General features: G+C 53.2%; 3 protein-coding genes across 3 annotated transcripts; 1 reads left to right on the top strand and 2 right to left on the bottom strand.

The window, feature by feature from the left end:
• Positions 1-30,814: 30,814 nt before the first annotated feature.
• AIPL1 (aryl hydrocarbon receptor interacting protein like 1) lies at positions 30,815-38,985 on the bottom strand. Its single transcript, XM_065896981.1, has 6 exons — positions 38,890-38,985; positions 38,094-38,273; positions 33,216-33,404; positions 32,042-32,218; positions 31,774-31,915; positions 30,815-31,017 (listed from the first exon to the last, which is right to left on the bottom strand). Exons 1-6 carry the CDS (start codon positions 38,983-38,985, stop codon positions 30,815-30,817), a joined length of 987 nt encoding a protein of 328 aa, XP_065753053.1.
• A 5,913-nt stretch (positions 38,986-44,898) lies between these two features.
• PIMREG (PICALM interacting mitotic regulator) lies at positions 44,899-48,399 on the top strand. Its single transcript, XM_065897816.1, has 4 exons — positions 44,899-45,192; positions 46,842-47,137; positions 47,651-47,746; positions 48,366-48,399. The coding sequence occupies exons 1-4, from the start codon at positions 44,899-44,901 to the stop codon at positions 48,397-48,399; spliced, it is 720 nt and encodes a 239-aa protein (XP_065753888.1).
• Positions 48,400-53,520: 5,121 nt separating this feature from the next.
• Positions 53,521-141,302, bottom strand: PITPNM3 (PITPNM family member 3). Its single transcript, XM_065898051.1, has 25 exons — positions 141,096-141,302; positions 137,532-137,694; positions 136,511-136,631; positions 131,550-131,620; positions 131,049-131,204; positions 127,198-127,257; positions 124,029-124,124; positions 115,093-115,200; positions 94,236-94,283; positions 78,014-78,090; positions 77,424-77,659; positions 74,384-74,573; positions 73,859-73,981; positions 73,220-73,404; positions 70,629-70,801; positions 69,185-69,355; positions 67,701-67,895; positions 67,012-67,160; positions 64,121-64,237; positions 61,608-61,724; positions 61,155-61,303; positions 60,724-60,873; positions 57,332-57,515; positions 55,345-55,473; positions 53,521-53,823 (listed from the first exon to the last, which is right to left on the bottom strand). Exons 1-25 carry the CDS (start codon positions 141,300-141,302, stop codon positions 53,521-53,523), a joined length of 3,678 nt encoding a protein of 1,225 aa, XP_065754123.1.
• Between the last annotated feature and the right edge of the window lie 399 nt (positions 141,303-141,701).

The raw sequence follows: 141,701 nt of genomic DNA, 5'->3' as shown, positions 1-141,701 counted from the left end.
GACATCCATAAAATGGCATACTTTTAAAGGGTGCATTTCATTCTATGTAAACTATGCCTTCATAACATTGATTAAAAAAAAGAAAGTCTTAGTCGAGAAAATGCACACATATCTCCTGTCACATTCCAGTGGTCAGAACAATTGATCACAAGGGCAATGCAGCCTCAAGGGAAGCGGGGAAATGTAGTCCAGCTGTGTGGCCAGGAGAAAGAGGAAAATTAGTTTGGGTGAACAGCAACACATCCCACTGTCTGTAGCCCAGAAGGTTCCTAGACACCTCTTCCAAGGCAGATAAGGCAGGGCTGGCCAAAGTTCACAGCAAGACAGTAGATGAGGCCTGGGACAGGGACCTGAGCATGGAGCAACGGGGGCAAAGAGAAAAAGGATGTCTTCCCAGAGAAGAGGGGTTGGTCAACAGCCCGATCCCAGAAGAATCGAGCAAGAGGAAAAGGAATCAACAACAGCATGGGAACAGGGAAGCAGGTGCTGGAGAACTGGTGAGAAGTTCTGCGCAGCTGGGCAGCATGCCTGGGGAAGAGGAGCGGGTGGTGGGGCTTCCTGGGTCTATGGTGAGGGGCTAAGCAGTGCGGGTTCCATCGTGCACACCCTGAAAAGCCTGGAAGGGTCTGAGGGAAGCTCTGGCTCTGACAGCCCCCAGGCTGTTCCCATCCTTCATCCCGGAGCTGCTGTGCTCAGAACACCCGGCAGCTGCACTGCCCTCTCCCTCGCAGTCCCAGCACCTAGGAGTGGGGGCAGGTCCCCGCGTGGGACACAGGCCCCAAGTAAGACGGGCTGGAGGCAGCCCCCTCCGCTGGAGGAGAAGCTCCAGCTGTGACTCAGGCTGCTCGCCTCAAATCCGGAGTCAGCGTCACAGGCAGGAAGTCCTGTGTGGCCGGAGCCCACTCGCAAAGCCCACACCCATCTGAGTCACGGCACACGGAGAAGGCACCCGTTGCTCGGGCAACCGAGGCCCCAGCTCTGGGCAGGGATTCTGGCCTGCCAGAGTAGGGGGTATCTGGCCCCCAGCTTCTATAAGTCAAAACTCTAGACTCACCTGGATTGGCTCTACCTGCCATCCAGTCTGTCCCCCAAAAGGCGTCTCAGAATGGAGGATGCAGAACCTGCTTCACTCTGTCCCTCGCTGTTCCACTGAGGAAAAGAAGCCTCAGAAGGGGCCAGGCCCTCACCCAAGGTGACCAGCTAACCAGCGGCAGAACTGAGATGGGAGCCCCAAGTGTCCTGGCTTCTGCCTACGAGGTCATCTTATCCACCAGGTGTGATGGGGGAGAGCCTAGAGCCTATAAAAATACTTAAGGCCTAGAAAAGAATGATTGGTTCCAAAATACAAAAAGAAAACTGCGGAATCAAATTTAATAAACTGTTTAATGTTTATAGAACAGAACTTGGAGGTCGGCTTCATTAATGGCTACATTTAGAATGTGTAAAATGTTTCCTTACATTTGGAAACAATGTCTAGATTAGCTTCCGTCACCTTGCAAGAACTCCCAAGTATTCAAGAGGATGTCTGAAAAAGCTTGACCAACACTGAATTAGTTACCTGTGACCCGATACTTTCAAAAGCAAAATTGTAAATGTCTTTTCAATTTATTTACAGTAAGAAAAAAATCTATATTTCATATGTGATCTGTGTTATTTACGAGAGAAGCTTCCAGAAATAAGGAGGCAAAAGCCCAGTGGAACCTCTATGTGCCTCTGGCTGTACCACCTTCCCTACCTAAGGCTAAAAGTGGGGAAGAAAGAGGGCCCAGCCTGGGGATGCAGATCCCACCCTCACCTCAGTGCAGCAGGATGGGAAGGTGCCCTGCCTCAGCGTGAAATGGACCTGGAGGATTTTCCCCTCCTGAACAGCAAAGCTTCTCCTCTTCCGGCGGGACTGGCAGCCAGCTGAGCTGCAGCCACAGTCACAGCATCCTCCCAGCCACGCTGAGTGTGCATACTGCGGCTTCCCGCACCCACTGAAAGGACCGATCCTATTAGATAAGGTGCCGGGGAGAAGTCCGATTTCATGTTCCACGTAGGTTATGCTGATGGAAACAAGATGAAAGGCTTCGTGCCTGGATCTTAGTTGTATCAGGAGTCCTGGGAAATGTTTTCCTCCAGTAAATGGTACATTATTTGCTCTCTGGGGTAATTAGAGATTCACAGACCTGCAGTCTCTCCTGCGAGGATCCACAGATGATTCTAAAGTGGCTGGCCAGGGAGTCAGCCCTCCCAGGGCATGGGAGGTAGGCATGGGGAAGAGAGCAGAGCTCAGGACCTGAACACATGGGCTCAAGTCGTGAATACAGTTACTAACTAGCCAATCCTTCACCATTCCTGGTGGTTCACCATTGCTGGCCTCAGTTTCTTCATCTGTAGGATGTAAGGAGGGGACGAGATTTTCACCTCAAAAGTTTCCCTTCAGCTCCAAAAGTTCAAAGCTTTAGCTGTTCTCTGTGGCCATGTGGCTCCTGCCCTGAGTCTTTTAGTCCTAGTGACCCCAAAGGTCTACCCTAAGCCCAAGGACCACCTCGGTCCCAAGCAGAACATCTGCTATAGGGGCCTCCTGGCCCCCTGCCCTGTCTTCCCTCTCCCTCCACAGATGGGGCTGCCTGCCCTGTGCTGGTGCCCATCACTCAGACTGGGACACCAGCAAACCTGGGGTACCCAAAGTATCTTTGTAACGTAAGCACCTTACAACAATAAAATTACATTTGCCCACCCCATCTTTTGCGCGGTTGTCATTTTTTTCCATTTTCATACATTACAAACCCTATGATACAATGCTATACTTTTTCCTTGAAGCAGTCATTTGTCTTTTAAAAACAACAAAAGAGGGCTTCCCTGGTGGTGCAGTGGTTGAGAGTCCGCCTGCCGATGCAGGGGACACGGGTTCGTGCCCCGGTCCGGGAGGATCCCGCATGCCGCGGAGCGGCTGGGCCCATGAGCCATGGCCGCTGAGCCTGCGCGTCCAGAGCCTGTGCTCCGCAACGGGAGAGGCCACAACAGTGAGAGGCCCACGTACCGCAAAAAACAAACAAACAAGCAAACAAAAACAACAAAAGAAGGGAAAATGTTGTTTTTTTATATTTACTGACACTTCGCCATTATCAGTGCTTTTCATCCTTTCTTTTATAGCTGAGTTTCCATATGGTGCCGTTTCCCTACATTTGAAAAACCTCCTCTAGCATTTTGTGAAATGCAGGTCTGCTCATCTTTGGTTTAGCTGAAAATGACTTTCTATTGCCTTCATGTTTTTGAAAAGGATAGTTTTCACTGGATATAGAATTTTCAGTTGACTTTAAAGATGCATTCCATCATTATATGATCCCCATTGTTTTTGATGAGAAGTTTGTTCTCACTTGTATCATTGTTCCCCAGGATGTAAAGTAGTTTTTGTCTCTGATTTCAAGTTTTTTCCCTTTCTCTGGTTCTCAGTAGTTGGATGATAACATGCCTAGGTAGCAGTTTTCTTTGTATTTATCCAGCTGTGGGGTTAGCTGAGTTTCCTCGATCTGTAAGTTTATGTTTTCATAAAATTTGTGGAAATCTACATTGTTTTTTCCATATGTTATTTTCTGCCCGATCTTCTCCTTCTCCTCCTTCTAGGACTCCAATCACACATGAAATAGGCCACTCAATATTGTCTTAACAGGCCAAGGAGACCATGTTCCATCTTACTTCAGTTAATTTTTTTTCTCTGTTCTTCAGATTGGGTCATTTCTTTTGATCTATCTTCAGTTTCACTCACCCTTTCTTCTGGCATCTCCAATTTGCTATTAAGTCCATTAATAAAATTTTCGCTTCAGATATTTTAGTTCCCAATTCTGGAATTTCCATTTCATTCTTACTTTTATCTTCTTTCTCCCATCTGCTCATCATTATGAGCGAGTCTTTGTATATTTTAATAGCTTCTTTTTTAAAGATCTGTCAGCTACTTCCAACATCTGAGTCATTTTGAGGTCCATTTCTATTGACTGTTTTTCTTTTGACTATTGATCATGTTTTATGTTTCTCTGTGTCTAGCAAATTTTAAGTGTCTACTGGTCATTGCATACAATATGTTGTAGAGACTCTGGGTTCTGAATTTTTTTTCCATGATGGCTTTACTCACACATCTGGCAATTGGACTGGCTGTCAGCTAGGACACCTCAGTTCACCTCCATCCTCCTGTAGGCTACACCAGCTTCGTGGCCTAGTGGTCTCAGGATGGTATTCTAAGAGGCTGACACCAGAAACTGCAAAGCAACTTAAGGTCTAGCCTTGGAAGTCATATAATATCCCTTCTACATAGTCTGTTGATCAAAGCAAGTCTCAAGGCCAGCCCAGATTCCAGGAAATGGGGAAATAGACTTCTTCTGTGAACAGTGGCAGAGTCTCATTGCAAAGGGACATACATACTTGGATGCAGGAGTTTTGTGGCCATAAACAGTCTACCATGGCACCCTTTACTATCCTTAGAATGAAAGCATAGAAAATAGAACCAACTTCAAATTTTTTAAAACTCAAAATAATTCAGTAACCATAGTATAAGGGAGGTATGAGAGGAAAATAAATTATAATAAAACAATGTATATTCCAATATGTAAGTGTTGGGCATAATTGCCCTAGAAGACATAATGAAGTAATCAGCTTCTAATATTTATATGCAGATCTACACATGCAGAGGCACACAGGAGTATTATATTGGTGACTCAGCTACTATGAGCATCATTACCAACACTAATGATTTCCAAGATGGTGAACAACTGTTGGTAATGTTCAGAACAAAACAAAATTCCCCTGATTTACACCACAGTTGCATTCCTGGACTATTCGGTGTAGATTAAAAGCCATGCAAAGAAGTACTTATGTTCTAGGTTCAGATACATGTGAACAAGTTTGGCCCCTACAGGAATGTCTACAGGACATTCAAAGTCCAACAGGACAAGAGACAATTTGTTAAGAACATTACAGGATAACTAGGTACCTCCTTCATCTTTGGTCCAACCAAAACCGCACTCTAGAGTTTGAGGTGTCCCTGGGGAGTGGTACTGCTGGTTGAAAACCATCAGATTGGGGGCTATTAAAACAGGGCTATGGACCAGAAATGCACACTATGGAAAGTCTCCTGGTGCACTGTCAGAGGCAAAGCAATGCCCAAGAGGACTACCAGTGAGGCTCTGGAGAGAAAAGGAAGAAAACAGAAGAGGTGCCCAAGAGGGTGTGATCAAAGCAGGTACGGCTCCCAGCAGATCATGAAGTAAGTAGCTCCGTGTTTCCCACCCACATCAGAATCAGGAAAGACCCAGTGATGCAGCCCCTTTGGGGGAGGGCAGGCCGAGCAGCCCACCATACCCGTCTGGCTCGTAGCCTCCATCCTGAGCAGGAAGGCGGCGGACCGGCAGTTGTCTGCCCTGCTCCAACATCTGAAGCTGACCCTACGGACTTACTTCTGTTGAACTTTAAAGAGGAACAGGGACTTCCCTGGCTGTCCAGTGGTTAAGACTCCGTGCTCCCAATGCAGAGGGCCCAGGTTCGATCCCTGGTCTGAGAACTAGATCCTGCACGTCACAACGAAGCGTTCGCGTGCTGCAACAAAGATGCCGCGTGCTGCAACTAAGACCCAGCACAGCCACATAAACAAATAAATATGTTTTAAAAAATAAAGATGAACAACTTCAGTGCCTCTGGGCATGGATTCTGGTGGAGGGGGATACCTCAAGATTTTGTGTTTAAGGCTGTGCCCCCACCCTGCCAAAGTTTTTCTTGAGGAATGAGAGAAGATCACAGCTTGATTTGATAGCAGTGGGCAAGTCCCCAGAGGCAAAGGGAGCCAGCCAAGAGCTTCCGTGTGTCTGCATGTGGCACACGCGTTGAGAGTGTGATCTATGGGTTATGGAGTCATTTCTGTTAATTAAACTCCTTAATGTAATTTTGAGGTAAGAGTGCTTGGCCTGTATTTCCGACAGTCCCTGGAGGACCAGGAAAGTGGGAGAATATGCCATCTGGCAGAGCACCATGAAGCTTAATCACCGGGGGGAATTCGTGGAAAACTGTACTGATGGGGGAGAGGTACATAGATGGACAAATTGACACTCAGAATCTGTACTCCTTTACCAATGATCAAGGTTGACAGCAGGGTTTTGTTTCCCCTCCATGGCCAACCCCCCACCCACCCAGCCTCCAGTAGCATCTGCATCCCCCCAGAGGCCAGCCCGCTCCCTCCTGCAAAGTCCTGTGGTGGCTGTTCTCACTCCTGTGTCGTGACAGGCCCTCCCCTCCCCACCTCAGAATCAGGATCCTCTGATTTCCCCCCAAAATCGAACCCTCTTGCTCCTCAGATTGTGTTTATGTAGGGCCATAAAAGTGCCGTGTTAACTCAAGGCCGTGCATCTTTGGAAGGAAATCAATACATAATTATGTGTTCTGTCTGGGCAGCAATGGCCCAGAACCAGGCTGACTGGGAATTAGATAAAGTAGAAAACAGAGTGGTCAAGGCTGGCCAAGCTGACCGGCGATGCACGTTGGCTGGGAAGGGTGTGGAGGCTCTGGTCACCTCTTGGGTCTCAGAGCCTTTACTCGTGAAGCTGCCATGTCCTGGGATGAGTTCAGACCAGCAGGTGGAGGGGTGGCAGGGGGGTGACTGGCTCCTTGGCTTCTCCCTGTGGAGGATTCACTGCTGTGTCTACGGAGGGCAGGACTCTGGGGCAGCCTCCAGGCCTCCACACTCTCCCTCTCAAATCCACCCCACATGGGTGCCCGCAGCCCAGATGATCTTCCTAAAGTGTAGATATGACCACTTCATTTCTCTGCTTAAAGCCGTTCTTGGGAAGCAGCATGGGGGTTAAATCATCCTCCATGAAATCAGAAAGGCCTAAGTTTGCATCTTTCCTGGGCCCCCGTAAGTCACGGAACCCCTTTGTCAAACAGACAAGGAGATGGAGCCTACAGAGTTGTTTGTAAGGGTTCTATGAAATCACACGGGCAAAACATGTAACCCAGTGCCCAGCACATAGTAAGTACTGGCCTTCATCACCATCATCATCATCATCGTTGTCATCACTTTTTTATGGCTTCCCAGAGGCAGTGCCTGATGATCTAAGCCAAATGAGGAGCCTGTAGCCAAGAACGGGTGGGGGAGGGGTCTTAGTCCATTAGGGCTGCTGCAATAAGGTACCATAGATACCAGTGGCTGAAGCAACAAACATTGATTTCTCCCAGTTCTGGAGGCTGGGTAGTCCCAGATCCAGGTCCCTGCAGATTAAGTGTCTGGTGAGAGCCCTTTTTCTGGTTTGCAGATGGCTGCCTGCTTGCTGTGTCCTCATGTGGTGAAGAGAGAGAGAGCTCTGTGTCTTGTCCTCTTTTTAGAAGGGAACTAATCCCATCCTGAGGGCCCCACCCTCATGACCTCATCTAACTCTAATCACCTCCCAAAGGTCCCACCTCCAAATACCATCACACTGAGGATGAGAATTTCAACATATGAACTTGGGGTGAGGGGTACACATTAGGTCCACAGCAGTGGGGGAGGTGAGAGGAAGCTGTGGCATCTTCAAAGGGACAGTTGCTGAGCAGATGGTGGGTCCAGCTGGTGTTTGGGTAAAATGCTCACTTTCTTCATCTTCCCCAGGCCTCCTTCCACATGTTTAAGCAACAGCACTTATGATTTGGAAGAGCTTCAGTCATCTTTCCTCCACTTGTGGGAGGCTCCGAGCCTCGTGGGTACAGGACCTGGATGAAAGTCACGTCCCAACGGGCTTCCCTGTGATGTTGCCATGTGCTTGTGACAATGGAGGGGCTGGGCTTGGCTATGGCTGGCTCACAGCACTGACCACGCAAAGATCCAAGCTCATTCTGGGACTAGTGTTCAGACCTCAGTCTTGGGCTGGGGCCAGAGCTCAGTCTGGAATTGGGGTCAGAGCTCAGCCCAGGGCTGGGATCAGTCCTCAGCCTGTAGCCAGAATCAGGGTTCACATGAGCTACAGGTGAGACTCAGCCTGAGAACAAGGAACAGAATTTCTTGCTGTGAAGCTTAAAGATTTCTATGAACATAACCCATGGCCAAAGCTTTGCGGGCATCAGGCTCTAACCACACCACTGATGTTCCAGGGGCTGAAATGCATCATTTCCCTCCATGGCTTTAATGCATCTTCCAGCCCACATGCAACATTAATGCAGACATTTTTAAAGACAAAAATATCAACATTAGTGATTTATCTTCTGCAGCCAACACGCCTGCCATAACCATTCTGCCTCTTGATAACAAAAAGGACCCTCAACAGGCAGAAGAAAAGCAAAAGTAAACCTCCCTTGAATATTTCCAAAGACCCAGGTATTCAGGCCCTCTGTAGCCAATACCCCTCCCATGGCAAGAAGGGAGCCCACCGGGCCAGAAGGACAGAGTGTACGGTGCTAGTGGTCGCAGTGCACGGGCTGGAGAGCGTCCACCAGGAGAAGAGGGGAGTTGGACATAGACCAGAGAGCACAGAAGAGGATCCGGGGATCCCTGAGTGAGAACAGGCCTGAGGACAAGGTGATGGGAAGGGACTTAGCAGGGGGGCCAGCGTCTCTGCCTTGGATTCCATACTGCCCTTCACCAGCAACAGAAGCCCCTGAGGGGAGCCCGTCCTCTCTCCCTCAGGATAAGGAGCACGTGGGTGCAGCACCCATGGTCCCCGCCCCATGTGGCCCAGATGCCATGTCCTCCCTCCAAGCTCTTTCCCTATGGGGACAGCAGACCTGCCCACGTCCAGCCTTCTCTGTATCTCCCTCCCCAGCCTTGATGTCCCCCAGCCCTCTGTAGACTCAAATCTCTATTTCATCCCCCAATTCCTCAACTGAGATGACTCCAGAGGGCAAACTCTTCCACAGCATTAAAAAATAATTTACAGAAATAATGTTCCTTTAATAAAAGCCACCTAGAATGATACAGTTTTTATAATGCGTGCCAGAACAAGAAAGGTCTGAGCTCTCGGAGAAAAATGAATCTCTCCCACTCCAGTATACTCCAAACGATACAACCTCCTCGGGTGAATATAATATATTGACTTGGAAAGTTTAACTTGTAAGGTAATTGGGCCAAGATGGCCACTTATTCTACACCAGAGCCCTCCAAAGACAAGCTCTTTCAGCCCGGCTCATAAATATAAGGACAGGAAGAACAAACTCGCTTCTGCTGCTTCTTTGTCTTTTTTTTTTTTAATATAATTAAACAGTTAGTGGCTAAATTGCATTGTAATTGATCGCAAAATTGCTTTTTTAATGAGATTTAGACACTAGGAAATAGCTTTTTTCTTCAATACGCCCAAAGTGAACTTGGTCATTTTGACAACAAACTGTCTCCTTGGCTGGTGTGACCCTGAGATTTAGCAGAGAGGAAGGTACGGGGCCAAGCCAGCAGACCCTCCTGCCTCCAGCAAGGATGGTACTTTTATAACACCCTCCTCCCAGGACACTCAGAGCAACTTCACGCCCTTCCCCGCTCCACCCAATATGCCTGGAGTGTCAGAGCTGGAGTCCCGAGATTATCCTGTCCGCCCTCCTCGTTTTCCAGTGCCTTTTTTTTTTTTTTTTTTTTTGCGTGCTGTCAATGGAAGGAGCAGGGTGTGCAGGGACCCTGGAGGAAGGCGGGGGAGGAGGTCACAGCAACCCCACAGAACTGAGGGAATTCAGGCATCAGGAGGATGGAGACAGAGGACGGAGGAGCCGGCGGCCATCGGGAAGCAGCTTTGTCTGCCTTAAGATGGCAATAACATGAACAGGTCTGCACCTAGAAGAGACCTCACTCTGGCTTTTGTCAAGAGAAGAGATCTGAGGGAGGCCATGGGATGTCGTGAAGACAGGCAGGAGGGTTTACCAAGCGTCCAGACAGGAAGAGATAGCGGCTGCAACCAGGTGGAGGTGATGGAGGCGGCAGAGAGAAATGGACAGATCTGAGAGATATTTTGGAGGTAAAATGGACAGGACACAACGTGACTAGATAAGGGCGGGTGATGAACAGGAGGGAGTGAAGCATGGATCTGCCTCGGGCCACTGGAGAAGCAGTTGCACCACCGGCTGGGCAGTGGTCCACCCTGCTCCAGACTCCGCGTCCCCCCTGCGCACCTAGGGCCCACCCCCAGCACTAGCACCCTAACCATGCCAAGCTCCTTAGCAGCAGAAGTCACTTATTCCTCATAACAACTCCAGACGTTAGGTCTGTTATTACTCCCATTTAAGAGACGGGGATACAGGCTCAGAGACACGAAGGAACTTGCCAAGGTCACCCAGCCAGTAAGTGGCAGGAGCAGGGTTCAAACCCGGGCCATCTCAATCCACAGCCCATGTTGTCACCCACCTCACACACTGTCCTGGGTTCAGTTCCAGGTCCCAGGAGGCCTCCCCCTTCTGCCCGTCTTCTCCCTGGGTTGCTGTATGATCCCTGTCTCTCCTGTGCGCGTGGGCATCCTTTCAATGACCCTCCCCACAACAGTTGAGGCAAGTTAGTTTTGTCTCTGTCCCTTGCCACTCTGTGGCTGCGTCAGTGATCTTGGGAAATCAATTCTGCACAGATTCAAATACAAATTCATCAAGAAGTCTGGAAGCAGTCGCCCACCCAGCACACCTCTGATATGGCCTGCAGATCAATTAGAATAATGCTAGTTCCTGCTGCATAAACATCAGAAATTTAAGATCTTGACACAATGAAAGATCACCTCTCACTCACCTAAGAGTCCAGGGTGAGTGGGTGTTCCTGGCTGGCAAACAAATTTCCTCCCCTTAAGGATTCAGAGATGCTGGTTCTCTCCATCTTGTGTCCACACCATCCTCCAGGGCAAGGCTCTGCAAACTTTTTCTGTAAAGGGCCAGAGTGTAAATATTTTAGGCTTTGTGGGCCAGACCACATCTGTCACAACTACTAAACTCTGCCATTGTAGGGAGAAAGTGGGCATTGATGATATTAAACAAATGGGTGTGGCTGTGTTCTAATAAAACTTTATTTACAAAAACAAGTAGCAAATTTCAATAAAACTTTATTTACAAGAACACGCAGCAGGCCAGATTTGGCCCATGGGCTATAGTTTGACTCCTACTTCCAACTGGCAAAGGGGATAAGGGGCTGATAAAGGAATACCTACTTCCTAAGCTCCTTCAGCCAGAAATGTCACACATCACTTTCATGTACATCCATGTGTCCCTACCTAGATGGAAATGTAGTCCCTGGCTGGGCAATCACTTCCCAGCAACAATGCTACACTGCGGGATGGAAAGCATGCATGGGTCTTCGGCAACTGGCTAGCCAGCCATCTCTGGGAATTTAGTTACATTCTACTAATACCCAGCCTCTACTATGTGGCAGGCTCTGTGCTCCATCTGGGGACACAGAGGGGTCCACAAGACATGGCTCCAGCCCTAGAAGGATCAGAATCTAGTTTAAACTGAAAATGCAGCTGTTTTTAAGATAAGACTTCACCTCTCTTTCTGAGGCTTTCTAAAAGGTACCCCAGGGCTTCCCTGGTGGGGCAGTGGTTAAGAATCCACCTGCCAATGCAGGGGACACAGGTTTGAGCCCTGATCTGGGAAGGTCCCACATGCCGCGGAGCAACTAAGCCCGTGCACCACAACTACTGAGCCTGAGCTCTAGAGCCTGCGAGCCACAACTACTGAGCCCACGTGCCACAACTACTGAAGCCCGCTCACCTAGAGCCCGTGTTCCGCAACAGGAGAAGCCACCTCAATGAGAAGCCCACACGCCGCAACGAAGAGTAGGCCCCGCTCGCTGCAACTAGAGAAAGACCAGGCACAGCAATGAAGGCTCAACACAGCCAAAAATAAATATAAATAAAATAAATAAATTACAAAAAAAAAAAGCCGGAAGAAATGCCAGGTCATTAAAAAAAAACAAGGTACCTCAAATACCAGGCTGAAAACCGTGGTCCTACCAGGGAGCTGATGGGAAAGGCAGAGAATTGATGGAAGCTTCACAAAGCAGGGACCATTGTATGTATTTACCATTGACTCCTGGAGCTCAGCACAGGGCCTGGCACATAGTACGTGTTGAATGAATGAATGAATGAACACCTAGATCATCTGCAGAGTTAGACCCTGGAGGTTTGGAGGTGGGTGGGTAACTTGAACATGCTTGATTGGTTTATCATCTACACCAGAGAATCTTAGATTAATGCAATGTCAAAATATCAAAGGGGAGTAATTTTCATCCAAACAAAAAGAGTAAAAACTTAGATTCACCACGTAGACATCTGGCCTAGAAAAGAAATTCTAGTCCTAGTGAAACCAGGAGACCTAACTCTAAGAATCTGTAACAATAACAGCCATAGGGGATGTATGTATATGTATAGCTGATTCACTTTGTTATAAAGCAGAAACTAACACACCATTGTAAAGCAATTATACTCCAATAAAGATGTTTAAAAAATTAATTGTAAAAAAAATAAAATAACAGCCACAATTCAGTACAATTCTTTACACCTGATAAAATGCATCCATAGCCATGAACTCATGGGAAGCCTCATAAATAATGTGAGGTCAACAAGGCACGCTCCATTCTCCCCATTTTACAGAAAAGGATACAGAGGGCCCAAGAGGTGAAGTGGATCCCCCAAGGTCACACAGCTAGAAAATTCCCAGAACCAGGCCCGGAGGTCAAGGCTGATTTTGAAATCAGTGAGGGTCTATCCCTTCCCCTAGCCTGTAGCTCTGGGTTGAGAACGTAATATCAACAAAGTACCAATTTCTAGAATTAAACTCATTTTTTAAAAAATGTTATTCCAACTTGCATCTTACCTAAGAAGAATGATCTAAAGTATGTATGTATTTCAAATACAAAGTAGTTTTAATCTTGTAAAGTTTATGAAATAAAGTACCCTGGGGGCATGCCTCGCAAATGAGATTAGATTTACACAGAACCAAGAGACAGGAGCTGGGAGACCCTCTCTTATTACGTGACCTCTGGCAAGTCAATTCCTCACTCGGAGTTTATTCTCAGTTGTTACCACAGGGTGGGATCAGACATTCTCCGGAGTCTCCCTACTCAAAGAAAAATGCTATAATCAATTATCTCCAGGCATTAGGCCAACATTTTCACAATCTCCCAATAACCCATTCTGTAAGCATAAGGGGGAGACAAAGGCATCGGGGGTTCACTTGAAGGAGGCTAGGGTGATGTCCCTCCAGGCAGCCTCTGGATTTGAGCATCCAGCCAAAGAGATCTGGGGGATTGGGCAAGGCGGGCTGGGTGCAGCTTGGTCCCCGCAGGCACCCATGAGCCGGGACATGTCATAAACCTCTGATACAGATGCAAGCAACCTGTTCTTCCCCACCCATCACTCTGCAAGGACTCTGACCTTGGACAACATCTCTCTCTTCATCTTCAGAAAGTGGTAAGTAAGGTGATTATGAGCCATTGACATAATAATAATGAGCTTCGAATGGAGTGCCACAGGCAGCAGTGAGGGAAGCCAGGTGGCAAATCTTCACCCAGACCCCTCTGGGCAGCGGGTGACGGTCCTCTGCACACATCCTCTGCAGATCCACCTGGCTGAGAGGGGCAGAAAGGAAGCAGGCCGGGAGCTGGGCTGCTGGGAATTTCCAAACCAGAGCCTGTGCACCGGGAAGGAAGCATTTGACAGAACTTCTCAGGGGTTTGCTCTGAATAGTAATGAGTGGCATGCCGAAGTCAGGATTTGTATTTCTTATTTTTCAAAAGCCATATTGATGGGAGCAAGCTCACAATACAAACAGTGGTGATTGCAATCACTTGCCGTTCCCATGGCAACAGACCAGATTAAAAGGGCAAACAACGGAGCTGAAACTCTCTTCAGATTACTCTTCTGATTTTAATTGCCAGACACCATGTTAACACATGGAGTCCCCGGCTCACTGTTTAACAGAATGAAAACCTCTCCTCAGTAACTGACTGGGGACCCTCCAGGCCAACCACCCTGGCCCTCACTACTCCCATCCAGGGCATAAAGCCCAACAAAAGTCATCTGGTTGGGGCTTCCCTGGTGGCGCAGCGGTTGAGAATCTGCCTGCTAATGCAGGGGACACGGATTCAAGCCCTGGTCTGGGAAGATCGCACATGCCGCGGAGCAACTAGGCCCGTGAGCCACAACTACTGAGCCTGCACGTCTGGAGCCTGTGCTCCGCAACAAGAGAGGCCGTGATAGTGAGAGGCCCGCGCACTGCGATGAAGAGTGGGCCCCACTTGCCACAACTAGAGAAAGCCCTCGCACAGAAACGAAGAACCAACACAGTAAAAATAAATTAATTAATTAATAAACTCCTACCCCCAACATCTAAAAAAAAAAAAGTCATCTGGTAGCTTCTTGATTACCTCCAGCGATGGGGAGCTCATTCCACCACTGGCTGGATATGGTGCCCTTTATTGGGCACCCTCTTAGCAGCCAAAGGCCTGGGGCTCAGGCCATGGAAACAAGTATGAAAACAACAGTCGACGATAGCATCAATTTTAATCAAAGCCAACATTACACACTGTGCTCATCACTCCTTATTTGTGACCCCCTCTAAATCCTCACAACGGTCTGCAATGAGCATTATTATCATTCCTACTTTGAGGATAAGGAGACTATGGCTTGGGGAGATGAAGGCCGAGGTCACACAACTAGAAGTAGCAAAGCCAAGACTGAAACTCATACCCATCTGACCCCAGAGACCATGCCTTTGCCCCCACTGTGCCCCGGAAGGAATGAATCAGCTGGATTTGGAGACAGTTGCCTGGTAGGGGTAGGCAGGGCTGAGAAAGTGAGGACTCAGGGACAGCTGGGGTAGAAGGCACCAGCCCCACTTGCACTGCCAAGCTGCTGTCTCTGAGCCCCAGGTGCCTCCCGAGAGAGGAACGCGGTCCTGGGGCTGCGGGCTCAGCCGTCTCTCTGGCTGTGGTGTCGTGACTGTTGCATTCTTTGGGGTTTGGTCTGTGGTTTCCAGGGCTCCATCTTTGCCTATCTCCAGCTTCCTTCTCCCCTGGCCCTGTGTTCCCTCCTCACACAGCTAGCCAGCATTTGATCGGCCTGGTTCAAAGCAATCTCTGCAGGCCCAGGGAGAAGCAGATTTTTTGGGGAAAAAACAACACTGAAATAAAACAATAATGAATTCACAAAGAAAATGACAATTAAATAAGCCACCCCGGGGCATCTGGTGTTGAGCCACAGATAAACAAGGTCTGTTCCCAAACTCAGGCATTCCATCATTGATTTACCGCTCAACTGTTTATTGTGTACCTACTATGTGCCGGGCACTGCTCGAGGTGCTGGAGATTCAAAAGGGTTGACACCTAGGTCATCCAGAGAGAGATCCGGGTGGGGAGAGCTGGCAGGCATGGCCACAAACCACAGAGAGCAAGGTAAAAAGAGACAAATGCGGGCTTCCCTTGTGGCGCAGTGGTTAAGAATCCGCCTGCCAATGCAGGGGACACGGGTTCGAGCCCTGGTCCGGGAAGATCCCACATGCCGTGGAGCAATTTAAGCCTGTGCACCACAACTACTGAGCCTACGCTCTAGGGCCCACGAGTCACAACTACTGAAGCCCGCATGCCGCAACTACTGAAGCCCACGTGCCTAGAGCCCGTGCTCTACAACAAGAGGAGCCGTTGCAATGAGAAGCCCGCGCACCGCAACGAAGAGTAGCCCCCACTCGCCACAACTAGAGAAAGCCAGTGTGCAGCAACAAAGACCCAACACAGCCAAGAACAGATAAATAAAATTAATTAACTAAAAGAGACAAACGCTACAAGAGTGGCATGGGCCATTGCCACTGATGCTGAGAGAGAAGAGAGGCTGCTCTCCTGGAAGACCCTGGAAGGCCTCTTGGAGGAGACGGTCTTTTCAGTCATTCATTCGCTCCATCATTGAAGCAATGTTTCCTGGGTCCCCAAAGACCCTCTGCTAGGGTCTGGGGATAAGAGGATGGGCACTAGACCCATCCCCGAAGATGGAACCAGAGTTTAGCAAAAAAGAAGACAGCAGATGATTAAACTATCAAAAAGTACCCCGAAGGATAAAAAGAGGGCTCTAGGAATGAGTAAAACATTACACTGTTCAGGTGAAGCTTCCTAAAGGGGGTGACATTTGGGCTGAGATCAGAATGATGAGTGGGCACTAGAAGGATGGGGTGAAGGAGGCTGATCAGTGGGGCCTCAGCTAGAAACACATGGTCCTCTCACTGGAACAATGCAGCAGCCTGTGATCAGAGCACCCATTTACAAAAGTGTGGGCAGGGTTAAGGGAAATCAAGAGGTAGAGAGAGAGTGGTACCCAGGGCTGGTAACAGTGAGAGGCCTATCTCTGGACGAAGGGGAGGAAACAGTCACCAGCGTCTGGAGAGAATAACTGCAGAAAGGGCTTCATGATAGGACCTGCCACGTTCAGCCACGACACAACCAACCCCTGACCTCACTCTTTTCCTACCATTTGATCTGCCAAGGCCTCCCACTGGCCAAACCCAACCACAAGCCAGAAAGCAAGGGATCCTCTTGATTTGGCCCCTGTGGTCAACCTCCGAGGGTATGGAGAGAACTAGACAAGGGCCAGAGTGGATCCAAAGGGACAATGGGAACATCTTATCTTTTAAAAGAATCACTCCAAACGCTGTGTTGAAATAGATTGTCAGAGAACAACGGTGGAAGCAGAGAGACCAATTAAGGGGCATACTGTAAGAATCTGACTGGGAGGAGCTAAAGGTGGCTCGGACAGGACGCTGGCAGACAGAGGTGGTGAGAAACAGATTCTGCGTGTATTTTGCAGGTACAGGTGACAGAATCTGCTGAGATTGGATGTAGAGTATGAGAGACAGAGGAACATCAGAAGGGGTCCAAAGTTCTTAGCCTGAGCTATTGGAAGGATGGAGTGTCTGCTCACCAGGATAGGGGAGAATACAGGTGAATGTAGGGGGAAGGGAGCAGAGGAGGAAAGATAAGAGGTTGTGTTTTAGACACATTAAGGTTGAGAGTTTATTGGATGTCCAAGTGGAGATGTTGAGAAAGTGACTGGATATAGAGGTCTGAAGTTCAAGGTGGAGGTCTGGGCTAGGGACAGGAATGTGACAGTCATCAGTATATTCCTGATGGTCAAAGCCATGGGGACCAGATGAGATTCAACGAAATACAATGAAAGCAAAAAGCCAATCAAGGACGTGAAAGGAAGCATCATCGTGTCATACCTCTGGCTTGGCGGTGAAAACATTTATACAGTCATAATAATACAAACACAAAGCACTGACTTAGCCAAAATTGCGATTTAACTGTGTTGGGAAGCTGGAAGAAGTAAAGAAAGAGCTGGCAAGTGGGATCTACAAGCGCTTAAGCCTAGGATTCCTAATAGGACAAAGATAACGTCTGAAATCTAGAAATTCAGACTTGATCATAAAAGATATCCCTGGTCCAGAGTAGTCTGGAAATTGCCCTAAAAGAAGTGCCATTCTCCCTCCCCACAGCAGCCCCGTTCAGACGCTTGTCTGGCCAGAGCCTGGGGGAGGAAGGGCAGGAGAGCTCCAACTTAATGAACGGCACATTTCTGGAAATGGGACTGCGTATGCCCAGTAATCACTCAACAAAGGCAGCTTTCAGCATCCGTGTCAAGATGCTGTGTTTGTTCAATAACCTGATATCACTATCGGACACGTAGCTTAAGTAATTAAACTGGAATGACGGTTTGAGTAGGCAGTTCTAAAGGATACTTTTCAACATGCTCTTTCTTCCACTACACGCTGATTGCCAGGAAGTTCGTTCCTGAAAGCAGCACAGTTTCCGCCCCCCCACCCCCACCCCACAGCTGGTAATTTGGTGCTTTTTTCAAGGCTACAATGCTTCAGCCAACAAACAATGACGGCGCGGGGTTGGGGGTGGGGGGGAACTTCAGAACTATCTGATACAAAACGTTTTTACGAACTGGACTCTCATTAAGATGAAAGGATGATGTGTGGTTTCAGGTTTTATTATTTTAAACCATTTGTTGGATGATTCTTTTTTCCCTTGGAAGACGGGAGGCTGTGACTCAGTAAGCCCACAGCTATAATGAACAAGCGACAGATAACTCAGTTCCTTCAGATCTGTCTTCCAGCTTCACGTGTCTCTTTAGATAGTTTGTGTTTTATTTAGTAATTTCACTTTTTCTTTACTCAAAACCAGGGTGGGTGTTTCTTTCCTGAGAAGATTTTAAAGCAGCTGAAGGTTGCAGAAAAACAAAAAAAAAAACAACCCACTGGTGAAAGATGCTCCATTAAAGTAAGATTGAAGCCAAAATTGAAAATTGAGAGCTAATCTTTGCGTATCTTTCCAATGGAAGTATTTTTAAATTGGCAATTTAAAAAAGAATAGGGCTTCCCTGGTGGCGCAGTGGTTGAGAATCCGCCTGCCAGTGCAGGGGACACGGGTTCGAGCCCTGGTCCGGGAAGATGCCACAGAGTAACTAAGCCCCTGCGCCACAGCTACTGAGCCTACGCTCTAGAGCCCGCTACCCACAACTACCGAGCCCTCACACCACAACTACTGAAGCCCGCATGCCTAGAGCTCATTCTCTGCAACAAGAGAAGCCACAGCAGTGAGAAGCCCGCGCACCGCAACAAAGAGTAGACCCCACTCACTGCAACTAGAGAAAGCCTGCGCATAGCAACGAAGACCCAACGCAGCCAAAAAAATAATAAATAAATAAATAAAATAAAATAGAATAAAATTGGTTGGAATACTACGGTGCAAGTTGGGCAGTATCATTATAATTCTAATTAGATGCATTCCCCTGTTTGAGATTTCCTCACAGAACGATCTCAGTTTTAGCGGGAAGAAATCCTTACTGACAAACCTGATTATGACCATGGAATTTTACTTGCCTTGTGGTGGGCTACAACGGCAAGCCCCATAAAATGTGGACTTGGAGATGAAGACATAGTCAGCCTTCCTTGCTGGTGACTTGAACTCTTGTGCTCAGAACGCAATGGAATTTACTGAGAGATATTAAGTATCTGTGCTTTCTGTTTCTTTATTTCAAAGATAACCAGGAATTAATTTTTCACAATATTGAGGAACCATCTGGATTTGCAGCTAGAGGCAGTGTCATCAGCTCTCCCATAACTTCATCTCCATCCTAGGAGAATGGGTCCTCCATTTGGAATTTTACTGGCTTCGCTGATCCCATTCTTGGCAGTGTGGGTAGGGATAGATGGATTCCCCAGAAAGTGTCAGTAGTGAATAGTTTGAAAGTCAGGAATCTCATACATAATGGGTAAACTATTTTACAGACGGCAACGGAGAAGCGGAAGGCCAAGGATAAATAAAGAGAAAGGAAGGATGTGAGGAAAAGACAAAGAGACGGCAAGTGAGGAGAAGCATCCTGGTTACATGGTCCACGAAGCACGCGGCTTCAGTGACACTTGGGCGTCATCATTCGGCAGATAGGAAGGCGATCATGCAAGGGTTTTAGGTGCCAAGCTCAGAAGCGGTGTGCATCGCCTCCACCCCCATTCCGCCGGCCAGGGCTCAGGCACATGGACCCATCTAACTGCAGGCGGAACTGGGAAGCAGGCCAGTCGTGTGTCCAGGGATAGAAGGAAAAGGCTTTGGTGACCACCCATCTGGTCTGTCACAAGACTCCTTCTATCATAGTTCTAGGCTCTCAAGCTGCTTCTAACTCTCCCCAGGAATAACCAAGTTACTCATCCTGAAGGATGGGGGCTCCTCACGAAGGGAAGAAAGCAGTTAAGTGACACACTCTGATGATCCCTGGCTCTAAACCCCCAGCTAACCTGCCGATCCCATGCCAGCAGCCTTCCTGGGAAGCTGGCTTCTGCACACCGCCAGAAATTGGTTCCCACTGAGGGCAGCTGTTCTTAAATTAACCAAAACAAGGCACAGAGGGGAAGGAGCATTTGGAGAGACAGCTGATGGCTTCACTGAATCAGAGGAAGCCTCTCTGCTGCTGCTACCCCATTGCCAAGCTTCCCCTCCCGGTAGGCCAAAGAATGTTTTTCATGTTCCTTCCTCAGATCTGAACTCAGGGCCATTTACAAGCCCCGGACGGAGATGAGGCCTTCTGATGCCAGCCCCAGGAGCTGACAGGGCAGCCGTGAGGGGCCAGCCAGAGATGCAAAGTCCCAGGAAAGGAAAAGGCATTTCTAAGAGGCACACGCACAGCAGTCAGCAGGATGAATACAAAGTTTTGAGACTGGTGTCACTCTTCTTCCGAAGAATTCCCCAAAGGGGCCCTGAAAAGTAGCTGTGAAAGAACTGAAGATTCAGTGTTGGCCGTCTGCAATATTTATTACAAAAAAGGGATGTCCGTGAAAGGCTGCACCATTCACATTGGCACAAAACATGCAGCAGTCTCCCCGAGGCCGGGTATCCCTCATTACCACACTGGCAGGAGCTGTCAGGGCTATAGGATGGCTGTGAAAATTCACTCTCACCTAGAGCCAGGCAGTGGGGGTCCTGCCAAAATACAGAGGCACCTGGACAAAGGGCTTTCTGAAGGCAAACGTAAGGCTGGGACTGCTAGGGTGGGGCTGCAGTGCGTGTAGGGGTGACCCTGAGGTGACAGCATGCAGTGATCGTAATAATAAAAGCAGCCGACATGGTCACTCACTGTCATGGCCAACGAGTACATTTCTAAGTAATTCAGAATGCGCATTAACAAATTCAGGCCTCCCAACTACCGTATAAGGTAGCCACAATCATAACCTCCATTGTACAAGTGAGGAAACTACGGCTCAGAGAGGTTAAGTAACTTGCACAACATCACACAGCTGGTAAATGGTCACACCGGGTTAGGAATCCAAGCCTGTCCGATTCCAGAGCCCTTGCTCTTAACCGTCATTCTATGCTGACCTCTGATGTGGCCCTGGAGATAGCGGGACGGGTGTCACCGAGATGATCTCTGAAGGACCCCAGGGAATCATTACGGCAAGTGGACAGTAGTCATGGTCCACTTTACTTGGACAACCAAAGTGATAGCAGCAATGTCCCAATGTTCCAATGCAAGGGGACAGCCAAGAGGACCACCGAGGAACAGTCACTTGTATTTTATGAAAATCACTACCATGTCAGCAGTCAGAGAGTGAATGCCTAATGGATGGAAAAATTCCGGTCCAGGCTATAAGAGTCAGTGACAGCAGGAGGGAGAGCTCTGCTCTGGGGTCGGAGTTAGTTCCGGTTCAAATCCCAGCTCTGCCGTAACCTACCCATGCAACCTTGGACAAGTTACATAACCCCCCTCCAGCCCCCAAATTCCTCAAAGATAAAATGGGCCTTTGGGGAGGAAGGGGGAGAGTGAAAAATCCACCTCAAAGATTGTTGGAAAGACTACATTAACTGGGTAGGTGTAACAGCCAAGCTTTAGCAGGAATCTGAATAGCAGGGGTCCAATAGCACCGTCGCTTTGGTCAATTTGAGGAAAGTTTTGAAAGGGGACTTTACAAAAGCGAGGGCAGGATACAATGAAACCACGTGTAACAGTGCAGTGCCCCAGACCAGGAAGAGCCACGCCCCATTAGTACTCTAGGAAGCAGGGGAGGTTGTGGTAACCAGAACTCTGACATAAAGTATGGTCAGCAGAATAACAGTCCCCCAAAGATGTCCAGGTCCTAATAAATCCCAAAGCCTGGGAATGAGTTACCCTACACGGAAAAAGGGGACTTTGCAAATGTGATCTTGAGGTGGGGAGATGATCCAGAGTGATTGGCGTGGGCCCAGTGTACTCACAAAGGTCTTTATAAGAGAGAGAAGAGAATTGGAGAAGATGTGATGACGGAAGCAGGGGTGGAGGGCTGTGGAGCCACAAGCCAAGGAAGGCAGGCAGGCGGAGAAGCCGGAAGACGGAAGGAATTCTGCCCCCAGAGCTTCCGGAAGGAACACAACCCTGCTGACACCTTGCCTTTAGTTCCCTGAGACTCATTTCAGACTTCTGACCTCGAGAACTGTACGATTTGTGTTGTTTTAAGCCACCAAATGTGTGGCGATTTCCTACAGCAGCCGTGGGTGACTAATACAGTGGGGGATGGGTGCAGAGGGCTGCCCTGAAGAAGGTGTGACCTTTAATCAGCCAGGCCAGGAGATCCCCGCAGAAAGCAGAGGAAACAAAACCCTGACCTCACTCTCCTCTGGAGAAGAAGTTGCCAAGAACCCAACTGAAGCCAGAGGGAGCCATGACCATACAGATCAGCTTCTGGGGCGGAGTGCAGGGAGTAGAGGTGGGGACAGATCGGAAAAGACAGAGAGGTTCTCCGGCGCCACAGGGAGACCTGGAGAAAATCGATGTCGGCTCACACACTGTACAAGAGGCGGGGGCCGCGCGTGAGTCCTGAGATAGAGCAAGACGCCCGCAGAGCGGCGGGAAAATGAGACTCACCCTTAACCCTCAGATCAGAACCCCAGCAAGACAGACTCGGATCTGGGGCATGGAGGTTGGAAATCCTTCCAGAGCTTCCTGCGGGGGGTAGGGGGTGGGGATGCCTTGAATGATCTAATAGGAGCCAGTCTGCAGAGGCGATCAACTCAGAGGCCACCACCCCTCCTCCTGTCTTAACCACCAATCCCAGCCCTGGCTATGCACCCCACACACACCACACCCTTCAAGGACGAGACTGTGCTCGATGGAGAAGAAAGCCCAGAGACCCAGGCATCGGCTGCCCCTCCTAGCCTGGCTCTGGCCAACTGCTACTGCCCATAGTACCAGCTGGAGACATGCTCAGGCCCTGCCCTCAGAAACGAACATTCACAGGCCAACTTAGCTGAAACATGCAGCCTGGCCCTAGCCAAGAAGGCAACCGTGCAGATTAAGAAAAGCTACACTTTCCTTAAGACATTTTCCTGCCATCTACTGGGGATCTCCAATAACTGCACATAGCCAAGATGACAGTGAGGAAAACAGGGGCCCCCTGGAATTGTGCAATGCACAACCTGCACAACTGTAGATGGCAGCCCCTCAGCCTGTCGTAGAGCCCTCCCAGCCCCCACCGGAACTCCCATCGGTGCCCCCGGCCAAAACCTCCCGGAACACGCCTCTAGATGAAGGCCCTGGGCTGTGCACTGTGGCAGTGAGAGAACACAGGGGAGAATATACCGTTGGGTAAAATGAATTTACGGTGTCCAGGGTCAGAACAGGAGTGGGCGTGTATTCACTGTCAATACAGTAGCCACTACGCCCTGTGACGACTGAGCACCTGGAGTTCAGCTGGTCTGAACCGGGATGTGCTGGACTTAGTGCGAGAATCAGAGTGCAGAGTGTCTCATGAATGGTAACGTGATAACATTCTTGACAGACTGGGTTAAAATTAATGCCACCTATTCCCTTCTTTATTTTTTTTAAGATGGCTACTAGAAAATCCTAAGCTACCTTCGTGACCTGTACTAGCTTCCTACTGGACAGAGCTACTCTCACCCCTTCCTGCCTGTGCCTCAGACTCAAGGTCATTCTGCAGCAGACCTCAGTGAACTGGGCATTTGTCTGCCGGCTGATCCCATCCAACTCTTCCTTTAGGAGGGTCTAGGTAAGGCGTTTTGACAGCTTCTGCAGAAGGTCTGACTTATTATTAGGGTACATGGGTGTTGCACACGGGGAATCAGATCTTAAAAATTCTCTCTTCTTCCTCCTTTTTTCTCCCTCTTCCTCTCCCTCTTATCTTCCTACTCTTCTCTTCTCCCCCTCTCTCTCCTCTCTATACATCTGTCTCATGCCCCTCTCCCTCACCAACTTGCTTCCCTACTTCTCAGGCCACAAGGGGGGCAACAGGCTGCCAACTGGTCCCCAGTTATACTGCTTACCTGTAACCACCTGGAGAGAGATCCCTCTGCCTCTGTCTCTGGGTGTCTCTCTCCTGACTCATCAAGGAGCTGGCAGTCTGGTTGTGGTCGCAGCCCGCCCTGGGCAACCAGCTCCGCACAACGTAGGTCTCCGTCCTTCCTTCCTAATGCAGGCTGGGGAGGTGAGACCCACGGGCAGCCCCAGCTGGGGGCTGGGATAGCTGAGCCTGTCAGCCAGGAGGCAGGCAAACCAGGGGCCTCGTAAGACATTCAGAAGAACAGAGCGTGGGTGGAGGTTTAAAAAGGGGTGGGGGGGGTGGGATCCCATCATGCCACCAAAGAGAAAAAAAAATTGGTGACACAGAAGGAAAATGTTGGCATGCAAATAGAGCCACAAATTGTAAGTGGACAGGTGGAGAAAATGCTGGCCACACATTTCATTCCAGCCCTGGATCTGTCATAAACTCACTGTTGTGACTTTGGACGTGTCCCTTCTCATCTCTGGCCCTCAGTTTCTCCATCTGCAAAATACGCTGTTAGATACTTTCTGAGGGTCTTCACACATGTAGGAATCAAGACGTGTTTTTCATAAAGAAATGGACCATGTTGGTCATGACCAGCAGGTATTTCTGAACCCGTGGTATGGGGCAGGCCTTATTCTAGCTACTGGGGACGTGGCAGAGAACAAAGCGGAAGAAATTCTCTGCCCTCCAGAGACTGTCACACTCAGTAAAAGCTTCCAGCCTCAAGACTGCTGAGGAGAGACAAATGCTCCATTACATCTTCAAATGATATTTTTATTGGAGGCAGGAGGAAAGGCGAGATTCTTCGTTCGTCGGATTCTCACACTATGAGAATACCTGAAGCAATGGAGCCGTACAGAAGCACGGGGCCATACCTAACCTGTCCTTGAAAGCCCTGAGAAGGGAGGGATGGGGGAGAAGGCTGTGCGGGGGGCGCAGCCTCCCCAAAACAGCAGGTACTTGGAGGCCGCCACGGTGGTCCCTCATTCACAGGCCGATCAATCAAGGTGAAGTTCAAGACAGAGTCTCTGGTACAAGACATGGGAAACCCAGGGAGGAGGAGGGCAAAGCAGGCAACCAGAGGGTGGCTACCCGAGGACTCAAACCTGGGCTGCCTGGCCGTCATCACGCAGACGGTGGTCGCGGGGAAGCCAGGGCTCCAGCACTTTCCATGAAGCATCTATTATTCAGGGGAAATCAGGAGCCAGGGAAGGCCCAGGTGGCCCCTCACTCCCCAGCTCTCTACTCTCACCTGCTGCCTGGACCCCCTAGGAGCAATAGCCTTGCAGGAAATTAAAAGAAATGCCAGCCCCGCTCTTTAGCTTGGGTTATCCTCACCACTGCCACTTACTGAGTCCAGCTGTGTGATCCGGGCAAGCAGCATCCTCCCCAGAGCTGAGGCTCGTCTGCCAAGTGGCACCTGCACTGCCCAATGTGAAGCAAGGGAAAAGGGGGTGCTGATTCGTCCCCGGGCTCACGCCAAGCCTCCAGCAGAGCCCGCGCTATGGAAGGTTGAACTGTTGGCTAAATGCATCTGACTGAGGTTGCCTGGCCATGTCTCATGGACGAGGAGGTGGTTTGGCCTGTGACAAGCAGTAACTGGGCACGCGTTATAGCCCTCTGCCATGCCATCAACTTCGGGACATGCACCAAACCCTTAGATGCCCCTTCTAGCTGAGCCCCTCTCATGGCGAGGGTCCTGAAGGGGTCCTCACCTCCTGAGAGGGGGCCCTGCCCAGTGGGGCAGGAAAATGCTGACTCTAGTCCCCATTCATCTGGGTCGGAATTCAAATTCCGCCCCTGCCCCTGACTAGCTGGGTGACACTGCACATGCTTCTCTACCTCTCAGCTTTCCTTCTCTCCTCCCAGTCTGGAGGAGACTTGATGTCTGTTCAGCATCCTGGCAGAGAACAGGGGGCCCAGTTGAAGGTGCCACTGCAGAGAGCTGAATGAAGGTGCAGGTGGGGTTGGGGGAACCAGCAAAGAATGAGGGGCACCTTAGGGGATGGCTGGGGCTGAAGGACCAGGGGAGGGGCTCCTGATCTGGGGAGCAGTGAGAGCTGTGGCCTAGAAGGGCTCCCTGATCCCAACTGTGACCACAGAACAAAGAGCATAGACACGGCAAAACCACAGCCCAGCAAGAAGGGAGTGGGAGAAACAGAGACCCAGCCTTACTCTCCTCCCACACAGGTCTCCTGCTGGTACCTCCTGTTGGCCAAACCCAACTGGAGGCTGGAGGGCCAGGGAGCTGGGACACATCAGCAGGTTGAGCCTCTCAGGGGACAGAGCAGGCCAGAGAACAGATCTGGGGACAAAAAGAAACCAGCTGGCTGCGGTAGGCTCTATAATGGCCCCCAAAGGTGCCCACATTCTAATCTCCAGAACCTGTGAATAGGTTACCTTCGTGGTAGCAGGGACTTTGCACGTGTGCTTAAGGGTCTGGAGATGGGGAGATCATCTTGCATTATCCAGGTGGGCCCAATGTATCCACAAGGGTGCTTATAAGAGGGAGGCAAGGGGGTCACCACAGAGGGGATGTGATGACGGAAGGAGAGGAACACAGACGCAGTGGAAGATGCTGCTCCGCTGGCTTTGGAGACAGAGGATGGGGCCACAAGCCAAGGCATGCAAGGGCTTCTAGAAGCTGGAATAAGTAAGGAAACAGATTCTCTCCTGGAGCCTCCAAAAAGAAAACAAGCCTAGTGACCCATTTGGGGACTTCTGACCTCCAGAATTGTAATGGAATAAATTTGTGCTGTTTTAAGCCATTAAGTTTGTGGTAATTAGCTACAGCAACACTAGAAGCCTAATGCACCTGCACAGTACCCAAGGGGGTCCCTCTGCCTGGTCCCCAGCCCCCGCCACCCTCCCAAATCACTCTCTGGTGTTGCGTCATATAAACCCCACTAGACAGAGGTCAGGAGGGTGACTCAGACATGGGAACAAATGCCTTGGTTAAGCAGTAATGATTCTCAGAGGGGGCAGGCCAGAGAGGGAGTCATAGGGAAGAACAATTGGTACTAGATGCTTCTTTCACTTTAACCTTTGTGTTCTATGGCTTTTGCTTCCAGCTAAGAATGTTGCCTATAGCCTGAAATATACAGGACAGCCCATTCTCAAGGCTCTGACCCTTAAGGGTATAACACTTTTCCATTCATATAGAGATAAAGAGCTGCAGAACAGAGAATAACACTCATCTTGCTGGAGGTTTACAGGAACATGGGAACCTGACCTAAGGAGGCAGTTGGAACAACAGAGTGAGAAGTTTGCAGCAGGCAACAACACCCCTCCATCACCTTGCCTTTAAAAATGCTTTGCTGAAACCCTTTGGGGAGTTCAGGGTTTTTGGGGAGCCTGAGTACCTGACTCCTTCCATGGCTCTGCAATAAATCTTTCTCTGCTCCAAACTCCAACGTTTCGGTTTGTTTGGCCTCCCTATGTGTCGGGCACAAGAACTCGTCCAGTAACGGGCTGTGAGGCCCACACAAGCCCCGCTCACATTTACCCCTCCAACTGCTCCCAAAATAAGCCTATAGACATGCTCTGGGTTGCTCTCTAATAGAAGTTTCATATTTTTCTCCTTTCGTTTTTTAAAAAAACATCATACCCCTGTATGGACTGTCTGGTGAGGGAGGCAACACAATGTAGAACAAAAAGGCCCAGCCCAGAATCCTAGAAACCTGGATGCTAATACCCGTCCACCCCACCTTTGGAGTGGCATCTAGAAAGTTACTGGCCTTCTCTGAGCCTCAGTTTCCCCATCTGTACAAGGGGATGAGACTGAGGCCCTAGTCGGCTGGCATGCTGATTCCATGGCTCTAAACACCTCCCCCCCTGTTGCCAGTCAGCCTGACCCTGTAGGAGTGGGGGCGGTCAGGGCCCCTGGAGAGCCGCCACCTCCAGAGCCCCAAGCTTTTCCGGCCAAGTCCAGCTCCTGGACCGGGAACTACAATCTGCTTGTTCTCTGCTGCCCCCTGCTGGCCGCTCAAAAACAAAGGCTTCCAGCTAGATCCCTTGGAAACAGTCAAAAGGGACGCTCAGGAGTTGCCCCTGCTACTTCCTGCATGCACCGGCCTAGACATGGCCAGCCAAGACCTCCTTGGAGACACAAGGAAGCCAGTGCAAGGACCAGAGGCCTGGCTGGAGAGGCTGCCTGCTATGGGGCCCGGAGTCAGCTCTCCCCATCTCTGCATTCCACCTCCCCAGGCACTAGTGAGATGAAGTATGAGATGCCGTGAATTCTGAAAAGTGGTGATGTTGTCCCACTCGCTGCCTTGGGATGACAGTAACAAGAGGATGGTGTGTCCCTGCTCTCTCTCTCTCTCTCTCTCTCTCTCTCTCTCTCTCTCTCACGCACACGCACACACGAATTCACACAAGAGAAGCACACAACAAGCGTGCTTGACAAGGCAAAAATTAGCAGGAGGGAGTCCACTGAGAAGACCAAGAGAGCTGGACCAGGAAAGCAAAGAGAGACCGTGCAAAAACCATGATTAAGAAGCTGAGGGTATGTCAAAGGCAAATTATGATTTGTGTCCCCCTTTTAAAAGGAAAAGACAGGCAATTAGAAATGCTGGGTGCAGGGCTTCCCTGGTGGCACAGTGGTTGAGAATCCCCCTTGCCGATGCAGGGGACACGGGTTCGTGCCCTGGTCTGGGAAGATCCCACATGCCGCGGAGCGGCTGGGCCCGTGAGCCATGGCCGCTGAGCCTGCGCATCCGGAGCCTGTACTGCGCAACGGGAGAGGCCACAACAGTAAGAGGCCCGTGTACCGCAATAAAAAAAAAAAAAAAAAAAATTAAAAAAAGAAATGCTGGGTGCAGATGAGGCTGGGGGAAAGCTGGCCTAGAAAGTCATGAACCAAAATGTGGCTTGATTTTAATCCACTGGATGCCATGTGAGAAAGAATTCCCAGGGCTTTTGTAATAGAAATGGCTGCTGCAGTTTGGGGGGGCGGGGGGGTCTCCAGTTGTTTGAGTTCAACACCTCAACTACTAATGCCAGGGTGTCTCCCACCACACTTCACGGGGGTCCTGGCCCCTACCCCTCTTTGTTCTTGGGTTTGCAAATGTCCTGGGGCATCAGGAGGGGAGCCTTCCACCCAGGATGCACTGGACAGGACCACACAGGGTCCTGGGATACAGTCAGGCATCAATTCCGCTGTGGGGACCACAAATGAAGTGAGATATTCACTGTCCCCAGGAAAAGGGGAAGTAGTGGGGACGCTGCACACACAATATGGACAGGGCAGTGGAGGCTGGGAAGCTTGCAGACCACAGTTCCTGTCCTCAAATAATGCCATTTGCCGGGCTCTTCATCTGATTCTGAGCTGCCCCTGAGACTCTGCCTGTCCAGACACCACCCAGGCCTTTTTTCAGGGCAGCCGGGAGCAGGTGAAGGTCCCCTCCACTCTCATCCCACAGCCTCCACCCTGCTCCTTCTCTAGCTCAGAGCCTTCTTTCCGGCCTCAGGACATTCCTCCCTTCCGTCTTCCGCAGGTCATAATGACCCCTTCCTTGGACTTCCTTTAAAATCTCCACCTGGTTCTCTGACAGTATACCTGGCAGCCCATCAGACACCGAGCCTAATTCAACCAAAAATTAACCCTCTTTCCTCCCCGGTCGGAGGACTTAAACCTCAAATCTCCTAGTGCCACAAAAGGGAAGAAGAAGGGGGGCGGGAATCCCATGTTAAAATAGATGCTGCCACTCCAGTCGCCAGGAACATCCTCGTTCTGGTGGTCCAGGGGTCATGAATTTGGAACCACAGAAAATTGCAATCATACTACACGGCCATATTCAGGTAAATGATGTCTACTGATTTTTTCAGATTTTAGAGTCAACCGATGAACAAAGCATAGAAGACTTCATTTTGGTGACAGACAGAACACAGACGTTAACAGCCAGGATGATGGGAGAGTAAAGGTACATCAAACCGGTTAGGGAGGAAGAAGTGGGAGATGAGAGGGGAGGCCCCAGTGCTGCCACCCTCATCCTACACAAAAGAGAGTCCCTGCGGCCCAGCAGAGAGTTCTAGGTGAAGAATAAATACCAAGTTACAAAAATAACCAAGCAAAGAAGCAGCAATGTAACTATCAGAAATTAGGAGAAGGGGAGGGAAAGAAGGGATCAGAAAGCATCAAAGCATTCAATTCTCACTTTTCATTGACGTGGGGTAAAAAGCAGAGTCCGCCTGCCGATGCAGGGGACACGGGTTCGTGCCCCGGTCCGGGAAGATCCCACATGCCGCGGAGCGGCTGGGCTCGTGAGCCATGGCCGCTGAGCCTGCGCGTTGGGAGCCTGTGCTCCGCAGCGGAAGAGGCCGCGGCGGTGAGAGGCCTGCGTACCACAAAAAAAAACCCCAAAAAACTGCTAGCTCTAGGCTAAGGGATGGGAGAGATAGGGCAGGAAACTTCATTTTTATCCATAAGCCCTTTGGGGTTTTGGGGTTTTTTTTTTTTGTTAACCCTGGCATGTATCAATTAAAAATGTTGCTTGCCACGTTAGTAAACAAAGGATGTTGCAGCCACCCACAATGTGCACCCTGAGAGGATTCAGGATGGAGAAAAGCAGGATGCTGAGTCTACATATAATAATTAAGGTGTATCTCAAAGGAATGTTTTCAAGGAGCCCAGACTCTCGCATCTTCCCGTACCAAGAAAAGTGCTAAACTCATTAACTTGAAATGTCTGATTTTCTTTCATTAATGGTAATCTTTTGAAGTTCCGACTACCTGGTCTTTGTTGCAAAAACTCCTATACATCCTGGCTCCTCCCTTACCTCTTCGGAGCAGTCCCTCAGGGCTATCTGAGGGGCTGTCTTCTGGGGCGGGAGTCCTCAGAAAGTCCGCTGAATAAAACATAATTCTCAACCTCTAGGTTGTACATTACTTTTTCAGTCGACACATGCATTATCTTGACTTTTAAAATTAAAAGTTTAAAAAGGGACACTGCTGTCCGGCTGGGGCGGAAGGGTCAGTGTGAGGCGAAGTGGCGGCGGGCTGGGGAGGGTTGGGGGCGGGGCCAATGGAGGCGGGGGCCGGAGGCGGGAGGTCTGGCGCCTGCGCACTAGCGCAGCATGTTCCTGCAGCGCAGCCGCTCCTCCTCGCGTTTCTCCTCCAGACGGTTCTCCAGCAGACTCAGCTCCCTGCGCACCACCTTCCGCATGGACGGCTCCAGCTCCAGCACTTTCTCCAGGTCAGCCTTGGCCTCTGCCTCATTCCACACCTCGGCGTGAGCCCGGGCCCGCACGTAGTAGGCCTTCGCGATGCCTGCGGGGAAGACCCAGCTGGACCCGCCACCCAGACCGAGAGGCAGCACCGACCCCGCGCCCGGCGGGGCTTGACCAGCTTACACAACCCTTAACCTTGACCCTGAGTCTTAACCTCTCTGTACCTCCAGAGCCCGTCTCCTCCACTATAAAGTACGGACGATAATAATCGCAGTACCTACTTCCCGCCCTTCCGCGGACCCTTCCAAGGCCCTGCAACTTAATTTACATTCACAACTTTCTATTCTTTTCTTACAGAAGAGCCCCAAATGGTGCAAGCTCCAGACCCAATCACTGCACCTGTCCCTTATGGTCACTATAAGGATTAATTGAAATGATAAATGCAGAGAATTTAGCGTGTGACGCAGAGTAAGTGATCTTGTAACATTCCTCAAACATCGTCTTCACAAGTATCGCCATATCCGCGCATCACAGATCCTAGAATGTACTTAATATTGTTCTCTGTATTGATTGCCCCCGTTTTTAAAACCCGTTTACTGCTCCACACAGGTTTGGTGAGCTGCTCATATTTTGCCCCAATGCACCTTAAAATAAAATGCCTCCCACAATAAGCACAGCTCATCCATCATCTGTGATATCGTTATAGGCTTGGGAAAACCCTGCTGCGTGGAGGCGAGTTTTGACGCCCTGACAGGGTCAGAAGAGGCCACCCGAGGTCTGTGCACGTGACTCTGGGCCCCTGGGCGGGGTTGGACACCCTCCCCCCCCAACCCCGGACCCGCTTCCCGCCGCCCACCTGGGTGGTGCCGGAGGATGTCACTGGTGTGCGCCAGCACCTCATAGTATTCCTCCTTCTTCAGCAGACACTGGCAGTAGTTCAGGATCAGGGTGTTGATCATCTTCTCCAGCTTCAGCCACTGCACCTCCCAGGGTTTCTCCTGCCCGATGAAGAAAGGGCTGCTGCTGCCCTGCCCCCACCCCTCTCCCCCGCGGCCAGGGCCAGTGCAGGGCTGCTCCCCCCACATGCGCCCCACTTCCCAACCCCCTGGCGGGCAGCCTCCCACCTTGACCTGCAGGTTCCTCAGGCAGACGATGGCTTCCTGGTACTTGGTAGAAGCCTCCTCGTAGCGGCCCAGCTTGAAGAGCCGGTTTCCTTCTCCGTGGAGAATGGGCACCGCCTGCATCTTCTCATCTTTACTCAGGTTCCAGGTCTCCCTCTGGTACTCGCTGGGGGCCTCCACCTGCCCCAAGAGCTGCAGGTCAGTAAGGCAGGGACCCCGAGTGCTCGAAGCCCAGCAGGGCAGTCCCTTTCCCTTGCAGGGGACCAGAGAAAGTGGACCCAGCACATCTTGCTGAAATCAGCTCTTCATTTTCCACAGTGAAGATTGCGGGCAGAATCATGCTTGCTGGCCAAACACATACAAACAGGGGAAGGAAGCAACAAGCCCCCCACCCAGGGCCTTACCCTAGATCAGAGCCTTTGTGCAAATTAAGAAAAGGTACTCCTTTGTCAACACACTTTACTTCTAATATTCAGAAAATTGCCATGATACTCGTTTCATTAGAACAGAACACTTTATTGCCATCTGTTGGAAAAATATTATTATAAAAGCACAGATATATAACGTCTCTAATGAGCACCTTAGAGGGGATGCCCTCTTGCAGTGCACAAGCCGCACAGCTGTTCAAGCAGACCCCTTGGTGACACAGTTCTTATTTATTTGCACTCACCCATGTAACCCTCAGGCTGAGCCTCAGCCTTGGCCATTAGCTGAGTCCTGCCCTGGTTTGAGCCTCTCCTACCACCCCACAGACAAGGGCCATCAATCATTCTGGGGTCTGGGGGAGAGACTATGGATGGTTCCATGCAGCCTCTCCCACTATTGGAGAATGAGATCGGAACCCACAAACCGTAGGGACTGGGGCTGAGGATGTAATTCTAGACTTCTGGGAAAAAATGGAAGTAGATAACCAATAGAAAGAAAGAAGAAAATAACATTTTTAAAAATTAGTCCCAAAAGGGCTTTTCCCTTGGAAAAGGCAAAGTACCGGTTTTTGGGGAGGAGGGGTCTAATTCCAGTTCCCCTGTGGTGTATGAACCCTTTATCGTTCTCTGAAGAGGAACTGGGTGATGTCCACTGACCCGTGGGGCTGGGCTCCCCTTGATGCCCACTGACCCCTGTTGCTTTTTGATGCTGGGACAGTACCTACCCCACCTCCCATGCCCCAGGGTCACACCTGCAGCAGCTCTATTACGAAAATCAGTGGCTGCGGCTCCTTCTGCAGCTCATCCAGATCCTCGTAGCCCAGTGTGTGGTAGGCGAACATGTTGGCCAACCCACACGTGTGCACGTGCCACTCAGTGGGGTCCTTGCCCTCCGCCATCTGCCGCAGGCTCCGGGACAGGATGGGGTAGACCCCTGTGTGCTGTGAGGAAAATTGGGCGGATGGCATCAGGCTGTCTGCTCAGAGCCAGCTGCGCCACAGAGAGTCCCACTCTGGGGCCCCCCCAGAGCAGGACTTCTGCTCTCTCCCTACCCCTGCCCCATGGCTGTTACTACTCGTCACCCCAGCGTACCCCCACTAATCACTGTGGTTACCTGTGTGCCAGGGAGAGCACGCTACACCTGTTAGCTCCTTTAATCCTTAAGGTGACCCTACGAGGGAGGCCCTACTATTCTCCCCATTTTAGAGATGTGGGAACTAGAGCCCAGAGAGGTTAAGTGATTTGCTTAAGGTCACACAGCTAGGAAATGAGAGTCAGGATTCAAACCCAGCTCCGGGGACCATGCTTTAGCCGCAGTGCTATGCTGCCTCTTGCTGGCCCTTTTGGTCGCGACTCAAACGGCTTTCTCTCCCAAGGAGACCCCTCAGTCCGTGAAGCCTGTGACCCGCAGGGACGGGAGCATGGAGAGCTGTGGAAGGAGCAGGGCTCTGGGCCCAAGAGGGCCAGGTTAGTGTCCTGATGGTGCAGCTGACAGTGAGTCCAGGTCACTGCAGCTCCCTGAGCTCCCATCCCCTGGATTGCACCTGTCTGATAGTGAGGTTGGTGTGGGGGTTAAATAAATGAGATGGCACAGATGTAGGGCCAGCTCATCACAGCTTCACCCAGCACCAGGAGCTGGGGTGGCCACCCTCAGGGTGGAAGAAGCTAGGAAAATCAGCTGCTTGGCCTCAGGCAAGGCCTCAGCTGTCCCATCTGTGAGCGGGGATGCCCCACAGATGAGCTCTGAGAACCGCTCTTCAGGGGCTGGGTCCTGAGATGGCCCATCTCAGGCTCCTGCACCGCAACTCTAGTAAAGACACACCACTGGGAAAGTGAAGGGGCAGGAATTGTTCAGCTTGGTCTCCAAGTCACCAGCAAGAGGATGAAGGTCACCCCCTCCCTACCTCCACCAGCCAGGATTAGCCCGGAGTACCTTCAGCTTCTCTGTGAGCTGGGTGACCAGATGGCAGTTAAGCCTGTTGAGATTAAAGCTGGAGGGAGGGAGGGAGGGGCCCCCCGAGAACAGCTTGCTGCGGGGAGGGCGCACTCCGGCCCCAGCTCGCAGCCCCCTGCCTCCCAGAAAGTCAGTGCTTAGCTGCTGACCCCAGGAATGGGAGGCTGCTTGGACATGACCTCAGACCAAGGCCTTGTCCCATTAGCCACCTGCCACCCTAGCACAACTAGGGATGCTGGTTGGCACAGTGGACTGTAGGGTGCCACCGGGAGTGGGCAGACATCCCAAGAAGAAGAATACAGGCCAGAAGAAGGAGCAGAACTCCAGGGCCCCGCACCCACCTCTGCAGCATCTCCGCTGAGACTGGGCAGGGGGACCCCGGGACCACTGCCCCTCTCTGGGGCTTCAAGGCCACAGCCTGTTTCTGTCTGAGGGGCTCTATCTATCTGGAAATTGCAAACTGGCATCCTGGAGGCCACCATTCAGCTCCCAGATTCGTTTTGTTTTATCCTTCACGTAATTAGTTGCCAACACTTAAGCACTGAGAGAATTCATGGACTAATGAAAATCTCTAGTTTGTCTATAAAACTCAGACTATCCAGCCACACCAGACCTGCCCCTTTCACACAGCAGCCATCCCGTTGGAGCTCAGGAGCAGCTGCCCACTGTGAATGGAGCAGATGACCTTCAGTCACCCAGGGGCCCTGGCCCTTGTGGTATTTGAGTTTGCAACCCCTGGCATCACCAGACTGGGCACCAGCAGAAAATTCCTCATAGAGACCAGTGTGCTCCCTGGGTAGAGGGGGTGGTAGTACATTTCAGGGCAGAAGCTCCCAGAGCCCCTGATGGCCCCTGCCTCTTCACACTCCCTGGCCTGGATGCTACCTCTCTTCCCACTTCTAGGCCTGGTGAACTCCTATTCATCCTTCAATACCCAGCTCAATGTCATCTTCTTGAAAAAATTCCTCCTGTGATCCTCAAGCAGTTAATTGCTCCCCTCCTGTGGCTCTAAACGACTCTGTCCTCACTCATGTATATCGTGATGCTACCTGCCCTGCATTGTAATTGCTTAGGTGTCTGCTCCTCCCCCAGAATTCAAGTTCCTTGAGGGATGGGGACTTTGCCTGTTTAGTCTCTAACACCTAGCACAGGCCAAACCTGGTGCACTGAATGTTTTCAGATAGACCTACAGATAGATGATGGGTGGATGCATAGTGATGGAAGAATGGATTATGAATAATTCTGGTTGAAGGGAAGGATGGATGAATTGATGCCTAAGTGTGTGGATATAAGGATGGATGGATAAAACATGGATGTATAGATGGGTAAATGACTCTGGAAAGAAGTGTGTGTGTGTGTGTGTGTGTGTGTGTGTGTGTACATGTGCAATCATAGCAGCTGTGAGCTGAGGGGAGATGAGGGGGACTATTGGAAAAACCAGTAATCGTCGTGGCATAAAAATTACCAGCCTGGGCTTCCCTGGTGGCGCAGTGGTTGAGAGTCCGCCTGCTGATGCAGGGGACCCGGGTTCGTGCCCCGGTCCGGGAAGATCCCACATGCCGCGGAGCGGCTGGGCCCGTGAGCCATGGCCGCTGAGCCTGCACGTCCGAAGCCTGTGCTCCGCAATGGGAGAGGCCACAGCAGTGAGAGGCCCATGTACCGCAAAAAAAAAAAAAAGTGTCAGTGGCCCCTGGTGAAATAATGGATCTGGGCATCCACCAATGGCTGGTGAATCCATTGCTTGATATCAAGAAGGAGCTTGGCTATTTACAATCACCAGGACATGGAAGCAACCTAAGTGTCCATCATTGGATGAATGGATAAAGAAGATGCGGCACATATACACAATGGAATATTACTCAGCCATAAAAAGAAACGAAATTGAGCTATTTGTAATGAGGTGGATGGACCTAGAGTCTGTCATACAGAGTGAAGTCAGAAAGAGAAAGACAAATACCTTATGCTAACACATATATATGGAATCTAAAACAAAAGGTCATGAAGAACCTAGGGGTAAGACGGGAATAAAGACACAGACCTACTAGAGAATGGACTTGAGGACATGGGGAGGGGGAAGGGTAAGCTGAGACAAAGTGAGAGAGTGGCATGGACATACATACACTACCAAACGTAAAATAGATAGCTAGTGGGAAGCAGCCGCATAGCACAGGGAGATCAGCTCGGTGCTTTGTGACCACCTAGAGGGGTGGGATAGGGAGGGTGGGAGGGAGGGAGACGCAAGAGGGAAGAGATATGGGAACATATGTATATGTATAACTGACTCATTTTGTTATAAAGCAGAAACTAACACACCATTGTAAAGCAATTATACTCCAATAAAGATAAAATTTAAAAAAAAAAAAGAGAAGGAGCTTGGTAATGGCTGGGTCAGGCTGTCAACACCTGAGCCCACCAACCAATCTTAACATCACAGTAAGAGAGGTAAGCAGATGTGGAGGTACACAGTTTATAGAAAATACTGGTGATCGAGGAACGTGTTAGACAAGTCCACGGCAAAGCAACCAGCAAAATCAGAACATGGGAACTTCAAGACAAGTTACCCAGTTTCTTCAACAAATCCACGTCCAGGAAAAAAAAGAGAGAGGAGAACCCATAAACGAAAGGAGACTTAAGAGATGTATTAACGAAGCTCTGTGCATGGACTTTGTTTTGATCCTGATTTGAGCAAACCAACCAGCAGGAGTGAATGAGGAGACAATGGGAGAAATTTGAGCAGTGACTGGATACTAGATGGCATTAAGGAATTATTGGTTTTTTTTTTTAATGTAATAAGGATATTGAGGTCATGTTTTTTAATATCCTTTTTAGAGATACAAATTGCAGTATTTACAGATGAAATGCTACGGCGTCTGGAATGTGCTTTAACCACAGGGGATGAGGAAGGAAGGTGGATGGGTTTAGATGAAACAAGACTGGCCATGGAGTGATGGCGCCTGGTATAGGGTGATGGGTATTTGGAAGTTGATTATGCCTTTTTGTCGACTTTTGTATAAGTTTGAAAGTTTCCATAAGAAATGTTTGTTTAAAGGTCAGTGAGCTTTGCCCTCTCTATCTGGACCACCGAGGAGAATGCCTTGTCTGGATGATTGCTAAGGGTGCCATAAATGAGAAAACAATTTTGCAGTGTTGGTAGGAGAGGGGAGAAGGGCAGAAGATGACCAGTGGCCAAAAGTCGCCAGGATCCAATAATCCTGCCCAAAAGTGAGGGCTGTGAGGTGGGCCCTGCACCCACATCCCACCAGCCAGCTTTGACACCGACTGTCACTCTAGCAGCACCTATTCTTTTGGGGGAATCCATCTTCGCCGCTACCGTAGCTGAGAAGGAGTGGGCAGGGTTCTCTCTCCAGAGTTTTTTTTTTTTTCAGTATTTTTTTATATTATTATTATTTTTGCGGTACGCAGGCCTCTCACTGTTGTGGCCTCTCCCGTTGCAGAGCACAGGCTCCGGACGCGCAGGCTCAGCGGCCATGGTTCACGGGCCCAGCCGCTCCGCGGCATGTGGGATCCTCCCGGGCCGGGGCACGAACCCGTGTCCCCTGTATCGGCAGGCGGACTCTCAACCACTGCGCCACCAGGGAAGCCCCAGAGTTTTGTTTTACCCTCACTTTCCTGAAACACAGAAGCCCTGCAAAGCGGATGGGCGGGGCCTACTCACGATGGTGTCACACCAGAACTCGGCCACCTCGCTGAACCGCATGGACGTCAGCAGGATCTCCCAGACCTCCAGCTTGAACATGTTCCCGATGATGATGTGCATGGGATGGCCCACCTGCTTGCTGTCATCTATCACCGTCCGCTCATCATCACATTTCAGTGTTCGGAAATGAAAGGTCACCTGGTCACCAAGAGAGCAGACCCTGGTCTAGACATACCTCCCGAGGCCCAGCAGAAGCCATCCCCTATCACCAACTCCCTGGGCTGTCCTCTCCCAACCCCAATCAGACCTTAGAGCATCCCCCTCCCACGAGCCTGCACTCCCCGACTCCCTCCTAAAGGACCCCATCCCACTCTCGACAGCTCTGCAGGTCAGGAAGTCCTGCCTTAAACACGCCCTAGATCTGAGGCCGCAGACCCAGACACATCCGTCATCCGTCTAGGAGCCCACCAGAGATCCCCGGACAAACACCCTGAGCCCTGAAGGCCCTTCCTTCTCCCTCAGCATTTGGGACTTCAGAAAATTCCCAAAGCCCCACCCGCATTCCACGCTGAAGTTTAATTTGCAAAGTATCAAACCCCCCCCCCCCCCACCCCGTGAATGGGCACCACTTCAGAGCTACCCAGATGCCTGGGGCAGAGGCAAGGGGAGGGGCAGTTGATAATTCCAGCAAGGACCTCTTGGCCATTTGTTGGCAAAGCTGACAAAGGCTATTTGCAGTGCCCTGTGGCCAAGCTAGAATGCAGAAGGCTGCCATGGGGGCTTTTAACTGGTCTGGGGGGCGGGCCCCACTCACTCGGGCTCCAGTGATGAAGTTTGGGAGCTCCCCCGTGCCCCCATGCAGAATGGTTTTCTTGATCCCTTCCACGTTGAGGAGCAGAGCGGCATCCATGGCTCCAGGTGCAGGGTGATGTCCAGCCCAGCTGAGATAATCTGCCTAGAGGAAGGTACTTAGGTGGCTGAGGGGGGGGGGGGGAAGGGGGGGGAGCGGGGGTTGGGTGTGAATGAAAGGAATAAGGTGGAGCCACTCCCGGCAGCCTGGCCGCTGTCCCATCCTCTGCTTCTAGCAGTGACGCAGGGACCCTGCCTGACATCCACTGTTACTGCCTCAGCTTCTGTTCCATCCCACCCTAAGAAGGAGGGAAGACAGTTGGAGCTTTCTTAAAGAAGACAGGAGGGGACTTCCCTGGTGGGCCGGTGGTTAAGACTCCACGCTCCCAATGCAGGGGGCCCGGGTTCGATCCCTGGTCTGGGAACTAGGTCACGCACACCGCAGAGAACATCCCACACGCGGCAACAAAGATCCGCGGGCTGCAACTAAGACCCCATGCAGCCAAATAAATAAATATTAAAAAAAAAAAAAAAAGAAAAGGGGATCAGGAGTGACCAGCAGCAGAGAGGCCTCAGGCTACTGAAGGAGAGGGCACTGCAAGCCCCCTTTACCCTGCCTGGTCCTGGGGCGTTGGTCCTGGTCTCAGACTCTTTGTCCCTTTGGAGCCCCGGCCGGGGTGCAGTCCCGCTTCCCTCTTTCCTATGTCCCGCTATCTCCTCCCCAAGATCTGCCCGCAAGCTGGCTTGGGAGAGCACTAAGACGGAGTAAGAGAAGGGGAGCAGGTTTGGAGAAAGTTGAGGAACCCCCACCAGCCCTGCTCCTGTCTCCCCTACAAGGTCTGGCTGAGGACAGTGAGCTCTCCCGTCCCCTTTGCAGGATCTCATCCCTGTGCCCTGGCCCCCCGGGCAGAACTTATTCTGGGCATTTGGGGTTTAAAAGTGAAAAATGATGTGAAGACGTGGTGTTTGGCGCCACCTTGTGGCCAATCCAAGTTCTCATGCCTGGTCTGCGCCAGGCCTTGAGAGGCTACGTTACAGGGAGCAGGGACACAGGACCCTGCCACAGGGAGAGACGAGAACAGGGCACCAGGAGCCCAAGAGAGCTGCGTTCAAAGGGCTGATCCCCCCTCTTATTTCCTGACCTTGTGGCTTTGGGTATCTCCCACCCTATCTCTATTTTCCCAACTGAAATGGGAAAATCGACCTCTCCTGCCTCCCTCTCTATGAAATTGAGAAGCTTCCCTGAAAAGTGAGTGGGACCCTAAAACCCAGCATACCTAAAAGTTTTGACTCCCATGAGGAACCATTGGCATACAGCAGGGCCAAGCCTGGGCCAACTGGTCTGGGTCACAAACCCAGACTGGAGCAGCCCAATCACCCCTCCAGGACCCCTCCCTGAGTGCTCAGAACCTCCCCACTGTGGGCCCAGCTCCGTCTCTCTCTGAGGACAGGGGATAAGGTGGAGGGGGGTTGCAGAGGTCCTTCTTTTCTGTTCCATTCTTTCTACAGCCACATAGCAACCTAGAGCAGTCTGCATGCGTAGGAGGCAAGATGGTAAAACTACAAAGAAAAATCAGAGAGATTCCCATAAAAGTCAAGGGAGGGGGGACACAGAGCAGGGGCAGTGGTTGCTTCTGGGGTCCTGGCAATATTCTGTTTCTTCACCCAGGTGATGGTTACATGGGTCTTGGCTTTATAAGTATTCATGCTACTAGCCTTTACGTTTTAGGCATTTTTCTGTCCATGATATCATCACAATGGAAGAAAAAGTTCTAACTGGGTCTCGCATTGCTCAAAACTCTCCCTCTGTTTCAATTGCTTCCCTTTGCAGAGAGTCGAAAGGCACACCTGGGGACTTCCCTGCGGTCCAGTGGTTAGGACCCCACGCTCCCACTGTAGGGGACGTGGGTTCAATCCCTGGTCAGGGATATAAGATCCCGCATGCCACATGGTGTGGCCGAAAAAAGAAAGAAAGAAAGGCGTACATGGATTGCAGAAATACCTAGAGGTTGGACTGACAAATTTGGTCCATGGTTGGCGAGGGTGAGGGATACAAGCAGAAGGGGGTGTTGAAGCTGATGCCGGAAGTTTCAGTTTCACTGCTGAGAAAAATGAGGTGCTCAGGCCACAGCCTCTAGAGGGAGCCCCAGCCACTGTTTGGCCCACAAAATAACTTCCTAATGGACTTCATAAAAATGCAAGTCTAATAACCTCAGTCCCCTCTGAAAATTCAACAAAGGCTTCCCACCACCATCAGGATAAATTCTAAGCTCTTTCCCTGGCTGATGGGGTCCTTCAAGCCCTGCCTCTTGCCATCCGGCTCCTGGCCTCTCCATCTCGCTCAGGCTTCCTCTGCTCCTGGAACTTGATGGCGATCTGGCGTCCCAACATAAGCCTTTGCAGATCCCTCTACTGGAAATCCTCTTCGGCTTTGTCTCCCTAACTCATCAGCTAAAACATCATATGCTAAGGGAAGCCTGCCCCGACCCCCCAGCTCCAGTGGGTTCCCCATTCCTTTTACACCCTCTCATCATCCCCTAGCACCTCACATTCATGACGTTTTCACAGTTTAATGTCTGCTTCTTCCATCACACTGGCACTTCCATGAGGTCAAGGTAACTGGTGGAAGTTTTCCGTTGGACAGGGAACCTTCAGGGTAGGGCAGGGCTGGAGCTCCTTCTCCTTCTCCAACCTCCTCCCCGACAGAGGCAAGGATGGAGCTGGACCCAGAAAGCCTCAGCCTGGAACCACGGACTGGTTTTCCCTCCTTACAAGGAGGGCCAGGAGCCCCTGTACCCACCACCTCTCTGTTGGGAGCCTGCTGGCCTCCGTACATTTTCCTTCCCACCACCTTGCTCCACCCTCCACAGGAGGCCAATAGAGAGGCTCCTCATTCAGAAGAAATTGTTTCTTCCTCCTCTTGTTGCCATGGAGACCATTCTCCTTCACCTGCCCTTCCAGTCACAGAGCTGAGGGAGGCGGGCTGAAAGCTTCAAGCAGGGAGGGCCTCAGCGTGCGTTCAGCCCCTCGTTCCTGATGCTTGATGAGGCCGTGGAATCTAAGGTTAAGAATTCATGTTTCAGAGTCAGACCTTCAGGGTTTAAGTTCCAGCTCCGGCTCTCTGTTCCATCTTGGGAGAGACACCTCACCCGTCTGAATCTCAGTTTTGTCATCTGTAATGGGAATAAAAATAGTACCTGCTTCATAGCGTTGCTGTAAGGATTAAGGAAGATGAAAGAAAGGAAATGCACTTAGCAGACACACGGTAAGGGCTTCACACATGTAAGCTATCGTATAGATGCCCGTGACGTACGAGCCAGGCACTGCGACAGGCAGACAGGCACGGATGGACAATGGCAGCACGACGACCGATTTGGGAGGATTTGTTTCTACATGTGTCATCTTCCCTGAGTCTTTCCCACATGTTCAACTTAGTTTCCAGAAAAATAATAACTCCTGCTTTCCCCCCCTCATATTTCATTGGTAGAGGACACGAAGTAAATTCCCTAATTACAATAATAAATCCAACAAGCATACAAGAAGTGTGGGAACACACACTTCCGACGCTTGGGAAACAACTCGGCTAGGGGAAGAAGTTGAGCAGGCAAAACTGGGCAGCGTTTTTCAAACCGCAGCTCACAACGCTTAGAGTCACTAACATAAACTTAGCGAGCTGTCACCGCGACTTTTTTTTTTTTTTAATGAAATAGAAAATATGTCAAAGCACCTCACACATAGTCAAGTATTGTTTCAGGAAACTTTTGTTTTAGTTACACATATGTGTGTGTGCTGGGGGTCTCACCTGGGTCCTGGGCCCCCAGACACGATGTTCCTTGTGCAAGAAGAACACCTCCTCCCCTGCCTCCCACTTCCCACATACACACTCAAACACACACAGACACACACATTCTTTGCTTGGTGAACTCATTTTCTAGGTCTCAGCTTTAAGTGACATAACTTTGGTGTCATAATTTTCTTTGATGAATCGATTACTGGTTATTTAATTTATTCATGTCCGTTTCTCCCCACACGCTAGATCTGAGCTCCTGGAGGTAAGGAATGCATCCGTTTTGTTGACCTTTGTGGACGATTGTTAGCACAGTGCTGAATCTATCAAGACACAAGTAGGTATTTGGAAAGACACAGGAGGGGACATGGGGAAGGAGGAGAAGGGGGGCTGGGAGAGACCAGGGTTGGATACACCTGCAGGGGAGAGGTGCAGGCTGAGGAGATGCAGTGTGGGGCGCTGGTGAGGCTCATGGACCCTGGTCCCCGACTGAGTTTGAATCCTTGCTGCATACTAACCGGGGGAAATTGGGGCCCCACCTGACCTCCCTACACCTCCGTTTCCTCATCTAGTCCTTGGCTGCAATGAGGGGCTCATGAGTTCCTCCTGTAAAGTGCTTGGAACACCAGTACCTGGTGTATATAGTATGTACCTCGTATTAATCGTTCTCCTCCCATGGGGAGGGTCCTTTCGCAAGGGTGTGGGTGAGATCACCCAGAGGTGAAGAATGGGGTTAAGGACTGAGCTTCAAGGTGCCCATCAGTCGAAACTCGGGGTGGGGGGGTGGAGGGTTTTAGGTGAGGACGGCAGCAAGGAAACGGAAGGGGGAGCATGGCCAGTGCTGCCTTGAGGTGGAGGAGGGACAGGGCTTTCTAAATGGTGGATTTTTTAGTTTGGATGCTAAAGGGAGGGAGGGAGGGAGGCACTCAGCTGGATAGAGGGGACGGGGCGGGGTGGGGGGGGGAGCGTACTTGGAGGAGGAGGGGAGGTGCACCCAATCTGTCCCCTCTTCCAGGATGGACTTTCCTGGGGGTGAACGCGGGTGGCAAGTTTGGGGGACAGAGGGTCAGTCTCAGGAAGGCACAGGGTCACGAGGGAAGTTTGAAACAAAACTTCCACAGGAACCCAAGGCTCTGAGCTCCCCCAGCCCAGGCTCTTTCCGACAAAACCACTGAGACCTCCAAGCAGGATGGGAGGGGCCCCTAGGAGCTCGGGACCCCGCCTCCGCCCCGCCCGGTCAGACCAGCCAGAACCCTTTGTAGTTAAGGAGGGAGCCCAGCGACCGGGGGCCGAGCGTCAGGAGGTGGCGCCGGGGCTGAGCCGGCGCGGGGGAAGGATTCCGCAGGCTGAGCGGGCGGGACCCGAGAATACAAAGAGGCCTCAACGCGCAGCTCCCGGCCCGCCAGACAAACAGAGGCATGAATGGGGACGGCAGGGCCAATCCGAGAGCAAGATTCACAGCCGCGGGCGCAGGGGCCAATCGGATCCCCGACGAGGCAGCGAGGCAGGGACGGAGCCAATCAGCTGTGAGGACAGGGCCAGGGGGCGGATCCGCGCGGTGTTTCAAATCCTCTGGATGGGTGAGGAGCAGCTGTGCTCGGCGTCTGGTGAGCGTTGGGCGCTGCTGGGTGAGTGCGGGCCGGGGCGTGGTAGGGCCTCTGTTAAGAAGGGACGGGAGGGGGGACCTCCCGTTAGGACGGACACATGTGGGGCTTCTGGGTATAGCCGGATGGACATTGGGGTGTCTGGTCAGCCCGCCAGAGCGCGTTGGGTCAGGGCGAACCCGTGAAAGAGCCGCTGGTCCTGCCCTGGACCAAGTGCTGAGGCTCGGTGACGGCCGGCCAGTCCTGACTGCCTCCCTCTCCGCCTGAGGCAGATAACGGAAAGGAGGCTGGGATGAAGAGACAGCTTGTTTCAGACACTCGCAGCACGGGACACATTGCTGACCGGCCTTGTTCAGCCTCTACCCTCTTCTGGTCCCTGCTGACCCCTCTTCCAGGAAGCATCCTCCTTCCTGCACCCACAGTTGCCAAGTGCCCCACCCCACGGGCCCCCATCCCATCTCTTCCCTCGGTACTCAGGGTGTCTTTGAAGCCTGGGAATGGGACCGTGGGGGGATGCCTTGCTGACCTCCCTTTGATCTCCTCTCCAGGGTCTGCTGGGCAGAACAGACTCTCGGCCAGGCAGATGGCTTCTCGGTGGCCGGCCATGGGGGCCTCCATGCGTCGGAGGTCCCTACAGAACCAGGGGCAGCTGGAGGAGAGCGAGGCCCTACAGCCTGCACTTGGCCACCCAGACACCTCCAGCGGGGCCCTGGACTCCCTGTGCAGACAGTTCCAAAGGAGGCTGCCCCTGAGAGCAGTCAGCCTCAACCTCAGGGCGGGCCCCTCCTGGAAGCCCCTGGAAACCCCACAGCCAGGACAGCAGGGTCTCCAGGCTGCAGCTCGCTCAGCTAAGAACGCCTTGGGTGCCGTGTCCCAGGTAATGTCGAACATGTCCAGGTATGGAGGGCATTCTTTTTTTTTTTTTTTTTTTTTTTTTGCGGTAAGTGGGCCTCTCACTGTTGTGGCCTCTCCTGTTGCGGAGCACAGGCTCCAGGCGCGCAGGCTCCAGGCGCGCAGGCTCAGCAGCCATGGCTCATGGGCCAGCTGCTCCACGGCATGTGGGATATTCCCGGACCGGGGCACGAACCCGTGTCCCCTGCATCGGCAGGCGGACTCTCAACCACTGCGCCACCAGGGAAGCCCTGGAGGGCATTCTTGATGCTGGATAATAGCTGCCCCCAAGGAGCCCCCAAGAATCTAGACTCTGTGAAGACAGGGCCTTTGATTTGTTCATTGCTGTGTCCCCAGCACTCCAAATAGTTGCTGGCACATAGCAGGTGCTCAACAGATAGCTGAATGAGCGAATGAAAGCAGTGTTGTGAAGAAACAGAGCCTCCTAAGACAAGATGATAGAGCTGTATTGCATTCAAGGGGCTAATGGTGGGGGAACACCAAAAAGAAGCTTAGTCAGTGAAGGCTTCCCGGAGGAGGTGATTCCGTGGAATTCGCCCAGGAAAAGGGGGAAGTATGAGGAGTGTACAAGGCAGGTGAAATAGTCCAGACCCAGGGCTGAGGGAGGGCAAGATGCTGAAGAGAACTGGCAGGAACTTAGTCCATGTATGGCCGGAGGACAGAGCGCAGCGTGGGACGTGAGAGGGGCTCGGTGCGCCGAACATGTTTAGATGCTCCCAAGAGCGACTGGGAGCCCTGGGAACCAGTGGGAAGAATTTGCAACATGGTGGGAATTGGGTCCGATTAGCATATTAGAACTTGTTCTTTAGCTACTTGATGAAAAGGGGGTTAGAAGAAGATTCGCCTCTGAGGGGGTCTGGGGGTCTGGCCTTGCAGAGGAGTGAGCAACTTCAAGAACTGCTCAGAAGATAGCTTTGAGAGGCTTTGGTATCAGATGAGAGATGTGGGCAGGAAGAGGCCACGTGTGCTGGGGCTGACGGGTCCGTGGGCCTCCCAAGTGGCTGTGTCTCCAAACCTAGAGCTGGAGGTGTGGGGAGGTGTCACCTAGGAAGGACAGGAGCTGCGAGAGTGGACAGGCCTCCAAGGAGAGAACTGGGGGTGGGCAGGGCATCTCCTTGCTGAGTGGGAATCTGAAGGTTTGGGAGAGGGAAGCATTTCTGGACCCTTTGAGGAGAAGTCTCTGAGCCAAATGTCAGTCCCTGAGAAGGATCTCTGTGCAACAATGTGGACGGTAGATTAGAGTGAGGGAGACCAGAAGCCGGCAGAGAAATTATTTCATGGTATCCTGTGGGTAGACCTGCTCTCCTCTGGGCCTTCCCTTTGAGTCTGGGTCAGTCTGTCCCGAAAGAGGGTTTGGACTTAGACCAAACGCAGACTCCATGAGCCAGCGCGGTTCTGCTGCTGGCCGTGCACTCATCCCCAGGGGCCCTGAGCCGGGTCCTTGCCGTGGACCCATTCCACATGGACTCATCTGCAACCCTCACCTTGAGAGTAAAAGCTGCCTGGATTTGTAGGACCACCTGGTGGGCCGAAGTGTTGGGGGTATGGCCTGGGGACTCTGGGGTAGCTCACTCTTGGCTTGTCCGTGCTGACCTTTCCGTGTACCTGTCACAGAGAATCCAGGAGTCCTGCCAAAGTGGCACCAAGTGGCTGGTGGAAACCCAGGTGAAAGCCAGGAGGAGGAAGAGGGGGTCACAGAAGGGCAGTGGCCCCCCAGCTCGCAGCCCGAGCCACAGGAGCACCCGGCTATCAGTGGCTGCCCCTGCCCGCTCAAGCCTGGACCCCCGGGAGAGGGTGAATCGCCGCCTCTCCACCAAGATGGGCCCGCACGCCCACCCTCGGCGGCGGTCCAGGAGGGAGGCTGCCTTCCGGAGCCCCTACTCCTCGGCAGAGCCCCTCTGCTCCCCCAGGTACGTGCAGTAGTGCCTGCCCCGCAAACACTAACTGGGCCCTGGGGGCTGCTGAGCCCCTCCTGGGGCTACCTGGAGCCAGGGACACCCTGAGCGGAGTCACATCCGTGATCTGGCCCAGCTCTGCGCCCTGCTGGTGGGGGATCTGGGGAGGTCCTTCAGGGTCTTAGTTTCCCCATCTGCCAAAGGAAGAGGCGAGCTTAACTCTGGGAGTATCACAGTCACCCAAGCCTCCTAGGGAGCCCAAAAGCAAGTTTTGAAGCCATCTGGAGGGCTGAGGCTCACCTGTCTACAAGATCACCTGCCCTTGACCTTGTGGGCCTTGATCCAGCTTTTCTCTGCCATCTGCTCCAGGCTGCTCTGATGTCACTTCCTGGAATGGGGGTCTACGGTGGGTTCCCAGCCCGTGTGGGTCATCTGGGCCCATACACCAGGCCCAGTGCTGGATGGGAAGGGCTCCTGTCACAGGTTTCCAACTAATGACTGATATGTGTGGCTTTTCCTTCCGTTCAGCGAGTCTGACAGTGACCTAGAGCCCGTAGGGGCAGGAATCCAGCATCTCCAGAAGCTGTCCCAAGAGCTGGATGAGGCCATCATAGCCGAGGAGAGGTGAGCTGGTATACCATGCTTCAAAGGGACATGGCTGGGAGGGTCCGCCTTGAGCCAGCCACTTGTTTTTAGGCGGGCTCTGGCTCTGCCCTGCTGTGTGACCCTGGTCGTCCCTCTCCCTATCTGAGCCTCTGTCTCCTCTGCAACATGCCTCGATCTCCTCCTTGATGAAAGACCTAGATTGGGGTGGTGGTTAAGGACATACCCTGCATGTATGTGGCCCCCTGAGCCTTGGTCCCCCACATTTGTCCATCACATGTGGCCGGGTCCCTGGATCCTGAAAGACCCGCCCTTCCTCTGCCACTCCCCATGGCTCCTCTCGGCCCTGCCCGCCCACGGAACTGGGGAAAGCATCCTGGCTGCTGTGAAATGCCTGGTCTGTCTGCTTAGGACAGCGTCCCGGGGGCAGGGCCCGGGCCTGGAGCTGCCCTAACTGGGGGCCGTTTGTACGTGGCTGTGACGGCCTCTGAGGCGGGGCCCTGCCGGCTCTGACTACACGCTGAGTGGGCCATGTCCCCGCCACGTTGCCAGGTCTGCTCTTGTCTAGCTCAGGCGGGGAGGGTCCCTCAAAGCCTGCGGCACCCAGCGGCATCTGTCCCTCCTGCTTTCCCACCTCTAGTGGCGACATGACTGTTTCTCTCATTCATGACTGAGGACAGCGTCCTTCAGGTAACGCCCTCCTCCTAAGCATCTTTCTCTGTGCCTTCCCCCTCCCCCACCTCCTCCTCTTGCACGAGCCCATAGACATACTTGGAGGCACGTTAAAGAACTGAGTCTTTTTGGAAAAAGCCACAGAGCCAATGGGCCCCACAGAGCAGGAAGGCGCGAGTCTTCTGAGCTGCTTGGAGCCGGAGCTCCTGACCTCACGGGGCCCATCACTGATGGAGCAGAGCATACCGGGGCCCCAGGCAGCCGCAGCCACCTTCTAGCACCTCATTTCGGGGGGGCGGTCTATGGTGTCCCCGCCTCCCCTGGCTTCAGCACTGTGAGGGGCATGAAGGGAGCTCTGTCTTGCAGGAAGCAAGCCACAGCTGACCACCACGCCCTCACACCCAGGGTCCGCGCCTCCCGGGAGTTCCTGGAGGACCCAGGAGCTGGCAGTGCCCCTGGGCCGCGGCAAACAGGGACCGGACTAACAAGGGCCCAGGTGGAGGCTGCTCGGGGGTCTCTGCCCTTCCGCTCCAGCCACTTCCCCGCCCGCCAGTGACCACTTGCCGCAGTCCGCGAGTGACTCGGGGAGGCCTCGGGGAGGCGGGGGGAACTGCTCATTCTACTCCCCTTTGGGGCTTAGAAACTCATCCCACACGTGAGCTTTACAGTTGCTTCACTTGTGAAGTGCAGTGCAAGCACAAGGTAATATTTGAGAGCTCTGAGCTGTGTACCCAGGAGTAGGGTCTGCAAAGAGTCATCTCCTGTGTCACCAGCGCAGGGGCTCTTGGGAACCCAGATTCTAGCCCTGTTGCCCACAGCAGAGCCCCGGAAGAAGGGATGGGAGAAAGTTTTAGGCCCCAAGACCCTGAGTCCACAGGTACCTATTTACATTCTCAGCACAGGGCACCGTGGGAGTACAGGGAGAGGTAGCCCTGTTCAATAGCGATTTCCACCCTTTGTAAATTATTTAAGAAATCTGCTTTGTCATTTTATTCGAAAGAAACCAGTGTATGAGTTTCCTAGACAACACTGCTTTTTCATAATAAAGACTCTCTGTATCTGACATCTCTTCATTGTCACCCTACCCCCTGTGCCGCTCTGAGCAACAGGTCTGTGGTCTAGGGCCCGGCTTTGTCGCCCTCATCCACCCCGACTCCAAGCCAGCCTGCCCCCAGCTCAGGCGGAACATGAGCAACGCGAAGGGTCTCTCGGCTTAGTTCAGAGCAAAGCACATTTTAAAGGCAAATAAGGTTTTTATTTAAGTGACAACATTTGAGAGTTAAAAACCAGCTCACATCAAAATCAAGACCAGTTGTAAAAATCTTTTAACTCTGTAATGCTGTTTTCGTCTTGTTAGAAATCTGGTATTTTACATTTTCTTTTCTAACAGATTTTGTACAAGGCAGCCATGAGAAACAGATTAAACCTTTTCCACCACAGAACCGTCCACCACAAATAATACTGAGAGTTACGTACTTAGGAACAGTCAGACGGACAAGATCAGACCGGCTGCCACCGCCGAGTAGACAAATAGAAAAGGACCGTGGGCTCTGAGGGTGGGAGTCCCCACGAGCAAGCCACCCTACCGTCCCAGCCCTCCTTGGTGTAACCTGCCTCTCCTTGTGCCCGTGAGGGGCGCGGTCAAATTCCTGATTTTTTTTTCCCATCCACCCTGTTGATTTCTCAGCAAGGAGACAAGGACCCAGGCCAGGCCTCGCTGCTTGGACTTAACCCTACTTGGTCGGGGGGGGGCGGGGGTGGGGGAGGTTTCTTCTGGCTGAGCCAAAGAGAATAGGTTTCCAGAGCACTGGGCACCCAAACCCCCGGGGATTCGGCAGGAAAGTTGGTTATTTAAGGCGGGGTCAAGCTGAGGCTCCGCAGGCAGGGCGCCCCTCCCGGGCAGGGCTGCACCTGGGCTGGGTGGGCGAGTGTCCCCCACAAAACCGGCGCCACCTCGGGACCCACTTCCACCTGCCTCAGGGTCCGCCTTTCATTTAACAATCGGCACCACGTTTTGTCGGCAGGGCACTTCCGGGGCGTGAGTCTGAGTTCCAAAGCCGTCAAAGTACGGTTTAAAACCCATGAGTTCCAGCTTCCCCTCTTTCAGGGAGCCCACCCCACCCCACCCCAGTAACGTCTGGAATCCTGGGGTCCAAATATGTTGGTTTTCTGTGGCCCAGCACCCAGACTGGAGGGCCCTTTATCCAAATGCATGAAAGAGTCTTACTTTTTTTTTTTTTTTTAATGTATCTGTTGCGGAGCCTAAGAGAGGAGTTGAGATCTTTAGAAAAATGCCATGAGGCCTGAAGAGCAGGCCCTGGCTACAGATGCACCCTGAACCCCCAACAGGGCGAAGGCAGGGGAGGCTGCAGGCAGGCCCTCTGTCGGGACAGCCGGCCCCCCCCCACCCCAAACTAGGAAGAACAAACATGCCACGCAAGGAACAAGGAGCTTTGGTCAGGCGGGAAGATCTGTTTTCCAGCTCCTGGGGAGCAGGCACACGGAGCTGGAAGGATTCTCTAGAAAACAGCCAGACTGGGGGTCACAGAAGTACTCCAGGAGAGGCAGTGGCACCCCCTCCGGAGAACGACACAAGTTGCTTCTTTGTTTTTCTCCAACTTAACTGGAAGGACAAGATCAAACAAACCACTAGCAGAGAAAGTGCACGTTGGTTACAGAGTTGCTGTGAAAGCAGTACTGAAACAAGTCGAGTCTGATCACTATACAGGGCTCCAAGTACACACATTCACACACACCCACCGAAGCTCCCAGAACGCTGTGTTCACCACATCTCACTGTACACCTTCAGCATCTGAGGTGCAGTTCGTCAGAGCCCCAAACCGGAGCTCCAGAAGGGAAGGGGTGCGGGCCCTCCTGCTGGGGCCCACGTCCCGGCTCCGATCCCCACAAGCACAGAACCCTGCTCCCGCGGACTCCAAATTCCTCAGGGTCCCTGCTCTCTCTTGCTCCCAGCCTGGGGTTCTCAGAAAAAAGGGCAGAGGGACTCTACCTGGGGGAGAAGTATCGCACGCTAATTATTTAATCACTTGAGAGCCACACATCAGTGGCTTCTGCAAAAAGGAGATGGAATTTCAGAGAAGCAGACTAACTCCGCCCAAGTGTACTGCCGCGTCTGCTTTGGAAAGGAGGGGAAGGACTGGAGTTGACGTGGCTGTGCCGTACGAGCTGCTGCTCGATGGACAGCCAAGAAGGATGAAATGTTAAAGGCGGGATGGGCCCGCTGCGAACCGCCAGGAGGCAGGACCAGAGAGGAAGCTGGGGGTGATCACCCCTCCCCAGCAGACTTGCCAGCAGCTCTGGGCCTGGGCGCAGAGGTGGCGCTGGAAGTGGAATGGGAGCTGGCAGGCTGGAGAAGACAGAGTTCCAGTGGAGAGCAGGGGTGGGGGCTGGGAGCCCGGAGCCGTCCAGCCCCAGCGGCGCGTCCAGTTTACCGGGTGATTCACAACAGCGGTGCCAGCAGCCCCCACCAGCAGCCGCCACTGGGGAGGACACTGGCCACATGGGACCTGCAAGAGGTAGACAGCAGAAGCGACACTGAGCTGACACAGGTGCCTGCTGGGTATACAGACATCTGGGCCTGGGCAGCCCGGCCCGTGACCCAGAGCCTCGGCTGCAAGAGCTGGATCAGCCTCAGTGACGGCCCGAAGGGCTCAGAGGCAGCCCCGGTAGCCCAACATAGCAGGTGTGGGTCTGGGCCAGGGAGCAGGGGGAGCGCAGGAGACCAACGCCTGGGCCAGGGGCTCAGCAGGAGGAAGGCCTGGGCAGAATTTGAGGGGCCCCAGGAGAGCCAAGCCCTGCCAACCTCAGGGGATGACCCAAGAGGAGGTTACGGGCACCAAACCAAGCTGAGTGGCAGGGGGAAGGGAAGAGAACACAACAGTTTGAGCCAAAATTACATGAACCCCCGGAGCTCTGGGACCTCAGCTGTTACGCCTTCCAGGAGCCAAAGGGAGAAATCCCTCTGAGCAGAGCTGGAGAGGGGGAGCCCGACCAGTGCCCTTGGGGAATGTCGCTGTCCCTGGGACACCAGGTTTGGACCTCAGTGCAAAGCAAACCTCTCTATGGAGCAGGGACCCCTTCCCAGCAACCCCCCAGAGGGGCTTCCTTTGAAGTGGTGGGGCAATGGTGGCTCCCTCCTGCCCACCCCCTGCCCCAGCCCCTCTCTTAGTCTGCAAGGAAGGTATAGATCACTGGGCACTCAGAGGGGCTCTGAGGGGCTCTTAGGCCTGAAAAGCCTCAGAAGGCAGAAGTGCAGGACAACCTAGGAGTCAAAAACTCCCACCAATCTCAGCTCGGGAGACCCCTCCAGTTACAGAAGGAAGGCAGGGCTCAGAGAGGGCAAGCAACAGGCTCAAGGGCTCACAGCCAGCCCGGCTAGGCCAGAACCCGGGGCCACAGCCTCACACGGGAGGGCACCAGGCAGGACTCCGGGAAGAGGCATAACTGTCCTCAAGGGCCACGGGAGAAAGGTGAGGAGACAAGAGGGGACAATGGACAGCTGCAGGAGGACAGACCGTCAGCACCAGACCCCGCCCCCCCAAGGGCCGTGGGCAAACGACTCAAACAGAGGATGAGCCCAGGGGACATCCTCTCATTCCCAGAACGTGGCCACTTTGCCACAGGAGAGCCAGGCCCAAGATGGTGACCCGGGACGCCACACGGAGGGCGGGCACAAATGCCACTCGACCCTCCAGCAGGCAGCCAGGAAGCTGTACCTGCCAGCGGCTGTTGGTCCCTGGTCTGGGGGCTCCTCCCGTTAGGGCCTGCCTAGCATCGCTGTGGAAGCCTCAGGAACTCAGAAAGATGGTCGACTTTGTCAAACACTCCGGCTCCAGGCAGGCCTGCCCCCGGGATTACACAAACATCCACCCTAGCTGGGGCTTGCGTTGCAGGCGTGATGGGGCAGCAGCGACCGCACTGAGACCCCTGGATCTCACCCCTTCGCAGCCCAGGGAGCCCCCCAAGGCCAGGCAGGGTCCTGCCCCCCTCGCTGGTCGGACACTGCTGGACAGACACGGGAGGGAAAAAGCAGGAAAAGGCCTGTGTCTGCCGGGGAGAAGGCAGCCCGCTGGGGCCCCCCTGCTCTGCACGCAGCCTGGCCCTCAGGGCACCGACTCGAACTTGGGGGGCCCGCGCGCCCAGCTGAGCGCGGGCAGGGGCCGCTCGTGGTCCTTGTCGGACTCGGGCTGGCTCTGGGCCCGCTCGGGCTTGGGGTTGGTGGGCGGGTCGGGCTGCTGCACCGACAGGGTCCGGCGCAGGTGATTGCGCTTCCGCAGGAACTCGGGCTGCGCGTGGAGGCCGAAGCTGCCCTTGCGTAGCATCATACGCGAGCTGTTCTTCTTGGGCCGCGAGCGGTGGCCGGCCTCCAGCGTGGCCAAGTGCGTGGCGTAGCCCTCGCTCAGGAACTGCGGAGGGGACAGGCGTCAGGCCAGAGGGGCAGGCGGGCCGCGGTCCTGCCCTTCCCCACACCCCAACATCGCCCTCTCCCCGGAACACCCAGCTGCTCCAGGACCCGGGGAGCTCGTGACCTGTCAGTGCTCCCTGCCCGGCTTTGGGCAACTGAGCGCTTCTGTCTGTACCCCCGGGTCACGCCAGAGTTCCCTGGATTCCTGATGGGGCGAAGCTCCCATCCTTGTCACTTTCACTAAAATCCCCCAAAGGTAAGTCTCTCTCTCCCCTCCTCCAGCTCCTACCGCATGGAACCTCGTTATTTTCTGGCCCCCGCAGCTGCCCTTCTTGCCAGTCTCTCTCCCTAGGTCCTCAGAGGCTTTGCTACTCAAAGTGTGGGCCGTGGATCACAGCAGCATCAGCACGACCTGGACCCTTGACGGGTAGAATGTCAGGCCCCAGCCCAGGCCTGGGAATCTGAATCTGCGTTTAAACGAGGTCTCCAGGTGATCCGTGTGCACCTCAGAGTTGAGAAGCCCTGCTCTAACGGTCCCCACTCTGAGGTCCCACCATCTCTGCCCCTCCACCTGCCGGTCACTTTCAGGCACCTCCCACTCCACGTGGCCCCAAGAGGTCATCGCCTTCCATTCAGTCGCCTGCTTTTCAACCCCAGTAACGGTACCACCCACCTGGTCACCCAGGTCAGAAACCGGGCATCATCTGTGACTTTCCCTTTCTCTCGACTCATGCATCCCATCCCTTCGTCACCAAATCCAATCCATCCTGCCTTGGAAGTGCCTCTCAGGCCCTTGGCCTTCTCTGCCCTGCCACCGCCCTGCCACTGCTTCCCTCCCCTCTCCCCTTCCCCTGATCCGCCTTCCACCTGCAGCCTGACGGATCTCTCTGAATCACAAACTCATCACAAACTCACTCCAGAGCCATAGAGTCCCAGCTTGTCAAGACACACAGGCCATCCAGGACCCGCTGCTCCAGCCCCCTCTCCCTTTCCCTCCCACATCACACTCAGCCAAGCTGAGTCACTTGCAGTTCCCATAATATACATGTGCTCTGCTGTCTCCTGACCGTGGCTTTTGCTGCTGCCTCTCTCACAAAGGCTCCTCCAACCTCAGGCCCTTCCTGGATAATTCCTTCAAACTCCCAGAAACCAACCTTTTCCCTGAGTCCGGCTTAGCTGCTCCTCTCTGGGACCCCACAGTTCTCTGTGCTCCCTGCCATTCACTATGGCTCCTGCCACACTGCACTGTCACTGTCTGCTAAGTTTTCCATCTCCCCCACTAGACTGGATGACATGACATCCGACTGCACCGTGGGTCTCCCCTGTACCCAGCGCAGGGCCTGGCCCAAAGCAGGCACCCAGTCGTGTTTGTGGAAGGAAGGAAGGAAAGAAGGAAGGAAGGAAGGAAGGAAAGAACAAATGACTGAATGAGCAAACAATGGAATAAACCTCCTCCTCCCCTCTCCCCTTTTGTTGGTTCCACCCCCCTCACCCCCCAACCCCCAGCCCCACCTCTACCCACCTGGCACTGGGTTTGATACTTCTTGGTGGGCCGGCCCACAATGAAGATCTGGGAGGGTGGCAGGCCTAGCACACTGTAGACGGAGATGTCCTTCGTGGAGCCGTAGGCCGCACTGATTTTGATGAAGCACTGAAACACAGGGCAGCTGATGGAGGGAGAGGGGGCCCAGCGCATCCCCACAGAGGACTCCTAGATGTCCCCCCGGGGAGCACTGCTGGGGGACCCTTTATCTGCACACTGATAGACTCCAAGTCATGGGACCACCCTGCATCAGGAACCACCCCCTGCAGTGGCCTCCCCTCCTGCCCCACCCTCTGCACCGAAAGCCTGATATGGGCTCCACCTGTGAATCACAGCCCCACCATTTGCTGACCCCACGTGAGGAACGCGACCCGTAGGTTACGAACAGTGGGGCAAAGTGCTCCTCTGTGGACAGGAAATTGAGTGCCAAGTTGACACAATCCAGGGCCAGGACTGGAGGCCAGTTCTGTCCTGCCAATTCTGCCCTCTGGTTCTCCTGCCTGTCCGTGCCTTTTTCTCCACTCCACGACTACCACCTGGATTCTGGTCTTCTGTCTCTTACTTGGGCAACAGCCTCCCAACTGGCCTTCCTGCCCCTCGTTTCTCCCGCCAATCTGTTCTCCATACAGCTGCCAAAACGATCTTTCTTCCACCCAAATTAGACACGGCCACTCCCCTGCCTGAAGCTTTTCCATGGCTCACCATTACCCTCAGCAGAGAGTTCATGGTCTTGCCCAGTTTCTAAGGTTTTCACGGCCTGCCCAGCCCAGGCCCCTGATCGCTTCTGGGACCTCAGCCCCCAGTTGACCTGAATCTGATCCAGCACATGCCCCCATCCTGCATACCTGCAGCTCTTTCCTACCTCAGTGCCTTTGCACATGCTGTTTCTTTGGCCACCGGACAAACTCATACTCATGCTTCAAGACTCAGCTCAGAAGTTACCACCTCCTAGAAGCCTTCCCTGGCCTCTCCAGACAAAGCTAGGTCCTTTCTCCTCTGTTTTCCCAAAGGGTCTTTTCTAATCACCCACCAGTTAACTGTCAATTTCCATGTTTTTCTTCCTGTAGATCAGGGATTGGCCGACTCTTTTGGTGAAAGACCAGATACTAAATATTTTAGGCTTTGCACTCTGTTGCAACTACTCAACTATTCCATTGTAGCTGAAAAGCAGCCATAAACAACCCGTAAGCAAATGAGCATGGCTGTGTTCCAGTAATACTTTATTTATGGACATGGAAATTTGAGTTTCATATAATTTTCACATGTCATGAAACCTTATTCTTCTTTTGATTTTTTTCCCCCAACCATGTAAGAGAATTAAAACCATTCTTAGCTCACAAGTCATATAAAAACCACGGGCCGGATTCAGCCCCTGGGCCATGATTTGTCAACCCCGGCTCCAGATCGGCAGTTCTCAAAATTTTGTAAGCATCAGAATCCCCTGGTGGGCTTGTTAAAATACAGATTGCTGGGCCCCCTTCCTAGAGTTTCAGATTCAGTAGGTCTCCAAGGGGGGCCAGAGACTCTGCATGTCTAATGAGGTCCCAGGGGACCCTGTGCCACAGGGCACACAGTGAAAATCACAGCTCTAGGACATCCCGAGTTCTGTTTGCCTCTGTGCATCCCCAACACCCAGGACAGGGGAGGGAACACACTAGGCACTTAAGTGTCTGCTGAAGGTATAACCAGATGCAGAGACAAGAGTTTAGGCTTTCGGGTCAGAAGATAAAGGATGAAAGGGTGACTCTGAGAACCTGGGCACATCCCTAAGCCTCACCTTTCTCACTTGCCTGTAGGGATAATAAGACACACCTCGCTGGGCAGTAAAAGGACCAATGAGATGCACGTGAATGGGCTTTGCAAACTGGGCATCCGCTTGGACAATCGGAGGATGTGGGGTAAAGGAGGAGGGTTGAGGGAGGAGGGGAGGGCGGTGGAGGAAGCCCTGCCCAGCCGGGACACTCACCTCCTGCATGAGATTGCGCAGGAAGATGGCCTTCTGCCGCAGCGGGTCGTGCACCAGCCCGTCCGAGAAGAAGATCATGCCCTGTGGGAAGTTGTGCTGGGACAGCCACGACACCACCCGCTGCTTCTGCATGTCCGGCCGCCCCGTGATGTAGAGGATCATGTAGCCCAGGTCCTGCCAGTGCCTGGCGAGACGGCATTGCAGGGTCCAGCCCCACCCTGGGTGGGCCACCCCCTGCCCAGCAGCCCGCCCCACTCCCCACTTCCCCCTGCCCCGAGAAGCCGGAGGGGCTGTTCCCAGGAGCACTAGGGGAGAAAAGGGGGCACCCTGAAGTCCGCACCCCCAGTTGAGCCCCGTGAGTCCTGGCCATCTCCCCCGGATGGCCCACAGGCACCAACCACATGCCCACAGCACAAATGATCCTCCCACTCCTGGCCCCTCTGCGTGGGTCCCCTTCTCTGTGATGCGCCATCATCACTCAAGTTTCTGGAGCCAGAGAGAAGCCCCTTTGATTCCTCCCTTTCCTTCGGTCTCCCGTCCTTCCTCCTCCAATCAAGGAGCCTTTGATTTTACCCGGCAGGATCTTCACTCCATCCTCTCAGTTTAACTCCACTTCTTAGCCTTAGCTCAGGACCCATCGCTCTCCTGGGCCACTACAAAACCCTCCTGGGAGGCCCCTTTCCCTCCAGTGCCCCCAATTGCAATCCAACCTGGGCCGTGCAACTTCGAGCAGGTTACTTAACGCCCCCAGGATTTCAGTTTCCCCTTCTGTAAAATGGGGCTGATAACAACAATGACCACCTAGGGTTTTCTGAAGGATGAAATAAATTCATCCCAAACAAGCCTGGCAGTGACTCTATTGTTATCCTTGGTACTGTTTCCATGGTGATTTCTGTAAATTGCACATCTAACCCCACTACTCCTTTGCCTAAAGCCCTTCCTGGCTCCCCGGTGCCCTGAGGTCGCAAGGCCCCCCTGCACTGGTGGTCCTCCACACTCTGCCCTTGAGCATGGCAGCTCCCCAGCCACACGGAGCTGCTTTGCTGCCCCAGCCAAGCCCTGTGCTCTTCTGCTGCAGACCCCTGCCCTAGAGAGGCTTTGTGGCTCCATCTCCTTATGTTCCCATCCCCCCATCTTTCAAGGCCACCTCCTCCAGGAAGCCTTCCCTGCTTTCCAAGCAGGATCTGCCTCTCTCTTCTCTGTGCTCTCACAGTGGGCAAGTGCTCTCCGCTGACATGGAATCCTGTCTGTAAGATGTCAGATGAGCCCAGGCCTGATTGCAGGCTTTTGTGGCGCTAGCCACTGACTGGCCACCATAGATTGGGGGTTTCCAAACCTGGAAGATGCTCTGAGAGATTTGGGGAGGTTTTGTAAGCATGCACAGGCTCAGGTGTCACCTCCAGAGCTCTGGTTAATTCTGACGGGGCACCCAGTGATCTGCGGTTACAGAAAGCAGCTTCTGATGCTCAGCAAGGTTTGGAGAGCACCGCAGCAGCCCCAGGAGCCCATGTGAAGAGATGAGAGCACCAGATGGACTGCCCCCCAGAGAGGAAGGACCACAGCCTCCCCTTCCCAGGTGTGAGAGGGGGACATTGACTTGGGAGGGGCTTGGAGAAGATATAATGGGAATAAAGGACGCAGGCTTATAAGGAGGAGGTCGACCCCTGAAATGAGCAGGTCCAGGGCCTGTTTCCACAAGGCCAGTGGGCATCTTGAGGTGAGCAGTCTCGTAGGAGTCCTTGAGCCAGACTAGTTTTCTCTCCCCAGAGTGACCACTGCTGCTGGGGTGGTGCAGGGCAGTCCCCTGACCCAGTCCCCAAGAACTCCCAGGACCCGGGATCGGTCCCACTCTTGGTGTTCTGATCCCTTGGAGTCCTGGACTACAGTTTCTCATGCCCATGACTTGTTTTCTCCACTGGACTGTGAATTTCCTCTAACTAGGATCTCTTTCTGCATCAGTGCCCAGCCTAGAGCCTGGCCCAGAGCCAGCCTCAGAAAAGGGTGGAGGGAGAGAGGCAGGGAGAGAGGGAGAGACTAAAGTGGTACCTCTTTTGCTTTTCTAGTGGCAAAATCCGTTTGCACCTCTCTCCGCAGTACAATAGTCCTAGGAAGCTGTGCTTCCTGCCGCACCTCCTGCCCTGTCCCAATCTGGCCCCCAACATCCAATGGCCCTAAACTTGCCCCACCTCTTCCCCACACATGCTCTGTTCTTCCCTGTCACCTTCTTGGCCTATCAAAACCAGTTTTGTGGGCTTCCCTGGTGGCGCAGTGGTTGAGAGTCCGCCTGCCGATGCAGGGGACACGGGTTCGTGCCCCGGTCCGGGAAGACCCCACATGCCGCGGAGCGGCTGGGCCCGTGAGCCATGGCCGCTGAGCCTGCGCATCCGGAGCCTGTGCTCCGCAACGGGAGAGGCCACAGCAGTGAGAGGCCCACGTACCGCAAAAAAAAGAGTTTTGTATTTTCTTCTTTTTGTTTTTCTGCATGTGCTAATATTTGTACAATGGCATATCCGTCCTTCAGGAGTTGCCTCAAATGTCACCTGCTCCAGGAAGTCTGCTCTGCTTTCTCCAATCAGCTCTAATAGCTGCAATCTCTCGATTAGCACTGTGTGTTAGCTAGTCTTGAAAGATGGCCTCCCAGTGAGCCATGTGTCCCAGTATTCACACCTTTATGTGGTCCCTTCCCCTTGAATCTGGTTGGATCCTGCGCCTCACTTATAACCAATAGAACATAGTGGAAAGGACACTGAATTCCGAGGCTGGGTCCTAAGAACGCTTGTAGCTTCCAGCTGGGTCTCCAGGAACCAGAGGAGGCCGGTCACCATGGTGGAAGTCAGCCACCAGGTACAAAGTCTGGCTGGTCTGAGACCACCTGGCTGGTCACATGGAACAGCCACATGGAGAGAGAGAAAGAGATGCCCCAGCCGAGGAACAAGACACATGAGCTCATCATCCATCTTGAACATCTTGAACCTCCAGCCCAGTGGAGCCCTTAGATGATCCCCAGCCTGGACCGCCACCTGACTGCCATTGCTGGAGAGACCCCACATGAGAAACTCCCAGCAGAACCCAGTCAATGATGTGATAGAATAATAAAGTACGATCTTCAGTTGCTAAGTATGGAGCCATTTGCTCCACAGCAACCGGTAATCAGAACACACCAATTTTATCCTGACTGGGATCTGAATGCAAGAGACCAGGCCTGATTCACTGCACAGAATGCTCAGACAGTGTTAGAATAAACAGAGGGAGGAGGATAGAGAGGGAGGGAGGGAGGGCATCCGAGATTCTCAAGGGCCCTCAGTAAATTACTGCTGGAGGTGAAGCCAGGACTCCCGGCTCCTGGCCCATATCCCCCAGGGCTGCTGGCCCTGCAGGGAGGGTGCACTCACCGGACAACGTCCACTGCCCCTGGCCGGACCTTGGGGTCGCTTCCCATGATGGACACGCTGGCCGCAAAGGAGCCGTCGATGCTGAAGACCACGCACTCCATGCCCCGGGGCAGCACTGTGAGGTAGCTCATCGCGCAGGTCTGGTCGCCCCTGAAAGGTATGGCCAGCCGTGCGCTCAAGGTCAGGTGTCAGCCTGAGGCCAAGGTCAGCCCACAGCCGGGGTCAGAGCTCAGTCAGGGCCAGGTTGAGAGAGAACCTGGGCGGCATCTCCTGATGCTACAGCTGCGACCGCATCCCATTTTCCTCTCTCCCTGCAGACAAGGACAGGGTCCCGAAGACAGTACCTCGAGGCCCCCATCTTCTGGACAGGCCTGGCTGGCAGGGCCATGGAACCGGGTGAAAGCACCGTGAGAATGTCGCCTGGGCCTTACCTGACGACCATCTTCACGGGGTAGACGCCGAGCCCCAGGCGCCGGGGCCGCGGCACGCTGTACGTGATTCGGCCGCTGCTGTTCGTGATCTCCGTGTCCAAGTGCACCCAGCGGCCGGAGGAAGGCTCTGCCATCACCAGGATGTCCACCTGCAGGCAGTGAGGGGACCAGGGGAATCGCTGAAGGCTGGGGCGCTGGGGCTGGGCTTGGGAGCTCTTCTCTGCCAAGACAGCAGGGCTTGGGGTTCTGTCCGACACTAGTTCCTGGCTCCCACCACCTTTCCTCTTTCCACTGCAGCCGCACCAGCTTCTCCGAGGCACCCAGTCCAACCCTCACTCCCGCTCTCCCTCCCTGACCTGCGTGAGCATCTCCCACCTCGTGCAGCCAGGCCTTCTGCAGCCCTCACCCCACGTGCCACGTGGTACCCAGGAGGGGATGGCCCAGCCTCTGTACCTTCTCCCCGGTCAGGGCCACCATGTCGAGGGGCCCGTACATGAACCGCCCCACCAGGACCTGGGGGCCGTCTTCGGCAGCAATCACGTCGTTGGCCCGGTGGTTGGCGGTGACATTCTGGAAGGACAGAAACCAGCTCAGCTTCTGCAAGGGGACTTGACCTGGCTTTTTCCTTACGTCAGCCACAGGATCAGCTGGAGGGATGCACACCCGCCGGACATTGCCTTTCTTCCTATTAACCTCGTTAGAGCTTCCGAGATGTGTCCCCATGGAATCCACGAGGGAAACAGACCCTTAGACCCTCACGTGGTCTCCAAGGAGCCCTGGGCTCCTGCAGACCAGCATCCTCCACTCTTGATTCTCCGCATGGCCCGGAGGTAACAACCAGTCCTCAGAGCCTGGCATCCTTCTAGACCCCCAGGCTGGAAACTGAGGGTCACCTTCACTTCTTCCTGCCTCATCACGGCTCACATCCAGTAGCCGTTTACCATCCTTCTTTGCTTCGTGGGCGATTTAAATGTCAAGAGTAGAGAAAACAGCGTAGGAAGTCTCGTGTGGCCGGAAACCAGTCGCGGCCATTCTGGCTCTGCTCTTCCCTGGCTGGATGCCCCCACCCCGCTCTAGATCATTCTGGAGCGATGCTGGACGTCGCGACACTTGTCTGTAACTATCCCAGCATCCCCATCCTTCTTCACGTCTGGTTTCAATTCATTCCGTAGCCCTACATTGGCCCCAGCTGCCCACCACTCCCAGCCTGGTTTCAAGACCCAAACCACTCCATCTTTACAGAACCACCCACATCTGTGTCTTTTCCCACACCCAGGTACCTCTCACCTGGGCTCTGCTAGTAGCATCTTAAAGGAGCCCCCTTACTCAAAAACATTCCCCGTGGCAGATTGACCGTCTTTATAAAGCACAGATCTTTTAACCCCCCAGGGCCCTCGGGATGAAGTACAAATCCTGAGCCTGGCATCAAAACTTTGCTGGGCAATCTTTTCAGTCCCATCTCCTGCTGCTGCCCTTCGAAGCCCCACTGGTTCTTTCAGGTCAGGCTCTGCAGAGGCCTCTGGGCCTTTGCTCACACTGGTCCCCCCACTTTCTATGGCATCCCTGGTCCCCTGCCTCCTTCTTCCAGCCCATCCACTAAGACCTGACTCAACTTCGTCCTCTCCAAGAAGCACTGGAGGACTCCCCCGAGATGGTCTCCACCTCCTCTCAATTCCCATGGTATTTTAATTCAAATCAACAAACATTTGTGGGCACCTCATCTGCACTGGTCCCAGAGCTGGGCTCTGGGGATGCAGAGAGGAACCAGTCATGGTCCCTGACCCGGAAACCCTCAGTCAAGTGGGAGATGCAGGCCTGCTTACAAGAATACCGATAAGGGAAGAGCTCATTCATGGAAATAAACACATGGAAAGATGCCATAAAAAGGAATTAAGTACTGACACAAACCACAACGTGGATGAACCTTGAAAAAGGTGCTCAGTGAAAGAAGCCAGACACAAGAAACCACCTATTGTATGATTCCATTATATGAAATGTCCAGAATAGGCAAATCTATAGAGACAGAAAGTAGATGAGTGGTTGCTTAAGGTTAGGGGGTGGCAGTAGGGGGCTGGGGGAAGGGGGTGGTAGCTAAAGGGTAAGGGGCTCCTTTTGGAGGTGATGGAAATGATCTAAAATTAACCATGATGATGGCTGCACACATCGGTGAATACACTAAGATCCATTGAATCGCACACTTTAAGTGGGTGAATTGTATAAAATGTGGTTATAGCTCAATAAATATGTTTACCAAAAAAAGAGTTGATTCATGGATCACTGATCACCTTGTACCATTTAGGACTGTTCTTGGGGTCCATGTCTGATGTTCCCACAGGACTGGAAGTGCCCACCACAACAGTGGCTGTGCTTGTAAATCCCTGTGCCCCACTGCCTGGCAAAGGGTCTGGGACACAGTGGGTATTGACCATCGTTTGCTGAGTAAATGAATGTATGCCTACTGAACTCCTATTCATACGTCAATACCTTGCAGAGATGATGCTTCTTCAGGGAAGCGCTGCACGGCCTGCCCTGACAATCCTTCTCTTCATCTTCTTCCTAATCTGTGCCTCCCTCTATATGATGGCAAATGTCACACCGGGCTGTGAGCCCCGTGGTTGTGTGCAACACTCTTTCGGACCCCTGGGTACGTCTACAGAGACCTGGCATATAGCAATTGCTCCACAATTGCCATCTCCTCACCATCCCCAGCGCCCTGGAGCCCCACCCGTGGTGCTCCTGTGGAGCCAGGCCACGGCAGCCAGCTCCCCATCTCACCAATCCCCCCTCCCCCTCCACTGCAGCCCTGGGGGCCTCGTCTAAGCCTGAATCCCAGCATGTATGAGTACGGAGATCTGAGGAGCGAACCAAAGCCCTTCCCCGCCGTGTGGATGCCCCAGGCCCCAGGGGCAGCCCCACCTCCCCGAGACCACAGCCTCAACCCGTAGGCACCTCCAACAAGCACATACCCGCAGCTTGACCTGGGTCCTCTTACGAAGCCACTTCTCGCGGGGGTTGGTGGGGCTCAGTGCTGCGGGGTCCAAGCCAGCGCTCTCCTTGATGTTCACGCTCTCATAGCGCATCACCTGATCAGCGGCCCAGCAGGACTCCGGGTCAGGCCATCTGGGCCCCTCTCCCTCCTCCCCATGGTGTCAGGGCCCTCCAGCTTGCGGCCAGTCAGGCCCTCCTCCAGGCCTCCCCACCTCCCAGCCTGGGACCCTCAGGAGGCCGGGAGCCCCCAGCACCTACCACTCTGCCCACCTGCCCTGACAGCTGGGGCCAGACCACTATCTCTCAAATGCTCTGGCCTGGACCAGCCTCTGCTCTCGACACCCAAACCTAGCAGCCACCTGCGTCTGTACCCATTCTCTGCCTTCCCCCATTATGGTGGGTGACCCTTACTGAAGGCCAGCTGGAGCCCTGGTCCCACCCAGCCCCACCCACCTCCTCAAGAACATAATGGAGCCAGCTCCCCTCTCAACCCTACATCAATGGCTAGTCCCTCACTACTGGATCATTCTCCTTAGCATCTAAATATGCCGTCATAGTGCCTCTCCCTAGGACCCCTCTCAACAACCATGACATGTTCCTGCTCTCCCTGACAGCAAAAGTCCACAGAAGACTCGCCCTGCACTGTCTCCACTTGCCCCCTGCCTTCTCCCCTCCCTCACTCCAGGCAGGCTTCTGATCCTGTGTCTCCCCTGAAGCCATTCTTGCCAAGGCCCCGTGACCTCCATCCTGCCCAACTCAGAGGCCCCCTCCCGTCTATCCGCTCCAGGACTCCTCCCTGAACTTCTCCGTCTACAGTAACTCCCTCGGTATCTGTGATGTTGTGATTTATAAGAAGAAGTATATATTTGGTCTTTGTCCAATTTCTGGCACAAAGCTCCTCAAATCCTTGCAACTTCCTAAGTGAGAGGGACAAAGGTGTCTTTCGTTATGCTAATAAGGTGACTTGAACCGCATCTAAGGATGGGGCTGGTTGCCAGGAGAACCAACCTTGTGATCAGAGGGTTGGAACTTTCAGTCCCGCCCCAGCCCCACATCACCACCTCCGGAGAGGGGAGAGGGGAGAGGGGCTGGAGGTTGGAGTTTAATCACAGATGGCCAGTGATTTAATCCATCATGTCTATGTAATGAAGCCTCCACAAAACCCCAAAAGGGTGGGCTTTGGAGATCTTCCAGGTTGGTGAACACATGGGAATTTGGGGACAGTGGTGCCCTCAGAAAGGGCATGGAAGCTCCATCTCCTTTCCCCATACCCTGCCCTTTGCATCTCTTCCATGTGGCTGTTCCTTTTTCTAAAATCCTTTTATAATTAACCAGTAATCTAGTAAATAAACTGAGTTCTGTGAGCCACTCTAGCAAATTAACTGAATCCAAGGAGAGGATCTTTGGAACCACCATTCTATAGCCTGTGAGTCAGAAAACCCAGGTGAGGGACTTCCCTGGTGGTCCAGTGGTAGAGAATCCACCTTCCAATGCAGGGGACGTGGGTTCAATCCCTGGTCAGGGAACTAAGATCCCACATGCTGCGGGGCAACTAAAACCCACGCGCCACAACTACTGAGCTCACACGCCTCAACAAGAGAGCCCGCGTGCCACAACTAGAGAGAGAAAAACCTGCATGCCACAACTAGAGAGAAGCCCATGCGCTGCAACGGAGAGCCCACGCGCTGCAACGAAAGGACCCACATGCCTCAATGAAGATCTCATGTGCGCCAACTAAGACCCGATACAGCCAAAAAAAAATAAAGAAAAAATTTTTCATGATGTTTAAAAAAAAAAGAGAGGGAAACCCAGGTGACAACCTGAAGATTGACATCTGATGGGGGAGGGGCGGGCAGTTGTAGGGCTGAGCCCTTAACCTGTGGGATCTGACCCTATCTCTAGGTAGATAATGTCAAAACTGAGTGAAATTGTAGGACACCCAGCTGAGGTCAGAGACTTGCCTGGTGTGGGGAAAAAACCCACACGTGGGAATTGGTGTGAGAAGCAGGGCAACCCATCGCTGGCTTTAAATGCCATCCAAGCTCTGATGACTCCACATTTTTATCTCCAAGCCAGCTAAGCTCCAGACTCTCCACTCACCTTCCCTCCCAACATCTAACAGGCGTCTCATCTTCCCAGGTCCAGACCCAAGACTCAGTATCCCCTCCTGCCCAGCCCGGCTCTTCCCCAGCCCCAGGGCATGGTGTCACCATAGTTAATCGAGTGGAAACCAGGATTCATGGGATGCCCCCACCTTCCCTCGCAGCCCGAATGTCAGCAGGTCCTGTCACCACACCTCAAACCCGGCAGCTCCTCGGCACCTCTGCCACCAGCTTCCTAGCCCAAGCCGCCACCTCAAGGTTGGGATCCCACGCTTGCTCTCCTGCCCTCCAAGCAGCAGCCACAGGACTTCCTTCTAGAATATCAATATCTCTCCCTTACTCAAAACTCTGCAGTGACTTCTCATCGGACCCAGTATAAAATCCCCCTCTGACCTTGGCTGTGGAGGGTGCATGTGATCTGACCCTCACCTGCCAGCCCCTACCCACCCCCAGGCTCTCCCTCAGTCACTGGCCTCTCTCTCCACCTATTTTAGAGACGAGGACCTTGAGACCCACAGGGGAACAGGCATGATGACTCCAGTCTCCAAGTTGAACCATAGGTACATTCTCCTACGTGGTGTCTATTTAATTTTCTAGAAAGTACCACACCATTGGCCAGAAGCAAGCGTTCCTTAGGAAAACCGTTGTCTGTCCAGGTCACCCCCCGACTCGCCACGCTTCGGTGCCTTCCCAGTGTCCAGCGTGGCCCGCGAGGTCAGCCTCTTGCCCCCAGAAGGACGGGCCCTCCCAAGAAGGGGCGGCAGTACCTGTCTCAGGATGAAGGCCACCACGTCCGTGGACTCCCAGTAGCTGGCGTGGAAGAGGTGGGGCAGGGCCACGGTGGGGAAGGCAGTGAGGACGTCGGGGCAGTACAGGGCGTAGTCAATGCGCTTGCTGCCCCACCACTTGGCTGTGACTGCGGGGCCAAGAGGGGGCCAAGGTCAGAGCGGCCTGCCCGGGGCTTTGACCCAAGGGGCAGCGTGGGACCCCGGGGCCCGGATCCAGGGGTGGATGTGCCACTCGGGGCACAAGTTTGGGGCCAGAGTGCTCGGCTCAGAATGAGCTCTCCTCCGCCTTCAACGACCCCCCAGCCCCCTCGCGTACCCACCCCTCCCCCAGGGCGCGTGCTGCAAACTGGTCCCCAGGATGGGGGCCTGACCCACAGAGACGTGCACAGTCTCATCCCAGGGCTGTTGGTCACAGGGACTCCCAGGGGGAAAACTGAACGCTGGGAGTAAGTTGAGGCCTGGCAAGGTCACGGCTCAGTCCACGGTCAGAGGTCAGGGCCCCTGTCCAGGGTTAGAGGTCACAGTTCTCTCTGAGGTCAGAGCTCGGTCTGGATTCCCTTGTCCCCTCCTCCCCCGCCCTCGGCAGCCCCGGCAGTGGGCCAGCGGCCACCCGGAGGAGGGTCCCCTCTCCCGCGAATCCAGGCAGGGCCCGGGAGACCCTCACTCACTGCGGGAGGTGCCCACGGGGGCCAGGCTGTCCGAGGACTCCGAGCTCTCACTGTGGGAGCTGCCCTGGCTTATCCTCCGCCCCGGGCGCTGGGACCTCGGGGCGTGAGGGGGTGAGGCCGGGGCCTCCAGAAGCGGCGGGCTGCCCCGGGAGTTGCTCTCCAGGAAGAGGGAGCTGTGGGTGTGCAGGGCGTCAGCTGGAGGGGGAATTTCACAGTCAAGGCCAAGTGGTGGGTCTCAGATGAAGCTGCCTGTGTGCGCCAGCCCCGTGCTGGGCGGGAGGCTGAGCCCGGCCTGCCCCCTCACCTGCCCAGCGGGCAGCCCGCACCTCTTACCCCAGGGCCTGAAGGGACCCCCTCACTGTAGTATGCAGTCAGATTTCACCTCCTCCAAGCCATGGGTTAGGCAGGCACGAGTCAGGGTCCCAACCATGACATCCAGCCCCAGTAGAGCTGCCGAGGGCGCGTCTGGGACACTGCCCCAAAAGCACCAGCTGAGGTCACAGGTGGCACGTTACCATGTGCTCTTGTATCAGACTCCTCCTTGAGCCACAGAGGACTGTGGCTGAGCTTGGAAATGAATGGGGCCTCCAGCCTGGGAGCGAGGGCGCCCCCCTGGGGGCAGGGGGATGCCCTGAGCAGAGAGTGACATTTTAAGATGTGGGAAGGTTTTAGAGCCCCTTCTATCTACGGAAACTCCTGACAAAAGAGGACTTTGGAAATTAAGTTTCCATTGAAATGGGGGCAAGGGGGGTAAATTGGATTTTAATCCTGAATGAGCCACGTGTACAGCAGCCCCCGCCCCCAATCTGGCCCAAATCTCTGAACCGGCTTGGCTAAACTTCCTGAACTGTGGTACGGAGCCAAGGCTCTGATCTCCAAGCCCCTGACTGTCCAGTAGAGGCCTCCCCTTGGCCTCACCCCAGTCCATGTCTGGCTCACCCCACTTAAGCCCTGGAGGCCACGCCCCCCCAATCCACCTGCCCTTGCTCCTGATGTTCCCTCCACCCAGAAGATCTCTCCAACCCCCATCCTCCAGCTCTTCTCCACCTGTCCGATGCCTTGGTTGAAGGCCCTCTCTTCCATGAAGCCCTCCAGGGTGACCCACTCCATGCCCTGCCCCTCCAGAGTCCAGGCTGGGCTCTAGGCATAGCACTCAGCATGGATCCCCGGACTTAGAATCAGGTCTGACAACTCAAGTATTATGCTGGTCCCGGCCATGGGAGCTGGTCACGGGGCAGAGCCCAAAGATGCCTCCTGCAGAACAGGTGCTCACACAGGTGGGCTGCTCGGAAGGCAGGTGAGTCAGCTGTCTTCCTGTCCCCCCCCCCCGCCGCACAGAGCACACAGTCCTTGTTCAGGTGAGTCTAGTCACTCTGACAGCTGACTAGCTTGGAGGGGCTGGACCAGAGAGGGTGGCCCTCGGGCACCTCCCAGCTGGGGCCCAGCCTCCGGCTCAGCACACTCTTATACTCCTGAGGGCCTACCAAGGAGGAGGGACTGTCCGTCACCCAGCGGGAACCTCTGGTAGCGGGGCACGCTGACGGGCGACACCAGGTGGAACTTGGGCTCCAGCAGTGGTTCAAGCCGGGAGGCAGAGGGGTCTGCGCAGTGGAAAAAGCTGTAGACCTGACTGCAGGCAGGACGTACCTGGAAACCTAGGTGGGGGTGGGAAGTGGGAGGATACATGGGGGAAGTCCCTTGAGCACCTGCTCCCTTGGCCCTAGGAGGCTCCCTTGACTGCAGCTTTGAGTAACCTATTCCTCTGCTCAAGAACTTGCCATGGCTCCCTGCTACCGACAGGATCAAAGCCATCAGGTTCAGCTTGGCCTTCAATGCCTTGCCAACCTGCCCCACCTAGAAGCACCGCTGTAGGCGCCCAGCACTACAGCCATGGTGGACGTTGGTGACTCCCCAGCCAGGCTTGCTGCTTTCCTTTCTCTGCACTTCTGCTCAAGCTGCCCCTCCTCCTAGCAGGACGCCCTCCACTATTTCCACTGGTCAAACTCCTTTAAATTCTTCTAGCTGTCACTTAGTTGCCACCTGAACTATGAAGCGGACCTAGGATCTTTCAGTCAGGATCAGCAGCCCTTCCTTCGGCCCGCTCACTTCCCAGGCCCGGTAGTAAGTAGACTTCTTAGTTTGCCAGAGCTGACAGAACACTTCTCCCATTGACCAGCAGGTGTCTCCACTGAGGCTTCAGCTCATCAACGCGCCTCCCTGTCCCTCTTAGAGGACTGGACGGTCCAGCATCCAGGGAGCCCTAGGTTTCCTTAGCAACGTTAAGGACGGCCGTGGGATTCTGCCTCCTCTCCCCACTTCTAGCAGACACCCCCCTGCCACTTTTTATCTGTTCCATAGTGCAGGTTGTTGGTAAACTTTGGTGCTAAGGAAATTCGAGAATCCCTGATCCATTGTTTTCTGAGGTGCCTCCAGCCTCTTATATCCTCAGAGTCATTGCTAAGCCATCTGCTGGTGCAAATCACCTCCGTGTATATTTTAGAGGAATGGGGAGAAGGCACTGAAGGCTGCAGGGACTGCGAGAACAAAAGCACTGAGGTGAGCAGGGCATCTGCAGGGGGCAGTAAGACCAACCTGGCTGCAGAGGGCCTGCCTGGGCGCTGGGGATGGAGGGGGTGGGTGCAATAGGGCTTCTCTTCCCTGACAGCATGACAGCTGGACAATGGGGGCACAAATCAGTCTGGAGCATGTGACAGGGACAGCGAAATCCACCAGGAGCTGCCTCACCTTTGCCCACCTAGGGAAACTGCCCCACTCTCCTCCCCCCCGACCCCTTCTTCTTCCTCGCCTCTCTCTTCATCTACCCCAACTCCATGGCCCTCCCCGCCCCCGCTCTCCCCAATTCCAGGCCCTCACACAGTGGCCTAGTGACCCAAAGGCATCTTGGACCCCAGCCCGCGCCATACCCACCATCCAGTCCGGGCAGTACCGTCCTCCGCATGGCCAGGACCAGGCCCAGGGGCGAGCCAAAGAGGAAGAAGTCGGACACCTCAAAATCCAAGCGGCCCAGGCTGACCTCGGGGAGCTGGGGCCCCCCGGCCACAGGGGGCTCAGCCTCATCCTTCAGCACGCTCGAGTGGATGCTGGCCGAGGGAGGAAGACAGGGGAGCGCAGGTTAGGGGAGGACCAAGCGCGGGGGGTGAGCACTTAGCAGAGCAGCCTGAGGTCCGGGGTGCAGCGCCCAGCCCTCCGTCTCTGGGGCGGGGCTCAGACCCGGAGTCCACTTGATGGATCACCGACATGAGATGGCGACCATCTCAGCATCCAACACCAAGGCCTGGCCAACATTTGGGTAAGGCAGCAATCAGCCAACTTTTCCTGTAAAGGGCCAGATGGTAAATATTTCAGACTTCGGGGGCCATATGGCCTCCATCACATCTACTTAACTCAACTCTGCTGTGTAGCACGCGGGCAGCCACAGACGCTACCTGAACAAACACGCGTGGCCATGATCCAATCAAACTTTCTTCGCTAAAACAGACTGAGCACCTGAAAACCTAAGCCCCCCGCGCATTGGCAGGTCTGCCCCATCGTACTGGTCTTGTGATGGCCACACTGTGAATTCCTGCCCTGTCCAGCAGAGAAGCCCGGCCTGGCCAGACAGCTGGGTGACATCAGTCCTGCGATGATGAGGGCTTTCATGGGAACTCATGTTCCAGGCAACTCGCAGACACAGATGCAAACAGCTTGGTCTTCCCTCCCCTCTAGCCCACAAAGGAAACTGAGCTTAAAGAGAAAAACACGAGACACCCACAATTCCAGCCGTTCCCCTCCCAGGTGCCCGTTGCCCCAAAGACTTCAAGTGGATGTTTAGCCACAGACCCAGAGTGGGCTGCTGAGAATGGGCAGAAAACTGGGGACCTCCCTGACCTTCCAGCTGCATTTAGGTACTGCTCGGGGTTTAAGAAAGTCCAGCAGGATCGCATGATCTATGAATCCATTAACGGAATGCAAATTCTACTAAAATACTCAAGTTGGAGGAGGAAGGGAATCTTAGAAATAACCATCGAAATAATGTGTGTCAGTCCCCCATGCCCTGTGGGCGAGGGTCTGGGCAGTTGAATCTGAATCCCCACACACCCTCCGCCTCTCGCAGTGTGAGCATCTTGCAGTGAGGATGACCACCCTGGTGTTTAACAATTCGTATTTCATGTACAGCGTGGTCCCTAAACACACACCAACTACTTAACTGCCAGAGAAACAGCCATCTGTCCCTACACCAGAAGGAAGAGCTGGCTGTGTTGGACCAGCTATCGAGAGCCTCCAACTTCACGTCACTCTCCAAATTTGGGGCTTTCTTAAAGGATTTTTCAAGGATGAACCAGAAATGGTATGATTCTACCTTGCAACCTGACTTGAAATGTAGCTGCTTTTCTAAAGAATAATCTTTCAGAGGGGCTTTAAATATGATTTGAATATGCAGAGCCTTTGACCTAATAATTCTTCCTCCAATAATCCATCTGAATGAAATAACCCCTATATATATATATATATATATATATATATATATATATATGCACAAAGCTGTTTCTGGAGTGCTGTTTATAATTGCAAAGAACTGGAAAAAGCCAAAGTGTACAGTTATTGGGACTCAGTAAGATGTCATCCATTCACTCAAAGAAATATTTTTAAGAATATTTACCAAGACATTTTAATTACATGGGGAAAAGACCACAATATAAGAGGGTTTTTTTAAAGTAAAACTATAGGCAAAGCAAGTAAAAAATATATTGCAAGGAAACACTCCAAGGTCGGCAATGGTGAGAGGATCCATTTTCCAAATGTCCTGACGGCCTCCCGCTACTTATCATTCGGGTAGAAAAGAAGGAGGGGGGATGGGAGGAGAGAAGCGAGGAGAAAGGGAGGAAGAAAAGAGGCGTTCCTTCCCATTTGGATCTATGTTCAATACCCATTTGAATCCTGAATAATTGTACAGATAATTCATTTAGCCAGTGTCTGTTAACATGCCTCTTCTAGAAAGTTAAAGGGTGGGCAGTTCCATGCAGGGACCCGGCTGGCCTCTGAATGAGAGTGTATTGGGTGCTGGGCACTGGGAGACCAAAATGCTGACCCCCAGCTCTCCAGTAACTGGCCGTGTGATCCCTGGAAAGTTCCTAACCTCCTCGGCCTCTGCTGCCCCATGTGAGAAATACCAAGAACACAATACTAAGAAATACGAAACACACCTACGTCTGTTCTTTCACCCGATTCTTAAGACCATCAGTGAAGTAGGCTGCAGGGCAGCATCTACTCTCTTGGTGAGATCGACTGCCCCCAGCTCTCTGCAAGCTGGGGAGTGGGGCGGACACAGCGTGCAGAGTCCTGGGTCTTGGTGCAGGGTCCGTGGGGAATGGCCTTGGTCCCAGCATTTCAGTGCTCGTCCCTTCCCCCCCACCCCGATGCAAGGGCCTGGGAGTCACAGGCCTCCCAGATGACCCTGGGCCGAGGTCCTGTCCCCCTGGACGCTTTGCTGGAAGGCAGCAGGCACAGGGAGCGGTTACCTCGATAGGAAGGCGTGATGCTGGGTGATGGCCTCGCAGTCATAGGTGGAGGAGTCGCTCTGCTTCCGGGGCAATGGCCTCTTGGGTGCTTCATCCTCCAACGCGCTGGAGACATCGATGCTGCTCTTGCTGAGCCGCTTGCTGCTGGCCAGGCTGCATTCCTCCTCCAGCACAACTGGGGTGTCCTTTGGGGCCGAGCAGAGGACAGGAGGACACTCCAGTCACCGGAGACTCTGGGGCCCCGCCTCCTCCCCCAGCATAAATGAACCCCTTCCTCCTACGGTGGGAGAGGCAGTCCTTCTTCCAAAAGGGGCATGGGAGCCACAGCACAGTAACGGTGGGATTTCAGGCACAGGGCTGTCCCCCAAGTCCAAAGGGCTTGGCAACCCCACAGGACTCTGGACAGCTGTCTAGGGACCAAACCCGGCATGAGCCCTCTCTGGGCTTCCGTTTCTTCACCTGTAATAATAATCTCCCACTACTCTTGCAGGACTGTGATATGATACCTTGTAACGTGGATGTCACAGCACAAACATGAAAAGCTAACACTGCTCCCCCAGGAGAGGCCCTGTTCCCCTGGGGCCGGGGCTGTGGCTCCCAAGGACAGACCCTCCCCCATTCCCACTACCTGGCCCGCACCTGCGTGCTGCTGACACTCCCCTTCCGGCTGCCGCTGCCAGGGCTGTCACCTGAGGGCCCCGCGCTGTAGCAGATGGCATCGAAGGCCAGGAGGCCCCCCACACAGTCCCCGATGAGACACACCTGGAGAAGGCAGAGCCGGGACTGCAGGCCTGCCCACTGCCACACCCCCGCTCCACACCCAGCCAGAGCGTGGGTCGCCTGTCCGCGGGGGAACAAGGAGCCTGTCCCAGGGAGGCACTGAGGGTCCCAACAGGGGGATGGGAGGGTCAGCTTGAGGACAGGAAGCAGGCTACAGTCAGGGGTCAGACTTGGGCCACAGATCAGCATGGGCTGAAAATCAGAACTCAGATGTTGGCCTCAGTTTTTCTATCTGTAAAATGAGGATAAACCCAAAGATCTCAAAAGCCTCTTTGGATCTCAGAAGCTAGGGCTCCAGGGCACCCTGGTCTAGATCCTTCTGGAAGACCCCAGCCTCTCTCCAGGCAGGGACCAGGACAGGGAGGTGAGGGCAGGCTGTCGTACCTGCCCACTGAAGCCAATCCCATCGGGGGATTTGAGGAACTCCATGTACACCTGGTTGGCTCGCTCGATGACGGTGGCGACTGCATCCTGGTACTGCGGGGAGGAGATGGCCAACAGGGGCAGGGCGGCCAGAGGGATGTGGTCCTGGCTGTTGCTGAGACAGCCCTCATCGTGGCTGTAGGGATTCAGGCTGCAGACAGGGGGCCAAGGTAAGCCCAGCCGGGCAAAAGAGAGCACATGCTGGCCAGGAATTGGGCGTTCGGTTCGGGAGGACACAGGCAGGAGCCGGACGAGACAAAGCACAGGCAATGGGGTGGGGGTGGAGGGAGGGGCAAGCCTCTGCTGAATCCCCTGTATGTCCATCCCGTGCCAGCCATGATGTGGGCCCTGTGCCTCTCATGACAGCAGTGCTCTCTGCCCTTTTCTGTATGGCCTCAAAGGACACCCCAGTTATGGAGGAAGCCTCTGGTGTGGATCAGGGTGGGGACATGTCATCATGGCAGACTTCCTGGAGGAGGTGAGGTTTGAACTAGGCCTCAAGAAAGGCTTTAGGGAAGCTAGAAGGGAGGTGAGAGGGCGTGCCAGGCATGGGTATCACGCATTGGCCACAGCTTGGAGGTGGGCACGCAGCTGCACGCATGATATCGTGTCCGTCTTTCTGGGGAGAGGATCAGAGCCATCAAGGGCTTTGTAGAAAGGTCTGTGACCCCAGAAAGGACTGAGAGAGCCTATCCTACAGCACCCCCCCAACCAGTGGATTGATCCTCAGCTGCTGCGTGGGCCCCTCACTTCCTGCCTCCCTCTCTCTGGGCAGCTCAGCCCCAACAGGGACGAGCTCCCAGCTGCCTGTGCCTGCCTGCACCCCACCCGTCCTACCTCTGTCCCCTGGGGCATCGGACCCAGCTGGCCGGGAGGGACAACAGAGGGAGGGACTGTCCGTCCCTTCCCCCACAGTCCAAGCTCAGGTCGACCCAGGGCCCAACAGGGACCTGACAGAATCTGGGGAAGGTGACAGGGCTCAGGGCACCCTGGACAGGAGGCAGAGACCTCATGGTGTGCCAGGCGGGCCTAACAGCCATTCCTCATCTCCAAAAGAAACACAAATTAGAGGAAACAGCCCTCAATTGCAGCCGGAGAGATTTTAATTAGCTGAGAAAGACCTCCTTCCCAGCAGTGATTAGGGGTGATCGATGGCCCGGGGGAAGGAGCTGCCTGGGGGAGAGCTAGGCTCCCTCCTGCTGTCCCCTCCAGTGGATGCTGGGCCATTCGTCTTCCTGGAGATCAGGCCCAGACTGGGTGACCCAGCTCTGGAGGTCAGATGTCCTGGGGGAGAAGGGGTAGGGGTGGGGAGTCCTGAGATTGATGATAAAGGAACACAATTAACTCCGACTATTGGCAGTGATGGACAGAGCCTTCTTTCAGCTCTGCCTCCCAAACCCGCTGCAGAGCAAAAGCCTGGAGGAAGTCAGGATGCAGATTTTAGGGCTCCTGCCCTCCAGACTCAGCCGACCCAGGGGGAGGCCTGACCGCCTAGCAGTTTAACAAAAATCACACCCCACCCGGGATCTGGGCAATTAACCAGGTTGGGGAGCTACTCTCCTTCCTGACCGAATCTCCTTCCTTCCAACTCTGGTTGGGATCTGCCCAGCCCGTGTCCTGGGAACACGGATAAATCTAGAAGGCAGAGGAGACTTTCCTTTCTCTCTCAGAGGGGAGAAGTGAGACCCCCGCATGCCCTCCCCGTGTTCCCCCCGAAGCAGCTGGACACTGAGCCCCTCTCCTTAGAGCCACACCGGATCCAGAGCACCCACTCCATCCCCCTGGGGAGTTGGCACCAGACTGGGGATCCCTCTCCACCCTCCCCAAACCCCACATGGATGGGGGCTCCTCTGCAGGAGCTATGAAAGGGGGTGAGGGGCGAGGCTGAGGTGCCACTGGCCTCCCTTTCACCCCCGCTCCAGGCTCGAGAGCCAGCCGTTTGCCACACAGGTGCTCAGGGTCTTGTTTGCCTATATCACTGCTGAGCAGCCAGGGCTCCCAGCTGGCTCCAGGCACCACCTTCAGCTGGTTCAACAGGGCAGGCATCTGGGGAGCACCTGAGGGAGCCCCCGGGTCCTGGAGAAGTGGTCAGGATCTCCCAAAGTCCCCCAGGTTCTGAGGGCCCCCAGTTTCACAATCTGTCCCGCACTGGTTCCAGGGCAGGTTCGTGAAGAACTAAGCCGTGCAATCACACAGCCTTATTCCCAGCCAGCAGGGTTCTCTTCTCCTGCCCCGGCCCACTGTCCACCAACAAGGACAGTGCCTTCTCCCCTACCAGGATGGCGATGTGAGTCTCAGCTAATGCCCGCGCCCTGCCACGTGCTTCACACGCACTAGCGCAGAGAATCCTCACAAAAACTCTAGGAGGTGGTTAATACCATGATCATCCCCATTTTACAGATAAGGAAACACACAGGGAGAGGTTAAACAACTTCCCCCAGGTTACACAGCCGGAACTCAAATCCAGGCTGACCGGAGAGCCCGCACCCTTCACAGGTTACGCTACTCTCAAAGCACACCCAAAAGTCACCTCCTCCAGGAAGCCTCCCTGGCCCTCTCTCTGAGTGTCCGCAGTGCCCTGTGCCCCCTCCATCATAGCACACATCTCTACTGGCTCTTAATCGTGTGGCTCGAGAGTGGGGCTGCCTGGGTTTGACTCCTGGGTCCACGGGCTGCGTAACCCTGGGGACATTGCTTAACCTCTCAATGCCTCAGCTTCCTTGTCTGGGCCAACGAGACCAGGGCCTGCTGAGCACAGGAAGTGGGTCTGAGCGCCACCCAGCCCCAGGCAGAGGAGGATTCGGTGCGCAAGTGTTAATCACTTTGGACTCTAGCTGACCACCTCCCACCGGTGATGCTCGTGGTTGATCGGGACCTGACACCCCAGAGAGGCCTAGGCAGGCACCTACCTGCCCACCACGTACCCACGTGGTAGGGGCGGCCCCTCCGCTTCGGCCCCCCACCAACTCCAGCCAGTCCTAACAAGCAGAAAGGGACTCACTTGGAGACGAGTGAGAAAGCCTCAGAGCAGATGGCGGGACAGGGGACGAACTTGATGAGGATGTGGCCCAGGGCTGCGGGGAAGTGGGCGCGCGTGACCTTCTCCAGCACGGAGCTGAAGGTGTGGATGTCGGCCACCTTGCAGGACGGGTCCCCCGAGCCCGTGTCCAGGATGCTCCCCCCGTGCAGCACCAGCAGGAGGACGTGCGTCTTGCAGGAGCGCTGCGGGCAGCCTTCCTAAGAGGGACATCGGTCAGGATAGAGAGAGACAGGCAATGGGGAGGTGGGGGCAGGGGCACACAGAGGATCACACACACACAGGGGGACTCTGACGGCACCTCCTGTGCATTCAGAATGAGGGGCACAGGCTGCCAGGAGGGCAAGCCCCTCCGCGTCAGGGTGGGAAGAGTCCCAAGAGACCCTTTTTGTTCATGCGGGACCCAGAAGCCCAGAGAGGGACAGGGACCAGCACGACGTCACACAGCAAGTCAAATGAAGAGCTGAGTGAAAACTGGGTGGCCTGTCTACCAGCTCGGGGCTCTTCCTGACATCCTGACCACAGAGGTGGCCCAGACACCCTCAGAAACCCACCTCATTGTCTTCGTGGATCTCGATGCTTCCCTGGGCTGGAAACCTCTGTCTTCTCAAGGAAACCCGGTACAGTTCTCCTGTGGGGTGGACAGCGGACTCAGCATCTCCAGGCCTCCCTCACGGTGACTGGATGTTTCCTGGGCCCAGCTGGCATACGGCCTGGGCTCCCAGGTGAGCTGGAATGACAGCGTCCCCAGCTCGGGAGGGTCACGCTGCCCAGCCCCTGCCGCCAACAGATACACAACCTGAAACCTTTCTCCTCCTGAAGAAAGGGAGGCTGGGGACTTTCCTGGTGGCACAGTGGTCAAGAATCTGCTTGCCAATGCAGGCAACATGGGTTCGAGCCCTGGTCCGGGAAGGTCCCACATGTCACGGAGCAACAAAGCCCGTGCGCCACAACTACTGAGCCTGCGCTCTAGAGCCCACGAGCCACATCTACTGAAGCCCGTGCGCCACAACTACTGAAGCCCGCGCACCTAGAGCCCGTGCTCCGCAACAAGAGAAGCCACCGCAATGAGAAGCCCGCGCACCGCAACAAAGAGTAGCCCTTGCTCACCGCAACTAGAGAAAGCCCGTGCACAGCAACGAAGACCCAACGCAGCCAAAAATAAATAAATCTATTTAAAAAAAAAAAAAAAAAGGAAGAAAAAGAAAGGGAGGCCAGCAGTGTGAGGCCATGATGGATGCTGTCTGTCCCTGAGGCCAGGAGGGGTGTCCCAGAAAGGAACTATTCTTCTCTTCCTCACCAGGAATGCGAGAGCAACAGGACAAATGCCATCTGGTGACTACCAGTTACGGAGGGAAACTTGGGCCAAGCATCCCTCTGAAAACAACTAGAAGAGCTGGGTAAAGTATTTTTTAAAGGTCTGTTTGAAGCGCTCGGAGTGACAGCAAGGCCTTAAATCATGGGAGGCCGGTCCAGGGAAGGTGGATCCTCTGAGAGGCAAGGCCAGCACCCAGGAGCACACTCACCATCACACAGAGATTTGGGGTGAAGCCAGCCACTGCCAGGAATGCTTTTCTTGCTTCTCTCGGCTGCCATGTCCTCCTCCAGGAAGCGCTCCTCAGATTCCAGCCCCGGCTGAGTTCTCATTCCTCTAACATGTAAACTACAGCCGAGGACCAAATCTGGCCCGCTGTCTGTTTTTGTAAATAAAGTTTTATTGGGACACAACCGACATTTTCATTTATGTATTGTCTATGGCTGCTTTTGTGCCACAGCAGCAGAGTTAAGTAATTGCCACAGAGTTCTTACAGCTGGCAAAGCCGAAACTACGGACTATCTGTCTCCTTACAGAACAGTTTATCTGATCTAACACCCGCATTTCTGAATGTCACGGCACTGGACTCTCCGGTGGAGAGGCGCCTCCAAGACATCCAACGGCCCCCTCATGGCCCACCTGGTGATGCCGGCTACACTGAGGAATCCTCACCACCTCTCCTTTCTCCCCATGAGAAGGATACTATTTTCTCTGTGTGGCTGAACCACAAAGCTAGACTGTGAACCAGCCACTTGTCTGCCTTCAAGCGGTTCATCTCTAAAGCATCTGGTTCTAGACAGGATGGCCCTTTCTCCTTCCCACTCTGCCCCCACCCCCTGCCACGAGCCTGCAGCACCCACTAGGAGTCACATCTGGGGAGGGGCCTTCCCAGGGGCTTTACAGGCAACCCTGCAGTAGGCGTGGGCGAGAGCCCTGGCCAACTTGTTTCTAAGTCAACATCTTCTCAGCCACTACTGGCCCCAGGGGAGGGAGCGTGCAAAGAATTCCAAGAGAGAAGCTTTTCTCAGTCAGCAAGTGCATTTCTGAAATATTCTGTCCTCACAGACACAACCCTGGTCTAAGGGTAACTGCTTTATGAGCTCGGAGCTGCTGCCCACACAGACAGGAAATCGTTTCCCAAATGATGGAGAGGTTTGGCTTGGAGGAGGACGAGAAAAAACTTGTTTTGAGGCCGGACTCTGCCCTGCACTTACTGAGACTCCTTCAGTGGCTCAGACTCTTCTGCCTTCATTGGAACATCCTGTAGACCTTGCCCTGGGCTTGGCTAGAAGAGGTCTGGGCCCTGCCTTCAGGACAGGATTATGCTAAAAGACACCAGTAAATGGCTCAGTTTTGTTGAGCACTTATTACGTCCCAGGCACAATGAGCTTTACAGGTACCATCTCATCTAGTCCCCACAGTTATCCTCTGAGCTGTGGTCCTCTTATTATTAGCCCCATTTTACAGATGAGAAAACTGAGGCTCAAACAACCAAGGTCACTTGCCCCAAACCGCACAACTAATTAAAGACTGAGTGAGCTGCCCCACACTCAGCAGAAGACGATGCTTGACAAAGTGGCTCCCCTCCCATCCCCCTGATCTCCACGGCTTTCCAGTGAGGCAGACACGACAATCCCCATTCTGCAGGAGAAAAAACAGGAGCACAAATTGATGTGACATCCTGAAGACTAAAGCCCCCGAGACTTCTTCCCACCGCACGTGAAAGTTTGCTAGTAGGAAACCCCGAGAGTGTCCAGGAGGGAAGCTGAGTGTCGCTTCCCCAGGACGAAGCAACCATACTTCGTGGTGTGTGCAGCCCTGGGGCAGCTGGACCAGAGGGAACCAGGAGCTGGGCAGAGCTGAGGATATGGGCGGGCAGCCTGGGAGACCCCTCACTTCTGGGGCCGGGAGAAACCCAGTTGGGACCATGGACTTTGGAGCCAGAATGCCTGAGTACAAATCTAGGCTCTTACCAGCTGTGTGCCCTGTGTCTCAGTTTCCTCATCTGGAATATGGGCATAATAATAGTAGCTACCTCACAGAGTGGTGATGAGGATAAATGAGCCCATATATACAAAGTGCTTAGGACAGGGCCTAGAACATGGTAAGTGCTATATAAGTGTTAGTAGTTTATTATTATTATTACTATTATCCAGGGTGCATCGGGGAGCACAGAGCCAGGGCCACAGCTGACACAATGGGGCTGGAGGCTGATGGGGACATCACCACCTCCACACTCCTGCCCTGCCCCCAAGTCCCTCCCTAAGCCCTGGCAGCCTCCCCAGCCTCACTGGGCTGGATGCCTGCTTGCAGTGTGATTACAGAATTAAACGCTGTGATTGCCACAAATTACCACAGCAAGGCTATAAATAAGTTGCAGGGAAGACATGAGGGTCCTGCCATCCCCTGGGTACCATGTCCTCCAGTATGTGGGGACTGCATCCTGCACCCTCACTGATTACACAGACTGAGAGCACCCGCATCCCTGATCTTCCTGTGGCCAGCTCCCTTGGGGCCCATGTGATGCCCTGGGCATCAAATCTGTGCTGCGTCCCGGCCACAAATGATGCTGAGGCAGTTCCTGGCTCAGTGGAGATGGGAGACCAGCAGGGTTGTCCTCAGCATCCCTCACCCCTTCCCTAGCCAAGGGGAAGAGTCTGGCCTCCCATGCTGTTTGAAGATGGAGACTTGCTTCCTTTTAATGCACAAAAGCCAGAAATGCTTTGCTCTGGAAGATGGAGGCGGGGAGACCTCGCCTGCCAGATCTGGATTCTGGCCCCTTGAGAGCTGACTAATAGGACCAGGGTTTCCCCATCTTCAGTCTTAGAAGAGGTCTCTGTAGACCAACAGAAAGGCAGCCTAGAACCCACCTGCCAGTACCTTGCCCACAAGGGTTCTGCTCTTCTAAGAACCAGACATTCCCACCACAATGACTGAGGCCACTGGCTCTAACTCACCCACAAGACACAACTCTTCCACTCTTCCACGCCTTTGCTCATGCTGAGCCCTCTGCCTGGGAAGCCCTTCCTCCCTCTGCAGACCAACAAACTCCTACCTAACCTACGAACCTGCTCAATCGTCACCACCTCTGGAAAGCTTCCTCAGATCTACTCAGGCAGAGACGGTTATCTCACAGGGTGCCAGTGGTCAGGACCTCGCATGACATTTTTGTGAAAACTTACTGCAAGTGAAGATCCCAGGGTACACATGACCTACGAGACATCTCTATGCTGTCAAACCCCCAGGGGAAATTGGGATCAGGGGAGCGTCATCCACCAGGAGGCACATTTCTTGAAAGTCCCCAGGGAAAGTGGTATCAGGGAACCTCTGGGAATTCTAGAGCATCCTGGCCAGGGCCTTATCACTCTGCCCCTAGAGGCTTCCCCAGAGCCTCTGGTGACAAGAGCTGCTGGCAGGGGTTCCTGGGTGGTGGGGAGCCACATTCCAGGGGCCCCAGGACCTCATTATCAGGCTGCCTGTTTCTTCCCACTTCCTGTTCATTTCTGTTTGCGTGGCGCTATTCAGGCTGGGTCCCGGCCGTGCCCAGATCTGGGGCGGGGTGAGCCCACAACTGTTTTTGTGACAAGCTCTGAGGCAGGCCAGCTACTGCAATGCCCGCTCCCAGCACCCCTGCCAGCCCTAGCACCAGGACCATGCCCCCCCCCAGCTCACCGTGGCGCCTCCCGCCACCTGAAGAATAGAGGCTATGTTTGCTTAATCACATCCTTGGAAAGGCACAAATCATGACCATCCCTTCTAATGACCGATGTGCTACACTCCTCTCAAGACACAAGCCAAGGTCGTCACCCACGCACTCGGCACCCTAAACAAAGCATCAGCCAGTTCGCCCAAAGACCCCATCTCCCTTGCCACCCGCCACTGGGACCCACAAGGAGTGGGTGCTTGGGGTGCCCCCGGGCTAAAGCTGACCCCTCAATCTTACCCGCCATTCTACCAGCCCTGGCAGTCGCCCCACCTCTCTTAGTCACTCCTGGGGTCAACTGAGCAGAGCTGGGCCCAGCTTGAGGCCACATGGCACGTCCTGAGACCTATCTGCAAAAGTATCTAATCCCTTAGAGCACACGGAAGCACACGCGTGGGAAAACACACACACACGTGTGTGTTGGCGTAAGCCCAACGGCTTGGCTATCTTGCTCTGATGTGAGATGCAAGGCATATACCTAGAAGTGTCTGGGAAGATCTAGAGCTTCATTCAGCTACAAACAGAAGGCTCAGATCACGGCCCCAATCCCCCAGGTAGACCCGCATGGAGAAGGACACACACACGGGAGACAGGCATGGACAGAGTCCTGGGATGGGAAATGAGTACCCTGGTCAGAGGGTGACCTCGGGCACCCTCCCCACGACCGCAAAATGAGGGGGTCAGACCTCATTCCCTCTTAGGAGTCAGGCAGTTGGAGATTCCATGAGTCCAAGCACGCTGTGTGAGCTCAAGCCTCCATACCCAGCAGAATTAGACTCTTAGACCCTAACGGGACCTGCAGGCATGATGGGTGAGTTGCTTTGAGGGATGCCAGAGGAAGGAAGAGGAACCAAGAAATGGCAGGTGGCAAATGTCACCTGGATTTTCAAAGTGGTTGATTCTATCTAGAGAGCTTCATGTCAATTTCCAGGCAAGACCTGTTGCAAATTAACGAGTGTTTGGGGACCCAAAGGAAGCAATGGTCCCCCAGAGCCCTGATAGGCTCACTTGGACATCTCTGGCCAACCCCACCTCATTGCTTGTTGGGTAGGGTCACTGGGCTGGGAGCCCAAGGTAGCGCCAAGGGCTTAGGGCATCTGGGGAGGAGAGGACACTGGCAGAAAGACAAACAGGTTGGAACCCGCAGCTCTCAGAGCGGCTCAAGGAGCGCAGGTTCATGAATGGGGTCACGATGCGGACGGGACAGTGTGAAGCAAGGGAAAGAATGGGCCCGCGCTGGATGGTTTTAAAGCTTTTTTAAAACAGTGAAATCTTTTGCCCAGTGAAATTTTCCTTAGAAACCCAATTTGCAGAACAGGTGAAAGTGGACGGCTCTGACTGAAAAAGGTTGGGGGGCCCAGAGCCCTGCTTCCTTACCCCCCCCACCCTTGACCTAGGCAGCCACTGAGGGCTCCAGAGGACAATTAAAAAGCCACCAACTTTGTTCACCAGCCAGACTCCAGGCCACCCTCCTCCACGGTGCCCCAGGCCCTGGCTTTATGCAAAAACGGCAATCTAGGTGGAGAGGGTGGAGGATGGGTTGGAGGCCTGATATTGGAAGAAAAGCACACTAAAATATTTATAAGTGGTTTCTCTGGATGGTGGAACAATGCGTGATTTTTTTAACTTTCTGCTTTTCTCTATTTTCCAATTTTTCTCTAGCAAACTCCTATTTCTTTTAGTTTACAACTATTTATGAATACATCCATTGAATGCACTACAAGCTTGTGTCGTGTTTACGATAAGAACATTTTCAACAAGCTACTAACCCTGACTCTGCTGAATGCAAACACTACAGAAAAAACAAAGTGAAATGCCCTGCCCTCTGGGAGCAGACAGCAAATGAGGAAATGCAAAAAGGAAATGACATGCTTATGGAAGGAAAGAACGAATGTGAAACACGATGAGTGAATCACCATCCTGCATTTGGGTTAAAAATCCAACTTGATATGACTTGCCAATTCCTCCTCCGTTGGTTATTGCCCAAACTTGTGTCTGGGCTGGAAGTACCAAGATGAATCAGATATATAGCAGGTGCCTTCAAGGATCTCTCAAGCCCCTAGGGTCACATGATCAAGGCCTACGTCATGTGACCCAGCCCAGTCACATGACCAAAGGCTGCAAACTGCCTGAGCCAGGGTAATGGGACCCCCAAAGGTAGTCAGCCTCTGAGGCTGCGCACACTAGAGACCATGGAATGAGGAGGGGACGTCCCCGTCCTGCTCCCTGCAGCTCAGGTCACTTTGAGGGCACATCTGGAGCCCAATAACTTGGGCAGGAAAGCTGTGGAAGGGGGCCCAGCCTGGGGAAGAGCAGGCTCTATGGGACATTTGCTCCCTGCAAATCCCAGCTAGGGGAGCCGTGTTTGGGTCACAGGAGCAGAAGACACAGTCGGGATGAACGGGGGTGCGGATAGTTTCTGAAGAGTTCGGAATTTCAGCACAACTAAGGAGATGTTTACAATAGTACAAGAGTGACCCGTGCTGGCCCAGCGGCAGGGCATTCTCTCCCCTTCAGGAGGTTGTACAAGCAAGGAGTGTAAGTGGTCACTTAGCAGGGATGCTGGCAGGGGATGTTTATCCAGGGCTGTGGGATCTAGAGGCCAAGGCCCCTCCTATGACTCCTTAAGCCTTTCAGGGTCAGAAGCCAATCAAGTCAGCCTGGATTCATCTGGCTAATGAGGCCAAACCCCAGGGGCCAACTAGCCCCCCCCAGAGTTGCCTGTCCCCACCAAGTCCTGTCCCTTGCTAGGGTCTGGGCCCCAGATCCTGCCTCTTGAAAACATACTTTTGGCCACCCCAAGGGAGCTTGGGGATAGCTCCAAGGAGCCACTCCCCTTGGGGGAACCCAGTGTCCCCATCTTGGATCAGGCCCAGGGAAGGTTTCAGATATACAACCATAAGAACCTCTCCTGCCACTACACAGTGATGCTAGAAGGGCTTGGCGTCCCCTATCTGGTGACTCTGTAATAAATGCAGTCTTCCTCAGATGGGTCTTGAGTTTCTAGTCCTCACCCAGTGTCTCAGGCAAACTTCACATTCGTCCTGAGAGGACAGGGGTGCTCTGCCCATTTTACAGATGAGAAAACTGAGGCTCAGAGAGGTTAAGTGAAGGGGTGGGGATTTGAACCCAGGTCACCCGGCAAGGGCTCTTTCATCCTCCTGAAGCATCACCCCACAAAGGCGGGGGTTAAGAATGGGGTGTTCTTGTCAGTCTTTTAAATGTCTCCATACTGGCTCTGCCAGCAGAGCCATCCCTGGCAGGGAGGGAAAGGGGAAGAGAGGCGGTTATCAGGAGCAGAAGTCTGCCTGAAACCTTTGGGTCCTACCCACTAAGGAACCCCTGTCAAGCCTGCCCTGGCCCGGCTTGGAAGTCAGCACACAGAGGAACCCCGAAGCACACTCCCCGACGGTAATCCCCTCAAAATGAACATGGGCTCCAGAAAAGGAACGGGGCAGGGCCCCTAAACATATGAAAAGGTGCTCAGCCTTAGAAGCCTAAACTGCAGGAACGCTCACTGAAATCACTCTAAAACGCCTTTTTTTTCACCTTAGCAGTTATCAACACCCAGCCGCCCAGGGTGTGGGAAAGCAACCTCTCCTCATTCATTGCGGGTGAAAGCGAAAACCAGTACAGCCTCCGTGGAGGGCAGTTTGGCAAGGTCACGCCACATACAGCATGCCCTTGACCCAGCAATTCCAAGTCCATGTGCAAAATGACATGGGTACAACACTAACCACTGCCACACTTCCTAAGATATAGACAAGACACAGAAAGCAACCTATGTGCCCATAAATAGGGGCCTGGTTCAGTAAACTAGGCCACCGTGAAATATGACACAACCGTTGCAAAGAATGGTGCCCTTCTGAATGTATTAGTGAAATACTCCGGGTATATTGTTATCTGAGAAAAGCAAGGTACAGCGTGGAAGGCACCAAATGCCCCCATCTGTGTGGGGTATATATAAAGATAGATATATAAATGAATATTTAGGGAGATGCTCATATATGCAGAGAATATCTCTGGAATGTTCTAGAAGAACCTAGTCACAATCATGGCTTCTGGGGAGAGGGAGGAACCCTCATCAGCTTCATTCCTTTAGAATTTTATAACATGTACATGTGCTATCTACTCAAGAGACAGATTAAAAATAAGAATTTTTTCAAAGGGCACACAGCAGGGTGATTAAAAGCCCTTTTGTCCCCAGGAGAAAGAGATTTGAGGAGACAGAGGTTCCCTGAGACTAAAAAGAGATTCCCCACCCTCTGCCCCAGGCTGAGGGGAGGAGACAGAACTAGGTGCGGTGCCCTCACAGCTTGGGGGACTCTCACAAGTCCAGGAGGAGACAATGATTTTCACGGTCTAGCCACCCTGTGCCCCAAGGAGCCTGGCCCCTAGGCAGACCAGGACGGAAGGGAGTACCAGGCTGGGGCCCGGAGCTCCGCAGCATCCACGAGTGTGGATGGAGAGCTTCCTGCACACATTCGCATGAGCACACAGTTTCCCCACCAGGGTGGCGGGGAAGACCCCTGGGGGCTTTGGAACAAGGGCAGGAATATGAGGAAAAGGGAAACCCCTGGAATCACAGAGGGGGCCCAGTCCAGCTGGATGGGTATGCAGAGTCGAAATTACAAAGGGGCTTACAGAAAAATAAAGGAAAAGGTGGTTCGTTCACGTATAAGTCAGTGGACTGTGCAGTATGGTCTCCATTCGTCCCTCCAGATCCACCTCCACCATCCCCAGTGAGGCTCCCTCCCTGCCGGCTCACCACGGGCTATCCCTCTCCTGTCCCTGCCCAAGGCCAAGCTCCTGCACAGGTGGGGCAGGGACAGAGGGGGAGGCTCTCCACGCAGCGCAGCGACCTTCAGGGCTGGGAGTGGCCCAGGGCATCGTCCTGTACCTGGCGGGTTTCCTTTGCCTGAGATTGAAGAAACCCCTGCTGGACTCTCCTCCAGTCAGGCTGCTCAAGAGCCTTCCTTTTCCTGCGAGAACCCCCAGCCAAATCATGACTAGACTCTAACTGCCCTACAAAAATCTTATCATGTCAGCCTACACTGTCCCTTCCTGCGGCTTCCCCATCCTGACCAAGGCCCGTGTGGTCTGCCCACGGGCCCGACTCTCCACTCACCTCTCCCACCAGTCGCCCCACCCTCTCTGAGCTCAACCACGTCGGCCTTTTTGACAGTTGTCAAGGATCTCATGTCCCTCTCGCCACAGGGCCTTTGAACATCCTGTTCCCTATGCCTGGACTCTTCCTCTCACCCTCTGTGCCCAGACAGTCCCTACAGAAACCTCAGTGTTCCTTACTCCTGGGGGCCTTCCCTTCTTACTCTCCTCCTCCCGAAAGCACCATGGCTTTCTGTGTCCTAGGACTAATCCTTATACTTTTAGTTTTGTGGTTATTTCATTTGTCTTCCCCTCCTCTAACCCCCAGATTGTAAGATACTTAAAGGCTGGAACTGGATTTGTTTTTGTTCCATTTTATCCCCAGAGACTATTAAGGTGCTGGCATATAAAAGAGACTCATTAAATATTTTTCAAACAAGTGAATGAACTAATAATTTGTTCCTATTTTGTGCCCCTACACGTGTCAGAAGCTGCACACGTCCCTGGCAATGCAGACGCGGCACAGACTCACACAGATGCACACGGAGCCTTGTGTAGATGACTGCATTGACGTTTGGACACACACACTAACGCACACACACAAATGCGCAGGCACACGTTTCCCTGTGCGCGCACACACACACAGGAACGGACCGTGCCAAACATAGGCATACGCGCACGCACGCAAGAAAAGTGCTCCCAAGGCGGACGTCTGCCACCCTGAGCTCATTAAAGCCGCTAAACATAGCCCGTCTGCAGCTGTGCTCAGCAAGCTGCCCACACAGGCCAGGAAAAGACACCAGTTACCAGGCAGAGGAGTGGGGAGGCAAGCCGTGGGCAGGGGTTTGCTGGGGAGGCCATGGGGCCGAGGGCATGCGGGAGGGGTAGCCCCTTGGCGGCTGGTCTGGATCTTCAGAGCTGCTCCTCTGGTCCCTAATCCCAGACAGTGGGACGTGAGGCCAAGCCACACCCCCATGAAAGCATCCTCATCTTGCCCCTCTGCCTCTGTGGGACAACCGCACAGGTTTTTCTGACAGTTATTGGGGTCCAGGAGCCAAGCTCAGTCCAGGACCAGGGACTGGAGCCAGGATACAGCCTGGGACAAATCGGGGCTCTGTGGGTGCCTAGGGTAGAGGCTCAGTCTGGGATGAAGAATCAAGGGTCCTTCTGGGGCCAGGATTGGGACTCAGTCTGCACCATTGTCGAGGACGAGAGAAAGTTCAGAGACCCACTGCTCAGCCCGCTCTAACAAACAGGCACGGCCACGGGCAGACCCTCCCCACACTGGGGGCACCACTTGCTGCCCCCACCCCTGCATCTGAAGCCTGGCACTGGCCCTGAGAAAGCCATCTGACAACCACAAGTGTAAGTCACATGAGCAGGTCGAGTTGTACTCCACACAGACTGGGTCCCACTCGGAGGGCCCAAGAGCAAGTCCTCCTGTCCTGGAATCTGCACCCTCCTCCCGCCCCCCAACACAACCAGGTAGACGCGAGGCAGAGAAAGTCTCTCCAGCCCCCCCGACACACACAGGTGGACGCGAGGCAGAGAAAGTCTCTCCAACCCCCCGACACACACAGGTGGACGCGAGGCAGAGAAAGTCTCTCCAACCCCCCGACACACCCAGGTGGGCGCGAGGCAGAGAAAGTCTCTCCAACCGCCCGACACACACAGGTGGGCGTGAGGCAGAGAAAGTCTCTCCCGCCCCCCGACACACCCAGGTGGACGCGAGGCAGAGAAAGTCTCTCCAACCCCCTGACACACACAGGTGGACGCAAGGCAGAGAAAGTCTCTCCCGCCCCCCGACACACCCAGGTGGGCGTGAGGCAGAGAAAGTCTCTCCCGCCCCCCGACACACCCAGGTGGACGCGAGGCAGAGAAAGTCTCTCCAACCCCCCGACACACACAGGTGGATGCGAGGCAGAGAAAGTCTCTCCCGCCCCCCGACACACCCAGGTGGACGCGAGGCAGAGAAAGTCTCTCCAACCCCCCGACACACACAGGTGCACATCCTGGACCCCAAGTTTCTGGGGAGCTCGTGGAGCTGGCTCTTGAAGGGGGTACCTGTGTGACACAGGGGACAATGGGGCACCTCCCCAGATACCTAGGGTGACCAGAAAGGAGAAACTTCAGGAAAATGGGAGCTTAGACATGGGACTGAGCTCTGGAGATGGAGGGGCATGGAGACCTGTGTGTGAGCACCTTCCTTGGAAGGTTATTTACCCCTGGTCTTTACCTTCTCAATGTGACACAGCTGTAATGATTGCAACCTTTCCCAGCATCCAGGTGGCCGTGAAGGTCAGTGTGCAGCGCCCTACACGCTGTGAAGCTGCTGAGAGGGGAAGGGAGGGGGATGGAGAGAGAGAGGCAGCCACGGCCCTCCTGGGAGAGTCTGCTCCTCCCTGGAGATGGAGCCGGGGGACAGAGGAAGGAGAGTTTCTACACCCACTGAGCCGACAGCTGTGCCCTCAGCCTCCTCTGTGATGACAGTAGGTCCTGGCAGGGAGGGGCAGATCCAGCTCCCAGATCCAGGAAGCGATGAATGGAGTAGAGGGCAGAGGCCGACAGGGCTGGGTCCCAAGGGCATCACTCTGGAGCCCCAAGTCCTTCCTACCATCTGCTGTGGAGCGGGCTGCTAGCGCCCCCTCCACGGGGCTGGATGCACTGCTCGAGTTTTCCAACTAGCTTAAGAGAAAACTGTGCTTGGAGTCTGCACGCTCCTTCTAGAAGGCGGTCTGGAAAGGAAGGGGAGGGCTGGTGGGGAAGGTGGGCAGGCAGGTCACGCGGAGGCCCGTCTCATCCTTTACTGGAGAGGAATCACTAGGGGGCAGCAGGAGGCCATGAGGACAAGTCTGCCTCCCGCGAAGGTTTCTCTCACACTCTGGAGGAAGAACCAAAGTGGGAGAGACCGGAGGCAGGGAGGCCAGCATGGGAGGATGGATCCATCCAGAAGAGAGAACATGGTGGCCTCGGCTGGAGGAGGGATGGGTTATGGAGTGGGTGGAGGCACGAGAGATCTGCTGGGGGTACAATGGATGCTCTCAGGGGTCTGATCTGACTCTGGAAGGTGGCAGAGAAGGGGAAGCTCAGAAGGACGCCCAGGTGTCTGGCGTGAGTTTGCGGAAAGTGGCGCCATTCACTTTGCACAGAAGAACAGGAGTGAGGTTCAGTGGGCAGGTAGTAAGCTCCCCGAGTCCTTACACCCAGCACCACGTCACGTGCCAGAAGTGCTCTGTAAACGTCGGCTCTGCTGTGGAGTAGCGTGAACACGGCAGAGCAGCCGGACGTGCAGGCAAAGGAAACCAGGAGACAGAGGCAGCGACGGAAACTCAGAGAGCGCCAGAATGTCAGAGCTAGAAGGGGCTCTACGCACAGACGGGCCAGGAGGCCGGCCACAGGCAGGAGCTGAGGCTGCACAGCAAGCTAGCTGGAGGGGTGGGGGGCCCAGGTCTCCTGCGCCCCGGTCCGAGCCCCTCTCTCCCCTCTGCCTCCACTGGCCCCCCCGTACTGGCTCCCTAGGCTTCCTCAGGTCTGGTTCCAAACGGCAAGCACAAGCCAGAGGCAGCAGGCTGTCAGCGCACCTGTGTAGCTGCAGGATGAAGGCTGGGCTGCCTGGGAGAGGAGAGAGGGTTCCAGGACACCCCCGGAGTGCCCCACCCACAGTCACTGCAGACGAGGCCTTACAATCCCATGCCTGCACGTGAGCTGGGAGGCCCTGGAAGACCCCTTTCCTGCACTCCCAACCCTTGTGGCCAGCTCAGGAGGGCTCCCTGGGGACTCAGACTGTGACAGTGACAACAGAGCCAGCCACAGGACCAGCAGAGCAGGGAAAAGACTGGGCTCTGTAAGATGCCGAGATTCACCCCCGCGCCTGCACCAGGTCTTCCAAGGCTCATCCAAAAGCCAACAATAAGCGAGAACCACGCAACGCTTCCTATCTGCGAGGTGCAGGCCTTGGCACCCACGTGCGTTACCTCTATGCCCTCAGCGACTGTCGAAGCAGACATTACGATCATCTTTCCACAACTGAGTAAACCGAGGCCCAGAGATGTTAGGTAACTTGCCCAAAGAAGCACAGAGAGTCAATGGAGGAACTGGGCCTCGAGCCCAGGCCTGACACCTTTAAAGCTCAGATGCTATAGCACCAGTCCCAGGATTTTCTGACTCCTGGTCCAGGGCAATTTTTACCACTTCCCACCTTGTTTTTAGTGAGGTTTTGAAAACCGAGTGGAAATATCAAATAAGATAACACGCACAGAGGTGTAACATAAACGGCGGAGCGCGTCATAAATGCCAGGCATTGCCATTATTCTGTTTTTATTCAGGGTCACAGACTTTTATTTTGCCAGTTTGGGATGACAAACACAAATCACCATCAACTACCACCGTCACTTCATAAAAGAAAAAGTACTTGAATGCCATAATGTGTAGACAGGGCCAAAGTGCGGAATAAGAAGCTGTTCTCTCAACTGAATGCATTCAACGTGATGGGAAAACACGTTACAGGACTGCCGTTTGTCTCGTTGTCAGAAATGTTGGGTTCGGGCTTGGCAATCACTGACCTCAATGACCCTTTCAGCTCTGAAATTCTTCCATGCATCTACTGTTATTCTTTACTACACAAGAATATCCTTAAGGAGAAGTGGGTGACAGCCGCCGGCAATCTCATTCTGACTAAAATCTGTAACCGTGGTGTAAAAAACAGAAAACAAAAAGGCTCTGTTTCTCCTTAAACACGCATTCTTCCCCAACCAGGTCCAGAAGACACCAAACGTCTGATCAATTCATTTGTGTCTGTGGAGAACAGAGCTGTGGTTTGGCGTTTCCGAGACAGCCCCGCGGCAGGTGGCCGTGTTTTTCACTTTGAGGCTGCTGTGGTTTCTTCTTCCTAGGGGCCCAGAGGAAGCGATCTGGGCTTGGTTCCTCTCTCACATTCCTGAGGAATGGGATCCTGTGTTAAGCATGCTTTTATTTTATTATGTTTGACATCTCTGGGGGCAGCCTAGCTGGCCAGGGAGAGACTGCCCCTCCCAGGCCATGCTAATTCCTAGAGATAATAAACAACTCACCCTAGAACGCACCTTTCACATGCAAACCAACCAATCCTGGCTCCTCAGCTCCAACCACCTCCTTTATCTAACTCCCACACCCCAGGCCAATATCCCCCCCTGCCCTAAATCACCCTGGGGCCAGGTGCCCGACACCTAGAGACCGCCCCTGTGGCCCGGAGCCTGCGACATTATTCAATCCAGCCAGTCCTCAGCTGTCTCCCCTGCCCTGACGTGCCTTTCCCACGGAAAACACAATCCAGGCTCTGGGCCAGGCCTGCCCCATGCACCTTTTGCCTGCCTCACCCCACCCCCCGCCCCCGACCAAACCTGGTGCTTCCCCCGTGGCCCCTGCCCTGGGGAAGTGTAAATAATAAAGTCTTCGGTCCATGGCTTTGATCTCTCCCATCTTCACTCAGTCACCTCTATAAATCAAAATCCCGTGGGTACATTTCAACACCCAGCCCCCCCTGCTGCTGAGCTTGGTTCCTCACATCCTGTAAGGACACAGGAGAGAGAACTGCCCCCCTCTCTGCACTGCCCCTCCCCTTGCCCGGTGCACTTATGGCCTGAGTCTTGTGGGGGGCACGCCCCTCTCAGAGACATTCATGGCGCCCAGCCCCTGAGGGGCTTCATCTATGAACTGCCACCAGATGTTTGAAGCATCGAAATCTTCTCCAAGGCCTGTGCACCTACTCAGGCCGTGGGAAGCTGGTGCTACAGGTACCCCTCCTGTTAGCTGACGGATGGAAGAGCTTGGAGGAAGAACTCAAGAAAGGCTTCAGCCTGGGGAGGGGGTGGGCAGAGTGGGCTGCAACCACAGACCAAAAGAGCAGGAGAGAGAAGGAAGGAAAGTTCTGAGCCCACCCTCCCCCAGATACACACACAGACCCCAGTCCCCAGCCCTGTTGGCCTCGTGCAGAACTCAATACTGCCAACAGCAAAGACGTCCAGCTCAGACAGTGCCCATCAAGTGCACCCCAAACCTCCAGGGAAGATGCCCTGAGGTCACTGTGCCAGAAACTGACATCTTTACCAAGTCTCTCCTGGGTCTAACCCTGTGCTCGGCCTCTTGAGAAAACACAGGCAGAAGGAAATCTGAGACACCTGTATCATACGAAGGACACGAGGACTTGGGAGGTCCCGCTCTGCAGACAAGGCCTCTGAGTCATGGGACAGAAGGGTCATGACCCCTGGCACAGCCTCGGTTACCGTGTCACCAACTGTGGTTCCTGGAAGCTGTGTCACCCAAGATAGATGGTCTCAACGGCTCAGGAGGGCTTGCTCCCCTTGCCGGTGCCCCCCTCTGCCCACAGGCAGACCACGCACGAGGCTTTCCACGGTTCCACCTGCTCTGCCGCGCTCAGCCTCCTGGCCCATCAGCCTCAGGCCCCTCTCTCTGGCCCTGACCCCCGAGCTGCCCAGCGTGTAGGAAGTTGGGAACCCGTGAAGCTCAGCTCCTGGGGCAGAGAGTGGCCCCGGCCCTCCGATCCCGCACAGTAGTGAAGACCCTACCACCTGAGTGGATGAGGGATCCCCCGGCCCAAGGAGCCTGGACCCATCCAAGGTAAAGAAAAGACTCCTGGGGGCCAGGTTTAACTCACGTTGCTTCTCCTGGAGGATGCTGGATGTGCACGGCACGCTCGCTTCTCCTGCAGAAGAAGAGAAGAGAGGTGAGCAGACTCCGCATCACTGTCGGCCAGACCCTGGGAGGCCACTGTGGCCCCACTGGCCCCTCCTGTCCAGCTGCCCCTCCCAGAGCCAAGGGCTGGAGGTGAGCACCAGGGAACCCCCAGCCCCTCACGCCCTGCCCTGCCCCTGCCACACCCAGCTCTCGGCTCTTTATACCCTTTCTACACGACAAAGCCCGAGCCCTGATGCCACTGCCTGGGGAGGCGTGTCCTGGCCACCTTCTTGCCTCCGCCCACCTGCATAAAGCAGCCGCTTGTCTGGGGTGGCCCTTTTCTACACTTACTCTCATCTCTGAGGGTCACCGCCGCCCTGCAGACAACTGGAAATCTCCGCCTCTGGGCCAGCCTCTAGTCTCCTAAGTCCTTGACCCACGTCCCCCACCGCCTCCTGGACCTCAGCTCAGCAGGTAGCGCATGCGCACCAGGACCACAGAACTGCCCCTGTTCCCAAGTCCCCACCTCAATGAAGGCACCACCTTCTCCCCAAGCCTGGGAATCAGCCGTGACCCCTTTCCCTGCCTCGTCCCCACTTTCAGTCAGTCACAGAGTGCTGGGGCCATCTGCCTCATTCTCTCCTCCTTACTCTCTCCTTCTCCACCGGATTTGGACTCCCCAGTGGAAGGGGTTTCTGTGCTGTTCACTGGTGTGTTTCCAGGCCTAAAACAGTGCGTCTCAGTCAATAACTGTTGAATGAATAAATGAAACACAAACACATACACACACACACACAAATACATACACACAAATACCCACAAACACATACACAAACACACACACACACACACACACACACACACACACACACACCACTCCCCAAATACAGAACTCCATCCCGTCTCCCTGGACTATTGCAATAGCGCCTCCTTTTGATGAGAAGCTTTTTTCTATAATTATGAAAGTAACACAAGTTCCTTATGGAAAAGTTGAAAAACACCAACCAGGAGAGAAAAGGGAAAAGATTCCTTATAATCCCATGACTGAGGGAAAACTACTGGTCCCCATTCTATGTCATTCCTTCCAGGCTTCTTTCCATAAACATTTTTTTGGGCCAAGTGAGATCATATCATCTCTCTGTGGGCAGGGATTATGTCATTTATCTCTGTACCCCCAATAAACAGATCAACGGTTGGCTCGTGGAAGGTATCATAGATGATAAAGAAGCGCAAAATACACTTTCTGTACTTCAAGTTGAAGCATGAATAAATAACTAAAGCTACGAAACCTCTGTAGACATCACTCCAACAGCTACAGGACATTCTATTGAGAGGATACATCATGGTTGACTTTTAAATTATCCTATTGGCAGAAAGTTTCAAAATTTCACCCTTATAATTACTGCTGCAAGGAACATCTTTGTGGCTGAAGCTCTTTCTGCCTGTTTTATGATTTCCTTAAAATACAGCCACAGAAGGAAAATTTTGGGTCAAAGGGTAAGAACATTTTTAAGGCTCGATGTTTATTGCCTGATTGCTTTCCAGAGAGGCGTATGTTCTGATTTACACACCCAGTCGCAGCAGAAGTAAGGGCTGCTCTTAACAGATGCTCACCTCCCCAGCATTTACATTGGTCTGTCAAATTTCTCTGCCTCTAGTTTCACCAGATTAATCTTTTGAAAACTGGCCTGCCCAGGCCACTCCCTTGCTCCAAGCCCTCCAGTGACTCGCCGTCATCAAATTCTCAGCCTGGCAAGCAAGCCTCTCTGTAAAGTGGCCCCTGCCCACGTCCCCAGCCTCTGCCCACCCCTTCCTGCCTCATCTCCACCGGCCAAATGACCTGCACACCATTAGGGCTCTTTCGTCTTTCTCTGTCGAACACGCTGTATCCTGTGGGCTGGGTGGAGAACCAACCCGAGGCCACCTCTTCCACGAAGACTTTGATCCTTCCTCAAAGGGCTCAATTCTCAGGACCTCTGTCCTCAAAGGTCAGCTCTGCATCCCAAGGGACTCACAGGGTCAGGTTCAGCAAAGGCCAGTTCCCTTCCATCGCGAATGCTCCCCTCGAGCCCACCCCACCTAACTAGAAGGCTCAGAAAGGGACCTAAGCCAAACCCCAGGAGCTAGAAAACTCTCTGTGGCCAGAGTGAGGCTGGAATCTGAGAAGTGGAATCCCCGGCCCTCAGCTGACCTCAGCCCACTGAGAGCCCAGTCAGTTAGCAGTTCTGTCTGAGCCCCCCAAAGATCTTCAGCCAGGGGAGCCCCTTGGCATCAGGAGTCCTAGCCCTGGCTCTGTGGCACCATGTTTTGGGCCTCAGTTATACACATCTGTTCAATGGAAGGTCTCACTCTACTCTGTTGAAGGGTCCTCCAGCTCTGCCAGGACAGGAGTCCAGGGCCAGGGGCACAGCACAAAAGTGGCCAGACTGGAGTCTAGGGCATGGGCCAAGCAATGTAGAAGTGACGCCTCCAGCCTGAAAACTCTAGCTAGAGGCAGGATCCTGCTGCCCAGGTGGGACCCTCTCTCCTGACCCTGACCATGCCGGCAGAACCCACAGATACCAGGTCTGGTGTCCCCGGCTTCCTGAGCAAGTCTGAAGTCCCCCCCAAAATGTGTCCACAGCTTCCCCAAGAACCCCAGTTCTCCAAGGAAGGTTCCAGGGCACAGAGAGAAGCCAGCTCCAGGCCTCTGCCAGGGGCCTTGAATGCCCTTCCTCGTGCAAAGCTGCCAGTCCCTCCCCTGCAGACTCAAGGGCGGCTCCAGTGTAGGAAATGCCACCACCTCCCCGCCAACAATCCAGGGGCTGATGGGAGACTCCCTTCCAAGGGAATGAACCATCCCAGATGCCATGCACCGGAATCCATCGCCCTGTTTCTGCAGCCTCTTCCTGCTAGGGCTGCCTTCATGGCTCATGTCAACTGAATCCTAACCTGTCTCCCTCCTCCATGGGATCAGGGCCTCTGGGCACTCTCAAAGGCAGGAGCAGGGAATGGAAAGGGCATAGACCTGGAGTCAGGAGGCTGAGATTCCCATCCAGGTTCCCATGGACTCGGACTCACTGTGTGACCTGAGGCAAGTCACTTTCCCTCTCTGGGCCTCATTCCCACAATCCAGTGTGGGTCCAGTGCTATCTAAGGACCCTACAAGTACTGAAAGTCCTTGGTTGTACTGCATTTCGGTTAAACACCTGGACTCAAATCTTGGTAACCGTGTATGCTTGGACAAGTTACTTAACCTCTGCATGCCTCAGTCTTCTAATCTATAAAATGGGGACAGGGGTGCTACCTACCACAGAGGGTTATTGTGAATATCAAATGATTAATGCGTGTAAAGCCCTTAGCACACAGCCCAGCACACAGTAGCCGTTCAAGGTGTGAGGAGTGGTCTTACTGTTGCTTCATTTACTTATTTACTTTTAACAACTGGCTCAAGACCTCATCTCTTTTGTCACCATCACGACTCCTGGTGGAGTCAGGTAGAGAGACTCAATGGTTAGTGCTGGGTGCCAGCTCACAGTGCTCCCCGGGCCCAGGGGTCACGGCAGAGCCCGTGCTCCAGAGAGGCCCAGGTAGAGAACAGAGGCCTGGGCACCCTCGCAGAGTAGCCCCCCGACAGCATGACAAGGCGCCCGCAGACCACTTCCCCGGGTGCCAGAGCAGCACTGATGCGGACAGAGCAAGGGAGATCCCACATCAGACGTCAGATGCGTAGGTCAGGACCGAACACGAGCATCCTGTCTGAGCGCCAGCTGAGTCCAGGGGGAAAGTCAGCTCCCGCCACCCAGCAGGACAGATGCCTCACATCGAGATGAAGACACTCACCTATAAAACCCCTTCTATTTATCTATCTGCCAAGCACTGTGCCATGGGGCCGTGGGGGACGCGGAGATGAAAAAGTCAAGGTGAGATGAGGGAGGAGGAAGGAGAGACTCGCTCTGACCGAGCGACCTGGGGAAGGTGCGGAGGTGCGGCAGAGCCACGACTTGTGAGCCTCGGGGCAAACAGCTTTGACAGGGAGAGGACCGAGCAGGACATTGCACACAGCCAGCGAGACCCCGTCCGCAGCACGTGGACCCAAGGAAAGGCAGGTGCAGGGGAGCGGGGCCCGGGGCACATAAGACAACTGCAGCTTGGAGAGGCGGAGGGATTCACTAGCTCTTCCAAACCCGAATCTCCCGCCATTTCTACTGTGCCCCAAACCAGCTACATAATGAGCAGGGCCTAGTGCAAAATGAAAAGGCCCTCGTTCAAAAAGCGAAAAAAAAAAAAAAAAAAAAAAAAACAAAAAACCTGGGGATTCCCTGGCAGTCCAGTAGGTGGGACCCGTGCTTTCACTTCCAAGGGCACTGGTTTAATCCTGAGTCGGGAACTAAGATCCCACAAGCCATGAGGCCCAGCCAAAAAAAAAAAGAAAAGAAAAACTGCTAAAGGTACTAAAATACAGTTTTCCCCTTTGTCCTTTCCTGACCTGTCCTGGTGTTTTTTATTTGCTACTTAATGTGTGCTCCCTCATGCACAGGGATACCTGAGGGTTGAGTGTAGACACTCACAGGTGCCCGGGGGTGCCCGCTTCTCAATGTGGCACCCAGGCACATGGGCCATCAGCTACCAGAGTCCCCCTCCCGCCAGCTGCTGGACCCTGGCACCGTGCCATGACCGAGAGCAGGAAAGCTGGGCCATGCATCCACCCTTCCCCACTGCCTGCAGCCCCGACCCCCCGGGCAGGCAGGTGACCCCCAAGGGTACTGCAGCCTCAGCATCAAAACACTCTAGGTCCCTGGATGGGGTGGGTGAGAGGCCTGCCCTCTCTGAGTCACCCACCGAAGGCACCGCAGCTCTGCCAGCCCAGGGTGGGGACGGTTGCTCTGTACTGACACTGGGCTCCATGCCTCTGACCCCAACCGTCCCGGCACCCAGGCCCCTGCTTGGGGGAGGACAGTAGTCGTCTCCGGGCAGGTGAAGGGAGGTGGAAGCTGGGTGGCAGAGGGCAGGAGAGAGGGAGGCCAAGAGCCCATCCTGGGAGGCAGGGAGGGGGTGGGAGGCGGCCCGACGCGTGAACCAAGCTCCCAGCCCCAGCACACGCTCCACTGTCCCATCGAGCGGCACTTACAAAACACAGAGCTGAAGACAAAATCATTCAGAACTGAGATCATTAAACCCCAAGCCCCAGGCCTTTCAGAGCACTGGTCACAGCCCTGACTACCACACATACACCTCTGGTGTTTCTCTAGTACCTGCTCTGTGCCAGACCCTGGGGGAAGGGGAGGCGATGGGCCGGGTCTAGCCCATCACCTCCCTGTTCTCAGGCCAGGCCCTAGGAGCGACTCACCTAGACGGTTTACAAGATGCTGCTACCACGCAATACTTCATTACCAGAAAGGAAATAGGATTTGTAGCCCAGGCAGGATTTCAGTGGGCAATAATGCGAGCTGGGTCATTAAAGCTGGGGGTAGGGGGGAAGCAGGGGTGCAGAGGCGAAAAGAAGCCAGGAGGGAATGTCACTGAGAAGCTGGAATGCAGGACTCACACCGGTGTCACGTGGGTAGAAGGAAGAATGCTGGGGAGGCCAGAGCTGGCCCCGGCAGTGCAGGCTCAGGTGTGGAAACCAGAAAGGCTGTCCCTGGGCTGCAGAGCTTGGGGTTTGCCCAGTGTTTTCCCACCTGTTAGATCACTAAGATCTCACACCTGTGCGAGAAGGGTGGCTTCACAGAAGAGGAAGCTGAGGCTCAGAAGGATAACGTCACTTACCCAAGTTTATATCCGGTCCCTTTCCACGCCCTCACATCTGCTGGGGGCTCTTCCCATGACCTCTGCCCCCTATTGGGGGAGGGGCTTTCTAGAGCGGGGCTTCCTGGGATGGCTCAGGCAGTGTGGACAGTGCTTCCGGAAGTGGGGTGGGGGTGGGGGTGGGGGGGTCAGGGGCTGAGGAGTGGGGAGCAGGGGGAATGGGGAAGGGGTTGTTTGTAAGGGCTGCCGGGGAGAAGCATCCAGCCCCGCCGTCCCTCACAGCCACCAGCCGGCGAGCGCGGAGGAGTCCGCGGTGAAGCCGGCTTCCTGATTAGCAGGCTCCCGTGACGCGGGTGATTAACCAGATGTGCCGCTGCTTCAGCCACTGTCTAAATGAGACCCCACTTGGCCTACGCTTTCCAGGGCCCCTGGGCCCAACAGGCTCGCCTCGGCTGGGGCTTTCTTCAAATGCAGAAGCTACCAGCAACTCCCGCAAACACGACAGGCTACACAGGGAGGGCAGGGCCTCCGTCGCCCACCGATCCCGCCTGTCCCAACCTCACACCCCCGCGCATCTGAGCCCCATCGTGTCCTCCAAGAAGATGCTTCCACATCCCGCCCATGGTTTCCTGAGGGATTTTATATTTCCTCTTTCCAATCCCCTCCCAACAAACTGTGAGCTCCCCGAGAGCAAGAGAAGCAAAGTGTGTGGCCAAGAACAGAAACACTCTCACCAAACACCTGAAACAGGAGGATCGGGTGGCTGCTGAGGAAGCAATTCAGGCAGACGGGGCCTCGGGGAAGAAGGAATCGGGACTTCTCCTCCTGACATGCCAGAAAGGGTCTGGGCAGGCCCCGTGGAGCAGGAATGGGGGCAACTGAAGCCCTGTGATCTGCCAGGCTCTGGCCAGCCTGGTAACTCAGCCCACGCAGTGGGGCTGAGAAGGAAAGACCCGCACACTCCCCCCTGCTCAGGGTGCTCCCCACACGCTGAGCCTCTGCTGAGTTGCAAGGTCAAGATTCACCCTCATCACCTCTCACCGGGCCCATCACAACCCCCTCTACACTCATTCCCCGGTCCCTCCTATTATATTCTGCATCGGCTTCCAGAATGATCTCTCTAAAATGCAGCTCGTCCCTCCCGCTTAAACTGTTCTGTGGGTCCCCGGGGGCACCCCTGATGTTCAAGGCCTTCCCTTCAACTTCCCCACTCCTACCTCTTCTCCGAGATTCCCCCCACCCCCCTGGTCACCCCCCCCAGCCCAATGCCTAGCATCCCAACTTCAGTCAAGATGAACTCCGAGTAGCTCCCCAAATTTCCCTGCCTTCTCATACCTCCCTCCGGACCTTTGCACCTGCTGTTCCCTCTGCCTGTTGCACCCTCACGGGTCTGTCCAGAGCCCCGAAAGGCCTCCTTCATGCCTCACGTCTCAGCTCCGGCTCCGGGTCCTTCTCTGATCCCTCTGGACCTTGTTCCCACTCTTGTTAGAGTAATTAGCTCACTGGCCTGGAGCTGCCCCACCCCCAAGTCTGGGAGCCGGTCAATTCTGAGTCCATTTCTGAGTCATTAATGTGTCCCCAGCATTGACCGGCACAGGGTCTGACACAGAGTAAGTACCAGTACGTGTGTCCTGAATGCATAAGGGAGGGAGGGAGGGAGGGCACGAATGCGTGATGAGCACCTCACTGCTTCGGGTTCAGAAAAGGAGGCAAAGCATCACCACCCAGAAAGGCACAGCTGTAAACAGACGAGTCAGCACTGCAGGGGCAGCCCACGTAAGCAGAGCCGAGCAAGAGGGAGGTGCTCTGGGAGAGGCTGGGCCAGTGGGGAGGCCCCCTGGGGAAGTGCACAGGATTACGAGAGCTGGAGAGGAAATCAGGGGAAAGGCGGGGGTGGGGGGGGTGGGGGGGGGGGCGGGGGGAAGCAGGCAGAGCTCAAGTGGGCTTGAGAATCAGCAAGCAGCCCCTGGGCATTTGGCTGGAACCCAGCATGAAGGTATATTCCAGAAGCCATGAATATCAGAGTAGAGATAACCTGGAGATCGCCAGATTTAGCAATGACCTGACAGCCCCTGTGTAGCATCCTTCATGGTAGTCGTTCCAGGGCTGTTTGACTCCTGCAGGGATGGGGAACGTACTAACCCTAGACAATTATAATTGTTAGAAGGAAGGCTAGAACTAGGATGGCCTCACATGCCAGGCTGGGGGGTTTATACTTCCTTCATTTTTTTTTTTTTTTAATTTTTATTCATTCATTAATTTATTTTTTTGGCTGCGTTGGGTCTTCGTTGCTGCTTGCGGGCTTTCTCTAGTTGCGGTGAACGGGGGCTACTCTTCGTTCCGGTGCGCAGGCTTCTCATTGCAGTGGCTTCTCTTGTTCTGGAGCACAGGCTCTAGGCGCGTGGGCTTCAGTAGTTGTGGCACACGGGCTCAGTAGCTGTGGCTTGTGGGCTCTAGAGCGCAGGCTCAGTAGTTGTGGCACACGGGCTTAGTTGCTCTGCGGCATGTGGGATCTTCCCGGACAAGGGCTCGAACCCCTGTCCCCTGCATTGGCAGGTGGATTCTTAACCACTGTGCCACCAAGGAAGTCCCTATACTTCCTCCTGCAGCCAACAAACACCTAGTTGCCAACTCCATAGCAGAACGATATTACTGGATTTATATTTTAGAACCATCACAGTAGGATTGGATAAAGTTGGCCAACTGGCAACGAGATCCAGCCTTTTTCTCCTGTCCCATACCCCTAGAAAATGGCATTAACTATTTTGTATGAAGTAATCTTTAGTAGCACTGTAAAACAGGAAGGGATGTCCTGGCAGGTCAGAAATTCTGAAGTACCCTCAAAAGGCAGAAGGTAGAGAGATCTGAGGGAGGGGGGTAGGACTGGCTACATAGTTTGTGGGGCCCCTTGTTCAAAATGACTAAGAATTTCAAGATGGTAACAGCAGAGCATAAACTCGAGTGTGAGACTCTGCTATGCATGGAGACTCGTGTGACTGCTAAGGCCAGGAGAGAGGAAACCATAACCTCAACTCTGTAAAGAAAGGTCTGGAGCCAAAGGTAGGGGCAGCTCAGAGGGAATGTCAGGGTCATGGGTGGAGAACACAGGAACAAAGGAAGGTTTTGCAACTGTCCGGGCTTCCATGGTAGAGAAGCCAGGTGACTGGGCTCCCCATTCACCCTGCCCACCAACTCCTGCTTGTACCAAGTAGAGGCAGCTGTCCCCAGGTGTGAGAAGGGCTGAGTTTGAGGGACAGGACACCCTGTGGGGCTGAAAATACCCAAGAGGGGCAAAGCGGAAGCTAATGGCTCAAGTCACCCTGCAGCATTTCCTACCCTCCCCAATAATAAGATGACAGCAGCTTGCAGTAAATAGACATATCACATCACTCAGAGAGAGGCTAACTACAAACACCAAGTGCAGTACGTATCCAAATATTACTAAATGTAAGAGGAAAACCAACAATGTGAAAGAAAGATACCAAACTCAATGCCTGAAGGAGAGTACAGGAAAATGGATCTGTGGGTTCCTTCAACCAACTTAGTATCACAATCATGAATGGCTCTCAAATTTAGCAAGCACCAGAATCTCCCAAAGGGCTAGTTAAAACACAGATTCTGGGCTTCCCTGATGGCGCAGTGGTTGGGAGTCCGCCTGCCAATGCAGGGAACATGGGTTCGGGCCCTGGTCCAGGAAGATCCCACGTGCCGCAGAGCGGCTGAGCCTGTGCGCCACAGCTGCTGGGCCTGCGCTCTAGAGCCCACGAGCCACAACAACTGAGCCCGTGTGCCTAGAGCCCGTGCTCTGCAACAAGAGGAGCCACCGCAATGAGAGGCCCGTGCACGGCAGCGAAGAGTGGCCCCTGCGCGCTGCAACTGGGGAAAGCCCGCGCAGCAACAAAGACTCAACGCAGCCCAAAGTAAATAAAATAAATAAATAAAAAAAAAAAAAAAAAAAAAAAACACAGATTCTGAGCCGTACTGATTTCTGATTCAGTAAGTCCACAATTCATATTTCTAATTATTTATTTATTTATTTTTGGCTGCGTTGGGTCTTTGTTGCTGTGTGCGGGCCTTTCTCTAGTTGCGGTGAGCGTGGGCTACTCTTCATTGCAGTGTGCAGGCTTTTCACTGCGGTGGCTTCTCTTGTTGCGGAGCACGGGCTCTAGGCGCGGGCTTCAGTAGTTGTGGCACACGGGCTCAGTGGTTGTGGCTCGCGGGCTCTAGAGCGCAGGCTCAGTAGTTGTGGCGCCTGGGCTTAGTTGCTCCGCGGCATGTGGGATCTTCCCGGACGAGGGCTCGAACCCCTGTCCCCTGCATTGGCAGGAGGATTCTTAACCACTGCGCCACCAGGGAAGTCCCACACAATTCGTATTTCTGATGGTTTCCAAGTGAGGCTACTTGTGTTGGTCCAGGGACCACTCTTTAAGAATCACATGTCTAGAAATAAGGGTATAAACTAGAGTCAGAGGGTGAGTGGCAGGAAGAAACAGCTCTCTGGAAAGCTCGAGGCAGAGAAATTGATCAGGGACACATAGGCAGTGACTGCTCCCTTTGTCTCTATGAGAATGTAGCCTTGATGACACTAAGTTTGTTTCAGAAACAAGAAGGGCCCTGATTGTAGAGTCTCTTAAGTGACAGCTCATAGACTATTAGCACAGCTTATTCTGGAAGAGATATGTAAATCCTGAGCATAAAGGATTAGTGATACGGCAAGATCCAAGTGGAATTTATCCCAGGAATGAAAGAGTGTTCAATATATGAAAATCCATCAGTGTAACATGCTATATTAATACAATAAAGGACCAAAACCACATGATCATCTCAATAGATGCAGAAGAAGCATTTGGCAAAATCTAACATCCTTTCATAAAGGCTCTCAAGAAACTGGAGGGAATCTCTTCAACCACAGAAAGGACTACAACAAAAAAACCTCACAGCTAACATCGTATTTAATGGTGAAAGACTGAAAAGTTTTCCCCTAAGATCAGGAACAAGACAAGATGTTGGTTCTCATTGTTTCTATTCAATATTATACTGGAGAGTCTAGCCAGGAAAATTAGACAATGAAAGGAAATAGAAGGCATCCAGTTTGGACAGATTGGACTACCTCTATTTGGAGATTGTATATATAGAAAATCCTAAGGAATCCCCCCAAAATAAAACCAATAAACGAGTTCAGCAAAGTTGAGGTATACAACGTCAATTTACAAAAATAAATTGTATTTCTACACACTTGCAATAAACAATCTATAAATGAAATTAAGAGAACAATTTTGGTTACAATAGCATCGAAAAGAATAAAACGCTTAGGAATGAATTTAACAAAACAAGTGTAAGACTTGTACACTGAAAACTATAAAACGTCATTAAAAGAAATTAAAGAAGACCTAAATAAATGGAAAGACATTGCATGTTCATGCGTTAGAAAACTAATAATGTTAAGCTAGCAATACTTCCAAAATTGATCTGGAAGATTCAACAACAATCCCTATCAAAATCCCAGCTGGGGGCTTCCCTGGTGGCGCAGTGGTTGAGAGTCCACCTGCCGATGCAGGGGACACAGGTTTGTGCCCCAGTCCAGGAAGATCCCACATGCCGCGGAGCAGCTGGGCCCATGAGCCATGGCCGCTGAGCCTGCATGTCCGGAGCCTGTGCTCCGCAACGGGAGAGACCACAACAGTGAGAGGTCCGCGTACCGCAAAAAAAAAAAAAAAATATCCCAGCTGGATTTTTTGCAGAAACTGATGAGCTGATTCTAAAATCCATGTGGAAATGCAAGGAACACAGAAGAGCCAAACTTGCAAGAAAAGAACGTGCAAAAAAGAAAGTTGGTGGACTCCCACTTCCTGATTTCAAACTTACTACAAGTATACAGTAATAAAGACTCTGTGGTACTGGTACAAAGATAGACATATATATAAGTGGAATAGAATTGAATGTCCAGAAATAAACCCATATGTTTATGATTAATTGATTTTTGACAAGCGTACCAAGATAATTCAATGGAGGAAAGAATAATTTTTTTTCAATAAACGGTACTAGTACCACTGGTTACCCACATGCAAAAGAATGAACTTGAATCCCTACCTCACAGCATATACAAAAATTAACCCGAAGTGGATTCAAGACCTAAATACAAAAGCTAAAACTATAGAACTCTTAAGAGAAAACATAGGGCTAAACCTTCATGACCTTGCATTAGGCAATGGTGTTTTAGATATGGCACCAAAAGCACACACAATAACATTAAAAATAGATAAATTGGACTTTGTAAAATTTTTTTAAAATTTGTGCTCCAAAGGACATGATCAAGGAGGTGAAAGGACAATCTGCAGAATGGGAGAAATATTTGTAAATTATACAACTGATAAGGGTCTAGCATACAGAATATATACAGAACCCTTACAACTCAACAATAAAAAGACAACCCAATTTTTAAAAGGGCAAAAGATTTGAATAGACATTTCTTCAAAGAAGATGAACAATGACCAATAAGCACGTGAAAAGAAGCTCAACATAATTAGTCATTAGGGAGATGCAAACCAAAACCACAATTATATACTACTTCACACCCTCTAGGATGGCTAAAACCAAAAAGACAGACAATAACAGGTGTTGGCAAGAATGTAGAGAAATTTGAACCCTTATAAAGTACTGGTAGGAATGTAAAGTGGTTCAGCCACTTTGGAAAAGAGTTTGTCAGTTCTTCCAAAAGTTAAACAGTTACCATACGATACATCAATTCCACTCATAGATATATACACCCAAGAGAAAATATGTCCACACAAAAACTTGTACACAATATTTTTGACAGCATTATTTATAGTAGTCAAAAATCGGAAACAACTCAAATGTCCATTGACTGATGAATGGATAACCAATATGTGATATATCCATACTATAGAATATTATTCAGACACAAAGTGGAATGAAGTACTGATTCATGCTACAACATGGATGAATCTCAAAAACATTATGCTAGACAAAGACAGCAGCCACAAAAGACCACATTGTTTGACTTCATGTATATGAAATTCCAGGGGCTTGGGGAGAGGAAAATGGGGATTGACTGCTCATGGGTATGGGGTGTTTTTGGGGGGAGTGACAAAAATGTTTTAGAGCTAGATAATAGTGATAATTGCACAACTTCAAAAATATATTAAAACCATAAAACTGTACACTTTAAAAGGGTGAATTTTAGGGGCTTCCCTGGTGGCACAGTGGTTGAGAGTCCGCCTGCCGATGCAGGGGACACGGGTTCGTGCCCTGGTCCGGGAAGATCCCACATGCTGCGGAGCGGCTGGGCCCATGAGCCATGGCCGCTGAGCCTGCACGTCCGGAGCCTGTGCTCCGCAACGGGAGAGGCCACAACAGTGAGAGGCCCACATACCGCAAAAAAAAAAAAAATAAGGGTGAATTTTATGATATGTGAATTATGTCTCAATTTAAAAAAGAATTTGGCAAGACCTGCTTCACTTGGACAATGTTAGTGACAGCTGTGTGTTTCCTTAGACAATTAGAACCAAGCTTGATCCTGCTCCATATTATAATCTTACTTATGGATCTTTGGCTAATTAATCCAATCTGAAGTGTGTGTGGTCTATTCCCATCCACTTCTGACAGACCAGAAAACTGAAACTTAAAAGAACAAGGAGATAGAGACTCTAAAAAGCATGGAATGAGTCCATGACATCTATGAATCCGTATCAGATTGTTATGAAAAAGAACCAACCAGAGCACATGAAAATGAAAAGATGATTGTTAAAAAAAATAATAAAGAAGAGTTGATCAGAAGAACGGAAACAGCCAAAGAAGAGAAAAATTGGGGAGCTGTTGATGAGTTGGAACAAAGGACTACTTCCAGAACCCAGCAAGAACCAAGAAATAAGAATAGGCAGGGCAAGCTGAGACATGGTTCCAGCAACTATCTAAGTTTTGGAAGGACAAAACATAGTGAAAGAAATACTTGAAGAAATAATCAAAAGAAAATGTCACAGTAATAAAAAAAGAGGACACTAGGTTCAGACACAGCAAACAACAAAACCTCATCTGCAAACCTGGCTGTGACTTCAGAATGCAAAGAATAAAGCTTTTAAACACTGAAAGCTTCAACAAGAGGGAAGAACAGATTACCCACACATTAGCCTCAGACTTCTCACCAACAGCACTAAATGCGAGAAGGCCACGAGGAATGTCTTCAGAGATAGTTTGGAATACGATTATTCCAAAAGGTGTAAAGGCAAAATGAACACATGCTGAGAAATGCAAGGGCTTGGAAAATGACTAACCCTACCTGACAGTCCCTACCTGAAAGAATTACTTGAGGAGACATTCTAATTAACAGAGGAAGTAAATCCAAGAGGAAGTCATGGAATTTAAGAAGCAGCGGTGAAAACTATACACTAAAAAGGGTGAATGCTGGCACTTCCCTGGCAGTCCAGTGGTTAAGACTCCACGCTTCCACTGCAGGGGGCGTGGGTTCAATCCCTGGTCTGGGAACTGAGATCCTGCAGGCCAGGCCGAGGCACGGCCAAAAAAATAAATAAATAAAATAAAACCCCGGGGGCTTCCCTGGTGGCGCAGTGGTTGAGAGTCCGCCTGCCGATGCAGGGGACACTGGTTTGTGCCCCAGTCCGGGAGGATCCCACATGCCGCGGAGCGGCTGGGCCCGTGAGCCATGGCTGCTGGGCCTGTGCGTCCGGAGCCTGTGCTCCGCAACGGGAGAGGCCACAACAGTGAGAGGCCCGTGTATTGCAAAAAATAACCAAAAAACAAAACAAAACAAAACAAAAACCAGGGTGAATGTTACCTAATGTAAATCATACCTCAATACACTTAACTGAGGAGGGGGAGGAGGAAAGGGGAGGGGGAAGGGTGGGAGGAGAAGAGGGAGGAGATTATAGCATTACAGTCAAGATCAAATAAGAAAGCCTGGATCACTCTTACCACTCAGCATCTAACTGGAGATCCTGTGCAATGCCATTTAATAAGAAAAATAAGTAAGCTGGGTAAATATTGGCAAGGATATAACTGTCAAGATTTGTAAACGATGTGACACTCTACCGAAATAAACCCAAGAGATGAACTGACAAACTATTAGAAAATAAGAAAATTCAGCCAAGTGGCAGGAATTCAAGACACAAAGATTTCAAATACGCAGCAAATAATTTATATCCAAAATACAGGTAAAGAACTCCTAAAAAACAATAAGAAAAAGACAATTCAATAGAAGATGAACAAAAAGCATGATTAAGAAACTCAGAGAAAAAGAAAATGGAGTTGGGCAACACATTTATGGAAAGATGATTGCTCTCACTAGCAATCAAGTAAGGACAAAGCAAAACAAGAAAATGTCTTCATCCGTCAAGTTGATGATATCAAGTCTGGTGACACTGTGGGGAAATGGCTCACCTAATCCACAGCTGGTGTGAATATAAATTTGCACAGTCTTTTTGGAAAACTGTTTAGCAGTATCTATTACAAGTTTCAATGCTTATACTCTTAACCCATGCATCATTGTTTTAATGATGAAAAATTCCAGTGTTTGTCACTACACAGTAGTTAGATAAATTATGGTACATCTATTATAGAGAATACTATAGTACAGGTAAAAATAATGAGTCAAATCTATAAATACTCATAGGAAAAGCTCTCCTAGATCTACTATTAAATGGAAAAAATAAGTTAAATTGCAACAATGACATCTAATATCTATCTCTAGAGAGATACCCTCCACGTTGATATACTTTGAAGTGAGGTCTGCAATTGAAGAAGTAGATAAGGAAGATTGGTTTATTTGTATTGATTGTTTATTTGTATTGTTTGTTTATTTACAACAAGAATGTATTCAAGTGGGAATTCCCTGGCGGTCCAGTGGTTAGGACTCTGCGCTTTCACTGCTGAGGACACGGGTTCAATCCCTGGTCAGGGAACTAAGATCCCATACGCCACAAGCCGTGGCCAAAAACACAGAGGAAGAATGTATTCAGGAAATAATATGGTTATTTGTACACCAATGTTCATAGCACCATTATTCACAATAGCTAAAAGGTGAAAACATGTCCATCAATAGATGAACGGATAAACAACACATGGTAGATACATGCAATGGAATATTACTCAGCCTCAAAAAGGAAGAAAATCCTGTCACACGTAACAACATGAATGACCCTTGAAGACATGCTAAGTGAAACAAGCCAGACATAAAAAGACAAATTCTGCTTGATTCTACTTATATGAGGCACCTAGAGTGGTCAAATTCATAGGAACAGAAGGTAGAATGGCAGTTCCCAGGGGCTGGGGGAAGGGGGGAATGGGGAGTTATTGTTTAATGGGGACAGAGTTTCAGTTTGAGAGGATGGAAAAGTTCTGGAGCTTCTTCATCCGGGTGGTGATGATTGCACAACAATGTGAATATATTAATGCCACTAAGCTGTACGCTTGAAAATGGCTAAAATGGTGAGTTTTATATATTTTACCAAATTTTTTAAAACACTAAATGAAAATAACAAGACAAGCAATTGTAAAAATAATAATAAGGTGGACTGAGCTGATGCCAAAGGATCCCTTTCCATGAAAATACTGGGCAATAGGGACTTCCCTCCTGGCGCAGTGGGTAAGACTCTGCGCTCCCAATGCAGGGGCCCCGGGTTCAATCCCTGGTCAGGGAACTAGATCCCACATGCACGCCGCAGCTAAAAGTCCGCATGCCACAATTAAGGAGCCCGCCCGCCACAACTAAGACCTGGTACAACCAAATAAATAAGTAAATATTTAAAAAAAAAATACTGGGCAATAAATATCCAAAAAAAAAAAGTAAATATGTAACTGAGCTCAAAATAAAGAATGGATAATATACAAGTGCCAGAAACAAAGAAGGAACTACAATCCAGACACAAAAGCAGAAGCTAATGTAGAGAAGACCCCTGGAAGACTCAGATTGATAAAGGCTCCAGGGCTAGAGGCTAAGAACAGTATTGCTGTTAACCCCAGAGACTTGGCCTCAGCCTGTGGAAGGTGAGGAGCTAGAGCAGCGCCCCCTGTGTAGTAGGGATCCGTGAAGGGCTGCTCCACCCATAAAGAAACATTAAAAAAAAAAAAAGGGCTTCCCTGGTGGCGCAGTGGTTGAGAGTCCGCCTGCCGATGCAGGGGATGTGGGTTCATGCCCCAGTCCGGGAAGATCCCACATGTGGCCGAGCGGCTGGGCCTGTGAGCTGTGGCCGCTGAGCCTGCGCGTCCGGAGCCTGTGCTCCGCAATGGGAGAGGCCACAACAGTGAGAGGCCCGCATACCGAAAAAAAAAAAAAAAAAGTCTTCTGGGGAAGCAGCCAAAAAACCATTCATAGACAGTGGGAAAGAAAAAAGTCATACATGAGTAATCAAAACCCTAAGCCCTTGCCACCTATGGGTGTGGGGTCTAAATTTACACCACTCAAGGAGAATGGAACCGCAAAGCTGTAAATTTAGCATATAAAATGTCCACGATTAGTGAAACACTCAGGCTCAGCAGAGACACAAGACCAATCACTAGAAGGACATTTTCAAGACCTGGGGGACACAAGATTCCCATAGAAAAGAAAAGGGTGGGGTGTTGATCAAGATGAGTTCACAATAAAAAATGAAGAAACAGGCTTCCCTGGTGGCACAGTGGTTGGGAGTCCACCTGCTGATGCAGGGGACACGGGTTCATGCCCCGGTCCGGGAGGATCCCACATGCCGCGGAGCGGCTGGGCCCATGAGCCATAGCCGCTGAGCCTGCGCGTCCGGAGCCTGTGTTCCACAACAGGAGAGGCCACAACAGTGAGAGGCCCACGTACCACAAAAAAAAAAAAAAAAATGAAGAAACAAAACCCATGAGGTACAGGTAGCATGTACGCAGGTACACACACATGCACACACACATACCAGAATTAGCGCCCTCAAGAACTGGAGATACCAGAGCAGGCTGAATGTACCTATGCAACACAGGCTCCAAATGACTGAGATTAAAGATGGGCCATAGAACATAATTAAGGTTCAGAAGGAAGAAGCTCAGCTCCATTTGGAACTTGCAGACCATTAAGTGGTTTTGAGACGTCCAGGTAGAGGCAAGTAGGAGCCTCCTTAGAATATGAGTCTGGAGCCCAGGGGGTAGGTCTTGGCTAGAGATGAACTTGGGGGTCATCACCAGGGGTCGCTGTGATTGGCCAGGGCCTGAACCATGGCGGGGGATGTCTCTGCAGCGAGCCGTGCGTTTAAGGGCAGGAATGTAGAAGGAGGCAGGGGTAGAGCTCGGTCTATAACACCAATTTTGATTGCAGCCTTTTCCAGAAAGTGCTTTTAGAACTTCCTCTCCCCTAAAGAGTCCCCAGAGGCTCTCTCCTCAGGCCCCTGACTCAGCCTGTCTTATTGCACTGTAGCCGTGGCCATGATCCTCTTCCTGTCTGCTGTGAGCTCCTACAGAGGTAACAAGGCCAGCCTGCTTGTCTTTATTTCCCCACCATCCTGGGTTGAGCCCACGTCTCGGCTCCAGAAGTGGCCGCTGGAATGAATGAAATCGGCGTGTGTGTTCTGCCGTGTTGTGGGAATTCACATCATGAATCCACAGGGGAATGGGACTCAGAAGGAGCCAGAAACACGGCTGGTTTCCTCTTCCTCACCCTTCCTTCTCTCTCTCTCCCTCTTGCTCCCCATTTCATACTGGGAGGAAACAGCATCAATTCTTGGACTCAGGCAAGCCACTGCCCCTAATCCGACCTCTCATGAGCTCCATGATGCATTTGTTAGAACTGTATTTGTGAAAGATCTTTCACTCTTCTTTTCCCCTTCCCACGTTATAATGACCAGGCACTGAAGGCACTTTGCAAGTATCAGCTCATTTAATGTGTGCAATTTGTGTGCTAGCCCCATTCTGCAGATGAAGAAACTGAGGCTCTGAGAGGTGACGTGACTTTCCTGGCCACAAAGCCATGAGGTGGCAGGGCCAAGGTTCAAACCCAGACCTCTTAGATTCCAAAGCTACGGTTTCAGCCTTGCCCGTCGACCTCCACCTGCTTCCTCCTCCCCTGCCCTCCCAGCTCACACTGCTTCTCACTCACCTCCTCCTTAGCTCACACTGTGTCTGAGTCACACATTCCTTGGCAGACAAGCGCGGGTTGGGATGGGAGGGGATGGCCAGATGGGTGGTGAGTACAAGTCTCGGTTTGTCTTTTCATCACTCCAAGCATTGTCCCAGGGAAGCACTTGGAGTCCATGACCCCTTCTGGGCCCCCTCCGGGTTCCTGGGGTGAAGGAAAGAGTAGACAAAGGGTCCATCTGCAAATGAGTAGCAGGGAAGACTGGGAAATTTCCTCTGGACTGGTCTTGGGTACCAGACTCAGAGCCCACTCGTTCTGTGAATGTGACAGTGGCCCAGGAGGGCCTTGCCGTTAAGACTCTGGGCTGCTCGGACTTGACTCTGCCGGGGCTCAAAACTGTGCTGAGCCTTGGTCCAATTTGGGAAGCAAAGCCCTGGTCTGGGCATCAGGAGACTGGAGATCTAAGTGTGATGCTGCCCCCAACTTGGAGGACCTTGGGCAAGATGCAGCTCCTCTGAGCCTTGGGTGCTTCGTTTGTAAAATGGAACAGTCGTCCCAGGCCTGTCCATTTCTCAGGATGGGCAAGCTGGTATGGGGCGGGCTCTGAACCAAGGAGGCTGGGATGGGGGAGGGTAAGAAAAGGAACAGATGCTGGGGTAAGACAGCTACCACCAAGATGGTCAACACCAAAGCGGTCATTCTCTTGGGCTAGGCCAGGACTGTCTCACTGAGCGTCTCCTGATAGGTAGCCTGGCCCAGACCATGACAGGAAAGATGGGGCCAAGAGAGGAAGGAAAAGAGGAGATGGGAAGGAGGGGAAGTAGAAGGAGTGATATATTGGGTGGGGACGAGGGACAGAAAAAGCTAACAGAAGCAGAGGCACCCTGGATCCTGGATAGGGTTCTAGCCCCAGCTCTGCTTCTCATTCCTGTGTGACCTTAGTCAACTACAGCCCCTCTCTGAGCCTCAGGTTCCCCATATGCCATCTCACATTTTATAAGCTCCTTGGTTCCATCCTCCACTTGCCTTGTGAAGCCTGGGTCCATAGGTTCATTGTCAAGAATGCTTCCTTGAGACCCCCCCTCTTGCCTCCTTCTAAAATTCCTGCCTCTCCCCTCTGGGCCCAACAACCCTCAGTTTAAGGGTTGACCCCTTTATGTTTTTTTTTTTTTTTTTTTTTTTTTTTTTTTTTTTTTTTTTGCGGTACGCGGGCCTCTCACTGTTGTGGCCTCTTCCGTTTCAGAGCAACAGGCTCCAGACGCGCAGGCTCAGCAGCCATGGCTCACGAGCCCAGCCGCTCCGCGGCATGTGGGATCTTCCCGGACCGGGGCACGAACCCGCGTCCCCTGCATCGGCAGGCGGACTCTCAACCACTGCTCCACCAGGGAAGCCCCCCCTTTATGTTTTGACTTACACTCTGTGACACATCACAGGGCAGAAGCCTTAGCTAAATCGCCTTTGGTCCCTCCTACCAAGCACTTATACATAGTAGATGCTCAACGAACATTCTGTTCATAACATGAAATGGTCAGATGGACAGAAGGATGGATGCCTAAAAGAATATGCCTGCTTTGTCTCCTGATTAAACTCCTGGTCAAAACTCCCCTCCTTAAAAAGCCTCTGGACGAATCCCCAGCCATGATCTTCTTCAACAATTCGACCAAAGGAAGTTACAGCCCCAACTGCTGCCCCTCTCCCCTGCCCATTCCCAAAGGCTTTCCAGTTGCCACCCTACATTAACTAGCAGATTCCAAGGAGCTTGGACCCTGCCGCCTGCCCTTAATTACCCATGCTCCTGGGTGGTCATCCAATGAACACAGGAAGCTCTGTTGAAGTATCCTAGAGTTTTTCTGCCACAGAAAACCCTGCAGAAGTCCCCGTGAGGATTCCTGCAGGTCACAGAATTCAGGGGTTGTAGGCGAAGTTCCCAGACAGAGAGATGACTCTTTGTGGAAAACCCAGGTTCTAGCCCCAAGTTGCCATCATTTCAAACTGCGTACTGTCCACAACACACACATGTACACACCCGGCCAGGCGAGAAGCAGAACCTTACCTTGATGCTCCTCCAGTTTCCCCATGGTCTCGATCTGCTCCACCAGGTCATTTGAATTCCACTGGCTCATCCCAATGAGGATGGCGTTCTTCCCTTCGGCCACCTCCTCTGTGGAAAGAAGTAAGGATGGGCATGAGTCGGCAGGGTTGTGTAGAGGTAGCCCTAACAGGAGCCTATGTCTCAGGGAGTATTTATTTCTTCCTTTGAGTTGAGGAAGATGTCAACTATTGAAGGTGGCTATGGTTACAGGCAGGTATAAGACATCCAGGAATTTTTCATTGCAAGAAGGCATTGTGGTTATACCCTACTGGGTCTCCACATGTTACAGCAAAAAAAAGTAGCAAGGGAACAGTCATGAGAGAGGCTGAAAACTCATAGAAGGCTCCATTCCTAGCACTCAGAGTGGTATTTCTTGAAAGGCAGTGTGTTTGGGAAGAAGAAGTAAAGCCTTACCACTAGGTAGCAGTTTTTCTTTAGGTGAGTTACTTGGCTTCTCTGAGCCTCAGTTTTCCTATCAGTAAAATGGGACTGGCAATGTCTAATCATAGAGTTGTTGTAAGGATTAAAGGAGAGATAATGAATATAAAGACCTTGGTGCACAGGCGGTGCTTACAGATGGGAGACATTAAGGTTACTTCTTCACATGAGGAGTGAGTTGCCATCCTTGTTTGAGCAGATCAGGATTTGAGTGGTGTAGGAGCGGCCCTGGAGTAACTGAGAGAGCAGAAGACTTCTGCCTCTAAGCAAGTCTTAAGCTATATGGAACCCTTAACCCACATCTCAACGTTATGAACCTCTTAATGCTTCCATTCTCCCTTTAGTCCTCCCCTCAACCCTGTCTCTATCCTTGCCCTTTCCCAGTCTGAGCTCAGAGGAATTGGTGAGGTCACATTCCCTAACACACTGAACACAAGCCCCTGGGTCCCACACATCAATTACACATATCTGGTGCAGTCCCTCATCCCAGAAAGGGACATTGCCTCAAGAACAAAGCCACAGGAATGCCCCCTCTCTCTTTAAAGAGACAGGCCTTCCTGGTGAAGACCTTTGTGCCTTTTCTCATAGAGCAGACATTAAAGGGTCGTGAGGAGAATTCTTAAGCTCATCGTAACCGAGAACAAAGAGATAAGACCCATTTCACTGCCAAAGAACTTCACAGAGCACATGGAACCAACATGGTGAATCTAAAGCTTGGGGATCTGTCCAGAGTTCTGAATCACTCAAGCTCAGTCATCCAGACCCGATTTCTGGCTGGGACACCTCCTCCTGCCTTATTTGATTATTTTATGTGATCTATTTAACATCACTTACCAAATCCTTAGTATGCATTGAGGTTGTTAGAAGTGTTTTACAAACACAAATTCATTTAATTCTCATAACAATACTAAAAGAGGACAATTATTATTATCTCCATTTTATAGACAAGGAGACTGAAGCACGGAATAGTTCAGTAACTTGCCAAACGTCACTGGCTAGAGCCAGGATTTAAACCCAGATATACTACTTCAAGAGTCCTAAGATCCTGCCCTCCTGATGGCCTGCCTGTCCTGGACATCCTGTATTGGCTGCCCAAGCACCACACACCACCAGACAATTTCCTGAACCCGGTGTGTTCCATCTGGGCATGGTTTACACCTCTAGGTAGCATCAAGCTCTGGGCAGAGCCCCGACTGGGTTCCAGTCCTGAGCTGCTACATGTGAGCCTGTACCTTTACAGATGTCCCTCAGCTGTTCCTCTTTTCTTATTGCTTAAGTGGGAATAACAGCTCTGGTTCCACAACTCTTTCTAGCAAACTCTCATGAGGACGACTGACATAGTAAATTTGAAAAGGCTACACAAGCCAGAATGCTGTAAACAAATATCAGGTAGTATTATTCTTGGGGAAGCAGGGTCACCAGGGGGTTAAGAGCTCCATTCTGGCGTTAGATTGACTCTTTTCAATCCTGGATGCACCATCTGCTAGCTATCCGACCTTGGACAGTAACTTATGCTTTATGAGCCTCCATTTCCTCATCTATGAAAGGACATCACAGTAATGCCCACGTCCTAGAATGGCTGTGAGGATTCAATCAGATAATGAGACAATGAAGGTAAAGTGTGTACACGCACGACTAGCACACGGCGGGAGCACAGATGTGGATACCAGCGCAGGAAGACGAAGGTACCACCATCACCAACACCACCAGAGCACGTGGAGCTATGCCCCGGTTCCAGTTATGCTGCTGCCTACCCCTAGGTCATTTTGTCCCAGCTTCGGAGCGGGGTCGTCAGGGTCAGCCTGTAGCCCACCTTGAGTGCCTATGTCTCCTGGCTCAGTTACCCACGCGTGCAGTTTTCTGCTTGTTCATTTAACATTCATTCTACAACGGAGGGCTTCCTGAGCAGCTGCTGTATGCAGTGTGAGACACGACCTCCATCCTGTAGGAATTCAGCTTTGTGAAAAAACACAGTGGGAAACTGACACAGTCAGATGAGTGAGCTGGGGCTCCTGGTCCAGTGCTGGGTATACAGCAGGTGCTTACGCGTCCTAGGTCCTGGTTCTTCTATAATGCGTGATCCCCATCTCACGGTGTACGTGAGGCTATCAGAACCCCGAGAGGCTTCAGCATCTTTTCCCTCTTCCTTGTATCTGCATGACCCACCACCATCTTTCCCTCTTGGCCTTCTGTCTATCTCTCTAGGAAATGTATCTCCTCTCAGACTCTCCCCGTGTTCCTCCCTGCTTGATGCCCATCCCTGACCCAGGTCCCTTTCCACTGATCTCTGTCCCTCTGGGTCCTGGGATTTCTCTGTCTCAGGCTCTCTGCCGTGTCTGTCCCTCCCTCTGGGCCTCGATCACAATTACTCTTTGCTCTCGCTCTGTCTTTATCCCAGAACCTCTCTCTCTCCTCTCTCTGGGTGGATGTGTCTCTTTCTTGATCTCTTCTCTGGGTGCCTGTCCCTCGGAGCTTTCCACCTCTGCAGGCCTTCTTGGTGTCTCTGATCTCTCTCTCTCCTGGGTCACTGTCTCTCTTTCAACTCTCTTGGTGTCTCTCTTGGTGTGTCTGTGTGTGTGTGTATGTGTCCCTCTCTCCCGTCCTCTCTGAGTCTCTCTTGCTCTCTTTCCCTCTCTGCTTTCTCGTATTTCCCCTGGCTTCCTTGCACTCTCCAGCCGCTCCCCAGCCCCCGACCTCACAGACGAGATTTCTCTCCTTCTCTGGGCCGCTCCTCTGCCCCTGCGCTCAGTACTCAGCCTTAGATCTTCACCCTGGCAACAATGGGCTTGTCCCGAGTGGCAGCAAGAAACACACACACACACACACACACACACACACACACACACGGAAGCAGCAGCTGAGAAATCTCCTTTTGGAGTCACTCAGGAGAACCAGGGAGACGTGCGCCTCAGCTCTGAGCCTCCGCTCCGTTTCCCCTCACTGTAGTTGGAGACTCCCAGTGGAGGCCAAAGGCCGCGAAGGGCTTTATCTGAATAAACGTCCTGGTTATTGACTTTGCTTTTCGACTCCTGGTGACTGTTCCCTATGTGCCAATGCTCAACCCCGGTGACCCCTGGTGCGGACAGAGTTTTTGCATCTACTTCGACCCCCCTGACCCCCAGTCCCTGCCCATTCTAGGTGCCAGGCTCAGCCTCACCCACCAGTACCACGCCCCTGGCCTTGACCTCAGACTGACTCCGACCCGAAACAAAACCTGGATACAGCGAAAGCTTTTCTTCCTACCCTGGGGCCTCTGTGTCTGCTGGACCCACAGGACTTCAAAGCGGGGAACCTCCTTGTCCCGTGCTAGGCAGGCTTCACCTGCAGCTCATGGAGCTGAGGGCTCGGTCACCTTCGGCCATCAGCCGGTCCAGGACCCTCCAGCACTCCTTGCCTGAGGCCAACAGGCCAGTCTCTCCACGGACCAGATATGCGCTGCGCTGGGGCCTCTGGGACACAAAATTGCTAACCTCCCCGACTGGGGACCGCTTGCTCCATGCCCCACCTACGGCCATACCACCACCCTCTCTTCATCACAAGGGGGTCCCCACTCAGCCCATTCCCAGAAGCCTTTGGGGCAGCTCCTTGGCATTTGCTTCTTTACGTCCCCTCCCCCAATGAGAGGGAGGGTCAGGGGTCAGCGACACACCTGTGCTTTGCTTCTCTGAGGGCTCCTTTGCCCAGTTTCCCAAAGCGACATCCTCCACTCCAGCCACGAGACAAAGCCTGTACCTCTGCTGTGCTCCAGAGTGGGGACCCGGGGCCCAGAGGCTCAAGACTCGCCTGAGGTCAGACAGTAGCTAGTCACTGCCCTAGCCCTGAGGAAAACCTGGCTGCTCTGACCCCAGACGACCTGCGCCACTTCCCTCTACGCTCAGAGATCCTGAGTTCTGAGCCTCTGGTGTCCTGGTGCAGGAGCAGGGGCACACAGGACCACTCCAGAGCCTGGGCAGGAAGCACATCGAGGCTACTGGGCCGGGTCTGCCCTCCCGCACAGCGCTGAGCAGGTGCCCCCCTCGCTCACTCTGACCACACCAGCCTTCCTATTCACTCCTCCCGTAAAAGCTTCGCACTGGCTGTTCCCACTGTCCACAACACTATTCCCTCATATCCTCACCTGGCTCATTTCTTGTGATTCAGCTCTCAGGTCAAGGCCACACCTGCTGGGGGCCTCCAAATTGCCCAGCCACTCTTATCACAGTCCCTTACGTTATACTGGGGGGGAGTGCCTCCATTTTTATTTTTAACGGCATTACTAAAGCTATAACTGACATTCAATAAACTACACATATTTAAAATGTACAATTTGGGAATTCCCTGGCGGTCCGGCGGTTGGACTCGGCGCTCTCACTGCCGAGGGCCCGGGTTCAATCCCTGGTCACGGAACTGAGATCCTGCAAGCTGCGCAGTGCGGCCAAAAAAAAAAAAATACAATTTTTTTTTTATTTTTAAAAAGTACAATTTGATAAGTTTTGACATATGTGCACACCCAGGAAGCCATCACCCTAATCAAGAGAGTGGACATATATCCATCACACCCAGAAGTTTTCTCCTGTCCCTTTTGATCCCTCCTCCCCACCTCCAGGCAACCACTGATCTGCTCCTGTTGCCATAGACTCGTTTGCATTTTCTAGAGTTTTCTATAAATGGAATCATAATATGCACTCTTTCTCAGTCTGACTCTTTTTCACTCAGCACAGTTATTTTGAGATTCATCCGTATTGTTGTGTGTATCAGTTCATTCCTTCTTATTGCCAAGCGGCATTTCATGAATACTGAATACATGAATGTACCGCAATGTGTTTATTCATTTACCCATTGATGTACGTTTGGGTTGTTTTCACTTTGGGGCGATCATAAATGAAGCTGCTATAAACATTCAGGTACATGTCTTTAGGTGGACATATGTTTGCTTACCTCTTGTGTAAATACCTAGGAGTGGAAAGGTCGTTATAACTATGATAAACTTTCTAAGAAGCTGCCGTCTGTTTTCCGAAATGGCTGCCCCATCGTCCGTTCCCACCAAGCAGACTTTAAAAGTCCCAATTCCTCCTCCTCCTGGTCAGTTGTCTTAATGAGTCATTCTAATAAGTGTGAGGCAGTATCTCCTTGTGGCTTCAGTTTACCTTTTCCTAATAACTAACGATGTTGAGCGTTATTTTCATCTTTCACCTTTCATTTTTCATTTATCTACCTTCTTTGGTGAGCTGTCTGTTCCTCTGCATTATTTTATTTATGGAAACTATCAATAGAGCTCGCTTGCTTGTACGTTGTCTTCCCACCCATCACCACTAAACTGTAAGCTCCATGGGGGCCACGACAGTGTCCACTTGCCCTGCATCCCCTACACCTGGAATAGGGGGATGGACAGATGCCCAATAAATACTTGAGAGAGTAAATAAATGACTCTGAATTCTAGCCCCTGCTCTGCCTGACCCTTTGTGGGACCCTGAACAAGTTTCCCAGTTCTTTGGCCTCAGTTTTCCAGCCTGTAAAATGAAGTCAGGGTGTTGAACTCAAACACCTTGAGGGCCCCCTAGCTCTGACATGGGTTTGAGGCATGTACCCTCTTGGCCACCATGGGTTTCCCTCACTCTGCACTCCAACCTTGCTAGACTGTGGCTCCCCAGATACCCTCTGACTGTATTGACAGGATGGGGAGTGGTGCTTCTTCTGGGTCTGGGAGCCTGGACCCCACTACCCATCCTGCAGCATCCAATCACGGGTACCAGCCGCCCTGAGGCCCCATGCCTGCTGCCACAGCCCAGGGAGCTGGCATCCTGCCCAGGGGATTGTTATGGTCCCGGATAGCTCCATACTCCTACCTGACTTTCCCCCAGTCCCTCCCAGGCCTTACATACACAACCAGAGCCCCCAGAGCCTTCCTCTGCTACTAGACCATGAGCCATGAAGGTCTCTTGTCCCACCAGGTAAACCCTAGTGCTGGACAAGTGGGATGGAGCTTAAGGAAGAAAGGGAGGGAGGAGGGCCCCATTTTCAGTAATAAGTTGAAGGAAAAGGCCTGATCTGGGCTCCAGCCCCTCTGCCCCGACCTTGCTGTGTGATCTTAAGAGGTCCCTTCCATGCTCTGGCCTCTGTTCCTGACAGTGTGGCTCCACCACGGCTGGAGGTGGAACTGCAGAGGCAGCAGGTTGCAGGTGGGGACAGAGATCACACCCAGGCCAGGGTCAGGGCTCAGCCTGGGCTGGAGAACAGAGGCAGGGAGGTGACCCTTCAGAGCATGCCCAGAAAGCTGGACACTCATGGCCTGGCCCCAGATGCTGAGAAAGCCCTTGGGAGCAGAGAAGGAGGATGGCTTTACCTCTTACTGCCCTGAGTGAAGGAAATATGCAAAAGCCTTGTCCAGGGAGACCACAGGGAACAGACAGGAGGTGAGGAGTTGGCAACACAGAACCAAAGAGGTTCCAGCACCCTGTGAGCGGATCCTGAGGCTGAGAGCTACAGATGCTCTGGGAGAGGTGACATAGGAAAGGTTCAGAGACATGAAGTTCAGAGGTCTGGTAGGGAGTGTTGAGAGGTGGAAGACAAGGAAAGAGATGGGAGAGTGTGTGATCCTGGGATAGTGGAGAGAAGGAGAGATGGAGGTGAGGGGAGCGGGGAGGAGATGAGACAAAGGAATAGAAGAGAAGGTGGGGCCACCCATAAGAGAGGAGTGAGAGGTGAGGCCAGTTTGGGAACTGCAGACAGAGCAGTGAGATCATGGGGGCAGAGGACAGAATGCTGAGGGTCCGCAGGGAGGGAAGCAGGATGGATCCACAGCTGCTCAAAAGGAAAGCAGGTGCATAGGGCCCATGGGGATGGAGACGGAGCTGACCGGCGCCACCCGCAGACGCCTCCCGCGGGAAGCCATCATCGTCATCTGGGAATGCAGAGCCCTGATCAACTGCAAAAGTATTTTAAATGAAAGTGTTCTAAGCATGAAAATATTGAAGCCGTTGTTGTCACACTTTGCGTGAGTTGCTATGGAGAAAGTCAGCCCCGGCTGCCACTCCAATCAGACGCCAGTGGGAGACAGGAAAGAAGCCCCAAATGGGCTGGTTTGGGGTTAGCATCAGGGAGGGGGCACTCCATCCAGAGTCAAGAATGGGGGAGGCTCAGGCTGGGGCAGCATCCCACTGCCTCCCCCCCACCGTGCCTCCCCGAAAATCACCTGATCTGGATACAGTCTCCATTTCTGGAGGCACAGAGCTGATAGGGAAACTGAGGCCCAGAGAAAGTGAAAGACTTGCCCAGGATCACAGAACGAGTCAATGGCACGGCTGAGACCATGTCCCAAGTGTCCTGCTCTGGGTCCTGGGGTCTTGCCAGCGCATGCTCTGTTTCTCTTTCAAGACCCCATTCAGCCAGTACTTCAAAGCTGGCCCCATCCCAGGAGTAAGTCAATCCCCCAAATACGGTGACTTCCCAGAGTGGAGCTGAGCCAGCCAAGTGAGACTTGGGGACCCTCCTAGCCTGGAGACCCTCCTAGGCTTGTGCGTCTCACCCAACCCCGCACGGCCCAGGCCAGCGTGACTGTGAGGGTCCTCTCTCCTGATGTCCAAGCAGACTCTGCCTTCCACTGGTCCCCACACCTGCCCTGCACATCCTCATCTCTGAGACCGTGCTCTCTGCCTGAAATGCCCACCCCATCTGGTGCCCTCTTCTCCGATCCTTGTAATGTTCCTTGTTTTCCCATCCTCACTTAGCGCCCCTTGCTATGTCCGGCAGGCAGGCCATGCACCCAGCACTGAAAAGCAGAGCTGATGCCCTCCCCTCCCTCGTGTCTCCCCTGAACATCTGCAACTAACTCGTCCACATCTCCACTCCAGATCCCCCTCCCGTCTGCGGGCTGATCTTGAGAGTCACCTACGGGGTCACATGCAGGCTCATCTCTCCTTTCCCCCTGCCGCATCGGCCTCCAGCTCCTGGAAAGCCCCGTCTTTCCTGCTTCGGCACCATCATACCTGCTGCGTCTTCTGCCTAAGGCTCTTTCCTCCCGCTCTTCTTCTAGCCAGCTCCTACCCTCAGTGCTGCAGAGAGGATACTAAGGACCTCCCCAGCCTAAATCAGGTACCCCCATCATCACTCTTTCTATTAACACTTGGTACTTTTTACTCAGGGATATTAGTTCCCATTTGTGACTGTATTTTCCTTTATGTAATTGTTTGATGTTGGCCTCTCCCACTAGACTAGCAGCTTGATGAGGGCAGTGGCCACGCCTATCTGTTTACTGCAGTATGGTAAGCGCCTGAAATACTGTAGGGACTCAGCAAATATCTCAAAGAGTGAATGACTGGACGCTGAGCCCCAGCCCTGAGGGGACTCACAGATTGGGTAATAATGAAGCACGGAATTGCAGTTTCTGAGTGGGGAGAGATACTAAATCCCAACAGGGATCCCCTTCTTGGAGCTTCTAAAAAGGTCACCCAGACAATGGTGGGACGATGAGACTCACTCACCTCTAGCATCAAAGAATTCATCATCAGAGCTCTCCACTGAGTCGCTGAGGACATTTCGAAGGTGCCAGGGGGCACCACCGCCCGGAGGAGGGCCACCTGCCAAAGGAAACACACCTGTTAGCCAAGCTTGAGGCCGTGTCCTGACATGAAGGAGGTAAACCCAGACTGCCCCTGGACCAAGGTTTAGTCGGCATCCTGCACGTCCCTGCCCTCCTGACTTCAAGTGCACAACATCTCGCAGAGCCCTCCCACCGCTATGCTTTCATTTAAGACCCAAATTCCTTTCTGAGACGGCTCAGTGGGGCAGGAACGAGGGTGCCCGTTTTGAACACACCAAAACCGAGACCAGAGGTAGTTAAGAGATGTTGCCAAGGTGACACGGTGTATCAGGAAGCATCAGGTAAGTTTTGCTGTTTTAATAAATGATCTTAAAACACTAACGGGCTCCTTCGGTCTCCGGGCTTGTGGAGCCCTGCGGCCGTCGCCCGGCTGCCGCCAGGTCGGCTCGGCGGAGGGAGGGCCTGGGCTGTGGGTAGGCGGGAGGGAGGTTGCCTTTCCCTGTCTCCCCCCACCCCACCCCGGGCCGCCTGAGGCGGGAGGAAGCAGCGGCAAGAAAAAAAAAGAAAGAAAAAAAAAAGGGCTTCCCTGGTGGCGCAGTGGTTGAGGGTCCGCCTGCCGATGCAGGGGACACGGGTTCATGCCCCGGTCCGGGAAGATCCCACATGCCGCGGAGCGGCTGGGCCCGTGAGCCATGGCCGCTGAGCCTGCGCGTCCGGAGCCTGTGCTCCGCAACGGGAGAGGCCGCAACAGTGAGAGGCCCGCGTACCGCAAAAAAAAAAAAAAAAATAACGGTTCATTCCTCACTCACACACAGCTAGGAAGGGGCCTCTGGCCACGGCGGTCACTCAAAGACGCCACCTTATGACGCCAGCATCTCGAATCTAGACTTCGAGTTTTGCGGAAGCAGGGAAGGAGAGCACAGAAAGGCACGCCCAGTCGTAAATGAGTCTTCCCACACGTGACACACTTCTGCTCATGTCATTGGCCAAAGCAAGTCACGTGACCAAACCCAGCTTTAAGAGGGTGGAGGCGAGGAGAAGCAGACCCTGAAGGGCATTAGTGATGTCTGTTGCACATGTGTGCAGGCCAGGGAAGGACTGCAGCCTCCCCTGGGGAAAAAGCCCCACACTAAGAGAAGGGGGACCTGAACTTGAGTTCCACCCCGTCTCTGCCATTTGCAACCTCTGTGGCCATTTCCTCTCCATACCACAGCCTCAGTTTCCCCTTCTACAAAATATCGGCAACAATCAATCCCGAGCTCGAAGGATCAGAAATAATGCATGCTCAGCGCCTCTATCTCGGGGGGCGCTCAGTGATGGTGACTGCTATTAACATCTGCAGAGGCCAGGACATGGGGCTGAGAGGATCTCCAGAGAAGGCAGGAGCAAGTGCATATACAGAATGCGGCCCCTTGCCCTGGACTCAGCCTCAACCCACCTCCTACCCCACGACGGGAGGGAGGAAGGCCAGAGGCAGAGCTGGGTCAGAAGCCTCCTCCCCTGACCCCCATTCTCAGAGCCCCCTTTACTTGTCACTTTGGGACTCTCATGGAACCAGCTGATGCCCGGCACATCCAGGAACCCCTCCACCTGCTCCCTGGACACGTGAACTACTGGAGATGGCAGATGAATTCCAATCTAATTGTAAACATTAAAACCATAAAAGTGGGGCTTCCCCGGTGGCGCAGTGGTTGAGGATCCGCCTGCCGATGCAGGGGACGCGGGTTCGTGCCCCAGTCCGGGAGGATCCCACATGCCGCGGAGCGGCTGGGCCCGTGAGCCATGGCCGCTGAGCCTGCGCGTCCGGAGCCTGTTGCTCCGCAACGGGAGAGGCCACAGCAGTGAGAGGCCCGCGTATCGCAAAAAAAAAAAAAAACCATAAAAGTGTTAGAAGAAAATTGACCTGGTAATTTTCCTGAGGAAATAATCAGAGAAGTATACAAAGATGGTAATATGTAGTTGATCATCTTAGTGTTCTGGTAATACCAATAAACTGGAAGAAATCCCGGTGTCCATCCACAGAGGATCAGACATACATTCATACACAGTCACCAGGGGAATTCTTTGCAACTGGTAGGAAAATCAAGTAGCTCCTTATGTACTGACATGGAAAGATGGCCACGGAGTATGGGTAGAAGAAAAAAAATGCACATTGGTCCCAGAACCGTAGGTATCTTTTGACCCCATTTTTGAAAAATATACTTATACCTGCACACTGAGGGTACGTACAGCACGTTAGTTAAGAACTCAGGGTCCGAGGTTGGAAGAGGCCTAGATTCAGGCTCAGGCCCTTGCCTCTTAGAAGCTGTGTGATGTCAAGTGAGTCCCTCCACCTCTCTGTGCCTCATTTTCCTCTGCTATAAAGTGAGGAAAGCTCATACCTGCCCCATGAGCTTACTGTAAAGATGAAATAAAAGACATCGAGGTGCTTAGCACAGGGCCTAGCATATAGCAAGTGTTCACAACGGTAATTATTATATAAATGTACTCACACATGCGTTAAAATGTCCGGAAGGACAGGCACCGAAACGTCAATAGAGATTATCTCTACAGAGTAGAATTTGATAAGAAGCAGGGAAAACTCAATTTTTTACCCTGCACATATAATTCCATATGACAATTAATTTTATAAATTCATCTTATCGGTTCTAAGACGTACATTTTTTTCACACTTCAACATCTTTAAAATTGGGGTGTGTCTTACATGATGGCATGTCCTCATTTAGTTGGCATTGTTTATTCTTTCCTGGGGTATAGAAAATAATGATGCATCTTACAATTGACTGCATCTTAATTCAATGGAAAACAGTAAAATCGCCGTGCACACAAGGTACGTCTTCCACCGTATGGCCCTGGCCATCCAGTACATGTGGGTTCTTGCATCAGCAACGCCCCTACCTCAGTTTCCCCGTCTGTGCAATGAGGAATCTGACAGAGACTTTCCCCTGAAACTTTTCAACTCCGACTGATGTTTGAGGAGCCAGTCTGGCACATAGTAGATGTGCATGAACCAGTGAGAGGTGGGCATTCCCCCAGCCATGGCTAGAATGCCCATCACGATGCAGTCCTCAGAAAATCTGCTGCAGCCTCAGCTCCCCACACCGACTCACCCTGCAGGATGCTGGCACTGTTCCCTGCCCTGAGCTCAGATCTCAGAACGTAAACTGTTCCTGAAGGGAGAGGCCAGCACAGGTCAGCCCAGGGACACAGCCCTCCTGCCTGTCCCTTCTGCCCCACCCACCACAGACACCCAAACACACACCCAGCTTGAGCTCCATGGCTTGGAGCCAGGCCAAAAGCACTTTCTGAAACACAGAAAAGGCAGAGGCCACAGGGAACACTGACCTGGGAGTCACTTCTAGGTGTAAAGCTGGGTCTGCCATACACTCTCTGTGGGGACCCTCTAAGCTTTTGATTCTCACCCAACAGTGTGGATGGCATGACAGGCTGATCAGCAATTTCCTGCCCGTGACCCCTGGATTTATTGCGAGGGAGTTTGAGAATCGAGATTCACCATAACTGAGTATTTCTAACGTGGATATGGGACCGTTTCCCAAATGTATGTGGGGGAAGTTCTAGCTAGTGCAACAAGACAAGAAAAATAAATAAAAGGTATACATGTTGGAAGAGAAAAAATAAAACTGCTTTTATTCTCAGATGGCATGATTGTCTATCTAGAAAACAAAACAAAAACTCTGCAAAATCTACCAAAAAAGAACCTACTGGAACTAATAATTGAGTGTAGCGAGATCGCAGGCTACAAGATCAAAATACAAAAGTCAGGGCTTCCCTGGTGGCGCAGTGGTTGAGAGTCCGCCTGCCGATGCAGGGGACAAGGGTTCGTGCCCCGGTCCGGGAAGATCCCACATGCTGCGGAGCGGCTGGGCCCGTGAGCCATGGCCGCTGAGCCTGCGCGTCCAGAGCCTGTGCTCCGCAGTGGGAGAGGCCACAACAGTGAGAGGCCCACGTACCGCAAAAAAAAAAAAAAAAAAAAAAACAAAAGTCAGTTGCAATCCTGTATGTCAGCAATGAACTGGAATTTGAAATCTGAAAAACAATACCATTTACAATAGTATCAAAATAAAATAAAGAAGTGCTTAGGTATAAATCAAATGTATGTGAAGATTTCTGTGATTCAAAGAATACAATCACGTAAACTTCTTCTTGATTTTACACTAATTTTATATGTTTTCTCATATAAACCTATCCCTTTTTTTTTTTAAACCTACCCCTTTTATAGATGCTAAAGGTATAAAAACTATCAGGCATCCTATATTAATGTGTAAATATCCCTTGCTGTCCAAATCTATTCCATTACTAAGAAAGCAAGAATCTGGATACTCAGGACAGTCATGTCAGCCTCATCTACTTGGCTCCTGAGTTTTGGATGGTTAGCAGCAAGGGTTTAAGTAGCGATGGGTTTGTCTGAAGCTGTATCTGAGTCGATTTGGGTCCTGAGTTTGAATAGTGAGGGTTCAGCAAGAAGGTCCTGGTAATGGTGGGTCTCATACCTGTACAGTATATACTCTACCTGAGAATGAAGAAGGGCAAGGATATTCCTGCCAACCTCTCCCTCCTAAATAGAGTGTGTGCTGGAGCCTGAGGAAAAGAGGAGAGCTCTGGAAGTTGTCCCTCCCTCACTCCCACCACCACATCCATCCTTGCAGGCCACCATCATCTTAGGTCAGCGCAACACCCATAACATGCATGACGGGCTGGCCTTGGGGAGAACCCACCAGCAGGGAAGGCTGCAGGGAGGCCAGTTCAGCTCCATTTGAGGGAGATGTTCTCCCAGCTAGAGGTGGGCAGAGAGGGAAGGAGCTTCTGGGTGTCAAAGGGAGCTGTCCATCCTGCAGGGCGCTGTGTGAGATGCTAGGGACACTGAGGTCAATAAGAGGGACAGGGGGTGCCCGGCCATGGGGCTCTCCCAGCGTGGACACTCTGCGGGGTGTGGGTGATGGTGGCAGTGGGCAGGGAAAGCGGACCTGGAACAAGGAAGCAGCAAAGATCGTTTCAGCAGTAGAAAGTGCTGGGAAGAAAGTAAAACGGTCCCTTCCTACCTCCACCACGTCCTCCTTCCTTGAGCGTCTCCTACGGTGTAATTACAGCCTGGAGAATAGACAGGCATGAACGCGTGGATCTGTACATCCACCGAGGGATGATGACAAGGGCGATCGGCCCCGTCACCAAAAGAACTCTGTCACGTGTTCGAGTTATAAACACTGAACCAGCGCTGTTTCTCCTCCCACATGAACCCTTCACCTGATGGTTGACTCTCCTTTGTGGCAGAAATCTACAGTTGATTTTCTCTTCAAAGGCGTCTTTTATCTGGTTTACTTTTATCTTCTTTGTTTTCAGAATGCATACCTGCACTGGTTTTTAAAATACACACCGTAAGTTTGTTTAAACCTGGTACAGTTCCTCCCTTCTTGCAAACAACCTCCGGAAAGTTATGTATGTGGAGGGATCTCGGTTATCTACCCTGGTGTAAAAAAGAACCTATAAGTACGGATCGTGTTAAGAAGCAGCCGTCACCTGGCTTCTGGGTGGAAGATGCTCCCTTCATCTCTTCCTTCAGGGTGCAGGCTTTTTAGTGAACGGCAAAGATCATACTTCAAAAAAGGAAAAGAGTGATAGACAGGGTATCTTGGGAGGGGTGTGAGGGGAAGACTTTTCTGGAAAGGTGTCGGATCAGTGGAGACTTGAATGATGAGACACAGCCAGACATGCTAAGTGTGAGTGTGTACGTCTGTATGTGTATGCATGCTCCTGGCACACACGTGTGGGATGGACAGGCAGAGGAGAAGGATGAGAGCCTGTGATAAGAGCTGGAACAAGTGACGGAGGGGAGGTGAGAGAGGAAATGAAGCCAGACCAGGTAAGAATAGGGTTAAGCTTAGGGTTAGGATAAGGTAGGGGGTTGCCTGCTTGTTGCGGATGGGAGCTCAGCACAGGTGGATTTTAAGGTTCCAACCTCCACCCAGCGTCTATCACCTGCACACTTCAGGAAGAGGGAAACACAGATGCCCAAGAGGGTCAGGAGGTCTCCCAAGAGATAGGGGGCACAGGTCAGGTTGCTAAAGGCCATACGTGATCTTGAGAGTCAGAGAAGGTGGGTGCCATGATCCCAGAACAGCGAGGGCAAAGGCCCAGAAGCACGATCTCTTGGAGGTGGGCCCCTGCCCTCCACTTCTCTGCATTTTCTGTGTCCCGTACAGGGTCCCAGGTGAAAGAGGGCCAAGGGGTGTTTGGCAAACAAGCGAATGAACAAAAATGATCTGCTAGCTGCTTCACAGGTATTATCTAAAGTAATCCTAACCAAGCCTCGTGGAGTGGGTGTCATGAATCCCCATCTTACAGCTCAGGAAATAAAAGTTCAGAGGTGTGAAGTCATTCGATTGAGGTCATAAAGCTAATAAGTGATGGAAGCAAGATTTGAAGCCAGGTCCATATGACTCCAGGGTCTGTGCTCAGGACCACCATGTTGGGTGCTCTGTAGCAGAGCTCAGGGCACGGAGCCCAGGTCTCCTCTTCTCTTCCCTTCCCAGGCTGCAGAGTCCCTTCCGCAACCCCAAGGCTCAGCCTACTTCTTCCAGCAGACTCCTCCTGTCCCACCTTCTCTACCACACTTATTCAAAAACTCTAAATCAGGGGACTTCCCTGGGGGTCAAGTGGTTAAGACTCCACGCTTCCAATGCAGGGGGTGTGGGCTCGATCCCTGGTCGGGGAACTAAGATCCCGCATGCCTCGAGGCATGGCCAAATTAAAAAAAAAAACCTCTAAGTCAGGATAAAAGAGAAAGGGGAATATCTCAATCCTTCCCGGCAATCCAGAGAGAAACAAACGATCCTTCACACCCCACGATACGCTGATCCCCCAGCAAAGCTCGGGGTAGGGTGGGGGGCCTGCAGTGGGAGGGGCTGCTAGAAGCCAACCCCGCCCTCTCTCCTGGCGCATCTACCCGCCACCATCAGGTCCAGTGTGGTCTCCTCGACCTTGTCACAGGCCTGGGTCTCCCCAGCGTGGGTGCAGCCAGAGGTCACCCACTTCCCCACCTGGGCCCTGGCTCCCAGGGACGCAGGAATAGGCAGATGGACAGGAGCCAGCAGTGGGTACTCTGCCCAGTACCAGGGAGCCCAGGGCAGCCCCGGCCTGAGGGTCAGCCCCACCAGAAGGGAGTCACCGCCCTGCTCTCAGGAGCCCAGTCTGAGGGGAAAGACATTTCACAGTGAGGAAAGCCCAGGTACAGTAAAGTGAGGGAGGTGGGTATTGGCCGACTCTTCCTGGGCCAGACCTTGGACCAGGTGGTGCCCAGGAGGAAGGAGTTGGGGACAGAGCTGAATGGGCTCAATCCCGGCTCCTGAGTGCCAGCCTCGGGGCCCAGCCCTGCACAGCCCCTGCACAGGGCACAGGACAAAGGAGGGGTGGGCAGCCTAGACTCTGGGCTAAATGCCACCCCTACCTCGTCTCATAGGTGTGGACAGGACCTCCCAGAGGCAGACACCCTGCAGGATGAAGGGCCCAGAGTCCTCCCTGGGGGAGGAGGCCCAAGCTGAGCCTTAAAGGAAGGGTGGGCAGGGTTGGCCAGGCTGGGGCAGGGTGGGAGGGAGTAGAGACATGGGTCAAAGCAATCGGGCCATTTCCAAGAGACGCTGGATCCAGAACCTTCTCCTCAAGAGTAAGAAGTCTGGCTCATCAGAGCAAGGGAGGGGACATAGGTGTCTGCTGTGACAGCCACGGCCCTGTGGGTGTTCAAGTGACACCTACCAATTTCCAGACCTCCAGGGAGTCACAAGCACCTCTGAGCTGGCCAAGGTGGGCTGCCTGGCTCTGAGCCTAATGCCCGTGAGTGTGGCCACAGCTTCGGTGCCCAGTCCTGCCTGAGGCCACATCTGAAACCACGGCCTGGCAGGCCTGCGGGATTCCAGCAATCTGTGCCTCGGAGAGGACGGGGCCGAGGGGGAGAAAAGAGCTCGGCTGTGGGCTCATTCAGGCAGGTCCCTCGTTTCCAGTCTGTCTCTGTCTCCTCTGCCTCTCTCTCTCTCTCTCTCTCTCTCTCTCTCTCTCTCTCACACACACACACACACACACACACACACACACACACACACAGGGGATGGCAGGCTCTACAAGCGCAAGCATCTGGGTCTAACTGCTGACAATCAATGCTGCAGAAACCATCAGGCTGCCAGACGTCCCGTGGGCAGTGGGAGCCCCGTGGACACGTAGAGTTCAGAGCCCAAACGTGGCCCACACAGCCCCCCCACCCCCGCCCCCGACACACACACACACACTTAGAATCACACTTCACAGTTCTGGCCTGGGGTCCCAGGGGTCCATCCACTTGCTGGATGCAGAGTGAGAGATGCAGAGTCTGAGTGAGGCTCCTACTGGCAGGCTGGGGGGACTCTGAAGGCCCACCTCCTCTCTGCCCCTCCTCCCGCAGCCCTGGCTTCCTTCCTCCTCTCACTGTCAGCTCTGCCACTTCTCAACTGGTGATCTTAATAAATGTCGCTACACCGCCCTGTGCTTCAGTCTCCTCCTCTGTAAAATGGGGGTAATAATAGTCCTTCCCTAGGGTCGCTATGAAGATTCCGTGAATGAATATTTGAGAAAGGTTTGGCATGGTGCCTGGCACTCAGTGCTATAAAAGGGTTTGTTAAATAACATAAATAAATCATGATATCCACGGGCCTTTCTCTGGTCCTTTCACAGGTGGGAGCTCCCAAGAGTGGGCCCCTCTGCTTCTCCAGCCCCTGGAATGGGAGCCCAGAGGGCAGAGCAGGAACTGCCCTCCTCACCCTGAGGCTGGAAGCTCCGAAGCCCCGACAGTCTTGGGGCTGCCCCTGGTGCACGGCTGGCCCTTCTCTCCTCTCCACCGGCGCAGCTTCCTGGGGCTGTGTCTTATCTGCCCCCCAAACCTTGAGCTACCTAAGGCCAGGACCTGCTCTGTCTGCAAGCCCCTCTACCCATAAGTCTGGGTTCCAGCAACACGTCGCCACTGGGAAGGGCCCCCCTCGCCCCCCACCCCAGCCCATACCATGTTCTTTCCCTCCAAGACTTCGCTCCTGAACCTCCTGGTACCTGAAATACCCTCCATCCCCACCCTACCCCAGCTGAAAGCCTTCTTTGACCCCAGTGCTCATCTGGGTACCTGCCTCTTCTGTACTTCCATGACATCCTTTACCTGTGCCCATCAGAGCACCAGTCTGCAGACTAGGTCCAGGCCTGCCTGTCCCACTGGGCTGTGGGTTCCCCCAGGCAGAAACCTGGTAGGAATCTTCCCCAGGCCCATAGCCTCTTCCAGCCCAGGGCTGGGCACAGAGAAATCTCTTGTTACACTCAGCATGGCCCAGCACCAGGTAGATCTCAGGAGGGCCCCCTCTCAGGGAAGTATCCCATAGGGAATGCCCTCAGGCCCCTTCTCTGGGTCAGGATGAGTCTGACCAGGCCAGTCAGGGCCAACCAGCCCATGCTCAGCCTTCAAGGGGCTACGGGGCCACCCAGGGAGAAACAAGAGGCCAGGAGAAGCTGCTTCCAGAAAAAGGCATTATTGAAGGAAACCAGTGCTGGTTGGGGGTTGGTTGCTATAGAAACATGTCCTAACTATCTCCCAAACTGCTGTAAGCGCCACTGACGAGCTCGTGTGCTGGGCTGTTTCAGGGCACATGCCAGGAGTCCCAGAAGGGCCTGTGTGCTGGGGTTCCCAGCACCTGGAGCCCAGATCCCGGAGGACCCTGAAGGAATCCAGCTTCCAGGGGACCCACATAGCTCCATCAGTCCAGGGGTGGACACAAGAACTAAGGCTGAATTTTCCTGAGACTAGCCATGGCCCAACCTTGACCTCAACCACAGCCTAACCTCGAGCTGACCACAGATCAAGTCACAACCCCGATCACAGAACAACTGGGACCTGATCTCAAACCAGGCCGTGAAGCCACACACTAAGCCTTGACTCAGTCACAGACCCAGACACACGGTCGGCAATGACTCAAAACAAAGGAATGCCTCTAGCCACCGACTGACGCCTGACCCTGGCCATAAACAGCACCGGGCACAATCAAGGCACTGTATCCTATAACTTCAAGGCTATTTTCACAGCTAACACTAAATTCTGTACAGCATTTTACACCGCTGCCCGGGATCTGTATGGCTTTCACTTCCTATCATCCTCACGACAGCCCAGTGAGGTCAGTTCAGAAGGGCTCCGATCCCTCTTTGCGATGCCAAAAGGGAAGCTCAGACGGGACCTGCCTCCCATCATGCTCCCTGTGCCTGGGGTGGCCTGGGGGTGGGATGACAACCCCAGTCTCCCAGCAGGACACAGTTGGGCCAACCAGTCGCTTTGGGAAAAAATGTGCTTTTTGAAGACCTGCTGGTATCTCATAAATATGCTACTTAAATACCCATTAATTACCTGATTTAGGAGAGAATTAGTGATTAATAGCTTTGGCTATCTATTGTACTTTCATTTGCTCTGCCAGTTCGGCTCCCAACAGTTCTGAGTTATTTGGAACAATTCTCTCAAGCCCCAGATGTCCCACCAGACTCTGTCCCACCAGACTCTCACTCCATAAGGGAGAGGTTTTCTCCTGCCTCTAAAGGGAGCTCCCAGAGCATCTGCCAATTCACCACCGATGGCTCTGCCACCTGCAGGCTCCTCAGGAGGGCGGGGGAGCCCAAAAGACAGGACGGAGGAGCCCCTTCAGATCACCCCAGGACCCACTGAGGGAAGCAGGGAACAAGAGACCAGGAGGGACCCAGGCATCCGATCAGGGCATGGGGAGACCAGATTGGGGAGGGTCACAGAGTCAGCGGAGCATGCTGGGGGCTCCTTTAGAGCCGCCACCTCAGGGAGCTGGCCAGCTTTTCGGTGAGGTCACCAAAGGCTACCGTCGGCCTGAAGCAAGCAGCAGCAGGGGAGCTGTCCCCACCGGCCAGGGCCAAGGTGACTGCGACAGGTCATCTGTGCCACCTGCCACTCTGGAGTGACTACAGAGCAAGGATGGGGCCCAGGGTTGCCTCTGCCCCAGGCTCTGCATTTGGTGCCAAATCACAGCACTGGGAATTGCCAGCCGGGACCCTGGAGGCAGGGCTGCGTAATGCTCTCGCCGCTGCTCCAGATTACACTGTACAAGAAGGAGAGAAAAAGGCAGCAAAGGGATAAACACCACCCCACCCCACCCCCCACTGGGCAGTAATGGGAAGGCTGAAAATAGCTCCTTTTACCACAAGGGATGATTTCAGAATTGCTCAGCTGAGACCAGCCTCACGGGGGGGGGGGTGGGAAGTTGGAGGACTGGCGGCGGGGGGGCGGGTATGGCAGGCCAAAGGGAGCTCTGATCAGGAGGACAGCAAGCTAGCAAGCTGGACCATGGCCACAGCAGCCCCAAACCTCCCAAAGACAGACTCGTGGAACAGTTGCAGCCCCTCGAGCCCGCAGCCCGGATCCTGCACACCTAGATCCCCGAGGAGGTCAGGAGCGCAGGACATGACGTGCTCTGCAAACACTGAGCCAAGCAAACACAGGATCGGCGGCAGACGGCTCGGAAGAGGCCTCTCGGATCCACCAGAACTCCACGCCCCTCCCAGACAGAACCCAATGCGTTTCTATTTTTGCTTTCAACCCTTGTTTGGCATCCCCGGCTAACAGACGGCTACTTCCCCTCCCTCCCGAACAACGGGTCATCTAGGAGGGGGAACACCTCCTCGCTGGCCTTCCCTGCCCCAGGTCTGCAAGTTAACAGGCTGACCCTCAAAGCGGAAGATGAGGCTCCAGACAAGCACACACACATCCCTCCACCAGGATACCTGGAGAGAACAGCTTGACGCCCGAGAACTCCGGTTTCTAGAGGCAGATGCATTAGCACCTGCCCCCCTGCCAGCCCTGACCGCCCCAGAACCACAGCGCCCGCCCCCGCAGGTCCTGTATTCACCCCACACTCAGGTCACAGCCCAAGTCCCTGCGTGCCACCCCCAGCCTCAGCCGGGCCCCAGCTTGAGCCGTGACCCCATCCGCGAGCGAACCTCACGAACGCCACCCTGCGGAGAGTCTGGAGGAGGCGGGGTGGGGGCACCACTGCAGGGACCCAGCGCCCACCCACAGCCGCTGACAGGCAGGGGCACCTCACACGCGCGCCCCCCGGTGGCCACACGGCTCTGCAGGCCTCCGCAGGCAGGCAGACTCGGGGCCCTGGAGGTGGGATTTACCTCCGGAGTGACTCACTAAGGCTCCCATTCGTTTGCGAAAGGGGCTGCAGTGTAGCATTTCCCTTCTCTTTAGAAAACAAGAATTGTAGAAGAGGGAGTATAAAGAGATTTGAGGGGGTGGGTGGGGAGCTCAGATCCCATTTGATTTCCAAACTCATCTGTTATGTATTCTCCCCCCACCCCCAGCCCTTCCCCTGGGGGCCCTTGCCGCACCCTTCCACGTGGCTCCTGGCTGAAGATCTGGTGATAGGCTGGGGCCCCGGGACCCCGAAGAGGCAGGTGCTCTCCATGTCCCGGTGCCCAGCTTCCCATTTGTCCTCCCATCCCCACCACCCTTGTGAGGGAGGAGAAGGGAGGAGGTGAGGGCCCAAAAGGCACAGTAAAGCCAGTGGAGAGCGAGGCCAAGAAGGAAAAGAGAGCAGTATTTGAACTGGAGCAAACTCAGAGCTGTCCTGTCCCCCGAACTCTTTCCTTCCCATTCCCCTTTTACAAACGAGGAAACTGAGACCGGAGGGGCAGTTCAAGGGCAACCAGTGACCGAGCCAGGTCTGTTCTTTGTTACACAGTCCAACTCCTAGGAATGCTGAATCCAAGAGAAGAGACTTAAGTTCTAATTCCAGCTCTGCCTCTGACTTTATGTGTGACCCTAGAACCAGACACTTAACATTTCCAGGCCTCAGTTTTCTCATCCATAAAATGGGAACAATATCAGCCCTACTTCAAAGAGATGCTGCCGTGCCATCGGACAGTAAAGCATGTTGACTGCTACCAAAAAATGAGCCAGACTGTCCCCAGGATGATAATCCCTGACGCTCTCCCTCCCTCTCCCAAGCCTGGAATCCCAGAGAATTTCTGGGGGGCACCCAGAGCCTACTGAGTAGCTCCCAGTCCTCAAAGCCTCACTGGTCTTGGGAGTTCACACCCTCTGTCGTTGAAGACACCAGAGCTCAGAGAAAAACCCTTTGCCTTTCTGGCCTCAGTGTCCCACTTGCATAATTAACAGGTAGGACCAGAAGATCTCCAAGCCTCTTCTAGACATGAATTACCACTGTATACTAAGATGTATACGAGAAAACATCCCACTTTCTGGCCAGTCCGACACAGACATGGCCCCAGCAAGGGGGGCCCAGCCATGTCCTCATACCCTGTGTTCCACCACTCGAACACCAGCTAGGACTGGGGCTTCAGGCGCTGGGGGTAGGACTCTGTTTTAACTGTGCTGTCTCTGACTCACCACACCATACCACAGCCAGGGCTAAGACGTAGCAAAGGGTCTCAATCTGGGGACTGCTGGGGCCTGCCAGGTCGGCTGCTGTGACACGGAACTCAGCAGAGGAACCAGAGACTGGCCCAAGCTCCAGCACTTCCCCGACTGCATGGAAGGCCCCGAAGGCTTCCTAGGGGCGGAGTTTTAGAAAGGCCTTGAGTTGGGACACGGTCATCTGATTCGGCCCTAGCCTTCTCCCTCGGAACCTGAAAAGGTGCATTTGCAATCTCCCCGCAGAAACGTGACGCTCTTCCCCAGAAACACTGCGAAGCCATCCAGCACCCTCGGCCTGGGTGAGTCGTGCCTCAAATCTCCTGGCACCCCCGCAGAGTCCTGAGAATCCCAGAGTTGGTTCCTTTCCCAAGCTTCCAAATGCTCTGTCCTCTGAGAGCTCTGGCCACTCCCCACGCCACCACCTGGGAGCCGTGAAGCAGGGGGCCCAGAAGAGGGTCTGGCTTTGGGATGTGAGGGGGCGGCTGGCTCAGCAGAACAAGGTCCCAGCCAAAACTCTGGAAACACAGGTTCTGGGCCCAGCTCTGCCACCACCTTCTTCTGTGGCCTTGGGCAAATACCCCACACCGCAGGCCTCAACGTCCCCTCGTGGTGAGGGCTGTGAACATGAGTTTCTGGAAGCGTCCTCTCAGCTCTCCCACTATAGGATCAGTATTTTACTCACTCGAATTACTGGGTTTGATACAGTCCAGCCCGCTGGCTCCGCCCCTCAGAGCAGAGGTCAACACTTGGCAGCAAATAAACTGGTTCCTCCAGCCTGGAAGGCCCAGCCCTGTGGCCCCAGCCCCGCCTCTCCAGATGGTCCTGGCCCAGCCTGAGAGGTTCCAAGACCCTCTTAGCTGTTGTCTCTGTTCCTGCCCGGCACGGCCTTCCACTTGCCCTGCCCCCGGGTGGGCAGACACCCCTGCCAACCTGCTGGGGTGTGGAGGGAGGCGTAGAGGGGGCCAGGGAGGAAGGGAGGGACCGTGCGGCTGGCAAGAACCAGCACAAACTCTTCCCAACTAAGACAGCCCAGCCAGGCTGGCCTCGCTTTGCCCCCACAGGAGCAGCCAGAGGGATCTGTCAAAACACCCAAGCTGGGCTTCCCTGGTGGCGCAGTGGTTGAGAGCCCGCCTGCCGATGCAGGGGACACGGGTTCGTGCCCCGGTCCGGGAGGATCCCACATGCCGCGGAGCAGCTGGGCCCGTGAGCCATGGCCACTGAGCCTGCGCGTCGGGAGCCTGTGCTCCGCAACGGGACAGGCCACAACAGTGAGAGGCCCGCATACCTCAAAAAAAAACCCCAAAACACCCAAGCCTTACACAACCCTCCCATCCCCCATGCTCTCCGGAGCTCCTCTCGGCCTTCTGCAGCCCCCTAGGGATGCTTCACCCCAGCCAGACAGATTTCGCCACCTTTGGGCACCTCCTCCCCCCCCCACCCCCATTCTCACCCGCCATACCTACACCTTTCCCATCCCACCCTCCTAGCCTCACCTGCCCGTGGAAGCCTGCCCCTTGCCACCTGCCTGTCCAAATTCTGCCAGCCTTTAAGGCCCAACTTCTAGAGATATTCAGCCTTCGCTGTTTCAAGCCCCCACTGGCCTCCTCTCTATCTGCACTGCACTTGAGGCCTGCCGCCACGGGTAGCTCTGTGCATTTCCCGGCCCCTCCCCACTGCCAGCCCTCACCTCCCTACTGCAGACTTTCATCCCCAAGGTAGGCCTCTCTCCTCCTTTGTCCGCTAGACGGAGCGCTCCCTCAGGGCAAGACCAATGGCTCTCCTCCTCTTGCCTTTTCTCTCAAGACTGGATACGGGGCACCATAACGATCCTGTTCTGTGTGCTGAAATCTCCCCAGAGATTTGGTAGTCGCCCGTTGGGGATCCACCCTCTGCCATTTATCCAATCCTTTCTAGGACTTGATTACATTTTCTCTTGTACCTGGGCTCTCCTGGCAGCATGGAAGTCCCTTTCACTGCCTTCCTTCAGCTCCTGTGTGACACGGTTGACACGGCCATGGCTGGCTGCTCAGGCTGTGCACTGCACAGGTCTGGGACGCCTTCGCTAGACTACAATGTGATGACCTTGGAGTCATGCCCTATGGTGGCCCTGAGGCGCAAACCCCTATCTCTAGTCAGTGGCTCCCCTGACCAGTTTTAGACGGAACACGTCACAGGTCAGAGAGCACACTCCCTCATTCACAGTCTAGCTTCTCACAGCCTTCAGCCTCCTTTGGTTCTAACAGCACCCTCTTCTCCGCCAGAGTGAAGGCCTGATCATTTCTGACTGACCATCAGCCTGTCCATCCACGGTAGATGGTCCTGAATAGCCACTCCTGTCTGAGTTACAGCCCTTCCTTGGGCCTCAGTTTCTCTAGCTGTAAAGAGAGGGACTGGGGCTCCTACCTCCAAGGATTCCCTTTGTTCTAAAGCTCACCAGTCCATCCTACACAGATTTTGACATCCGTGCACACATCACCACATGTTGTCTCCAAGTCAGCGAGCTTAGAAGCCTTAGGAAGAGAAGGGACCTTTACAAAATGCAAAGGAGCCTGGAAGAGCTAAGAAGAGGACGAGCAATCCCATCTTGCTGAGGTCAATCCTAAAGGCTCCTTGCGGTGGCGGCTGAGGCTGGGAGAAGAGCCTGGGCGGTTTGATCCACAGAGGAGGGGAATCTGTGCTACCCTGAGGGAAAGGGCCAAGCGTGAAGCTGCAGCAGGAAAGACAAAATGTTAGCGCACCAGGCACTGGTGCTCAAAGCAGAGCAGTTTTTCACCCGTCACTGGAACAAATTCCCACGGACTCACAGTCTAGAGACCAATGCACCCACAGACCAAGGTGGAGGGGCTGGAACCGCATCTTTGTGCTGTGAGGGGGGCAACCTACGAGGGTAGCAATGGAGAAAATCCAGTACTCGAAGTCCTTACAGCCTGGGTCTACATCTAAGCTCTGCCCAGACCCTCTGGGCCACCTGGAGGGAGCTATTTCTCCCAGTACCTGTTTCCAGATGTTTTAAAAAGGGAAGAGTAACACTTCCTGCCTCCCGGCACGGCTGTGCACAGTGCCTGATACCTAGGACAAGCAGCAATTGTTAACTGCGGCTGTGATGACAGTGCTCTCGGGCAGGTGATCTGTGTAAGGGGTGTGCATGTACTTGCACACCACACACACACACAGGCAGCAGAGGCGCGGGGGCAGTGGGCGGGACACACACCCTGCCATATGCCCTATGGGAGGAGGGGGGTGGGTAAGGACCCAGGGAGACAGCCTTTTCCAGCTGCCTGGGGTGAAAGGGGAGGGGAGTGAGAAAGGGGGTGTTTACATGTCTTCCGTACTTGCTGTCTCACACAACCAGCCCCACCCCAAGAGGACTCCTCAGGGACAGAACGGGAGTGTATTCTCAGGCATCCATATCACACACCCAGCATGTGTACAGGGGCATCCGGCCCCGGCCCTTGGTCAGAGCAGCATTTGCGGGGTGGCAGTGGATTGACACAGCCCAGCGGTATCCAGCCCAAGTGTGTGCAGGGGTGAACTCACACTCATGCCATCACTGTCGTCGCTGGTGGGTAGAGGGTGGGGTTCGTGCCAGCCCAATGTCGAGTCCAAGGGGATGGCATGGCACCTGCCAACGTCACAGGCTGGGTGTGAGTTCATGGTAGATTTACACATGCCAGCCTCCCAAGCCAGCCCTGCTGTGTCCAGGCTTGCCGCCACCGTCGTTCCACCGCCCTCCCAAGGCACCATGAGCCCGAAGAGCGCAAATAGGATCAGAGTCTCCACCACCTCCTGGTCCCAGAGCCCAGCTCCGGGCCTGGCACAAAGCAGATGTTGGCGAATGATCGTCTGGCTGAACGAATGAATGAACGAATGACTAACGCCCACTCCCTCACACCACGGGCCACACGGCCTGTGTCTGGGGGAGGGCAGAGCCCTGGGGACCCCAGAAGAGGCCCCGCTTCAGACCTCCACACCTGAGGCTCTGCCTCCCAGGGTCCGGAAGGGGGGAGGGGGGAACGGCTCACTGGCCGGTGCGGAGCGGGGCACCCCTCCTTCCTCAGAAGAAATCTGGGTCTCCTGACTGAGCTGGGGGCGGAGGGGGGGGGTTGTCGCGTCCTGGATAGAGCGAGCGGCCGGACAAGGGGG

The sequence above is a fragment of the Phocoena phocoena genome, chromosome 19 (assembly GCF_963924675.1).
Source record: "Phocoena phocoena chromosome 19, mPhoPho1.1, whole genome shotgun sequence".
Taxonomy (NCBI): Eukaryota; Metazoa; Chordata; class Mammalia; order Artiodactyla; family Phocoenidae; genus Phocoena; species Phocoena phocoena.
This window is presented reverse-complemented; position numbering and strand designations above follow the sequence as displayed.

Excerpts from the sequence above, each read along its gene's own strand:
- AIPL1 (XM_065896981.1), bottom strand. The coding sequence starts at position 38,985 with ATGGATGCCGCTCTGCTCCTCAACGTGGAAGGGATCAAGAAAACCATT. Across the intron at positions 33,405-38,093 it reads AGTTCTGGTGTGACACCATC|CACACAGGGGTCTACCCCAT; the intron begins GTGAGTAGGCCC and ends TTTTCCTCACAG. Across the intron at positions 31,018-31,773 it reads CATCCTCCGGCACCACCCAG|GCATCGCGAAGGCCTACTAC; the intron begins GTGGGCGGCGGG and ends TCTTCCCCGCAG.
- PITPNM3 (XM_065898051.1), bottom strand. The coding sequence starts at position 141,302 with ATGGTGCCTTGGGAGGGCGGTGGAACGACGGTGGCGGCAAGCCTGGAC. Across the intron at positions 137,695-141,095 it reads ACGACAGTGATGGCATGAGT|GAAGCCTTCGGGGCCTTCCA; the intron begins GTGAGTTCACCC and ends CTCCGCCCCTAG. Across the intron at positions 73,405-73,858 it reads GGAGTGTCAGCAGCACGCAG|GACACCCCAGTTGTGCTGGA; the intron begins GTGCGGGCCAGG and ends TCGGCCCCAAAG.
- PIMREG (XM_065897816.1), top strand. The coding sequence starts at position 44,899 with ATGGCTTCTCGGTGGCCGGCCATGGGGGCCTCCATGCGTCGGAGGTCC. Across the intron at positions 47,138-47,650 it reads GAGCCCCTCTGCTCCCCCAG|CGAGTCTGACAGTGACCTAG; the intron begins GTACGTGCAGTA and ends CCTTCCGTTCAG. Across the intron at positions 47,747-48,365 it reads GCCATCATAGCCGAGGAGAG|TGGCGACATGACTGTTTCTC; the intron begins GTGAGCTGGTAT and ends TCCCACCTCTAG.